At 58.2% G+C, this 126990-nt stretch overlaps 2 protein-coding genes across 2 annotated transcripts in view; one reads left to right on the top strand and one right to left on the bottom strand.

Annotated features, from left to right (window-relative positions):
• Window positions 1–4219, top strand: part of PGM3 (phosphoglucomutase 3) — a 20020-nt gene extending 15801 nt beyond the window's left edge. Inside the window, exons 11-13 of the mRNA XM_078880302.1 lie at window positions 529–651; window positions 1577–1750; window positions 2320–4219. Coding sequence (XP_078736428.1) covers window positions 529–651; window positions 1577–1750; window positions 2320–2412 — 390 coding nt within the window. The 3' untranslated portion in view covers window positions 2413–4219. The remainder of the gene's footprint in view (window positions 1–528; window positions 652–1576; window positions 1751–2319) is intronic.
• Window positions 4220–6139: 1920 nt separating this feature from the next.
• On the bottom strand, window positions 6140–92437 carry LOC144950245 (ubiquitin carboxyl-terminal hydrolase 16-like). Its single transcript, XM_078880301.1, has 18 exons — window positions 92368–92437; window positions 89636–89826; window positions 89386–89489; window positions 88841–88944; window positions 83331–83485; window positions 72919–73002; window positions 57461–57591; window positions 42203–42290; window positions 20252–20333; window positions 15818–15909; window positions 15621–15677; window positions 14879–15067; window positions 13854–14592; window positions 13346–13510; window positions 10375–10472; window positions 8526–8612; window positions 7427–7598; window positions 6140–6928 (listed from the first exon to the last, which is right to left on the bottom strand). Exons 1-18 carry the CDS (start codon window positions 92435–92437, stop codon window positions 6804–6806), a joined length of 2733 nt encoding a protein of 910 aa, XP_078736427.1. The 3' UTR covers window positions 6140–6803.
• Between the last annotated feature and the right edge of the window lie 34553 nt (window positions 92438–126990).

Genomic DNA, 126990 nt, shown 5'->3' with positions numbered 1-126990 from the left:
GGGGCAAAGGTGGTGCATCAGCCAGTCATCTCGGTCATCTCGGTCAGTCGACCCGTGGCACCTGCTGGGTCTGCCCTGTGACCTCCTGCCAGTGGGCATTCGACACTCCACGTGGCCTCAAGGTGCACTTGGCCTGGCACAAGCGTCGTGGTGACGTCACCGCCACTTAGTGGCGAATGGCGGTTGTTGTTGTTGTGTGTACATGTGTGTGTGTACGTGTGTGTGTGCCCGTGTGTGTGTGTGTGTGTCTTTGTGTGTGTGTACATGTGTGTGTGAGTCCGTGTGTACGTGTGTAGGTGTGTGTGTGCCCGTGTGTGTGTGTGTGTCTTTGTGTGTGTGTCCGTGTGTACGTGTGTAGGTGTGTGTGCCCGTGTGTGTGTGTGTGTCTTTGTGTGTGTGTCCGTGTGTCCGTGTGTACGTGTGTATGTACGTGCACCTTCTGACAGCATTTGCCCCAACAATATGTTGAAGGCTATATAGGGGGATCTTTTTCTTTGTGTGCACGTGTGTGTGTGCACATGCGTGCAGACGGTGGGAGATGCCATCTCGGACATGCTGCTCATTGAAGCCATCCTGGCGCTGCGGGGCCTCTCCATGCCGCAGTGGGACTCCATGTACACGGACCTGCCCAACCGCCAGCTCAAAGTCAAGGTGACGCGCCTCCTCCTGCACCCAGCCCCACGGCCCGCAGCTCGGGACCGCCGCGATTGGCGCAGCTGGCCACGTGCGTGCGGTGGCGTGCGTGCGTGCGGTGGCGTGCGTGCGTGCGGCTGGCCACGTGCGTGCGTGTGTGCGTGCGTGCGTGCGGCTGGCCACGTGCGTGCGGTGGCGTGCGTGCGTGCGGTTGCGTGCGTGTGTGCGTGCGTGCGTTGGCGTGCGTGCATGCGGAAGAAGTTCAACGTACGTACACACGGGGGGGGCGTAGCCGGAGGAGAGGGGCGGCGGTGGTGGTGGACGTTCCTCCACGTTACAGTCGTCGCCTTCATTCCCCCCCATCCACATCATCATCATCATCCCTTTGCGAGGCAGGACGTGTCCATCCCAAGCCCACTCAACTGAGAATCAGAATCTGTATTTGTACTGGAGGAATCTGATGGGCTTTAAAGCTCTTTTTCCACAGATGTCCAGAACGTTACGACAAATACAAAAACACGGAATAGGAAAGGTAAACAAATCGTCCTCGTGTTGCCGTGCCGGCCTTCGTAGGCGCTGCTACTCGCTAACACCGCTTGTCCCTACAGTCTGTCAAGGCTATACGGCGTCTTTGTCTTTGTGTGCGTGTGTGTGCGAGGGGAGCGGTGGTGCAACGGTTAGCACGCTGTGCTACCAACCTGGTGACCAAAGTACAATTCCCGCTCGGGTCAGCTCAAACGAGTACCCGGTGCGGTGTGTAGTAAACATCGCCAGCACTGGGGAGACAAAGGCGGCCGGGCTTGGCACTTGCCACTCTCCCCCTCGTGTGCCGTGCCGGCCTTCATAGGCGCTGCTACTCGTGAACGGCACTTGCCCCTACAGTCTGTTAAGGCTACGCGGGGGATCTTTGTCTTTTGTCGTCGTCGCTGTTGTTGCCGCGTAGGTGTCGGACCGCCGCGTGATCGAGACGGAGGACGCGGAGCGCCGGGCTGTGCTGCCGCCCGGCCTGCAGCAGGAGGTGGAGGCCCGCGTGCGACGCTACGCACGCGGCCGCTCGTTTGTGCGCGCGTCCGGCACCGAGGACCTGGTGCGTGTCTACGCCGAGGCCGACACGCAGGTGAGCTGTGTGTGTGTGGAGTGTGTGTGTGGTGTGTGTGTGGTGTGTGTGTGTGGTGTGTGTGTGTGGTGTGGTGTGTGTGTGTGGTGTGTGAGCGGTGTGTGTGGTGTGGTGTGTGAGCGGTGTGTGTGGTGTGGTGTGTGTGTGGTGTGTGTGTGGTGTGTGTGGTGTGTGTGATGTGTGTGTGGTGTGTGTGTGGTGTGTGTGTGTGTGTGTATGGTGGTGGTGTGTGTGGTTGGTGTGTGATGCACGGTGTGTGATGCACGGTGTGTACACAATTTCTTCAGTTATTACACACGGTGCCTGTCGCGCACGTTGCGCCTGTGTGTGTGCGCGTGTGTGTAGCGCGCGGTATTGACGTTGTGTGCGTGCGAGCGTAGCTGTGTGCGTGTAACGCGTGCATGTGTGTGCGTGCTTGGCTGTGTGTGTGCGTGTAACGCGTGCATGTGTGTGTGTGCCTGGCTGCGTGTGTGCGTGTAACGCGTGCATGTGTGTGCGTGCGTGGCTGCGTGTGTGCGTGTGTGTGTGCGTGCGTGTAACGCGTGCATGTGTGTGCGTGCGTGCGACAGGAGAACGCCGACCGACTGGGCCACGAGGTGGCGCTGCTCGTGCACCGCATGGCTGGCGGCACCGGGGAGGAACCGAAACCTCCTCTCCCCTGAGCTCGCCGCCGTGCCCAGCCCGCCGAGCGGCAATCCCCTCGGCGCCGTCGGGGGGTTTGGCTCAGAGGTCGCAAACGGGTTTTGATTCCTTACCCGTACCCGGCCGCACCGGGTCGCAAACGGGTACCTGTACCCGTACCCGGCCGGGTGCGGGTAGCCGGGTATCGGGTAGGGTACGGGTATTGGGTACCCGGTTGCGACCTCCTTCCGTCGGACGCTCCTTTGGTACGGGTGAACGTAGACGCAGGGCGGCAGCTACGGACGCACTTGTGGTTTATTAGCACAGGCCCGAGGCACGAGCAATGATCCGCTCACGGCCGTTCGTTGCACCTTTCTATTAAAAAAAACACGAATTCTGTAAATTCGCAATTGATGTTTGGGTGAGGTTACATAATGATCTGACTAAATTGGTGTCGTTAAGGACCCCTCCACCGGCTGACACGGCCAAGCGGATTTCTCACCGGTAAGGACCGAATAATTCTCACAGCCAATTTTAGCAGCAGTTGGATAATGCGATGTGTGGCTTGAAGCGGCGTCAAACACCGTCGGGACAAGATGCAGGGAGGTCGTAGTAACAATCAGATTTTTCCCCACCCAAAACAAACCTATTTTACGAATCATAAAACTGACTGCGGAAAACCCTACGCCTCAAGTTTTGTGCAAATTTCCATCGGTATGATTTTTGGTAGTAAGAATAAAAACGAATTAATGAATGGGGCATGACCCCCCCCCCACGCCACCCCTGGTTTATCCAAAATGTGCAATCTGTCTGACCCAGACGTAGCCACCAGACCGCCGGTGTTCTTCATTGCAAGGCCCCGCGCGCCATTGGCGGCCCCTGACGTGCGCCCCCCGACAAACCTCCTTGCAGGCGGCGTGTGGCGACCCTCACACTGATGTCGTCTTCTCGACGACGTCGCCCCCCTCTCGTGAAGAACGTTGCAATAGACAGCAGCGGTGTTAACGCCAGCGGTGTAGAGGCCATCGTCCCGAGTTGTGTGCGGCCCACAATACCCCACGCTCCTTGCCCACGTGAGCAATCCCCATCTCAAAAGGCCGGTTTTCATCATCATCATCAGCAGCCATGATCTGTCCACTGCTGGAAGGTCTCGCCGAGTGATTTAACCGGAGGCCCCGTGGCTGAGCTACCAGAAGCCCTGTGCATACCGGTTCTTAGGGCAGCTGGGCGGCTCTTAAACTGCGGTGAAAGTCTGTGGGTCTCCAACGTCGCTACCGCTCGGGTACGGGGCGGGGGGAGGATTCTCGCTTCTGGTGTCTCGTGCAATAGGCGGGATGGAGTCAGGTGACTCAAATCGTTATTTGTCCGATGTGATTTCCTGGGGGTCTCGGTGCTGAATTTCTAAACTCTTTTTTTTTATTATTTCCGAAGTCGTCCCTGCGAATTGGGAGGGGAGGGCGGGGGGGAGATGGCCGAGCCAATATCCGCGAAGATGTTTGGTTTGTGTTGTCCCCCCCCGCACCTCCGATTAGCACGGTTGGCTACGTTCGGGTGCCAAAGAAGTTCAACGTACATACGTTACGTCACGTGACGTCCAGATGGGTTGAAAGGTCTTTAAAGATAACACTTCCCTCGGGGTTGCAGCTATCATCGGGGCCATCCCTAAGGGGCATCCCTAAATTGGGGGCGACTGCCCCGGGCCCTGCGCTTTGGGGAACCCCTACGCAAATGTCATTGTTCCCCGGGCCTTGCACCCGTCCGCCCCCTCCATGGACGACCCTGGATATCGTTGGTGTTGGTTTCTCTGGCTGGCGATGGGCGCTTGTAATACATTCATTTTTGTACACAGAGCCGTTTGAATGTTGAATTCGTTTTTTTTGTTCTTTTTTGTGATGCGACTAGCAGCTCCACCGCCCGGCTAATGATTCAGATTATGATCACGATGACAATGACCATCATCATTGTCATCGTGATGATGTTGATCACGCTGATGATGATCATGTTGATCATCATCCACGATGATGATGATCATCGTTGAAGTGTGCAAGGCGTCAGCCAGATTTTAGGGCGCGGAAGCAGAGGCAAGCGATCTTGAAGGTACTTCTGGTCGAAATTGGCAGCCAATGAAGGGCACAAAGGATGGACAGGGAGTCCGGGTGAGGGTTTCACTTCTCGGTCATCGAGATTGCAAACCCATTTCTCTAGAACTGCTTTTTGTGTTTAGTTTGTACCCCGCGCCCACACCTCCGATTAGCGCGGTTGGCTACGTACGGTGCAAAAGAAGTTCAACGTGCAGACATCATAGACCCGTTGTTGTTTACAGAAGCTTCAGGACGCTGCCGAGTGGTGGCCACTCGCGACAGCCTGTACATACAGTACTGTACTACTGTACTCTGAAGGCCCCACTACTTCTCTACAGTGAACTTTAGAATACTCGACAACTCACTCCTGCGTACCTCTGTAAAGCAGTACGTCTTATATATATGATAGTTAAAATGTAGGCTCACGTTTCTTTCTTTGAACGTTTTATCTACTTGGAAAATTTGGCAAAACCGGAAGTGTAACTCTCAGATAACTGGCACATCTGATTAACCGGCACCCTCCCTTCCACATGGACGGCGGATAACAGAGCTCTGCCGTGTATGGTTAGTCGTCTAATAATAGCTTTTGCGTCCAAGAGAAGAAAAACCCTTCAATAATCGCACCTCCGATCAGCACGGTTGTCTACGTACGGTGCGAAAGGAGATCAACATTTGTACAAGTATGACTCAAACGAATGTTAATATCAAAGGTAGAAATTCCAATAACAAAACGTTGCTGGAACAAGGGTGCATTGTGGGAAAGGGGTGTTCTTGTGGAGGAGACTGCAATCAATCCCTGCTGCCAATCGCCACTCGGACTGAGAGAATGTTGACGGCCCGCCCGCGACTCAACTTCCATCTTCAAGTGAACCTGCTCTTGCCTCACAATGGCACTCTCTGGCCTGCTTTCAATCAACAACAACAATTACGTTTCTATATCAACGTCAACGATTTGACAATATTACAATAATAATATCAATAATGACATCGACCGTTAGATTACTGTTGATATGAGTATAAACAATAAGTGTGCATGAACGTCAACAACATAACGTCAACAATATTAATGCCATCAACACCACATGGATAAATATTGCCAACGGCTGCACAACTATTTTACAGCCGCAATTGAAGCGATAGAATAAACTACAACCACATTGGAACCGCAACGGATGCAGCATCGGCCATGACTAAAACACCCCCCCCCCCATATCGGTGATACACCCACTAACTACTGCATTACAATTATAACCACAATCACAACCACCGCATTTGTAACCAAAACGACAGAAACCCCCCCCAACAGCCACATTATATTCGCAGCCATTTGACTAACCGTAACCACGTCGCAGCGACAATCACAACGTTCTAAACCACCACCACCACGACGTGGGGCGTGCGGTGGGGAGCTCTGGCAGGCGTTTCTTTTGCGAACGCCGTCGTGAGAGTGCCACGCGGCTGGATTAATAGCAGCGGATTAAAGACGTGATATTAAATTGCTGCTACCCAACTCCGTTGAGAAGCAAGAGTGGATCTCCGCATCATTCCTCTTTCACAATGAGCGAAGACATCGGCGGCGGCGGCGGCGGAGTGTTCACGCTGCTTTGCGTGCACTAGCGATTGACTCGCCACCACCGCTACCGCCACCGCCACGTACACAATGGCAACAAGCGCACACACACACACGGTCATCAAACGTATCTTTATTTTATTTGAATCAATCCAGTGATTGCCAGAGATGCCCAGAATCATAATTACTCTTAAAACTCGGTTTAAAAAGAAATACAAATACATCATGCGCTCGCGATGCGGGCCTTCGTCCCTTTGTATGGCTATCGGTCATCGTCACCGTCATGATCGTCATTATTGCAGGACGGGTGCGAATGAGGGACTCTTGACCTGCCAGGAGACAGGGTTGTGACCCCCGTACACCGTCACGTACGTCTCACACGGGTCAATGGGTCAAGCGTCATTTGGTTTTCTGTCCGTGGGCGAGTTAAGCGAGTGGAGTTAGCCAGCAGACGAGAGGGTGAGAGTTGGTGAGCGCCGGTCAACGCCGGTCCGACAGACAGCCGTACATACAAGACGGGCAGATGGAGAGACTGGCAGATGGATCATCCAAGTGGCTGTGAGGCACAGACGGACGTGCGGATGGATGGACAGCGCTGACTTGAGGACAGACTGTCAGGTAAAGGGATGGACAGACTGATAGAGAGATGGACTGTTGGGAGAGATGGACTATTGGGACAGAAGCACAAAGTCCAGACCAACGGATGAACAGACCGCATTCGGCAAAAACGCACAGACGGACGGACGCATGGAGTCGGGCGTGCCGTGCGAGTCCCTGGAGCTCACTGGCCCGCCCGCTCGTAGAAGAGCAGGTAGGCCTGGCACGCGAGCACCTGCTCCAGGGAGGCGGCGCGCACGTGGGAGTCGCTCACGTAGAACCACGCCCCCTCCTGCTGCTGCTGCTGGCCTGGAACGGCACAACACCACGGGACGTCACACCACGTGTCACGTCACACCACAGGCCACGTCACACCACGTGTCATGTCACACCACGTGTCATGTCACACCACAGGTCACGTCACACCACACGTCAAGGCACACCTGTGGCGACGTGTGGCTTGACGTGCGGTGTAGCGTGACACGAGGTGTGACGTGCGGTGGTGTGATGCGTGGTGTGACGCGTGGTGTGGTGTGTGGTGTTACGTGTGGCACAAATTGCAATGTGTTGTGTGGTGTGTGACGTGTGTGGTGTGACACACGCGGGGCGTGACGTGATGCGTGCGGGGTGATGTGCGGTGTGAAGCGTGTGGCATGAAAGCGTGTGGCATGAAAGCGTGTGGCGTGTGACAGCGTGTGGTGTGATGGCGTGACGTGACAGCGTGACGTGGCGTGACGTGGCGTGACGGCATGTGGCATCACATCTGACACGCTTTCCGCGTCATCTCTCGAGCCGTCGTCCGCTCACCGGAGCCGCCGCTCTCCCCAGGCCCCGCCGCGGGCCGCTGCGGCCGCTCCGGCCGCGTCTTGACGTAGGCCGTGTAGTGGCCCCCGCGCATCGTGCCGCTGTGCTCCACCACCGCGTAGAGCGAGTACTTCTCGCCCCGCCCCGGCGGGCCTGCTCGCCCACCACACGCAGCCTCCACACGCACACAGACACCCGTCCGGCCTTCGTAGAAACGGACTGTCGGGGCAAGTGCTGTCAGCTAGCAGCACCTGTGTAGGCCGGGACGGCACATGACGGGGTGGGTGGCCAGCACCACGCCCGGCCGCCTTTGTCTCCCCAGTGGTGATGTTTACACACTGCACCAGGTACTCATTTGAGGCCGAGTTGACCTAGGGGAGGCCCAGGACCGCTTCAGATAATCGTCACTGGTGTTGGCCGTGAGCGAGAATCGAACCCCGGTGAAGAACCTGATTTAACCAGACTGGACACGTGGGTGAGCTCCTCTGGCAAGAGGGGGTCATGTGTGTGTGGGAGAGCGGTGGCGCAGTGGTTAGCTCGCTGCACTCCTAATCCAGCAACTCGCTCCTAACCAACAGCAGTGACGACTATCTGAATCTGTCCTGGGCCTCCCCTAGGTCGATTCAGCTTGAAATGAGTACCTGGTGCGGTGTGTAAACATCGCCACTGGGGATGTGGTTCTGGCCGCCCATCCCTCGTGTGCCGTGCCGGCCTTCATAGGTGCTCACTAACAGCACTTGACCCGACAGTCTGTTCAGGCTATACGGGGGATATTTGTCTTTGCGTGGCCTTAAAGTACACACAGCCTGGCACAAGCACTGTGGTGGTGTCACCGCCACTTAGTGGTGAATGGCGGTTGTTGTTGTTGTTGTTGTGTGTGTGAGCGTGTGTCGACTCAGCTTCAAATGAGTAGCTGGTGCGGTGTGTAAACATCGCCACTATGGGGAGACAAAGGCTGCCGGGCGTGGTGCTGGCCACCCACCCCCTCGTGTGCCACAGTGCCGGCCTTCATAGGTGCTGCTACTCGCCAACAGCACTTGCCCCGACAATCTGTTCAGGCTACACGGGGGATCTTTGTCTTTGTTTGCGAGCATGCGCTCACCTGGCAGGGTTTGATGCAGAAAGGCGCCATGTCCAGCGTGTCTTCGAACTCCACGCGTCTGTTCACCTTCTGTAGCCCGAATCCAGCCTGGCACAACCACAGCCGACATCACAACCACCAACAGCACGCGGCGGTGAAATCACCACGGCAACTGCGTCAGGCTAGGTGCACCCTGAGGTCGCTTAGAGTGTGGAAGGCTCGCTGACAAGAGGTCACGGTGGGGACAGAGCCAGGTACCATGGGCTGACCGAGATGACTGGCCGATGCACCACCGGTGCTCACCAATGTTGACAACTTTCTGCGTTTTGGTCGCCCAGCGCTTCGCTCGTTGTTGTGAGCATCCCTCCTCTGCCCTCCGACGTTGCCGGAGGGCGACTGCCTCCCACCAGCCCGTTTAGCCCCCTCTATTGGGCCAAACAGAAGCTGCTTGGGCACGCGGTGGCCGGGCATGCGGGCCACGTGACCCAGCCAACGCAGCCTCGCCTGCCGGAGGAGCTCACTGATTGGACTGTGCTCAGATGTTTCAAGGATCCGTGAGAATCCTCACGATGATCCAGTCAAGTTGACCCAGGATGGATCGTAGGCAGGCCCGGACCGAATGTTTCAAACCGGTGCAGATGTTCCTTCAAAGAGCTCCACGTTTCGCAAGCGTACAGAAGTGAGCGCATGACTGTGGCCCAGACGACCCGGAGCTTTTTATGGAGCGACAGGCCAGGCAGCTTCCACACTATGAAAAGAGGTCACTCTAATTATTCAAAGTGCCAAACCGGATCCGGTCATGAGCACACTGCTCAGATATGGCAGCTTCTCCACTCTCTCCACAACGGCCCCGTCACTCATGTGGAATGCCATTTAAATGCAAACATTAACCCCCACCCCCCTTATGATGGGCTCACAAGCGCGACGTCACATTCATCCCTCTATTTAAGATCGAAACAGAAGGATTTGCACACAACTCTGGCTGTCGCCTGATGATGCTGGTTGTTGTTGTTGTTGTAAATACCGGTTAAATGTCACGGTAATCAAATTGCAAATGTAGCAGTGGGTTTACTCTCCAACACACACCGGTGTGCTGTACCGGTAACGAAGTGTCATGATTTTGTTTACGTGACAACCCTTACTCGTCGGCTCTGCCAGGTGGTGGAGTATTTATCATGGAGGGGGTGGAGTGTTTGATGCGGCACTAGTAAAGTTATCTAAGTAGCACACTCCAGGATCAGCAGGAGCATCTCCAACTCCTCAGAGTGAGTAGCAATTACCAGATCATCAGCTTACATAACATGGTTTACCAATAGGGAGCCATCCCTTGACTGCATTCCGGCATCGATCAGCCTCCCATTGTATATGTATCAGACGGAAATTCCTCTGGTAAAGCCATGGGGAGCTTCTAGAACTACATCGTCACAGAAGATGTAAAATAGTGTACGGGCCAGAACGCATCACACCCTGAGGTGAACAGGGAATGGTTCTAGCTCCCGGTCACGCGGCTTTACCCAGGCCTGCCCACCATCATGACTGTGAGCAGAGTCAGGGACCCGCAAAGCACAAAGAACCTGGGCAGAGCCTTGGCCTATTGATGGTGTCATGGGCCTTGACCAGGTCACTAAAGCACGGACGTAGGTCCTGTTGGGTCTGTCCCGAGACCTCTTCTCAGGCAGAGAATATGTTTGTGCTGGACGGTCACAACCAACATCATCACCTCCACGATCACCACCACAACTACAGCCATTGTTAGTTCCACAACCACCATCACCACCAAAGCCATCACCAACACCACCACTGCCGCCTGCCGCCATCACACCAACAACCATCATCGCCACGACAACCCCCCGCCCCACCTCACCCTCACCTGCTGGAAGCGCTTGAGGTGCAGGGTGAGTACAGGAGGCAGTGACGAGACCAGGATCCGCTTGGTCCCCTCGGTGTAAACCCTCCCCTTCTTGCCTGCTGCTCACCACACACACACTCACTCACCACGCTGCTCACCACCACCACACACACACTCACCACGCTGCTCACCACCACACACACACTCACCACGCTGCTCACCACACACACACACACTCACCACGCTGCTCACCACCACACACACACACTCACCACGCTCACCACCACACACACACACTCACCACGCTCACCACCACACACACACTCACCACGCTGCTCACCACCACACACACACACTCACCACGCTCACCACCACACACACACACTCACCACGCTGCTCACCACCACACACACACACTCACCACGCTGCTCACCACCACCACACACACACTCACCACGCTCACCACCACACACACACTCACCACGCTGCTCACCACCACACACACACACTCACCACGCTCACCACCACACACACACACTCACCACGCTCACCACCACACACACACACTCACCACGCTGCTCACCACCACACACACACACTCACCACCACACACACACACTCACCACGCTCACCACCACACACACACACTCACCACGCTGCTCACCACCACACACACACACTCACCACGCTCACCACCACACACACACACTCACCACGCTCACCACCACACACACACACTCACCACGCTGCTCACCACCACACACACACACTCACCACGCTGCTCACCACCACACACACACACTCACCACGCTCACCACCACACACACACACACACACACTCACCACGCTCACCACCACACACACACACTCACCACGCTCACCACCACACACACACACTCACCACGCTCACCACCACACACACTCACCACGCTCACCACACACACACACACTCACCACGCTCACCACCACACACACACTCACCACGCTCACCACCACACACACACTCACCACGCTCACCACACACACACACACACACACACTCACCACGCTCACCACCACACACACACACACTCACCACGCTCACCACCACACACACACACACTCACCACGCTCACCACCACACACACACACACTCACCACGCTCACCACACACACACACACTCACCACGCTCACCACCACACACACACACACTCACCACGCTCACCACCACACACACACTCACCACGCTCACCACCACACACACACACTCACCACGCTCACCACCACACACACACACTCACCACGCTGCTCACCACCACACACACACACTCACCACGCTCACCACCACACACACACTCACCACGCTCACCACCACACACACACTCACCACGCTCACCACCACACACACACTCACCACGCTCACCACCACACACACACACTCACCACGCTCACCACCACACACACACTCACCACGCTCACCACCACACACACACTCACCACGCTCACCACCACACACACACTCACCACGCTCACCACCACACACACACCACACACACTCACCACGCTCACCATCACACACACACCACGCTCACCACCACACACACACTCACCACGCTCACCACCACACACACACTCACCACGCTCACCATCACACACTCACCATGCTCACCACCACACACACACTCACCACGCTCACCACCACACACACACTCACCACGCTCACAACCACACACACACTCACCACCACACACACACTCACCACGCTCACCACTCGGTGTAGACCCTTCACCTTCCTGCCTGCTGCTCACCACCACACACACTCACCACGCTCACCACTACACACACTCACCACGCTCACCACTACACACACACACACTCACCACGCTCACCACTCAGTGTACACCCTCACCACCACACACACTCACCACGCTCACCACCACACACACCCTCACCACCACACACACTCACCACGCTCACCACTACACACACCCTCACCACCACACACACACACACTCACCACGCTCACCACTCAGTGTACACCCTCACCACCACACACACTCACCACGCTCACCACTACACACACCCTCACCACCACACACACACACACTCACCACGCTCACCACTCAGTGTACACCCTCACCACCACACACACTCACCACGCTCACCACTCGGTGTACACACTCACCCTCTTGCCTGCTGCTCACCACCACCACCACACACTCACCACCACACACACACACACACTCACCACGCTCACCACCACACACACTCACCACGCTCACCACTCGGTGTACACCCTCACCACCACACACACTCACCACGCTCACCACTCGGTGAATGTGAGTAGTGAGTATAGTGAGGGTGAGTAGTGAGTGTGAGTAGTGTGTGTTAGGGATGATGTGTGTGTGTGTGTTAGCGTAGTGAGTGTGAGTAGTGTGTGTTGGTGGTGATGTGTGTGTGTGTAAGCGTAGTGAGTGTGAGTAGTGTGTGTTAGTGGTGATGTGTGTGTGTGTTAGCATAGTGAGTGTGAGTAGTGTGTGTTAGTAGTGATGGGTGTGTGTGTAAGCGTAGTGAGTGTGAGTAGTGTGTGTTAGTAGTGATGTGTGTGTGTGTGTGTTAGCGTAGTGAGTGTGAGTAGTGTGTGTTAGTAGTGATGGGTGTGTGTGTTAGCGTAGTGAGTGTGAGTAGTGTGTGTTAGTGGTGAGGTGTGTGTGTGTGTTAGCGTAGTGAGTAGTGTGTGTTAGTAGTGATGGGTGTGTGTAAGCGTAGTGAGTGTGAGTAGTGTGTGTTCGTAGTGATGGGTGTATGTGTGTGTTAGCGTAGTGAGTGTGAGTAGTGTGTGTTAGTGGTGATGTGTGTGTGTGTGTAAGCGTAGTGAGTGTGAGTAGTGTGTGTTAGTAGTGATGGGTGTGTGTGTGTGTAAGCGTAGTGAGTGTGAGTAGTGTGTGTTAGTGGTGATGTGTGTGTGTGTGTAAGCGTAGTAAGTGTATTTGAGCGAGGAGGAGTGATCACCTTTCTGTGAGCAGTGCTCACACAGGAGCATGTTGCTCCCGGCCAGCTGCTCCGGGGTTGTGAACCGCAGGAGGCAGCCGAGGAGCGAGGCGCGGTCTGGCGGAACATCGCAGGCCTCGGCCAGGGTCTCCACCGGGTCGTGCACCGCCACCGCCACGAGGCGCGCTGCGTGCGGGGACAAGAGGCAGACACGGGGACGCTTCCCTGGGTGGCCAGGGAGGCTGCGACGACTCCGGGGTGCGCTCGGCTAGAGAGTGGGGCTCGAGTAACAGAGACACACAGTAACGGTGGTGCTGGAGTAATACAGTCGGTAATGGGATTGTGCTCAAGTAACAGCGCGCCAACCGCTAAGCCACCGGGCCCCGTACTGCACACAACACACACCACACTCACACCCACCATACCCGCACCATACCCACCACACCACACACCACACCCCCCCCCCCCTCTCCGTGCGTGGCTGCGTTTGAACCGTGGGGCTGCGTTGCCAAGCGTTTGGTATTCTCACTTTCCTCGTCGCTGCCAAACGAGAGTGCCTCGTCCTTGCGTCTCCGCATCCTCGTGTCCCTCGACGAGCTCTTCATCGGCTCCTCCTCCTCATCATCCTCCTCCTCCTCCTCCACCTTGGTTACCTCGTCCACGCTGATCCTTACATCCTCTGGCGACACTGCCGGTCCACAACCACTCCCACCGCCGTCATCTCCCGCTTCCTGTAGCCTCTCCATCACCTCTCTCTCCCCCTTTTCTCCGTACCCATCGTCCTCCTCCCGCGCCTCGCCCCCCTCCCCCCCGTCCCCGTCGCGGAGCTGCAGGTTGCCGAGCTGCGCCATGACTGCGCACATGGAAGATCGGGTCACAACCCCAGGCGGCTCATGCCCGGGGCGCTCGGGACGCTGGGAGTCGACCGTGCGGCGAGTCCGTTGCGAGTCCGCGAGGTTCGGCGCTTCTATAACAGCAGCATCTTCATCAGCAGCAGCACCATCTTCATCAGCAGCAGCAGCATCTTCATCAGCAGCATCAGCAGCATCATCAGCATCGCCATCATCATCATCATCATCATCTTGATCGTCAGCAGTGGCAGCAGCATCAGCAGCACTCTCGTTGTCAACATGAATATCATTTTCGTCCTCTTGCTTGATGTTGTTGGTGACGGTTGTGTCGGTGGTCGAGGAGTCAGGATCCCCACTCAGAGTCTCGGCTCCCATGGGGAACAGCTTCCGCTGGTGCTTCTGCTGGCGCCGCATCGACTGACAGCGACAAACGCACGCACACACACACGCGCACGCACGCACACACACACGCACACACACACACAACGCTGAGTGAGGACACAGCACAAGGATGCGTTGTGACGTCCGTGCCACTCGCGCCGCCTCATCGTGTCCGTGTCGGGCCCACAATGCACTCTGCCACCCACAATGCTGCGCTACCCCCTCGACGCCCGTGGCGTGCTTGTCCTCTCTCGACGAGCACCCGTAACCACCCTCACTGTCTCTCAACCACTGCGCCTCCCCCCCGCGCTCCCCATGTCACCTTGGCTTGCTGCCGTGCCTGTTTCTTCGCCTTCTTCTCTTGGAACTTGCTCTGGGGGGCCGGGGGAAGAGTGGGGGAGGATCCCCTCCTCCGTGACCCCGTGACCTTGTCCTCCCCCCTTTCACGCCCCCCCCTCTCCTCCACCTCCTCCTCCACAGCCCGGGCCTTCTTGCTGGTCGGCCGGCTCGCCTGCGCGGACGCACGCGCGGTCAAAGTGAGCGATTGCAAGCGAGTGTGCCTGGTGTGCGCTATGCCAGTGCGCGTGGGGAGCGGTGGCACGGTGGTTAGTTACTGCGCCGCGCAGCGAACCCGGCGATCAGAGTTCGATTCGCACGCACAGCCAACATCACTGGAAATGATCTGAACCGATCCTGGGGACTTCCCCCTCGGCTGACTGGGCCTAGAATGAGCACGTGGTGTGGCGAGTAGAAATCATCACTGGGCAAACAAAGGCCTAACCATTTCGGACTTCATAGGCACTCGCCAACAGCACTTTCCCCAAGAGCCTGCGTAGACTACTTGGGGAATCTTTGTCTTTGTCTGTTTGTGAGCCAGTGTGTGCAGGGTGGGCAGGGAAACCCACCACCAGTACCACCACAACAACGACAACAACGACCACAACGTGTACCGCACAGAGTGTCTAAAATTGAGGTGTGGAGGTGGTGAGGGGGTGTAGAAGAGGTGGTGAGGGGGAGCTAAGGTGAGGGTGTGGTGAGGATGAGGTGATGAGGAGGCGAGGCACCGTGTTGTCGATGACGGGCAGGGAGAGGTCCAGGAAGGGCTCCGCGACCCGTACAATCTGCGGAGACACACGAACTCGTCACGCGTCGCGTCGATGCGATTGTGTCCGTCACGTGACGTCGTGTCACGCGCTGCGATGTGTTGTGGCGGCGATGTGACGATGTGCCGTGACGTGGCGATGTGACGGGGAGACCTCACCGTCCTGCACCTGTCGCACGTGATGATGTTGATGAGCTCCCCACCAAACACGCGGTCGACGGCGTTCAACCGCACGGCATGCAGCCCGTAGCCTGCACCACCACCACCGCCACCGCACACACACGAGAGACACACACACACACACAGCAGGTACCTTTCCCGGCACACCGAGTTGTTACAGTCTTGAAGAGGGGGACCACCAGGACATCCTTCCAATCCTGCGGAACCCGTCCAGTGGTCCAGACTGTTGTTATGATGTCATATAGGGCAGTCTGTGCACAAACGCCACCCTCCCTCAGCATTTCGCTTGGGAGATCATCTCTGCCCGGTGCCTTTCCTGGTCTCAGACTCCGGATCGCCTTCAGTACTTCCTCAACAGATGGCACCTCAGCCAGCCACTCACAGGGGGTGACTTCTTCCAATGTTTGAGGCACCGCAGCCTCAGCAGGGTCATCCCCACTTTGCCTCATGATGTTTTTTGGGTTGAGGGATTTCCCCTCCCCCAGGACCTCACAGAAATGCTCAGCAAATCTGTTCCTGGGGGTTGGAGGTCAGATCACCTTTCTTTTCCATAAGTATGATGATAGATGTGACACTGTAAGTAACTTTTGATGAAATTAAAGAATGATTTGTGATCGCAGGCTACTGAGGAAGATTCCATCTCCTCAGCAACCCGCGACCACCACTCATCCATGCAGTGCCGCATGGCTCTCCGAACCTCCGAGCGAAGGCTGCGGTAAGCCGCCTCAGTCTCTGACTTGGGATGCTGTAGACGATGAGAGTGGGCCTGTCGCTTTTTCTCAGCCAGCTTGAACACCTCCTTTGTCAGCCAGGGTCTCTGGGGAGGTTTGGACCGTGTACCCAAAGCAGCCATTGCAGCTGCATGAGCCACAGTCATACACCTCGCCCATTTCCCCTCGACATCAGGAGTGGGGGACGATGCCAACCCCAGCTGCAAGTGATGATGAAATTCTCGCTTGCAACATTCATCAGCTAGCTGAGACGAGGCCACTGTGGGTTTGAATGGGGTCCTAGATGGACACTCACCACAGGAGTGGAAGAATGGCAGGCGCATCTTACAGATGGGCAAGCCGATGGTCATTGGGCAGATCAGCTCCACAGTTGGTCCTGATGTTAAGGACATGGGCCCGTATCTGCTGTTCCGTCACTATGTAGTCCAGCAGATGCTCTTGCTTGTGCATGGTATGCATCCATGATGTTGTGTGGATGCACAGTTGCCAGAACAGCATGGGCTGCACAAAACTATAGCAAGCCTCCTACCGTTGTTACTGAGCTGATCTGGCCCATAACTTCCAATCACTCCAGGGCAGGTGCCAGCATCATGACCAACTCGGGCATTGAAGTCACCCAACAAGATGACTCTATCCCGAGTGGCCACTTTAGCCAGCACCTGTGACAGGAGGCCATAGAAGGCATCTGACTCATCGGCCTTGCCTGCATCCCTCCACTGATGTTCACCTTCGGTGAGGCAACTACCACCAACATCCCTCGCCTGCCGTTGATGGGGAGGCGAGCCCACAGTAACCCGGGGCCTACAGCTTCCTGCACCTCACCGCCACGTCCCCACGCACGTGGCCACTCGCGGTGGATTTTTTCCGTGTCTGGAGGAATCCCGAGGGTACGGGATCAGCCCCCTGGCTCCGCCAAAAGTTGAGTTTGGCCAGGAGACGTCATAGACACCTGTACCCCCTCCAGGGAGGGTTACCACCAGCCCCTCGCAGCCGTCCACAGCCCCCCCATTGGCTGCTGTTGGTGGCTACCATCACCGATTTCAATTGGCCGATCCCCAATGGCATTGCTCACATCCACCGCAGCGTTACCGTCCCATACCACCGACGAGGTAGGGGCTTGCTTTTACTGGAGATGACATACACACTACACACACAAAGACAAAGATCCCCCGTGTAGCCTTAACAGACTGTTGGGGCAAGCGCTGTTGGCGAGCACCTATGAAGGCTGGCACGGGACACAAGGGGGTGGGTGGCCAGCACCACGCCCGCGCTCGGCCGCCTTTGTCTCCCCAGTGACGATCTTTACACACTGCACCAGGTACTCATTTGAGGCCGAGTCGACCTAGGGGAGGCCCAAGGCCGGTTCAGATAAGCGCCACTGTGGTGTTGGCCATGAGCGGGAATCGAACCCGGGTCGCCGGGTTCGTAGCGCAGCGTAGCGCTAACCGCTGCACCACCGCTCCCCACACACACACACACAAAAGAATGGCTGTTGAAAGCTCGGTCCACATTCGCCACCATCCCGGTGGAGGAGACAGATGTAAATTGCCCCGCAGAAAGGGCCATTTGTCCAAAACGTGGCCTATTGTTTCACTTCGAGGCCACGCGGTGGTGCTATTGGCTCGGGACGCGTCGACTCGTGTTCCTCGCAGAGCGGCCGTGCGGCGCCGCCCCCGGCATCGCGAGAGGGCGCTAGCGCGGCACTCGAGAAGCTTGCGCCCACACCGGGGCTGCGCGAGAGTGAGGGATGCCGATCCGTGGGCCCTGCTGGGATCCTGGCTTGCATGCTCGGGGCTCATCAGCCACCCACCAACAGCGACTGCACTGGGTTCTAGAACCAGACCCACACCGACATCTGCAGACTCACCGAGAGCTGTACTCGCGTAGACCCGTAGACTCACACAGAGACCCATAGACTCAGACTCATAGACTCAGACCCATAGACTCACACAGAGACCCATAGACTCATATAGAGACCCATAGACTCATATAGAGACCCATAGACTCAGACCCATAGACTCACACAGACCCGTAGACTCACATAGAGACCCGTTTTCACACATAAGAGACCCGGAGACTCAAAGAGACATGTAGACTCACACAAAGACCCGTAGACTCACACAGAGACCCATAGACTCAGACCCATAGACTCAGACCCATAGACTCAGACCCAGACTCACACAGAGACCCATAGACTCATATAGAGACCCATAGACTCAGACCCATAGACTCACACAGACCCGTAGACTCACATAGAGACCCGTTTTCACACATAAGAGACCCGGAGACTCAAAGAGACATGTAGACTCACACAAAGACCCGTAGACTCACACAGAGACCCGTAGACTCACACAGAGACCCTAGACTCGCACAGAGATGTGTCGACTTGTGTGGACTGGGTTGTGATTGAACAGAGTTCTCAAGTGCAATAATAATGATGCAATTTATAACGCGGGCAAATTTGCGGACGTAACGGCCGCAACTCAGAGGCGCGGAGCCAAGCTCAGAGTCGCTTGAAAGCGCGTGGCTGTAGGTGAGTTTTTAAGTCTCTCTTGAGACGATTGAGGTGCAGAGGGACAGCGTTCCAGACTGTTTGGGGCTGCCACCGAGAAGCGGCGCAAAGACGTGACCATCCTGGATCTTGGTCTCAAGAGGAGGCCGTGAGTGGCGCTGCGCAAGCACCTGCCGTGTGCCGTCTCGATGGTCTCACCACGGCCACCATCGACTCTCCGTGACACAAACTCCGACCGCGTCCACCTCGGAGCGTCTCCGTCGCTTCGGTTTGGCTGCATCTCCGAAGCGTCGACGACGGGGGCTTCACGGCCGTGCGGTGAGCTACTCGGGCTGTCGCCCGATGGGGCCGCTGGTTGGAATTCCCGGGCGAAACGTCAGCGTGCTCCAGTTGTAAATGTGGTGGTTTAACTCTCCAACACTCGACCGGTGCGTGCTGAACCAGGAACGAATTGGCACGTTTTATTTTCGTCTGAGTCGGGTGGTGGTGGGTTTAACGACACATTTATATTTAAGCGATCTAAGCCAAAAAACAGCCTCTTGTGTGCAATGAGCGTGCGGATACGGAGCATCGCTCGCAGGCATCTCCCCCTGCAGGCCGCTCTCCACCGCACGGCGCGAGATGCGCCGCACCACGTTCACTCTTTACGAGCACAGACCCCCCCCCCCCCCCCCCATGGGCGTGGGGCCCATCCCAGCGCACGCACGCACACACACACGCACACACACACACACGCACACACACGCACACACACATGCACGCACCCTGGGTGTGGGGCTAGAAGAAAAGAAACGAGTGTCGTGTTGTCCGAAGAGACGTGCGGATTGGGAAACGATTGTGTTTGTGCGAGTGCGTGTGTTTGTGCGTGTGCGTGTTTGTGCGTGTGCGTGTGTTTGTGCGTGTGCGTGTGTTTGTGCGTGTGTTTGTGCGTGTGCGTGTTTGTGCGTGTGCTTGTGCGTGTGCGTGTGTTTGTGCGTGTGCGTGTGTTTGTGCGTGTGTTTGTGCGCGTGCATGTGTTTGTACGTGCAAGCGCAAGTGTGCGTGCGTGTGTGCATGTGCGCGCGTGCGTGCGTGTGTGCGCGTGTGTGCGTGCGTGCGTGTGCACACGTGTGCGTGTGTGCGTGTGTGCATGCACGCGTGTGTGCATGCACGCGTGTGTGCATGCGAGACCTTTGACGGATCTCCGTGTAGCCTCGTCTGCTGTTTTGGAGGTAGGCTTGTCCAGCGCCTCCAGGATCGCGGTCTTGATCCTCTGTGCAGAGACACAAAGACCCCACGGGGAGCCTTCAACACCCTGCCGCTGGTGACACGGCCACCACTTGTGGCAGATAGTTTCGCGGTTCGAGCTCTGTGGCCGCCCCGATTCAGGGTGCCACGGTGGTGAGATGTTAACTACCTCACTTGGTGTCCAGGAGGTTGTAGGTTCGATCCCGATCCCGACGCCTGTATATTTGGAGTCTGCGTGTCTATCTCCCCGTGGTCGCGTGGATTTTTCTGAGGACTCCACTTTGTCCCCTCCACATTTAGAATCAACGCGAGTTTCGAGTCTCTGGCTGCCATACATTTCCACACGAGCTCGACAGCTTTTTTCAGAAGTGACCTGGCCACAAATGATAGCTCAACGGAGTGGCTTGTCGCGTTGGTAGTTTTAGCAGCCAAATACCCTAAACGCACGTTGATTCTAAATGTGGGGTGGGAAACCAGAGGACCCGGAGAAAAATCCACGCCACCACGCGGAGAACACCCAAACTCCAAATACACAGCAGAGATCGAACCCACGGCCTCCTGCACATCAGGCCATCCGGACAACATCTCGCCACCGCAGCAGCAGCAGCAGCAGCAGCACCTTCCCCTGCGACATCCCGGGCAGTCGTCGCAACGCCGACGTCAAGTGCTGTTAGCGAACGAAAGCCCACTAAGGCCGGCGCCGTGTGGCCAGCATCGCGCCCGGCCGCCTCCATCTTCCCCCGGGCTGATGTTTTACGCGGTTGGACTTCATGTTCGTTCATGGCCAAGTCAACCTCGAGGATGCCCATGACCAGTGGTCACCGATGTTGGTTGATTACAACAATTGAACTCGGGTCGCTGGGTTCAAAGGTCAATCTCGGCCAATTAAGATAACGGCACAAACAGGGCAGAAACTTTGCAACACAAACACGTCAACACGCAAAGCATCTAAACAGCTCAACAACACTATGCATGCAGAGCCACCGGGCCCCCTGAATACCGCAGATATCCAGGCGGTAACGGTTCAACTCCCGACAGAGCAGCGGCAGCCTCTCCTCCGCAGTGAGCGTTCGAACATTCCACGTGGCCACACGTAGTGGATTTTTGTTGTTTCTGGAGGAGCCCCGAGGGTAAAGATTCAATCTCCTGGCTCCGCCAAATGGGGTTTGGCCAGGAACCTGTCCCCCCCGGGGCCTCCGGCACAAGCTTAGTTAATTATTCATAGTGTTTTTTTGTTAATTAAACTGAACGTCCAGAGCCCCCGTTGGCCGCTGTGGTGGCTCCAAGTGCCATGAAGCCGATTCAATCGGCTGATCCCTTCGTAGCATCGCACACATCCAGCACAGCGGCACCGTGCAGCCCTACCCAGGAGGTAGGGGCTTGTTTTTACCGGACACTGCACACACACACAGCCGTGTGTCCACACACCCCTACACCACACTGCACACACACAGACGTGTGTACACACACCCCTACACCACACTGCACACACACAGACGTGTGTACACATACCCCTACACCACACTGCACACACACACAGGCGTGTGTACACACACCTACACCACTGGACACACACAGCCATGTGTCCACACACCCCGACATCACACTGCACACTCACACAGCCGTGTGTCCACACACCCCGACATCACACTGCACACTCACACAGCCATGTGTCCACACACCCCGACATCACACTGCACACTCACACAGGCGTGTGTACACACACCCCTACACCACACTGCACACACACAGCCGTGTGTACACACACCCCTATACCGCACTACACACACACAGCCGTGTGTACACACACCCCTACACCACACTGCACACACACAGCCGTGTGTACACACACCCTATACCGCACTACACACACACACAGACGTGTGTACACACACCCCTACACCACACTGCACACACACAGCCGTGTGTACACACACCCCTATACCGCACTACACACACACACAGACGTGTGTACACACACCCCTACACCACACTGCACACACACAGCCGTGTGTACACACACCCCTATACCGCACTACACACACACAGCCGTGTGTACACACACCCCTACACCACACTGCACACACACAGGCGTGTGTACACACCCCTACACCACACTGCACACACACACAGGCGTGTGTACACACACCTACACCACACTGCACACACACACACAGACGTGTGTACACACACACACACCCCTACACCACACTGCACACACACACAACCGTGTGTACACACCCCTACACCACACTGCACACACACACAGGCGTGTGTACACACACCTACACCACACTGCACACACACACACAGACGTGTACACACACACACACCCCTACACCACACTGCACACACACACAGGCGTGTGTACACACACCTACACCACACTGCACACACACACACAGACGTGTACACACACACACACCCCTACACCACACTGCACACACACACAGGCGTGTGTACACACACCTACACCACACTGCACACACACACAGGCGTGTGTACACACACCTACACCACACTGCACACACACACACAGGCGTGTGTACACACACCTACACCACACTGCACACACACACAGACGTGTGTACACACACACACACCCCTACACCACACTGCACACACGTGTACACCACACACACGGACCACACACTCCACCTGCATCTTCACAAACACTCCCAAAACCTCCCCCCCCCCCCCCCCCGATATTAACCTCCGCCACCCCCCACTCGACCCCACCGTTTAGTGAGATGGGCCTTGCACGGGGGCTCCCTTTTGTACAAACGCATGCTGCCAGGGGGTGGGGGCGCATGTGTGTGTGGGATGTGAGTGTGTGTGTGAGTGTGTGTGTGCGTGTGTGTGTGTGGGTTGCGAGTGTGTGTGTGTGTGCGCGTGTGTGATGTGTGTGGGTTGTGAGTGTGTGTGTGTGGGTTGTGAGTGTGTGTGTGCGTGTGTGTGGGTTGTGTGTGTCGGTTGTGAGTGTGTGTGGGTTGTGAGTGTGTGTGGGTTGTGAGTGTGTGTGGGCTGTGAGTGTGTGTGGGTTGTGAGTGTGTGTGTGCGTGTGTGTGTGTGGGTTGTGAGTGTGTGTGGGTTGTGAGTGTGTGTGGGTTGTGAGTGTGTGTGTGCGTGTGTGTGCGTGTGTGTGTGGGTTGTGAGTGTGTGTGGGTTGTGAGTGTGTGTGGGTTGTGAGTGTGTGTGGGCTGTGAGTGTGTGTGGGTTGTGAGTGTGTGTGTGCGTGTGTGTGGGTTGTGAGTGTGTGTGGGTTATGAGTGTGTGTGGGTTGTGAGTGTGTGTGGGCTGTGAGTGTGTGTGGGTTGTGAGTGTGTGTGTGCGTGTGTGTGTGTGGGTTGTGAGTGTGTGTGGGTTGTGAGTGTGTGTGTGCGTGTGTGTGTGGGTTGTGAGTGTGGGCTGTGAGTGTGCGTGTGTGGTGTGTGCGTGCATGTGTGGTGTGTGTGTGTGGGTTGTAAGTGTGTGTGTGGTGTGTGTGTGTGGTGTGTGTGTGGGTTGTGAGTGCGTGTGTAGTGTGTGTGTGGGTGTGTGGTGTGTGTGGGTTGTGTGTGTGGGTTGTGTGTGTGGGTTGTGTGTGTGGGCTGTGAGTGTGTGTGTGGGTTGTGAGTGTGTGTGCGTGTGTGCGTGGTGTGTGTGGAATGTGTGTGTGTGTGTGGAATGTGTGTGTGTGTGTGGGTTGTGAGTGTGTGTGGGTTGTGAGTGTGTGCGTGGGTTGTGAGTGTGTGCGTGTGTAGTGTGTGTGTGTGGGTCGTGTGTGTGTGCGTGTGTGGTGTGTGGGTTGTGTGTGTGTGTAGTGTGTGCGCGTGTGTAGTGTGTGCGTGGGTTGTGTGTGTGGGCTGTGTGTGTGTGGGTCGTGTGTGTGCGCGTGTGTAGTGTGTGTGGGTTGTGAGTGTGTGTGGGTTGTGAGTGTGTGCGCGTGTGTAGTGTGTGTGGGTTGTGAGTGTGTGTGGGTTGAGTGTGTGTGTGGGTTGTGAGTGTGTGTGCGTGTGTAGTGTGTGTGGGTCGTGTGTGTGGGTCGTGTGTGTGGGTTGTGTGTGTGGGTTGTGTGTGTGTGTGTGAGTTGTGTGTGTGTGTAGTGTGTGTGTGCGCGTGTGTAGTGTGTGTGTGGGTTGTGAGTGTGGAGTGGTGGTGTAGTGGTTAGCGCTACGTTGCGCTACGAACCCGGCGACCCGAGTTCGATCTTCGCTCACGGCCAACACCGGTGACGATTATCCGAACTGGTCCTGGGCGTCTGCTAGGTCGACTCAGCCTCAAATGAGTACCTGGTGCGCTCTGTAAACATCGCAACTGGGGAGACAAAGACGGCCGGGCGTGGTGTTGGCCACCCACCCCCTCGTGTGCCGTGCCGGCCTTCATAGGTGCTCGCTAACAGCACTTTCCCCAACAGTCTGTTACAGAGACTACACGGGGGATCTTTGTCTTTGTTGCGAGTGTGTGTACGTGTGTGCGAGTTTGCGAGTGTGTGTATGTATGCGTCGTGTGCGTGCGTTCATGCGTGTGAATTGGTGTGTTTTCGTTGTGTGGCAGCGTGATTGTGTACATGCGCTGGGCTACGAACCCGGTGACTCGAGTTCAATTCCCGCTCACGGCCAACACCAGCGACGGATATATGAACCGTTCCTAGGCCTCCCCTAGGTCGACTCAGCCTAAAAATGTGTACCTGGAGCAGTGTGTAAACATCGCCACTAGGGAGACAAAGGCGGCCGGGCGTGGTGCTGGCCACCCACTCCCTCGTGTGCCGTGCCAGCCTTCATAGGTGCTTGCAAACAGCACTTGCCCCAACAGTCTGTTAAGACTACACGGGTGATCTTTGTATTTGTCTTTGGTTACGTGCGTGAGGTGCGAGTGTGCCGAGAGCGGTGCGTGTGATCTCCCAGTGTACGTCTTGCGCTTGGAGAAAGAGAGAGTGCGCGTGCGTGTGTGTGTGCGTGTGCGCGCATGTTGCATGCGGCAGACACAAACTCCACAGAAGAAGAGAGGCAATTACTGAGCCCCCCACTTCATCAGCGGCGCACACGCCAATCCGCCGGCAGGCACACCTGACGTGCGTGTGGAGTGCCGGGATGGGCATATGGCTGAGAGGGGCAGCAGTGCGGCCCACAGCTGGGCAGTTCCCACGCTCACAATGGCCTCAATGCGAAGCCCGCTGCTGCTGCCGCTGCTGCCGCCGCCGCCTGCGTGCGCGTTCCTCTCCACGCGGGATTCTCTCTCCCCCGCTCCCGCCTCCCCTCCAGCTCACGCTCCCATTCGCCGTGCGCGCGCGCGCACACACGCCACACGCACGTGCGCACAAAGACAAAGATCCCCGGCGTAGCCTCCGCAGCCCGCTAGCGAACACGCAGCGAGTGTTGTCGGCGAGCGCCTGTTCAGGCCGGTGCGGCACACGAGGAGGAGGCGACGAGGCGTGGGCAACAAGAACGCCGGTCGCCGTCGCCCACCACCGGTCGTTTCAAACCGCCCACGAGGTGCTCGTCCAAGGCCCAGTCCACCGAGCGGAGGCCAAGAATCGGGTTCGAGACATTTTCCACTGCTGGTGGCCGTGAGCAGGAATCGGCTCGGAACCCGGCGCGTCACCGCTCCACGCGCTTGCACGCACGCACACGCACGCACACGCACGCACACGCACGCACACGCACGCACGCACACGTACGCACGCACACACACGCACGCACGCGCACACGCACACACACACGCACGCACACGCACGCACGCACGCACACGCACGCACACGCACGCACGCACACGCACGCACACGCACGCACGCACACGGACGCACACGCACGCACACACACGCACGCACACGCACGCACGCACGCACACGCACGCACACGCACGCACACGCACGCACACGCACGCACGCACACACACGCGCACGCACACGCACGCACGCACACGCACGCACACGCACGCACACACACACGCACGCACACGCACGCACGCACGCACACGCACGCACACGCACGCACACGCACGCACGCACACGCACGCACACGCACGCACGCACACACACGCGCACGCACACGCACGCACGCACACGCGTCTCATCGTCAAGTTGCGGCTACCTCCTGCCATTGGCAAAACCTCCTCCTCTTGTCCACATCGCCGTCAATATTACAAACATTCTCATCATCATCATCCACATGCCCAGTTCCCACCCTCCCACACCACCAGTGCCACGGCCGGTGCCTGTGCTCGGGCCAGCGTGGGCGACGCGGGGAAACGTTCATCAAGGGGCATTGTCTAAGGGGACGTGGGTGGTGGGGGGGCACTAAAGTTGTACCGGTGAGGCCCCCCCCCTCCCCACCCCACATCTGCTGGCCATGAGAGCCGAGGGCTAATTAAGTGGCGCACGGCTCGACGGAGGCAAAAACAAATCACACGAGAAAACCAGGCGGAGGGTCACGTGGGGCGGCCAGGATTACGCAACGAGGGGCTCGCAAACACAGACACAATGAAGAGGTAGTGGCAGGGGCAGTGGCAGGGGCAGTGGCAGGGGTAGTGGCCGGGCTAACGATAGGGTAAAGTAACAGGGTTAGAGGCAAGGCCGGAGGCAGAGATAATGGTAGGGGGGGGGGCTAGCGACAGGGCTAAATGCAGCGCTAGCGGCAAGGGAAGCGGTAGGAGTAGCGCTAGCGGTTATCTGCAGGGCGAGCGGCAAGGCTGGAGGGAGGGGTGGTGGCATGGCTCGTGACAGAATCAGTTGCGGACCGAGTCAGGGCTCGTGTTGCGACTGGGAGTCTGCGCGGGGTCACGGCCGCACGCGCACATTTAATTAATAACCTCCGTCGCTCCGCTGCTCCGCTGATTGCCTGACGGCACTCGTTAGCCGATGGCGCTCGCTGCCAGTGGCAGCCGGCGCTCGCACGACAGAGCCTCACCGCACGGCGGCGAGCGTTCAATGCCCTCTGCAGTACAATGGTGTTCGTCTGAGCACGCCTCCGAGTTAAAGAGCTTCCTGCTCAAAGAGCATCGGGGCATTGGTGGCCTTCAGCTGCTTTAAAGTCACCGGTGGAAATTCCACGTGCCCATGGCGGGGGCGAGTTTGTCTTCCCCCACAAAGTGGTACTGGTTTGATTAACCCCAGAGGGATGATGGGCTGAGTCAACCCCCAAACATATTCACTCTCACAATCTCGTGCACACTCGATGTTTACTCACCGCACCAGGTACTCATTTGAGGCCGAGTCGACCCAGGGGAGGTCCAGAAATTGTTCAGATAGTCGTCACTGGCGTGAACCACAAGCAAGAATCCAACCCAGGATTGCTGGGTTCGCAGCATGCTAACGGCTGCATGATCACACTCACAACTCACGATCACACACACAACAAAGACCAAGATCCCCCGTATAGCATTAATAGGCTTTTCGGGCAAGTGCTGTTAGCGAGTAGCACCTATGAAGGAAACAGCACACGAGGGGGTGGGTGGCCAACACCACGCCCGGCCGCCTTTGTCTCCCCAGGGGAGGCCCAGGACTGGTTCTAATATCCACCACCATTATTGGTCATGAGCGGGATTCGAACTCGGGTAGCCGGGTTCGTAGCGCAAGGCGTGTGTGCGTGTGTGCGTTTGCGCACACAGGCACACACACGCACACGCACACACACTCTCCCACTCACTCAACCGCTCCGTTCTTTTGCTCGGGTGGGAACGAGCGCAACTGCTCATCGCTGTGCCTCGAGGGCATCGTCTGAGTGTGCACGCGTGGGTGCCTGGCAGGGTGGCTGTGGTCACGGTGGGTGGGGGGGTTACTGAATGGAACCCATGGGTGGAACGGAGGTGGTGGGAGATGGGGACGGAGGTGGTGGGAGATGGGGACGGAGGTGGTGGGAGATGGGGACGGAGGTGGTGGGAGATGGGAACGGAGGTGGTGGGAGATGGGGACGGAGGTGGTGGGAGATATGGAAGGTGGCAGTCGGGGATGTGATATTTTTCAGGTCACCTACGTATGTGTGCGAGTTCCTATTTGGCTTAGCAGTTAAATGTCGCATAGGGGATGAAGAGGAGCAAGTCAAGGTCTGCACTACGAATCCTGCGACCCGAGTTCGATCCCCGCTCACTGCCACTATCAGTGACGATTATCTGAACCGGTCCTGGGCCTCCCCTAGGTCTACTCAAACTCAAACGAGAAACCGGTGCGATGTGTAAACATCCTGGGTACTCTCCAGAGCGAAAAGTCTCCTGGGCACGAGTGCCGACCCCACGGGAACGGTGTTGGAGGGAAGCGGAAATCGCAGCGAGGCGAACACTCAGCGAAGGCGTCAAGTGGCCCTCGCCGGACTACCAACTTGGGGTGGGCTCGCGGTTGCCGCTAGGCCGCAGGGCGAGCGGCGTGTTGCCCAAGAAGGCCAGGTGCGCCCTCACAGCACGCTCGCTACCCTACCTGCATGGACACAGCACGCTCACTACCCTACCTGCATGGACACAGCACGCTCACTACCCTACCTGCATGGACACAGCACGCTCACTACCCTACCTGCATGGACACAGCACACTCGCTACCCTACCTGCATGGACACAGCACGCTCACTACCCTACCTGCATGGACACAGCACGCTCACTACCCTACCTGCATGGACACAGCAAGCTCACTACCCTACCTGCATGGACACAGCACACTCGCTACCCTACCTGCATGGACACAGCACACTCGCTACCCTACCTGCATGGACACAGCACACTCGCTACCCTACCTGCATGGACACAGCACACTCGCTACCCTACCTGCATGGACACAGCACACTCGCTACCCTACCTGCATGGACACAGCATGCTCACTACCCTACCTGCATGGACACAGCAAGCTCACTACCCTACCTGCATGGACACAGCACACTCGCTACCCTACCTGCATGGACACAGCATGCTCACTACCCTACCTGCATGGACACAGCATGCTCACTACCCTACCTGCATGGACACAGCACACTCACTACCCTACCTGCATGGACACAGCATGCTCGCTACCCTACCTGCATGGACACAGCATGCTCGCTACCCTACCTGCATGGACACAGCACGCTCACTACCCTACCTGCATGGACACAGCATGCTCACTACCCTACCTGCATGGACACAGCACGCTCACTACCCTACCTGCATGGACACAGCACGCTCACTACCCTACCTGCATGGACACAGCATGCTCGCTACCCTACCTGCATGGACACAGCAAGCTCACTACCCTACCTGCATGGACACAGCACGCTCACTACCCTACCTGCATGGACACAGCATGCTCGCTACCCTACCTGCATGGACACAGCACGCTCACTACCCTACCTGCATGGACACAGCACGCTCACTACCCTACCTGCATGGACACAGCACGCTCACTACCCTACCTGCATGGACACAGCACGCTCGCTACCCTACCTGCATGCACACAGCACGCTCACTACCCTACCTGCATGGACACAGCAAGCTCACTACCCTACCTGCATGGACACAGCACACTCACTACCCTACCTGCATGGACACAGCACACTCACTACCCAACCTGCATGGACACAGCATGCTCGCTACCCTACCTGCCTGGACACAGCACACTCACTACCCTACCTGCCTGGACACAGCAAGCTCACTACCCTACCTGCATGGACACAGCACGCTCACTACCCTACCTGCATGGACACAGCACGCTCACTACCCTACCTGCATGGACACAGCACGCTCACTACCCTACCTGCATGGACACAGCACGCTCGCTACCCTACCTGCATGGACACAGCATGCTCGCTACCCTACCTGCCTGGACACAGCAAGCTCACTACCCTACCTGCATGGACACAGCACGCTCACTACCCTACCTGCATGGACACAGCACGCTCACTACCCTACCTGCATGGACACAGCATGCTCGCTACCCTACCTGCATGGACACAGCACACTCGCTACCCTACCTGCCTGGACACAGCACACTCGCTACCCTACCTGCATGGACACAGCAAGCTCACTACCCTACCTGCATGGACACAGCATGCTCGCTACCCTACCTGCATGGACACAGCACACTCGCTACCCTACCTGCCTGGACACAGCACACTCGCTACCCTACCTGCATGGACACAGCACGCTCGCTACCCTACCTGCATGGACACAGCACGCTCGCTACCCTACCTGCATGGACACAGCAAGCTCGCTACCCTACCTGCATGGTCACAGCACACTCGCTACCCTACCTGCATGGACACAGCAAGCTCACTACCCTACCTGCATGGACACAGCAAGCTCACTACCCTACCTGCATGGACACAGCACGCTCGCTACCCTACCTGCATGGACACAGCACCCTCGCTACCCTACCTGCATGGACACAGCACGCTCGCTACCCTACCTGCATGGACACAGCAAGCTCACTACCCTACCTGCATGGACACAGCACGCTCGCTACCCTACCTGCATGGACACAGCATGCTCGCTACCCTACCTGCATGGACACAGCACCCTCACTACCCTACCTGCATGGACACAGCACGCTCGCTACCCTACCTGCATGGACACAGCACGCTCGCTACCCTACCTGCATGGACACAGCACGCTCGCTACCCTACCTGCATGGACACAGCACGCTCGCTACCCTACCTGCATGGACACAGCACACTCGTTACCCTACCTGCATGGAGACAGCACGCTCGCTACCCTACCTGCATGGGCACAGCACACTCGCTACCCTACCTGCTTGGACACAGCACACTCGCTACCCTACCTGCATGGACACAGCACACTCGCTACCCTACCTGCTTGGACACAGCACGCTCGCTACCCTACCTGCATGGACACAGCACACTCGCTACCCTACCTGCATGGGCACAGCAAACTCGCTACCCTACCTGCTTGGACACAGCATGCTCGCTACCCTACCTGCATGGACACAGCACGCTCGCTACCCTACCTGCATGGGCACAGCAAACTCGCTACCCTACCTGCTTGGACACAGCATGCTCGCTACCCTACCTGCATGGACACAGCACGCTCGCAACCCTACCTGCATGGGCACAGCAAACTCGCTACCCTACCTGCTTGGACACAGCACACTCGCTACCCTACCTGCATGGGCACAGCACACTCGCTACCCTACCTGCTTGGACACAGCATGCTCGCTACCCTACCTGCATGGACACAGCACGCTCGCTACCCTACCTGCATGGGCACAGCAAACTCGCTACCCTACCTGCTTGGACACAGCACGCTCGCTACCCTACCTGCATGGACACAGCACACTCGCTACCCTACCTGCATGGACACAGCACACTCGCTACCCTACCTGCTTGGACACAGCACACTCGCTACCCTACCTGCATGGACACAGCACGCTCGCAACCCTACCTGCATGGACACAGCACACTCGCTACCCTACCTGCATGGACACAGCACACTCGCTACCCTACCTGCATGGACACAGCACACTCGCTACCCTACCTGCTTGGACACAGCACACTCGCTACCCTACCTGCTTGGACACAGCACACTCGCTACCCTACATGCATGGACACAGCACGCTCGCTACCCTACCTGCATGGACACAGCACACTCGCTACCCTACCTGCATGGGCACAGCACACTCGCTACCCTACCTGCATGGACACAGCACACTCGCTACCCTACCTGCTTGGACACAGCACACTCGCTACCCTACCTGCATGGACAAAGCACCCTCACTACCCTACCTGCTTGGACACAGCACACTCGCTACCCTACCTGCATGGACACAGCACGCTCGCTACCCTACCTGCATGGACACAGCACACTCGCTACCCTACCTGCATGGGCACAGCACACTCGCTACCCTACCTGCATGGACACAGCACACTCGCTACCCTACCTGCTTGGACACAGCACACTCGCTACCCTACCTGCTTGGACACAGCACACTCGCTACCCTACCTGGACACAGCACACTCGCTACCCTACCTGCATGGACAAAGCACACTCGCTACCCTACCTGCATGGACAAAGCACACTCGCTACCCTACCTGCATGGACACAGCACGCTCGCTACCCTACCTGCATGGGCACAGCACGCTCGCTACCCTACCTGCATGGACACAGCACACTCGCTACCCTACCTGCATGGACACAGCACACTCGCTACCCTACCTGCATGGACACAGCACACTCGCTACCCTACCTGCATGGACACAGCACGCTCGCTACCCTACCTGCATGGACACAGCACACTCACTACCCTACCTGCATGGACACAGCACACTCGCTACCCTACCTGCTTGGACACAGCACGCTCGCTACCCTACCTGCATGGACACAGCACACTCGCTACCCTACCTGCATGGACACAGCACACTCGCTACCCTACCTGCATGGACACAGCACGCTCGCTACCCTACCTGCATGGACAAAGCACCCTCACTACCCTACCTGCATGGGCACAGCACACTCGCTACCCTACCTGCTTGGACACAGCACACTCGCTACCCTACCTGCATGGACACAGCACACTCGCTACCCTACCTGCATGGACACAGCACACTCGCTACCCTACCTGCATGGACACAGCACACTCGCTACCCTACCTGCATGGACACAGCACACTCGCTACCCTACCTGCTTGGACACAGCACACTCGCTACCCTACCTGCATGGACACAGCACACTCGCTACCCTACCTGCATGGGCACAGCACACTCGCTACCCTACCTGCATGGACACAGCACACTCGCTACCCTACCTGCTTGGACACAGCACGCTCGCTACCCTACCTGCTTGCACACAGCACGCTCGCTACCCTACCTGCATGGACACAGCACGCTCGCTACCCTACCTGCATGGACACAGCACGCTCGCTACCCTACCTGCTTGCACACAGCACGCTCGCTACCCTACCTGCTTGGACACAGCACGCTCGCTACCCTACCTGCATGGACACAGCACGCTCGCTACCCTACCTGCTTGCACACAGCACGCTCGCTACCCTACCTGCATGGACACAGCACACTCGCTACCCTACCTGCATGGGCACAGCACACTCGCTACCCTACCTGCATGGACACAGCACACTCGCTACCCTACCTGCTTGCACACAGCACACTCGCTACCCTACCTGCTTGGACACAGCACGCTCGCTACCCTACCTGCATGGACACAGCACGCTCGCTACCCTACCTGCTTGCACACAGCACGCTCGCTACCCTACCTGCTTGCACACAGCACGCTCGCTACCCTACCTGCTTGCACACAGCACGCTCGCTACCCTACCTGCTTGCACACAGCACGCTCGCTACCCTACCTGCTTGGACACAGCACGCTCGCTACCCTACCTGCTTGCACACAGCACGCTCGCTACCCTACCTGCTTGCACACAGCACGCTCGCTACCCTACCTGCTTGGACACAGCACGCTCGCTACCCTACCTGCTTGCACACAGCACGCTCGCTACCCTACCTGCTTGCACACAGCACACTCGCTACCCTACCTGCTTGGACACAGCACGCTCGCTACCCTACCTGCTTGGACACAGCACGCTCGCTACCCTACCTGCTTGCACACAGCACACTCGCTACCCTACCTGCTTGGACACAGCACGCTCGCTACCCTACCTGCATGGACACAGCACGCTCGCTACCCTACCTGCTTGCACACAGCACGCTCGCTACCCTACCTGCATGGACACAGCACGCTCGCTACCCTACCTGCATGGACACAGCACGCTCGCTACCCTACCTGCATGGACACAGCACGCTCGCTACCCTACCTGCTTGCACACAGCACGCTCGCTACCCTACCTGCTTGCACACAGCACGCTCGCTACCCTACCTGCTTGCACACAGCACGCTCGCTACCCTACCTGCATGGACACAGCACGCTCGCTACCCTACCTGCTTGCACACAGCACGCTCGCTACCCTACCTGCTTGCACACAGCACGCTCGCTACCCTACCTGCTTGCACACAGCACGCTCGCTACCCTACCTGCTTGGACACAGCACGCTCGCTACCCTACCTGCATGGACACAGCACACTCGCTACCCTACCTGCTTGCACACAGCACGCTCGCTACCCTACCTGCTTGGACACAGCACACTCGCTACCCTACCTGCTTGGACACAGCACACTCGCTACCCTACCTGCTTGCACACAGCACACTCGCTACCCTACCTGCTTGGACACAGCACGCTCGCTACCCTACCTGCTTGGACACAGCACACTCGCTACCCTACCTGCTTGGACACAGCACGCTCGCTACCCTACCTGCTTGGACACAGCACGCTCGCTACCCTACCTGCTTGCACACAGCACGCTCGCTACCCTACCTGCTTGGACACAGCACGCTCGCTACCCTACCTGCTTGCACACAGCACGCTCGCTACCCTACCTGCTTGGACACAGCACGCTCGCTACCCTACCTGCTTGCACACAGCACGCTCGCTACCCTACCTGCTTGGACACAGCACGCTCGCTACCCTACCTGCTTGCACACAGCACACTCGCTACCCTACCTGCATGGACACAGCACACTCGCTACCCTACCTGCTTGGACACAGCACACTCGCTACCCTACCTGCATGGACACAGCACACTCGCTACCCTACCTGCATGGACACAGCACACTCGCTACCCTACCTGCATGGACACAGCACGCTCGCTACCCTACCTGCATGGACACAGCACACTCGCTACCCTACCTGCATGGACACAGCACACTCGCTACCCTACCTGCATGGACACAGCACCCTCGCTACCCTACCTGCATGGACACAGCACGCTCGCTACCCTACCTGCATGGACACAGCACGCTCGCTACCCTACCTGCATGGACACAGCAAGCTTGCTACCCTACCTGCATGGACACAGCACGCTCGCTACCCTACCTGCATGGACACAGCACGCTTGCTACCCTACCTGCATGGACACAGCACGCTCGCTACCCTACCTGCATGGACACAGCACGCTTGCTACCCTACCTGCATGGACACAGCACGCTTGCTACCCTACCTGCATGGACACAGCACGCTTGCTACCCTACCTGCATGGACACAGCACGCTCACTACCCTACCTGCATGGACACAGCAGGCTCGCTACCCTACCTGCATGGACACAGCACGCTTGCTACCCTACCTGCATGGACACAGCACGCTCGCTACCCTACCTGCATGGACACAGCACGCTTGCTACCCTACCTGCATGGACACAGCAGGCTCGCTACCCTACCTGCATGGACACAGCACGCTTGCTACCCTACCTGCATGGACACAGCACGCTCGCTACCCTACCTGCATGGACACAGCACGCTTGCTACCCTACCTGCATGGACACAGCACGCTTGCTACCCTACCTGCATGGACACAGCACACTCGCTACCCTACCTGCCTGGACACAGCACACTCGCTACCCTACCTGCATGGACACAGCACGCTCGCTACCCTACCTGCATGGACACAGCACGCTCGCTACCCTACCTGCATGGACACAGCACGCTCACTACCCTACCTGCATGGACACAGCACGCTCGCTACCCTACCTGCATGGACACAGCACGCTCACTACCCTACATGCATGGACACAGCACGCTCACTACCCTACCTGCATGGACACAGCACGCTCGCTACCCTACCTGCATGGACACAGCACGCTCTCTACCCTACCTGCATGGACACAGCACGCTCACTACCCTACCTGCATGGACACAGCACGCTCGCTACCCTACCTGCTTGGACACAGCACACTCGCTACCCTACCTGCATGGACACAGCACACTCGCTACCCTACCTGCATGGACACAGCACACTCGCTACCCTACCTGCATGGACACAGCACACTCGCTACCCTACCTGCATGGACACAGCACACTCGCTACCCTACCTGCATGGACACAGCACACTCGCTACCCTACCTGCTTGGACACAGCACGCTCGCTACCCTACCTGCATGGACACAGCACACTCGCTACCCTACCTGCATGGACACAGCACGCTCACTACCCTACCTGCATGGACACAGCACGCTCACTACCCTACCTGCATGGACACAGCACGCTCACTACCCTACCTGCATGGACACAGCACGCTCGCTACCCTACCTGCTTGGACACAGCACGCTCGCTACCCTACCTGCATGGACACAGCACACTCGCTACCCTACCTGCATGGACACAGCACGCTCACTACCCTACCTGCATGGACACAGCACACTCGCTACCCTACCTGCATGGACACAGCACGCTCGCTACCCTACCTGCATGGACACAGCACGCTCGCTACCCTACCTGCATGGACACAGCACACTCGCTACCCTACCTGCATGGACACAGCACGCTCACTACCCTACCTGCATGGACACAGCGGGACCGATGGGGAAGGTCCTGGACTCCTCGCCCGGAACGCTTCATGCTGTTAGACTGCGGCCTAGGATGGAAAGGCTTACCCCAGTACCTATCTTACTATTTGTTCCGGGGGACTCGGTGCAGTGGCAGAGATGAGTTTGCTTCAAGGTGTCTCCCAGGTGAAGACAACTTCTGGCTTGTTTCACTTGGGAGGGGATTGCTCGTGTTGTTCTGGGAGCTCCACTTTCCACCAAAACCTTCTCCATTCGAGAGGAGAGAACATCCTTTGAAAGAGCTCCCCCTCTCACTCTCCTCTCACCCTCTCGTCATCACGAGTCTTGCTTGGAGCCCAGGGACTTTCCTGACAAAGGCAAGTTGTCTCGTCTCTTGAAAACCTTCCGCCCCCCCCCCCCCCCATCATGGCGTCCTCCCGTTCCGAGAGCTGCGGTCTCTGGCTCCTGTCCTGGACAGACGAGCCGTGCACCGTGGAGGTGTCCCGTGCACCGTGGAGGTGTCCCGTGCACCGTGGAGGTGTCCCGTGCACCGTGGAGGTGTCCCGGTTGTCTTCACACCCGTCACAAACGCCGACCTGGTCTCCCCAGGCCGTCACTTCAACAGCCGTGTGCCGGAGAGCGACTCCTGCCTCCGAGCAGCAACGGCACGGGGCACGAAGCCGGCACCGTCGAATCAGGGCCCCCCCACCCCCCCGTCTCCGCTACAAGGGGCGCTCGCTAGCCGGTTGAGGCCGAGGGTCGCCCCCCCCCCGTCTCCGTGTCGGTGACTCTCACACCCGGAGGGGTTTGGCCCAGGGGAGATCGGTCGCAGCGCCGCCGCCATCGTCTGTGCCCACGAGGTGAAGACGACGTTGGTCAAGCGACAAGAAACCTCTTCTCCCTCCTTCTCCCTCCCTCCTTCTCCCTCCCTCCTTCTCCCTCCCTCCTTCTCCCTCCCTCCTTCTCCCTGCCTCCTTCTCCCTGCCTCCTTCTCCCTGCCTCCTTCTCCCTGCCTCCTTCTCCCTCCCTCCTTCTCCCTGCCTCCTTCTCCCTCCCTCCTTCTCCCTCCCTCCTTCTCCCTCCCTCCTTCTCCCTGCCTCCTTCTCCCTGCCTCCTTCTCCCTGCCTCCTTCTCCCTCCCTCCTTCTCCCTCCCTCCTTCTCCCTGCCTCCTTCTCCCTCCCTCCTTCTCCCTGCCTCCTTCTCCCTCCCTCCTTCTCCCTGCCTCCTTCTCCCTCCCTCCTTCTCCCTGCCTCCTTCTCCCTCCTTCTCCCTGCCTCCTTCTCCCTCCCTCCTTCTCCCTGCCTCCTTCTCCCTGCCTCCTCCCTGCCTCCTTCTCCCTCCCTCCTTCTCCCTGCCTCCTTCTCCCTCCCTCCTTCTCCCTGCCTCCTCCCTCCCTCCTTCTCCCTCCCTCCTTCTCCCTGCCTCCTTCTCCCTGCCTCCTTCTCCCTGCCTCCTTCTCCCTCCTTCTCCCTCCTTCTCCCTCCCTCCTTCTCCCTCCCTCCTTCTCCCTGCCTCCTTCTCCCTGCCTCCTTCTCCCTCCCTCCTTCTCCCTGCCTCCTTCTCCCTGCCTCCTTCTCCCTCCTTCTCCCTCCCTCCTTCTCCCTGCCTCCTTCTCCCTGCCTCCTTCTCCCTGCCTCCTTCTCCCTCCCTCCTTCTCCCTGCCTCCTTCTCCCTCCCTCCTTCTCCCTGCCTCCTTCTCCCTCCTTCTCCCTGCCTCCTTCTCCCTCCCTCCTTCTCCCTGCCTCCTTCTCCCTGCCTCCTTCTCCCTGCCTCCTTCTCCCTGCCTCCTTCTCCCTGCCTCCTTCTCCCTGCCTCCTTCTCCCTGCCTCCTTCTCCCTCCTTCTCCCTGCCTCCTTCTCCCTGCCTCCTTCTCCCTGCCTCCTTCTCCCTGCCTCCTTCTCCCTCCCTCCTTCTCCCTCCTTCTCCCTCCCTCCTTCTCCCTGCCTCCTTCTCCCTGCCTCCTTCTCCCTCCCTCCTTCTCCCTGCCTCCTTCTCCCTGCCTCCTTCTCCCTGCCTCCTTCTCCCTGCCTCCTTCTCCCTCCTTCTCCCTCCCTCCTTCTCCCTGCCTCCTTCTCCCTCCCTCCTTCTCCCTCCCTCCTTCTCCCTGCCTCCTTCTCCCTGCCTCCTTCTCCCTCCCTCCTTCTCCCTGCCTCCTTCTCCCTGCCTCCTTCTCCCTGCCTCCTTCTCCCTCCCTCCTTCTCCCTGCCTCCTTCTCCCTCCCTCCTTCTCCCTGCCTCCTTCTCCCTGCCTCCTTCTCCCTGCCTCCTTCTCCCTGCCTCCTTCTCCCTGCCTCCTTCTCCCTGCCTCCTTCTCCCTCCCTCCTTCTCCCTGCCTCCTTCTCCCTGCCTCCTTCTCCCTCCCTCCTTCTCCCTGCCTCCTTCTCCCTGCCTCCTTCTCCCTGCCTCCTTCTCCCTCCCTCCTTCTCCCTGCCTCCTTCTCCCTCCCTCCTTCTCCCTCCCTCCTTCTCCCTGCCTCCTTCTCCCTCCCTCCTTCTCCCTGCCTCCTTCTCCCTCCCTCCTTCTCCCTGCCTCCTTCTCCCTCCCTCCTTCTCCCTGCCTCCTTCTCCCTCCCTCCTTCTCCCTGCCTCCTTCTCCCTCCTTCTCCCTGCCTCCTTCTCCCTCCCTCCTTCTCCCTGCCTCCTTCTCCCTCCCTCCTTCTCCCTGCCTCCTTCTCCCTCCTTCTCCCTCCCTCCTTCTCCCTGCCTCCTTCTCCCTGCCTCCTTCTCCCTGCCTCCTTCTCCCTGCCTCCTCCCTGCCTCCTTCTCCCTGCCTCCTTCTCCCTGCCTCCTTCTCCCTCCTTCTCCCTCCCTCCTTCTCACTGCCTCCTTCTCCCTGCCTCCTTCTCCCTGCCTCCTTCTCCCTGCCTCCTTCTCCCTGCCTCCTTCTCCCTGCCTCCTTCTCCCTGCCTCCTTCTCCCTGCCTCCTTCTCCCTCCCTCCTTCTCCTTCCCTCCCTCCTTCCCCCTCTTCCCCCTATTGCCACCAGAGAGAGCTGCAAACATTCCAAGTGTGTCGAGCCGCGTCTGCGAGTCAAGGACGACCACACTTCCACCGCATCGGCAACACCAGAGCCAACGCGGTGGAAGTGGGCGCTTCGGTAACATAAGAGAGGTTTTCTGGGTTCACGAAAGCCTACGTGTTAAACAAAAATCAGTCGGGCGGGGGGGGGGATCTTTGTCTTTGTATGCATCTGTACGTGCGTGCGTTTCGTGTGCGTTTGCGCGCGTGAAAACGCGTGAAAACGCGTGAAAACGCGTGCGTATCCGAGCGAAAGCGTGTGACAGCGCCGTGCTGTGTGCCGTGCGCGTGCGAGCTCACAGCCTGCGGGTGACCCGTATGGAGACTCCACGCGGAGCCATTCTGCTCGCGCGCTGGGGTCACGCTCCCCACCACCCCCCACCTCGCCCGCTCGCCGCCACAGCGGCCCTGGCGGCGGCCGCCCCCCGATGAGCGTTTGTTGCCCCTGACCTGCGTCTCTGCCTCCATCTCATCGCCGCCGCCGCCACGTCCACACACAGCCGCGGCACCGTGACAGACGCACGCACACTCGGCCTCGTCATCACCGCACGGGGGGGGGGGGGATGACCACGGCAGAAGCAGCACCTGCCTGGTCCACACGGGGTCTGGGGGGCCGGGAGCGGGGGGGGGCTGGTGGACCCATGGCGCATGAATGAGCACAAATGATTGAAAGTCAATGGACGGACGAGCGAACTGCAAGTGCACGCCAGATGAATGACCCGATGGACTCGTTGATTCCTCCACCCAACCAAACTGCGTTCTACCACCGCCACACCGCAGGTCACAGCGACACACTCGCTCACCCGAACACTGCAGGTCAACAACAACACACTCACCCACACTTGCTCACCCGAACACTGCAGGTCCACAACACTCGCTCACCCACACTCGCTCACCCTAACACCGCAGGTCACGGCGACACACTCGCTCACCCTAACACTGCAGGTCAACAACAACACTCACCCACACTCGCTCACCCTAACACTGCAGGTCACAGTAACACACTCACCCACACTCGCTCACCCTAACACTGCAGGTCACAGCGACACACTCGCTCACCCACACTCACTCACTCGCTCACCCGAACACTGCAGGTCACAGCAACACACTCGCTCACCCACACTCGCTCACTCGCTCACCTGAACACTTCATGTCAACAACACTCGCTCACCCACACTCACTCACCCTAACACTGCAGGTCACAGCGACACACTCACTCACCCTAACACTGCATGTCAACAACAACACACTCGCTCTCTCACACACAGTCTCGCTCGCCCAAACATTCACCGACTCACTCACACACTCCCTCCCTCAATCAACCGCCAATCACTCAACGACTCACTCACTCACCCACACAACAGCCACCACTCCCCACAAAGTCACAGTGACGTCACCACGGCACTCGTGCCAGGCTAGGTGCACTTTGAGGCCACGTGAAGTGTCCACAACAAGTCGGTCACGGGCTATACCCAGGTGCCATGAGCTGAATCGACTGGCAGATGCACCACCTGTGCCCCTCATTGTGCCAACTTGCTGCGTTCCAGCGCTCCGCTCGTTTCTGCGAGCGTCGCTCCTCTACCCTCCGCTGCCGTCGGAGGGCGACTGCCTCCAACTGCCTCCAACTGCCTCCAACTGCCCAGCAGCAGCAGCAGCAGCGTCCTTGACGAGCCTCCTGCTCCACATCGGCAAGTGCCCTCAGCCTCCACATCCTCCTGTACCGCATCAACTCCATCTCTTCTCCAGCCTGTGCCATGCCCGTTTACCCCCCCCCCTCGATTCGGCCAAACAGAAGCTGCTTTTGGCTTGACGGGGTGAGGTGGTGCGTGACGAGGTGGTGGTGAGGTGGTGACGAGGTGGTGGTGACGTTGGGGTTGGTGACGAGGTGGTGGTGACGAGGTGTTGGTGACGAGGTGGTGGTGACGAGGTGGTGACGAGGTGTTGGTGACGAGGTGGTGGTGACGAGGTGGTGGTGACGAGGTGGTGACGAGGTGTTGGTGACGAGGTGGTGACGAGGTGGTGGTGACGAGGTGGTGGTGACGTTGGGGTTGGTGATGAGGTGGTGACGAGGTGGTGGTGACGAGGTGGTGGTGACGAGGTGTTGGTGACGAGGTGGTGACGAGGTGGTGGTGACGAGGTGGTGACGAGGTGGTGACGAGGTGTTGGTGACGAGGTGTTGGTGACGAGGTGGTGACGAGGTGGTGACGAGGTGGTGACGAGGTGTTGGTGACGTTGGGGTTGGTGACGAGGTGGTGACGAGGTGGTGACGAGGTGGTGACGAGGTGGTGACGAGGTGGTGGCGAGGTGGTGGTGGTGGCGAGGTGGTGGTGGTGGCGAGGTGGTGGCGAGGTGGTGGTGGTGGCGAGGTGGTGGTGGTGATGAGGTGGTGGTGGTGACGAGGTGGTGGTGGTGGCGAGGTGGTGACGGCGAGGTGGTGGTGGTGGCGAGGTGGTGGTGGTAACGAGGTGGTGGTGGTGACGAGGTGGTGGTGGTGACGAGGTGGTGGTGGTGACGAGGTGGTGGTGGTGGCGAGGTGGTGGTGGTGACGAGGTGGTGGTGGTGGCGAGGTGGTGGTGGTGACGAGGTGGTGTGACGCTGACCGCGACATCCTCGGCCTTGACTCCGTCGAGGAGGCAGCGCAGCAGCTCCTGGCTGTCCTGCTGCTGGAAGCCCTTGAAGCGAGGACACCTGGGGGGGGGGGGGGGGGGCAAACACCCAGCACATTACAGGGACACCCGGCACGTGACAGAGACACCCAGCACGTGACAGAGATACTGAGCACGTGACAGAGATACTGAGCACGTGACAGAGACACCCAGCACGTGACAGAGATACTGAGCACGTGACAGAGATACTGAGCACGTGACAGAGTCACCCAGCACGTGACAGAGATACTGAGCACGTGACAGAGATACTGAGCACGTGACAGAGTCACCCAGCACGTGACAAAGATACTGAGCACGTGACAGAGATACTGAGCACGTGACAGAGTCACCCAGCACGTGACAGAGATACTGAGCACGTGACAGAGTCACCCAGCACGTGACAGAGATACTGAGCACGTGACAGAGCCACCCAGCACGTGACAGAGATACTGAGCACGTGACAGAGTCACCCAGCACGTGACAGAGATACTGAGCACGTGACAGAGATACTGAGCACGTGACAGAGACACCCAGCACGTGACAGAGCCACCCAGCACGTGACAGAGTCACCCAGCACGTGACAGAGATACTGAGCACGTGACAGAGATACTGAGCACGTGACAGAGACACCCAGCACGTGACAGAGTCACCCAGCACGTGACAGAGATACTGAGCACGTGACAGAGATACTGAGCACGTGACAGAGATACTGAGCACGTGACAGAGACACCCAGCACGTGACAGAGACACCCAGCACGTGACAGAGATACTGAGCACGTGACAGAGATACTGAGCACGTGACAGAGACACCCAGCACGTGACACAGACACCCAGCACGTGACAGAGATACTGAGCACGTGACAGAGACACCCGGCACGTGAAAGAGATACTGAGCACGTGACAGAGATACTGAGCACGTGACAGAGTCACCCAGCACGTGACAGAGACACCCAGCACGTGACAGAGATACTGAGCACGTGACAGAGACACCCAGCACGTGACACAGACACCCAGCACGTGACACAGACACCCAGCACGTGACAGAGACACCCAGCACGTGACAGAGCCACCCAGCACGTGACAGAGATACTGAGCACGTGACAGAGCCACCCAGCACGTGACAGAGATACTGAGCACGTGACAGAGATACTGAGCACGTGACAGAGACACCCAGCACGTGACAGAGATACTGAGCACGTGACAGAGATACTGAGCACGTGACAGAGACACCCAGCACGTGACAGAGATACTGAGCACGTGACAGAGATACTGAGCACGTGACAGAGATACTGAGCACGTGACAGAGACACCCAGCACGTGACACAGACACCCAGCACGTGACAGAGATACTGAGCACGTGACAGAGACACCCAGCACGTGACACAGACACCCAGCACGTGACAGAGATACTGAGCACGTGACAGAGCCACCCAGCACGTGACAGAGACACCCAGCACGTGACAGAGATACTGAGCACGTGACAGAGTCACCCAGCACGTGACAGAGATACTGAGCACGTGACAGAGATACTGAGCACGTGACAGAGTCACCCAGCACGTGACAGAGATACTGAGCACGTGACAGAGACACCCAGCACGTGACAGAGATACTGAGCACGTGACAGACACCCAGCACGTGACAGAGTCACCCAGCACGTGACAGAGATACTGAGCACGTGACAGAGACACCCAGCACGTGACAGAGATACTGAGCACGTGACAGAGACACCCAGCACGTGACAGAGATACTGAGCACGTGACAGAGACACCCAGCACGTGACAGAGTCACCCAGCACGTGACAGAGATACTGAGCACGTGACAGAGACACCCAGCACGTGACAGAGATACTGAGCACGTGACAGAGACACCCAGCACGTGACAGAGATACTGAGCACGTGACAGAGATACTGAGCACGTGACAGAGATACTGAGCACGTGACAGAGATACTGAGCACGTGACAGAGACACCCAGCACGTGACAGAGTCACCCAGCACGTGACAGAGATACTGAGCACGTGACAGAGACACCCAGCACGTGACAGAGATACTGAGCACGTGACAGAGACACCCAGCACGTGACAGAGTCACCCAGCACGTGACAGAGATACTGAGCACGTGACAGAGACACCCAGCACGTGACAGAGATACTGAGCACGTGACAGAGACACCCAGCACGTGACAGAGATACTGAGCACGTGACAGAGACACCCAGCACGTGACAGAGTCACCCAGCACGTGACAGAGACACCCAGCACGTGACAGAGATACTGAGCACCGTCACAGAAACGTCAACAGGACATCAGCACCGTAACGGTTGACGCCGTTTGGCATCATGGACTGCTGCCGATCTCGGTCAAAATCATCAGGCGCCGCATTCTACTACAGCTCAGCGACCGGCACTTTCAGGGCAGACGTCTCGCTGGCGAACGCAGCCACGAGAGAGAGAATCGTGAACAATGGCCTCCTTCCCCCCCCCCGCCAAGGCTGCTAAAAGCACCATCGACATTCAAACAAGAAATAGTAATAGTAGGTGTTTACCCTTTCAACTGGTACAAAACTGACACCTTTATACAAGGCATCATGTTTGCAATAACCACAACACAAGCAGTCAAAATGCAAACAAAAAGAAACAACTCTGATGATGATAATGATATGCACTGTCCTTGAAGTTGATTGGTCCACACCCGACAGCTTTTCTTAGAGCCTAGTCTCCATTGGTGTTGGACCAGTTGAAAGGGTAAAAACCTATTACTATATTTTGCCACTGGTAAAGGAGGCCTCATAATTCAAACAAGAAGTCGGCTTCCACGGCCAATGTTGGGTTAGATGGTGTCACTAAAAATGGGTCATTAAACCTGTCACAGCCAATTGGTAAGGGGTTTGTCACGTAAACAGAACGTGCCGATCCGCTACTCGTACAGCACACGCCGGCGTGTGCTGGGGAGTAAACCCACTGCAACATTTACAATCCAAGCAGCGTGACGTTCCGCCGGCAATTACAGCCAGCATCGTCAAGAGTTGTGGAGAAATCCTCCTCCGGTTTCGATCTCTTTAACTGTCAACATTGAACACTTCCTGTGGACAAGTCACCTCCCATGTCACAGAGACGCCCAGCACGGTGCAGAGATACACCCAGCACGTTACTCAGAGAGCCAGCATGGGTCGTTATGCAGATGACACACAGCCCTTGCTGCACCCGACAAAAGATAATTTTCGAGAAGGTTGGCAACACTCGGACAGCCGATCCTATTACTGCACGCTTTTATTTAACTCACTCTGTCTGTTGTCGTCGTCGTTGTTGTTGTTGTATCCTCAAATCTTGTAACTCAATTTTTACACACTTCCCAATGTGGTATCGACTGTAAACCTGGTATGCGTATGTCACACTGATGACAATACTATATTCTATCATTAAATATAAAAAAATCTATATTTTTAAACATTCTTTTTAACATGTTATGTTTCGGCTTGGGTCTAATTGTCCACGCTCAACTCACGTTGGCTGTAAATCACCACGGCCCCTCACGTTGTGGCAAGCCTCGGGGCCACTTCCTGGAGTCGTGGAGTTCTTCCATTACTCGTACGGTACATTTCATTAAAGCGTGTTTAAAAATAAAAAGTATTTTTAAATATTACTTTAATTGGAGGCATACACGTAACCGCAGTCGAGTAAAAGTTCGATACGGAGAGCCCTCGGTACCTCGAAGATTGGGCGCGAGTGGTGCATGGGTGGCTTTCTGCACGAGGTGAAATGCTGCTCGACGCGGAAAAATCGGAGGTTCTGCTGGTGGGCACTCAGGCGAAAACATTGCCCAGCTCCCTGTCCATGTCATCCCCTTCACCCAACGCAGGTGAAACTCATTAGAACTGCTTGTTGTTGTTGTTGTTGTTGCTGCGTTTAGTTTGTTGCCCTTCCCCCGCACCTCTGATGAGCGCCGTTGACTACGTACGGTGCGAAAGAAGTCCAACGTACAGTCCATACGTACGTACGCGCCCATCGGCTCTAAGTTGATTTCGGGTCGGCGGTGGAGAAAGTGGCACCGATCAAACACCGCAGCGCACGCGATCGCCCGACCCCCAGCCCCGCCGGGGCTCCGCTGTCGCCAACCGGGAGGCGATGGAAACGGACCGAAGACCGAGTGGGGCTCTCGCCAGCAGCCGTGCCCCCACCACGGAGCGGCCTGCCGCTAGACTCACAGATCGGAGGCCGCCTCAACAAGTCCTCGAGGCCTCAAAAAAGGCCTCCTCCGTCCCTGCCAGCGGCCTGGCCTCCACTCACGGCCACCCACAAGCGTCAGCGGAAGTCGTGACTTCCTTCAGCACCAACTTTCACCGTCGCCGAGACCACCGAGACATCCGTCACGCTCCCCCCACACTCCCTGCTGCCACCACCACCACCACCACCACCACAACCACCACCACCACCACCACCACCGCCACCGCCACCACTGCCCCCACCGCCGCCACCCGCCACAACCACCACTGCCCCCACCGCCGCCGCCGCCGCCGCCACCGCCACCGCCACCACCACCGCCACCACCACCGCCGCCACCACCACCGCCACCACCACCGCCCCCACCACCGCCACCACCACCGCCACCACCACCACCGCCACCACCACCACCGCCACCACCACCGCCACCACCACCACCACCACCACCGCCACCGCCACCACCGCCCCCACCGCCACAACCACCACCGCCCCCACCGCCGCCACCGCCACAACCACCACTGCCCCCACCGCCGCCACCGCCGCCGCCACCGCCACCACCACCATCACCGCCCCCACCACCGCCCCCACCACCGCCCCCACCACCGCCCCCACCACCGCCCCCACCACCGCCACCACCGCCACCACCGCCACCACCGCCACCACCGCCACCGCCACCACCGCCACAACCACCACTGCCCCCACCGCTGCCACCGCCGCCGCCACCGCCACCACCACCACAACCACCACCGCCCCCACCACCGCCCCCACCACCGCCCCCACCACCGCCACCACCACCACCGCCACCACCGCCACAACCACCACTGCCCCCACCGCCGCCACCGCCGCCGCCACCGCCACCACCACCACAACCACCACCGCCCCCCACCACCGCCCCCCACCACCGCCCCCACCACCGCCCCCACCACCGCCCCCACCACCGCCCCCACCACCGCCCCCACCACCGCCCCCACCACCGCCACCGCCGCCACCACCGCCGCCACCGCCGCCGCCACCGCCACCACCACCACAACCACCACCGCCCCCACCACCGCCCCCACCACCGCCCCCACCACCGCCCCCACCACCGCCGCCACCACCGCCGCCACCACCACCGCCACCGCCACCGCCACCACCGCCACAACCACCACTGCCCCACCGCCGCCACCGCCGCCGCCACCGCCACCACCACCACAACCACCACCGCCCCCACCACCGCCCCCACCACCGCCCCCACCACCGCCCCCACCACCGCCACCACCACCACCGCCGCCACCACCGCCACCGCCACAACCACCACCGCCCCCACCGCCGCCACCGCCGCCGCCACCGCCGCCGCCACCGCCACCGCCACCATCACCACCACAACCACCACCACAACCACCACCGCCCCCACCACCGCCCCCACCACCGCCCCCACCACCGCCCCCACCACCGCCCCCACCACCGCCCCCACCACCGCCACCACCACCGCCCCCACCACCGCCACCACAACCACCACAACCACCACAACCACCACAACCACCACAACCACCACCACAACCACCACAACCACCACCGCCCCCGCCGCCGCCGCCGCCGCCGCCACCGCCACCACCGCCGCCGCCGCCGCCACCACCACCGCCGCCGCCACCACCGCCACCACCACCACCACCACCACCACCACAACCACCACCGCCACCACCACCGCCACCACCACCGCCACCACCACCGCCCCCACCACCGCCCCCACCACCGCCCCCACCACCGCCGCCACCACCGCCGCCACCACCACCGCCACCACCACCGCCACCACCACCACCACCGCCACCGCCACCACCGCCCCCACCGCCACAACCACCACTGCCCCCACCGCCGCCACCGCCACAACCACCACCCGCCCCCACCGCCGCCACCGCCGCCGCCCACCGCCACCACCACCACAACCACCACCGCCCCCACCACCGCCCCCACCACCGCCCCCACCACCGCCCCCACCACCGCCCCCACCACCGCCCCCACCACCGCCACCACCGCCACCACCACCACCGCCACCACCGCCACAACCACCACTGCCCCCACCGCCGCCACCACCGCCGCCGCCACCGCCGCCACCACCGCCGCCGCCACCGCCGCCGCCGCCGCCACCGCCGCCGCCGCCGCCGCCGCCGCCGCCACCGCCGCCACCACCGCCGCCGCCACCGCCGCCGCCGCCGCCACCGCCGCCGCCGCCGCCACCGCCGCCGCCGCCGCCGCCGCCGCCGCCGCCACCGCCGCCGCTGCCGCCGCCGCCACCGCCGCCGCCACCACCACCGCCCAGCAGCAGAGGTTCTAGGCCCAGGATCTCTCTGCCTGAATGCTTCCGACTCCGAAGCCGTCCCCCGAGAGGCGGCAGGCAGCGCCTCGCCGCGCCCACGCTCCCCTCGGGCAGATTCGTCGCCGGCTCCGCTGCTCCGACCACGCCGAGTTCCCCGACGCCGCCGCGCTCCTCCGAGAGCCACGCCGAGTTCCCCTCCGAGAGCCACGCCGAGTTCCCCTCCGAGAGCCACGCCGACCGCGTCGTCGGATCCCGCGGCCGCTCCCCGAGGCCCCTCCCCCCCAGCTAGGGCCGCCCTCGCCCGACGGCCGCAGCGGCGTCCGTGTGGCCTCCTCGTCCAGCAACCTCGGGGGGAACTCCCACCGGTGGCAGAACCGACCCGCTCGCCCGCGTCGCCCTCGGCACCCGCGTCTCCCATCTCTCTCTCGTGTTGTTACAGGCACCCAGCATGATAGATAAACACCCTGCACTACGTACAGACACCCGGAACTCGAGACACCCATCATCGTACAGACGCCCTCACTAGAGGGGGTACGCGCACACCGCACGCTATGGGGAAACAGCACGCATGGCGTAGACGCCCTGCGTCACGTCGAGATGGCCGGCAAGTAACCTCGACCACCCCGTACACTCCTCACTCCCCTCCTAGCACACATCCAGGGGGGTAGAGCGCAGGGTGCAAGGTGGTGGCCACTGCACCACCACCACCCTGCACCACCACCACCCTGCACCACCACCACCCTGCACCACCACCACCACCCTGCACCACCACCACCACCCTGCACCACCACCACCACCCTGCACCACCACCACCACCCTGCACCACCACCACCACCCTGCACCACCACCACCACCCTGCACCACCTCCACCCTGCCCCACCACCACCACCCTGCACCACCACCCTGCTGCACCACCACCACCACCACCCTGCACCACCTGCATCTCCACCACCCTGCACCACCACCACCACCCTGCACCACCTCCACCCTGCCCCACCACCACCACCCTGCACCACCACCCTGCTGCACCACCACCACCACCACCCTGCACCACCTGCATCTCCACCACCCTGCACCACCACCACCACCCTGCACCACCACCACCACCAGCACCACCACCACCCTGCACCACCACCACCCTGCACCACCACCACCCTGCACCACCACCACCCTGCACCACCACCACTACCACCACCACCAGCCTGCTGCTGTGGCAGGGCACCCAACGCAAGCAGCACGTTACAGAGGATGAGGAGGACGATGAGGAGGACGATGAGGAGGATGATGAGGGGGATGATGAGGAGGATGATGAGGGGGATGAGGGGGATGAGGGGGATGAGGGGGATGAGGAGGACGATGAGGGGGATGAGGGGGATGAGGGGGATGAGGGGGATGAGGGGTAGAAGCAGCAGCAGCAGGAGGAGGATGAGGAGCGTGAGACGGGAGGAGCCCACCACCGCCCCCACCACCGCCCCCACCACCGCCCCCACCACCGCCCCCACCACCGCCCCCACCACCGCCACCACCGCCACCACCACCACCGCCACCGCCACCACCGCCACAACCACCACTGCCCCCACCGCCGCCACCACCGCCGCCGCCACCGCCGCCACCACCGCCGCCGCCACCGCCGCCGCCGCCGCCACCGCCGCCGCCGCCGCCGCCGCCGCCGCCACCGCCGCCACCACCGCCGCCGCCACCGCCGCCGCCGCCGCCACCGCCGCCGCCGCCGCCACCGCCGCCGCCGCCGCGCCGCCGCCGCCGCCACCCGCCGCCGCTGCCGCCGCCGCCACCGCCGCCGCCACCACCACCGCCCAGCAGCAGAGGTTCTAGGCCCAGGATCTCTCTGCCTGAATGCTTCCGACTCCGAAGCCGTCCCCCGAGAGGCGGCAGGCAGCGCCTCGCCGCGCCCACGCTCCCCTCGGGCAGATTCGTCGCCGGCTCCGCTGCTCCGACCACGCCGAGTTCCCCGACGCCGCCGCGCTCCTCCGAGAGCCACGCCGAGTTCCCCTCCGAGAGCCACGCCGAGTTCCCCTCCGAGAGCCACGCCGACCGCGTCGTCGGATCCCGGCCGCTCCCCGAGGCCCCTCCCCCCCAGCTAGGGCCGCCCTCGCCCGACGGCCGCAGCGGCGTCCGTGTGGCCTCCTCGTCCAGCAACCTCGGGGGGAACTCCCACCGGTGGCAGAACCGACCCGCTCGCCCGCGTCGCCCTCGGCACCCGCGTCTCCCATCTCTCTCTCGTGTTGTTACAGGCACCCAGCATGATAGATAAACACCCTGCACTACGTACAGACACCCGGAACTCGAGACACCCATCATCGTACAGACGCCCTCACTAGAGGGGGTACGCGCACACCGCACGCTATGGGGAAACAGCACGCATGGCGTAGACGCCCTGCGTCACGTCGAGATGGCCGGCAAGTTACCTCGACCACCCCGTACACTCCTCACTCCCCTCCTAGCACACATCCAGGGGGGTAGAGCGCAGGGTGCAAGGTGGTGGCCACTGCACCACCACCACCCTGCACCACCACCACCCTGCACCACCACCACCCTGCACCACCACCACCACCCTGCACCACCACCACCACCCTGCACCACCACCACCACCCTGCACCACCACCACCACCCTGCACCACCACCACCACCCTGCACCACCTCCACCCTGCCCCACCACCACCACCCTGCACCACCACCCTGCTGCACCACCACCACCACCACCCTGCACCACCTGCATCTCCACCACCCTGCACCACCACCACCACCCTGCACCACCTCCACCCTGCCCCACCACCACCACCCTGCACCACCACCCTGCTGCACCACCACCACCACCACCCTGCACCACCTGCATCTCCACCACCCTGCACCACCACCACCACCCTGCACCACCACCACCACCAGCACCACCACCACCCTGCACCACCACCACCCTGCACCACCACCACCCTGCACCACCACCACCCTGCACCACCACCACTACCACCACCACCAGCCTGCTGCTGTGGCAGGGCACCCAACGCAAGCAGCACGTTACAGAGGATGAGGAGGACGATGAGGAGGACGATGAGGAGGATGATGAGGGGGATGATGAGGAGGATGATGAGGGGGATGAGGGGGATGAGGGGGATGAGGGGGATGAGGAGGACGATGAGGGGGATGAGGGGGATGAGGGGGATGAGGGGTAGAAGCAGCAGCAGCAGGAGGAGGATGAGGAGCGTGAGACGGGAGGGGCCCAGTGAATGTCGATCGGTGTGGGGGGGGGGGCGCATCGCCGATCGCGGACCGGGAAGGAATTAAAATAAAAAATGAAATAAAACGACAAAAGGGGGAAAAAATAACAAAAACCCAGAGGGGGAAGCGGGAAAACCAACCCACCCACCAGCGCCGCCAATCTTCCCCGCACGAAGGTCACGCGGCTCGCGCCAAATTACCTCTCCCCCCGCCTGCCTGGCCGGCATTGCGGGCACGCCACACAATCCGCGACAACGCGGCGGGATAATCTGCGCGCAGGTAAACATTTAGAGGCGCAGCCCTTGACTCGCCGCCGCCGCCGCCGCCGCCGCGAGGACACGCGCCATAAAGAGGCAGGTAATTGGTTTGACGGGCGACACCTGATGCCACGCGGCGGGGGGGGGCGGGGGGGGGCGGGGGGCCCGGCTCCACGTCGACCCCTCCGGGGGGGGAGGCGGCGGGAGAGCCGCACGCGGGCGACACGCGACGCATCCGCGTGTGCGTGTGTGTGTCTGCATGCGTATGCGTGCGTGAGCGCGTGTGTGAGCGCGTGTGTCTGTGAGCGCGTGTGTGTGTGAGCGCGTGTGTGTGAGCGCGTGTGTGTGTGAGCGCGTGTGTGTGTGAGCGCGTGTGTGTGAGCGCGTGTGGTTGTGAGCGCGTGTGTGAGCGCGGGTGTGTGCGAGCGCGTGCGTGTGTGAGCGCGTGTGTGTGCGAGCGCGTGCGTGTGTGAGCGCGTGTGTGTGCGAGCGCGGGTGTGTGCGAGCGCGTGCGTGTGTGAGCGCGTGTGTCTGTGAGCGCGTGTGTGTGAGCGCGTGTGTGTGTGAGCGCGTGTGTGTGTGAGCGCGTGTGGTTGTGAGCGCGTGTGTGTGAGCGCGTGTGTGTGTGAGCGCGTGTGTGTGCGAGCGCGTGTGTGGTTGTGAGCGCGTGTGTGGTTGTGAGCGCGTGTGTGTGCGAGCGCGTGTGTGTGTGAGCGCGTGTGTGTGAGCGTGTGGTTGTGAGCGCGTGTGTGTGCGAGCGCGTGTGTGTGTGAGCGCGGGTGTGTGTGAGCGCGTGTGTGAGCGCGGGTGTGTGTGCGTGCGTGCGAGCGCGGGCGTGTGTCTGCGTGCGTGTGTGTGAGCGCGTGTGTGTGTGAGCGCGTGTGTGTGTGAGCGCGTGTGTGTGAGCGCGTGTGTGAGCGCGTGTGTGTGTGAGCGCGTGTGTGAGCGCGGGTGTGTGTGCGTGCGTGCGAGCGCGGGCGTGTGTCTGCGTGCGTGTGTGTGAGCGCGTGTGTGTGTGAGCGCGTGTGGTTGTGAGCGCGTGTGTGTGTGAGCGCGTGTGTGTGTGAGCGCGTGTGTGTGTGAGCGCGTGTGTGTGAGCGTGTGTGGTTGTGAGCGCGTGTGTGTGTGAGCGCGGGTGTGTGTGAGCGCGTGTGTGTGTGAGCGCGGGTGTGTGAGTGCGTGTGTGAGCGCGGGTGTGTGTGCGTGCGTGCGAGCGCGGGCGTGTGTCTGCGTGTGTGCGTGTGTGTGCGAGGGAGAGCGGTGATGTAGTGGTTAGCGAACTCCACTACGGACCTGGCCACCCGGGTTCAATTCCCGCTCACGGCCATCACCGGTGAAGATTATCTGAACCGTCATGGGCCTCTCCTAGGTCGATTCAGCCTCAAATGAGTAAACATCGCCGCTCGGGAATCAAAGGCGGCCGGGCGTGGTGCTGGCCACCCACCCCCTCGTGTGCTGTGCCGGCCTTCATAGGTGCTCGTTAACGGCACTTGCCCCAACAGTCTGTTGAGGCTACACGGGGGGGGGGGGAGCTTTGTGTTTGTGTGCCGCATCACGGCACACAAACACAAACACCGCGGGACACCGCGGGACACCGCGAGACCTGAAGGACTCTGCAGCCACGGAGAGCCGGGACGCTCGCCGCCAGTGACGCACAACGCAAGTTGTAACTCACGTCACCACCCCGTGCGTCGTTTGGTGTCGACGATTTACCTTCTAAAACAAAATCTGTCCGTGTCTCGCAGACCGCCGCCAGGCCAAGAGCCACCGGTGTAGCGCGTGGTGGTGGTGGTGGCGGTGGTGGTGGTGGCGGTGGCGGTGGTGGTGGTGGTGGCGGTGGCGGTGGCGGTGGCGGTGGTGGTGGTGGCGGCGGGGCATCCCCTCCAGACCGCCGCGGCGTGAGCCAGGGGTGGGGAGCCGCTGCGCCCACCGCTGTGAGCGACGCGACCGCCCCTACGAGGTTCTGCGGCGGTGGACGGCGGCGTGGAGCGGTGGCGCTGCGGTTAGCGCGCTGCGTGGAGCGGTGGCGCTGCGGTTAGCGCGCTGCGTGGAGCGGTGGCGCTGCGGTTAGCGCGCGGCGGCACGCGGCGACCAACATCGGCGGGGGGTGATTTCTCCACGGGTCCTGGACCAACTCCGCGCCCCCCCCCCCCCCCCCCCCCCCCGTACCGACCCACACTGACCGGCGTGGTGAAGTATGGTCAAACAAACCCCACGACCGACACAGTGTGGGGGAGACCTTCATCCAGCAGCGGATCGACAAAGAGCCGCAGATGTACGAAACTCAAACCGGAGGGCACGGAGAAAACCCTCCGGCGTGAGAGGCTGGAACCCTCAAGCGCCGCACAGATGGAATGAAGATTCCAACATTGCCGTTCAGTCATGACGGGGACCCCAGTGAGACTCTCTCTCTCTCCCACCTCCCACCCCTCCCTCCCTCCTCTCTCTCCCGTCTCTCTCTCTCCCACCTCCCATCTCACTCTCCTATAATTGTCTTCCATTCTCGCTCTCCCACGTCGCTCCCCAAATTTCCTCTGATTCAGGTGGTGTCGTGTTCAGGGTCTCAGTGGGGTGTTCAGCGTGTCAGTGGGGTGTTCAGCGTGTCAGTGGGGTGTTCAGCGTGTCAGTGGGGTGTTCAGGGTGTCAGTGTCGTGTTCAGGGTGTCAGTGGGGTGTTCAGCGTGTCAGTGTCGTGTTCAGGGTGTCAGTGTAGTGTTCAGGGTGTCAGTGTAGTGTTCAGGGTGTCAGTGTAGTGTTCAGGGTGTCAGTGTAGTGTTCAGGGTGTCAGTGTAGTGTTCAGGGTGTCAGTGTAGTGTTCAGGGTGTCAGTGTAGTGTTCAGGGTGTCAGTGTAGTGTTCAGGGTGTCAGTGTCGTGTTCAGGGTGTCAGTGTAGTGTTCAGGGTGTCAGTGTAGTGTTCAGGGTGTCAGTGTAGTGTTCAGGGTGTCAGTGTAGTGTTCAGGGTGTCAGTGTAGTGTTCAGGGTGTCAGTGTAGTGTTCAGGGTGTCAGTGTAGTGTTCAGGGTGTCAGTGTCGGGTTCAGGGTGTCAGTGTAGTGTTCAGGGTGTCAGTGTCGTGTTCAGGGTGTCAGTGTAGTCTTCAGGGTGTCAGTGTCGTGTTCAGGGTGTCAGTGTAGTGTTCAGGGTGTCAGTGTAGTGTTGAGGGTGTCAGTGTCGTGTTCAGGGTGTCAGTGTAGTGTTCAGGGTGTCAGTGGGGTGTTCAGGGTGTCAGTGTAGTGTTCAGGGTGTCAGTGTAGTGTTCAGGGTGTCAGTGTAGTGTTCAGGGTGTCAGTGTAGTGTTCAGGGTGTCAGTGTAGTGTTGAGGGTCTCAGTGAGGTGTTCAAGGTGTCAGTGTAGTGTTCAGGGTGTCAGTGTAGTGTTCAGGGTGTCAGTGTAGTGTTCAGGGTGTCAGTGTAGTGTTCAGGGTGTCAGTGTAGTGTTCAGGGTGTCAGTGTAGTGTTCAGGGTGTCAGTGTAGTGTTCAGGGTGTCAGTGTAGTGTTCAGGGTGTCAGTGTAGTGTTCAGGGTGTCCGTGTAGTGTTCAGGGTGTCAGTGTAGTGTTAAGGGTGTCAGTGGGGTGTTCAGGGTGTCAGTGTAGTGTTCAGGGTGTCAGTGTAGTGTTCAGGGTGTCAGTGGGGTGTTCAGGGTGTCAGTGGGGTGTTCAGGGTGACAGTGGGGTATTCAGGGTGTCAGTGGGGTGTTCAGGGTGTCAGTGGGGTGTTCAGGGTCTAAGTGGGGTGTTCAGGGTGTCAGTGGGGTGTTCAGGGTGTCAGTGGGGTGTTCAGGGTCTCAGTGGGGTGTTCAGGGTGACAGTGGGGTGTTCAGGGTGTCAGTGGGGTGCTCAGGGTGACAGTGGGGTGTTCAGGGTGTCAGTGGGGTGTTCAGGGTGTCAGTGGGGTGTTCAGGGTGTCAGTGGGGTGTTCAGGGTCTCAGTGGGGTGTTCAGGGTGTCAGTGGGGTGTTCAGGGTGTCAGTGGGGTGTTCAGGGTGTCAGTGGGGTGTTCAGGGTCTCAGTGGGGTGTTCAGGGTGTCAGTGGGGTGTTCAGGGTGACAGTGGGGTGTTCAGGATCTCAGTGGGGTGTTCAGGGTGTCAGTGGGGTGTTCAGGGTGTCAGTGGGGTGTTCAGGGTCTAAGTGGGGTGTTCAGGGTGTCAGTGGGGTGTTCAGGGTGTCAGTGGGGTGTTCAGGGTCTCAGTGGGGTGTTCAGGGTGTCAGTGGGGTGTTCAGGGTGTCAGTGGGGTGTACAGGGTGTCAGTGGGGTGTTCAGGGTGTCAGTGGGGTGTTCAGGGTGTCAGTGGGGTGTTAAGGGTCTCAGTGGGGTGTTCAGAGTCTCAGTGGGGTGTTCAGGGGAATGGGTGTGGGAGCGTGTGGCAAGGTGAATGTGTGGGTGTAGGTAAGTGGGACGGTGGGTGAGCGAGTGGGTGGGTGACTGTGTGGGTGGGTGAGTGAGTGGGTGGGTGGGTGAGCGTGTGGGTGTGCGAGTGGGTGAGCGTGTGGGTGGGTGACTGTGTGGGTGGGTGAGCGAGTGGGTGGGTGACTGTGTGGGTGGGTGACTGTGTGAGTGGGTGAGCGAGTGGGTAGGTGGGTGAGCGAGTGGGTGGGTGACTGTGTGGGTGGGTTAGTGTGTGGGTGGGTGGGTGAGCGAGTGGGTGAGCGAGTGGGTGAGTGGGTGAGCGAGTGGGTGGGTGAGCGAGTGGGTGAGTGGGTGAGCGAATGGGTGAGCGCGAGGATGAGTGCGCATGGGTGAGCGAGTGGGTGAGTGGGTGAGCGTATGGGTGAGCGAGTGAGTGAGTGGGTGGGTGACTGTGTGGGTGGGTGACTGTGTGGGTGGGTGAGCGAGTGGGTGGGTGAGCGAGTGGGTGGGTGGGTGAGCGAGTGGGTGAGCGAGTGGGAGAGTGAGGGGGTGGGTGAGCGAGTGGGTGAGCGTATGGGTGAGCACGAGGATGAGTGCGTATGGGTGAGCGAGTGGGTGGGTGGGTGAGCGAGTGGGTGAGCGAGTGGGTGAGTGAGGGGGTGGGTGAGTGAGTGGGTGAGCGTATGGGTGAGCACGAGGATGAGTGCGTATGGGTGGATGGGTGAGCGAGTGGATGAGTGGGTGAGCGAGTGGGTGAGCGAGTGTGTGGGTGGTTGAGCGAGTGAGTAGATGACTGTGTGGGTGGGTGAGCGAGTGGGTGAGCGAGTGGGTGAGTGGGTGAGCGAGTGGGTGAGCGGTGCTCGCGCTCACCTGCGACACAGCTCGCCGAAGAGGCCGCTGGGATTGAGGGCTCCGCTCCCCAGGCCTCGCATGGCGCTGAGGACCTGGAGCAGGCTGGAGGAGAGGGGCCCAGCAGGGCCCAGCGTGAGAGACAGAGCGCCCTGCAGAGAGACACACACAGCGCGAGTGGTGAGTGGCGAGTAGTGGTGAGTAGTGGTGAGTAGTGGTGAGTAGTGGTGAGTGGTGAGCGGTGGTGAGTAGTGGTGAGTAGAGGTGAGTAGTGGTAAGTAGTGGTGAGTGGTGAGTAGTGGTGAGTAGTGGTGAGTGGTGAGTAGTGGTGAGTAGTGGTGAGTGGTGAGTAGTGGTGAGTAGTGGTGAGTGGTGAGTAGTGGTGAGTGGTGAGTAGTGGTGAGTAGTGGCGAGTAGTGAGTGGTGAGTAGTGGTGAGTGGTGGTGAGTAGTGGTGAGTAGTGGTGAGTGGTGAGTAGCGAGTGGTGAGTAGTGAGTGGTGGTGTGTGGTGAGTAGTGAGTGGTAAGTAGTGGTGAGTGGTGAGTGGCGAGTAGTGAGTAGTGGCGAGTGGTGAGTAGCGAATGGCGAGTAGCGAGTGGTGAGTAGCGAGTGGTGAATGGTGAATGGCGAGTAGTGAGTGGTGGTGAGTAGCGAGTGGTGAGTAGCGAGTGGTGAATGGTGAATGGCGAGTAGTGAGTGGTGGTGAGTAGCGAGTAGTGGTGAGTGGTGAGTAGTGGTGAGTAGTGAGTGGCGAGTGGCGAGTAGTGGTGAGTGGTGAGTAGTGGCGAGTGGGAATGGTGGGTGGTGAGTGGTGAGTGGTGAGTAGCGAATGGCGAGTAGCGAGTGGTGAGTGGTGAGTGGTGAGTGGCGAGTGGTGAGTGGTGAGTGGTGAGTGGCGAGTGGCGAGTGGTAAGTGGTGAGTAGTGAGTGGTGAGTAGTGAGTGGTGAGTGGTGAGAAGCGAGTGGTGAGTGGTGAGTAGCGAGTGGTGAGTAGCGAGTGGTGAGTAGTGAGGAGTAGTGAGTGGCGAGTGGTGAGTAGTGGTGAGTGGTGGTGAGTAGTGGCGAGTGGTGGGTGGCGAGTGGTGAGTGGTGGTGAGTAGTGGCGAGTAGTGAGTGGTGAGTGGCGAGTAGTGGTGAGTGGTGAGTGGTGAGTGGTGAGTAGTGGTGAGTAGTGGTGAGTAGTGGTGAGTAGTGAGTGGCGAGTGGCGAGTAGTGGTGAGTGGTGAGTAGTGGTGAGTAGTGGTGAGTAGTGGTGAGTAGTGAGTGGCGAGTGGCGAGTAGTGGTGAGTGGTGAGTAGTGGCGAGTGGGAATGGTGGGTGGTGAGTGGCGAGTGGTGAGTGGCGAGTGGCGAGTGGCGAGTGGTGAGTGGCGAGTGGTGAGTGGCGAGTGGGAATGGTGGGTGGTGAGTGGCGAGTGGGAATGGTGGGTGGTGAGTGGTGAGTGGTGAGTAGCGAGTGGTGAGTAGCGAGTGGTGAGTGGTGAGTGGCGAGTGGCGAGTGGCGAGTGGCGAGTGGTGGTGAGTGGTGAGTGGTGAGTGGCGAGTGGCGAGTGGTAAGTAGTGAGTGGTGAGTAGTGAGTAGTGGTGAGCAGTGGTGAGTAGTGGTGAGTGGTGAGTAGCGAGTGGTGAGTGGTGGTGAGTGGTGAGCAGTGGTGAGTGGTGGTGAGTAGTGAGTAGTGAGTGGTGAGTGGCGAGTGGCGAGTGGCGAGTGGCGAGTGGCGAGTGGCGAGTGGCGAGTGGCGAGTGGTGAGTGGTGAGTGGCGAGTGGTGAGTGGCGAGTGGAAAGTAGTGAGTGGTGAGTGGCGAGTGGCGAGTGGTGAGTGGCGAGTGGCGAGTGGCGAGTGGCGAGTGGCGAGTGGCGAGTGGTGAGTGGTGAGTGGCGAGTGGTGAGTGGCGAGTGGTAAGTAGTGAGTGGTGAGTGGCGAGTGGCGAGTGGTGAGTGGCGAGTGGCGAGTGGCGAGTGGCGAGTGGCGAGTGGCGAGTGGTGAGTGGTGAGTGGCGAGTGGTGAGTGGCGAGTGGAAAGTAGTGAGTGGTGAGTGGCGAGTGGTGAGTGGCGAGTGGCGAGTGGCGAGTGGTGAGTGGCGAGTGGTAAGTAGTGAGTGGTGAGTGGCGAGTGGCGAGTGGCGAGTGGCGAGTGGTGAGTGGCGAGTGGTGAGTGGTGAGTGGTGAGTGGCGAGTGGCGAGTGGCGAGTGGTGAGTGGCGAGTGGTGAGTGGTGAGTGGTGAGTGGCGAGTGGCAAGTAGTGAGTGGTGAGTGGCGAGTGGCGAGTGGCGAGTGGTGAGTGGCGAGTGGTGAGTGGTGAGTGGTGAGTGGCGAGTGGCAAGTAGTGAGTGGTGAGTGGCGAGTGGCGAGTGGCGAGTGGTGAGTGGCAAGTAGTGAGTGGTGAGTGGCGAGTGGCGAGTGGCGAGTGGTGAGTGGCGAGTGGCGAGTGGTGAGTGGCGAGTGGTGAGTGGTGAGTGGCGAGTGGCGAGTGGTGAGTGGCGAGTGGCGAGTGGCGAGTGGTGAGTGGTAAGTAGTGAGTGGTGAGTGGCGAGTGGTGAGTGGCGAGTGGTGAGTGGCAAGTAGTGAGTGGTGAGTGGCGAGTGGTGAGTGGCGAGTGGTAAGTAGTGAGTGGTGAGTGGCGAGTGGTGAGTGGCGAGTGGCGAGTGGTGAGTGGCGAGTGGTGAGTGGTGAGTGGCGAGTGGCGAGTGGCGAGTGGCGAGTGGTGAGTGGCGAGTGGTGAGTGGCGAGTAGCGAGTGGTGAGTGGCGAGTGGCGAGTGGTGAGTGGCGAGTGGCGAGTGGCGAGTGGTGAGTGGTAAGTAGTGAGTGGCGAGTGGTGAGTGGCGAGTGGTGAGTGGTAAGTAGTGAGTGGTAAGTAGTGAGTGGTGAGTGGTGAGTGGCGAGTGGTGAGTGGTGAGTGGCGAGTGGCGAGTGGTAAGTAGTGAGTGGTGAGTGGCGAGTGGCGAGTGGCGAGTGGCGAGTGGTGAGTGATGAGTGGCGAGTGGCGAGTGGCGAGTGGCGAGTGGCGAGTGGCGAGTGGTGAGTGGTAAGTAGTGAGTGGCGAGTGGTGAGTGGCGAGTGGTGAGTGGCGAGTGGTGAGTGGTAAGTAGTGAGTGGTAAGTAGTGAGTGGTGAGTGGCGAGTGGTGAGTGGCGAGTGGCGAGTGGTGAGTGGTGAGTGGCGAGTGGCGAGTGGCGAGTGGCGAGTGGCGAGTGGCGAGTGGTGAGTGGTAAGTAGTGAGTGGCGAGTGGTGAGTGGCGAGTGGTGAGTGGCGAGTGGTGAGTGGTAAGTAGTGAGTGGTAAGTAGTGAGTGGTGAGTGGCGAGTGGCGAGTGGCGAGTGGCGAGTGGCGAGTGGCGAGTGGTAAGTAGTGAGTGGTGAGTGGTGAGTGGTGAGTGGCGAGTGGTGAGTGGTAAGTAGTGAGTGGCGAGTGGTGAGTGGCGAGTGGCGAGTGGTGAGTGGTGAGTGGTAAGTAGTGAGTGGCGAGTGGTGAGTGGCGAGTGGTGAGTGGCGAGTGGTGAGTGGTAAGTAGTGAGTGGCGAGTGGCGAGTGGCGAGTGGTGAGTGGTGAGTGGTAAGTAGTGAGTGGTGAGTGGTGAGTGGCGAGTGGTGAGTGGCGAGTGGTGAGTGGTAAGTAGTGAGTGGCGAGTGGTGAGTGGCGAGTGGCGAGTGGTGAGTGGTAAGTAGTGAGTGGTGAGTGGTGAGTGGCGAGTGGTGAGTGGTGAGTGGTAAGTAGTGAGTGGCGAGTGGTGAGTGGCGAGTGGCGAGTGGTGAGTGGTGAGTGGTAAGTAGTGAGTGGTGAGTGGTGAGTGGCGAGTGGTGAGTGGCGAGTGGTGAGTGGTAAGTAGTGAGTGGTGAGTGGTGAGTGGCGAGTGGTGAGTGGCGAGTGGTGAGTGGTAAGTAGTGAGTGGTGAGTGGTGAGTGGTGAGTGGCGAGTGGCGAGTGGTGAGTGGCGAGTGGCGAGTGGCGAGTGGCGAGTGGTGAGTGGTGAGTGGCGAGTGGTGAGTGGTGAGTGGCGAGTGGTGAGTGGCGAGTGGTGAGTGGTGAGTGGTGAGTGGTGAGTGGTGAGTGGCGAGTGGTGAGTGGCGAGTGGTGAGTGGTGAGTGGTGAGTGGCGAGTGGTGAGTGGCGAGTGGCGAGTGGTAAGTAGTGAGTGGTGAGTGGTGAGTGGCGAGTGGTGAGTGGTGAGTGGTGAGTGGTGAGTGGTGAGTAGTGAGTGGTGAGTGGTGAGTGGCGAGTGGTGAGTGGTAAGTAGTGAGTGGTGAGTGGTGAGTGGCGAGTGGTGAGTGGTGAGTGGTGAGTGGTGAGTGGCGAGTGGTGAGTGGTGAGTGGTGAGTGGTGAGTGGTGAGTGGTGAGTGGCGAGTGGTGAGTGGCGAGTGGCGAGTGGCGAGTGGTGAGTGGTAAGTAGTGAGTGGTGAGTGGTGAGTGGTGAGTGGTAAGTAGTGAGTAGTGAGTGGTGAGTGGTGAGTGGCGAGTGGTAAGTAGTGAGTGGCGAGTGGCGAGTGGCGAGTGGTGAGTGGTAAGTAGTGAGTGGTGAGTGGTGAGTGGCGAGTGGCGAGTGGTGAGTGGTGAGTGGTGAGTGGTGAGTGGCGAGTAGTGAGTGGCGAGTGGCGAGTGGTAAGTAGTGAGTGGTGAGTGGTGAGTAGTGAGTGGTGAGTGGTGAGTGGTGAGTGGTGAGTGGCGAGTAGTGAGTGGTGAGTGGCGAGTGGTAAGTAGTGAGTGGTGAGTGGTGAGTGGCGAGTGGTGAGTGGCGAGTGGTGAGTGGTAAGTAGTGAGTGGTGAGTGGTGAGTGGCGAGTGGTGAGTGGCGAGTGGTGAGTGGTAAGTAGTGAGTGGTGAGTGGTGAGTGGCGAGTGGTGAGTGGCGAGTGGTGAGTGGTAAGTAGTGAGTGGCGAGTGGTGAGTGGCGAGTGGCGAGTGGTGAGTGGTGAGTGGTAAGTAGTGAGTGGTGAGTGGTGAGTGGCGAGTGGTGAGTGGCGAGTGGCGAGTGGTGAGTGGTGAGTGGTAAGTAGTGAGTGGCGAGTGGTGAGTGGTGAGTGGTGAGTGGTGAGTGGCGAGTGGTGAGTGGCGAGTGGCGAGTGGTAAGTAGTGAGTGGTGAGTGGTGAGTGGCGAGTGGTGAGTGGCGAGTGGTGAGTGGTAAGTAGTGAGTGGCGAGTGGTGAGTGGCGAGTGGCGAGTGGTGAGTGGTGAGTGGTAAGTAGTGAGTGGTGAGTGGTGAGTGGCGAGTGGTGAGTGGCGAGTGGTGAGTGGTAAGTAGTGAGTGGCGAGTGGTGAGTGGCGAGTGGTGAGTGGTGAGTGGCGAGTGGTGAGTGGCGAGTGGTGAGTGGTAAGTAGTGAGTGGTGAGTGGTGAGTGGCGAGTGGTGAGTGGCGAGTGGCGAGTGGTGAGTGGCGAGTGGTAAGTAGTGAGTGGTGAGTGGTGAGTGGCGAGTGGTGAGTGGCGAGTGGCGAGTGGTGAGTGGTGAGTGGTAAGTAGTGAGTGGTGAGTGGTGAGTGGCGAGTGGTGAGTGGCGAGTGGTGAGTGGTGAGTGGCGAGTGGTGAGTGGTGAGTGGTGAGTGGTGAGTGGTGAGTGGCGAGTGGCGAGTGGTGAGTGGCGAGTGGTAAGTAGTGAGTGGTGAGTGGTGAGTGGCGAGTGGTGAGTGGCGAGTGGCGAGTGGTGAGTGGTGAGTGGCGAGTGGTGAGTGGCGAGTGGTGAGTGGTAAGTAGTGAGTGGTGAGTGGTGAGTGGCGAGTGGTGAGTGGCGAGTGGCGAGTGGTGAGTGGTGAGTGGTAAGTAGTGAGTGGCGAGTGGTGAGTGGCGAGTGGTGAGTGGCGAGTGGTGAGTGGTAAGTAGTGAGTGGCGAGTGGTGAGTGGCGAGTGGCGAGTGGTGAGTGGTGAGTGGTAAGTAGTGAGTGGTGAGTGGTGAGTGGCGAGTGGTGAGTGGCGAGTGGTGAGTGGTAAGTAGTGAGTGGCGAGTGGTGAGTGGCGAGTGGCGAGTGGTGAGTGGTGAGTGGTAAGTAGTGAGTGGTGAGTGGTGAGTGGCGAGTGGTGAGTGGTGAGTGGTAAGTAGTGAGTGGCGAGTGGTGAGTGGCGAGTGGCGAGTGGTGAGTGGTGAGTGGTAAGTAGTGAGTGGTGAGTGGTGAGTGGCGAGTGGTGAGTGGCGAGTGGTGAGTGGTAAGTAGTGAGTGGCGAGTGGTGAGTGGCGAGTGGCGAGTGGTGAGTGGTGAGTGGTAAGTAGTGAGTGGCGAGTGGTGAGTGGCGAGTGGTGAGTGGCGAGTGGTGAGTGGTAAGTAGTGAGTGGCGAGTGGTGAGTGGCGAGTGGCGAGTGGTGAGTGGTGAGTGGTAAGTAGTGAGTGGTGAGTGGTGAGTGGCGAGTGGTGAGTGGCGAGTGGTGAGTGGTAAGTAGTGAGTGGCGAGTGGTGAGTGGCGAGTGGCGAGTGGTGAGTGGTGAGTGGTAAGTAGTGAGTGGTGAGTGGCGAGTGGCGAGTGGCGAGTGGCGAGTGGTGAGTGGCGAGTGGTGAGTGGCGAGTAGCGAGTGGTGAGTGGCGAGTGGCGAGTGGTGAGTGGCGAGTGGCGAGTGGCGAGTGGTGAGTGGTAAGTAGTGAGTGGCGAGTGGTGAGTGGCGAGTGGTGAGTGGTAAGTAGTGAGTGGTAAGTAGTGAGTGGTGAGTGGTGAGTGGCGAGTGGTGAGTGGTGAGTGGCGAGTGGCGAGTGGTAAGTAGTGAGTGGTGAGTGGCGAGTGGCGAGTGGCGAGTGGCGAGTGGTGAGTGATGAGTGGCGAGTGGCGAGTGGCGAGTGGCGAGTGGCGAGTGGCGAGTGGTGAGTGGTAAGTAGTGAGTGGCGAGTGGTGAGTGGCGAGTGGTGAGTGGCGAGTGGTGAGTGGTAAGTAGTGAGTGGTAAGTAGTGAGTGGTGAGTGGCGAGTGGTGAGTGGCGAGTGGCGAGTGGTGAGTGGTGAGTGGCGAGTGGCGAGTGGCGAGTGGCGAGTGGCGAGTGGCGAGTGGTGAGTGGTAAGTAGTGAGTGGCGAGTGGTGAGTGGCGAGTGGTGAGTGGCGAGTGGTGAGTGGTAAGTAGTGAGTGGTAAGTAGTGAGTGGTGAGTGGCGAGTGGCGAGTGGCGAGTGGCGAGTGGCGAGTGGCGAGTGGTAAGTAGTGAGTGGTGAGTGGTGAGTGGTGAGTGGCGAGTGGTGAGTGGTAAGTAGTGAGTGGCGAGTGGTGAGTGGCGAGTGGCGAGTGGTGAGTGGTGAGTGGTAAGTAGTGAGTGGCGAGTGGTGAGTGGCGAGTGGTGAGTGGCGAGTGGTGAGTGGTAAGTAGTGAGTGGCGAGTGGCGAGTGGCGAGTGGTGAGTGGTGAGTGGTAAGTAGTGAGTGGTGAGTGGTGAGTGGCGAGTGGTGAGTGGCGAGTGGTGAGTGGTAAGTAGTGAGTGGCGAGTGGTGAGTGGCGAGTGGCGAGTGGTGAGTGGTAAGTAGTGAGTGGTGAGTGGTGAGTGGCGAGTGGTGAGTGGTGAGTGGTAAGTAGTGAGTGGCGAGTGGTGAGTGGCGAGTGGCGAGTGGTGAGTGGTGAGTGGTAAGTAGTGAGTGGTGAGTGGTGAGTGGCGAGTGGTGAGTGGCGAGTGGTGAGTGGTAAGTAGTGAGTGGTGAGTGGTGAGTGGCGAGTGGTGAGTGGCGAGTGGTGAGTGGTAAGTAGTGAGTGGTGAGTGGTGAGTGGTGAGTGGCGAGTGGCGAGTGGTGAGTGGCGAGTGGCGAGTGGCGAGTGGCGAGTGGTGAGTGGTGAGTGGCGAGTGGTGAGTGGTGAGTGGCGAGTGGTGAGTGGCGAGTGGCGAGTGGTGAGTGGTGAGTGGTGAGTGGTGAGTGGCGAGTGGTGAGTGGCGAGTGGTGAGTGGTGAGTGGTGAGTGGCGAGTGGTGAGTGGCGAGTGGCGAGTGGTAAGTAGTGAGTGGTGAGTGGTGAGTGGCGAGTGGTGAGTGGTGAGTGGTGAGTGGTGAGTGGTGAGTAGTGAGTGGTGAGTGGTGAGTGGCGAGTGGTGAGTGGTAAGTAGTGAGTGGTGAGTGGTGAGTGGCGAGTGGTGAGTGGTGAGTGGTGAGTGGTGAGTGGCGAGTGGTGAGTGGCGAGTGGTGAGTGGTGAGTGGTGAGTGGTGAGTGGTGAGTGGCGAGTGGTGAGTGGCGAGTGGCGAGTGGCGAGTGGTGAGTGGTAAGTAGTGAGTGGTGAGTGGTGAGTGGTGAGTGGTGAGTGGTAAGTAGTGAGTAGTGAGTGGTGAGTGGTGAGTGGCGAGTGGTAAGTAGTGAGTGGCGAGTGGCGAGTGGCGAGTGGTGAGTGGTAAGTAGTGAGTGGTGAGTGGTGAGTGGCGAGTGGCGAGTGGTGAGTGGTGAGTGGTGAGTGGTGAGTGGCGAGTAGTGAGTGGCGAGTGGCGAGTGGTAAGTAGTGAGTGGTGAGTGGTGAGTAGTGAGTGGTGAGTGGTGAGTGGTGAGTGGTGAGTGGCGAGTAGTGAGTGGTGAGTGGCGAGTGGTAAGTAGTGAGTGGTGAGTGGTGAGTGGCGAGTGGTGAGTGGCGAGTGGTGAGTGGTAAGTAGTGAGTGGTGAGTGGTGAGTGGCGAGTGGTGAGTGGCGAGTGGTGAGTGGTAAGTAGTGAGTGGTGAGTGGTGAGTGGCGAGTGGTGAGTGGCGAGTGGTGAGTGGTAAGTAGTGAGTGGCGAGTGGTGAGTGGCGAGTGGCGAGTGGTGAGTGGTGAGTGGTAAGTAGTGAGTGGTGAGTGGTGAGTGGCGAGTGGTGAGTGGCGAGTGGCGAGTGGTGAGTGGTGAGTGGTAAGTAGTGAGTGGCGAGTGGTGAGTGGCGAGTGGCGAGTGGTGAGTGGTGAGTGGTAAGTAGTGAGTGGTGAGTGGTGAGTGGCGAGTGGTGAGTGGCGAGTGGCGAGTGGTGAGTGGTGAGTGGTAAGTAGTGAGTGGTGAGTGGTGAGTGGCGAGTGGTGAGTGGCGAGTGGTGAGTGGCGAGTGGTGAGTGGTAAGTAGTGAGTGGTGAGTGGTGAGTGGCGAGTGGTGAGTGGCGAGTGGTGAGTGGTAAGTAGTGAGTGGCGAGTGGTGAGTGGCGAGTGGCGAGTGGTGAGTGGTGAGTGGTAAGTAGTGAGTGGTGAGTGGTGAGTGGCGAGTGGTGAGTGGCGAGTGGCGAGTGGTGAGTGGTGAGTGGTAAGTAGTGAGTGGCGAGTGGTGAGTGGTGAGTGGTGAGTGGTGAGTGGCGAGTGGTGAGTGGCGAGTGGCGAGTGGTAAGTAGTGAGTGGTGAGTGGTGAGTGGCGAGTGGTGAGTGGCGAGTGGTGAGTGGTAAGTAGTGAGTGGCGAGTGGTGAGTGGCGAGTGGCGAGTGGTGAGTGGTGAGTGGTAAGTAGTGAGTGGTGAGTGGTGAGTGGCGAGTGGTGAGTGGCGAGTGGTGAGTGGTAAGTAGTGAGTGGCGAGTGGTGAGTGGCGAGTGGTGAGTGGTGAGTGGCGAGTGGTGAGTGGCGAGTGGTGAGTGGTAAGTAGTGAGTGGTGAGTGGTGAGTGGCGAGTGGTGAGTGGCGAGTGGCGAGTGGTGAGTGGCGAGTGGTAAGTAGTGAGTGGTGAGTGGTGAGTGGCGAGTGGTGAGTGGCGAGTGGCGAGTGGTGAGTGGTGAGTGGTAAGTAGTGAGTGGTGAGTGGTGAGTGGCGAGTGGTGAGTGGCGAGTGGTGAGTGGTGAGTGGCGAGTGGTGAGTGGTGAGTGGTGAGTGGTGAGTGGTGAGTGGCGAGTGGCGAGTGGTGAGTGGCGAGTGGTAAGTAGTGAGTGGTGAGTGGTGAGTGGCGAGTGGTGAGTGGCGAGTGGCGAGTGGTGAGTGGCGAGTGGCGAGTGGTGAGTGGCGAGTGGTGAGTGGTAAGTAGTGAGTGGTGAGTGGTGAGTGGCGAGTGGTGAGTGGCGAGTGGCGAGTGGCGAGTGGTGAGTGGTAAGTAGTGAGTGGCGAGTGGTGAGTGGCGAGTGGTGAGTGGCGAGTGGTGAGTGGTAAGTAGTGAGTGGCGAGTGGTGAGTGGCGAGTGGCGAGTGGTGAGTGGTGAGTGGTAAGTAGTGAGTGGTGAGTGGTGAGTGGCGAGTGGTGAGTGGCGAGTGGTGAGTGGTAAGTAGTGAGTGGCGAGTGGTGAGTGGCGAGTGGCGAGTGGTGAGTGGTGAGTGGTAAGTAGTGAGTGGTGAGTGGTGAGTGGCGAGTGGTGAGTGGTGAGTGGTAAGTAGTGAGTGGCGAGTGGTGAGTGGCGAGTGGCGAGTGGTGAGTGGTGAGTGGTAAGTAGTGAGTGGTGAGTGGTGAGTGGCGAGTGGTGAGTGGCGAGTGGTGAGTGGTAAGTAGTGAGTGGCGAGTGGTGAGTGGCGAGTGGCGAGTGGTGAGTGGTGAGTGGTAAGTAGTGAGTGGCGAGTGGTGAGTGGCGAGTGGTGAGTGGCGAGTGGTGAGTGGTAAGTAGTGAGTGGCGAGTGGTGAGTGGCGAGTGGCGAGTGGTGAGTGGTGAGTGGTAAGTAGTGAGTGGTGAGTGGTGAGTGGCGAGTGGTGAGTGGCGAGTGGTGAGTGGTAAGTAGTGAGTGGCGAGTGGTGAGTGGCGAGTGGCGAGTGGTGAGTGGTGAGTGGTAAGTAGTGAGTGGTGAGTGGTGAGTGGCGAGTGGTGAGTGGTGAGTGGTAAGTAGTGAGTGGCGAGTGGTGAGTGGCGAGTGGCGAGTGGTGAGTGGTGAGTGGTAAGTAGTGAGTGGTGAGTGGTGAGTGGCGAGTGGTGAGTGGCGAGTGGTGAGTGGTAAGTAGTGAGTGGTGAGTGGTGAGTGGCGAGTGGTGAGTGGCGAGTGGTGAGTGGTAAGTAGTGAGTGGTGAGTGGTGAGTGGTGAGTGGCGAGTGGCGAGTGGCGAGTGGCGAGTGGCGAGTGGCGAGTGGCGAGTGGTGAGTGGCGAGTGGTGAGTGGTGAGTGGCGAGTGGTGAGTGGCGAGTGGTGAGTGGTGAGTGGTGAGTGGTGAGTGGTGAGTGGCGAGTGGTGAGTGGCGAGTGGTGAGTGGTGAGTGGTGAGTGGCGAGTGGTGAGTGGCGAGTGGCGAGTGGTAAGTAGTGAGTGGTGAGTGGTGAGTGGCGAGTGGTGAGTGGTGAGTGGTGAGTGGTGAGTGGCGAGTGGTGAGTGGTAAGTAGTGAGTGGTGAGTGGCGAGTGGTGAGTGGTGAGTGGTGAGTGGTGAGTGGCGAGTGGTGAGTGGCGAGTGGTGAGTGGTGAGTGGTGAGTGGTGAGTGGCGAGTGGTGAGTGGCGAGTGGCGAGTGGCGAGTGGTGAGTGGTAAGTAGTGAGTGGTGAGTGGTGAGTGGTGAGTGGTGAGTGGTAAGTAGTGAGTGGTGAGTGGTGAGTGGTGAGTGGCGAGTGGTAAGTAGTGAGTGGCGAGTGGCGAGTGGCGAGTGGTGAGTGGTAAGTAGTGAGTGGTGAGTGGTGAGTGGCGAGTGGTGAGTGGTGAGTGGTGAGTGGTGAGTGGCGAGTAGTGAGTGGCGAGTGGCGAGTGGTAAGTAGTGAGTGGTGAGTGGTGAGTGGCGAGTGGTGAGTGGTGAGTGGTGAGTGGCGAGTAGTGAGTGGTGAGTGGTGAGTGGCGAGTAGTGAGTGGTGAGTGGCGAGTGGTAAGTAGTGAGTGGTGAGTGGTGAGTGGCGAGTGGTGAGTGGCGAGTGGTGAGTGGCGAGTGGTAAGTAGTGAGTGGTGAGTGGTGAGTGGCGAGTGGTGAGTGGCGAGTGGTGAGTGGTAAGTAGTGAGTGGTGAGTGGTGAGTGGCGAGTGGTGAGTGGCGAGTGGTGAGTGGTAAGTAGTGAGTGGCGAGTGGTGAGTGGCGAGTGGCGAGTGGTGAGTGGTGAGTGGTAAGTAGTGAGTGGTGAGTGGTGAGTGGCGAGTGGTGAGTGGCGAGTGGCGAGTGGTGAGTGGTGAGTGGTAAGTAGTGAGTGGCGAGTGGTGAGTGGTGAGTGGTGAGTGGTGAGTGGCGAGTGGTGAGTGGCGAGTGGCGAGTGGTAAGTAGTGAGTGGTGAGTGGTGAGTGGCGAGTGGTGAGTGGCGAGTGGTGAGTGGTAAGTAGTGAGTGGCGAGTGGTGAGTGGCGAGTGGCGAGTGGTGAGTGGTGAGTGGTAAGTAGTGAGTGGTGAGTGGTGAGTGGCGAGTGGTGAGTGGCGAGTGGTGAGTGGTAAGTAGTGAGTGGCGAGTGGTGAGTGGCGAGTGGTGAGTGGTGAGTGGCGAGTGGTGAGTGGCGAGTGGTGAGTGGTAAGTAGTGAGTGGTGAGTGGTGAGTGGCGAGTGGTGAGTGGCGAGTGGCGAGTGGTGAGTGGCGAGTGGTAAGTAGTGAGTGGTGAGTGGTGAGTGGCGAGTGGTGAGTGGCGAGTGGCGAGTGGTGAGTGGTGAGTGGTAAGTAGTGAGTGGTGAGTGGTGAGTGGCGAGTGGTGAGTGGCGAGTGGTGAGTGGTGAGTGGCGAGTGGTGAGTGGTGAGTGGTGAGTGGCGAGTGGCGAGTGGTGAGTGGCGAGTGGTAAGTAGTGAGTGGTGAGTGGTGAGTGGCGAGTGGTGAGTGGCGAGTGGCGAGTGGTGAGTGGTGAGTGGCGAGTGGTGAGTGGCGAGTGGTGAGTGGTAAGTAGTGAGTGGTGAGTGGTGAGTGGCGAGTGGTGAGTGGCGAGTGGCGAGTGGTGAGTGGTGAGTGGTAAGTAGTGAGTGGTGAGTGGTGAGTGGCGAGTGGTGAGTGGCGAGTGGCGAGTGGTGAGTGGTGAGTGGTGAGTGGCGAGTGGCGAGTGGTGAGTGGTAAGTAGTGAGTGGCGAGTGGCGAGTGGTGAGTGGTGAGTGGCGAGTGGCGAGTGGTGAGTGGTAAGTAGTGAGTGGTGAGTGGTGAGTGGCGAGTGGTGAGTGGCGAGTGGCGAGTGGTGAGTGGTGAGTGGTAAGTAGTGAGTGGTGAGTGGCGAGTGGTGAGTGGCGAGTGGTGAGTGATAAGTAGTGAGTGGCGAGTGGTGAGTGGTGAGTGGTGAGTGGTAAGTAGTGAGTGGCGAGTGGTGAGTGGCGAGTGGCGAGTGGTGAGTGGTGAGTGGCGAGTGGTGAGTGGTAAGTAGTGAGTGGCGAGTGGCGAGTGGCGAGTGGCGAGTGGCGAGTGGCGAGTGGCGAGTGGCGAGTGGCGAGTGGCGAGTGGCGAGTGGCGAGTGGCGAGTGGTGAGTGGTGAGTAGCGAGTGGTGAGTGGCGAGTGGCGAGTGGCGAGTGGTGAGTGGCGAGTGGCGAGTGGCGAGTGGCGAGTGGCGAGTGGTGAGTGGTGAGTGGTGAGTGGCGAGTGGTAAGTAGTGAGTGGCGAGTGGTGAGTGGCGAGTGGCGAGTGGTGAGTGGTGAGTGGTGAGTGGTAAGTAGTGAGTGGCGAGTGGTGAGTGGCGAGTGGCGAGTGGTGAGTGGCGAGTGGCGAGTGGCGAGTAGCGAGTGGTGAGTGGTGAGTAGCGAGTGGTGAGTGGCGAGTGGCGAGTGGCGAGTGGCGAGTGGTGAGTGGTGAGTGGTGAGCAGTGGTGAGTAGTGGTGAGTGGTGAGTAGTGAGTGGTGAGTAGTGAGTGGTGAGTGGTGGTGAGTGGTGGTGAGTGGTGGTGAGTGGTGGTGAGTAGTGAGTGGTGGTGAGTGGTGGTGAGTGGTGGTGAGTGGTGGTGAGTGGTGGTGAGTGGTGAGTAGTGAGTAGTGAGTGGTGGTGAGTGGTGGTGAGTGGTGGTGAGTGGTGGTGAGTGGTGGTGAGTGGTGAGTAGTGAGTAGTGGTGAGTAGTGGTGAGTGGTGGTGAGTGGTGGTGAGTGGTGAGTAGTGGTGAGTGGTGGTGAGTGGTGGTGAGTGGTGAGTAGTGAGTGGTGGTGAGTGGTGAGTGGTGAGTAGTGGTGAGTAGTGGTGAGTAGTGAGTGGTGAGTAGTGGTGAGTAGTGGTGAGTAGTGAGTGGTGAGTAGTGGTGAGTGGTGGTGAGTGGTGAGTGGTGGTGAGTGGTGAGTAGCGAGTGGTGGTGAGTGGTGGTGAGTGGTGAGTAGCGAGTGGTGGTGAGTGGTGAGTAGTGAGTAGTGAGTGGTGGTGAGTGGTGGTGAGTGGTGAGTGGTGAGTGGTGAGTAGTGAGTGGTGAGTGGTGGTGAGTGGTGGTGAGTGGTGAGTGGTGAGTAGTGAGTGGTGAGTAGTGGTGAGTGGTGAGTGGTGGTGAGTGGTGGTGAGTGGTGAGTGGTGAGTAGTGAGTAGTGAGTGGTGGTGAGTGGTGGTGAGTGGTGAGTGGTGAGTAGTGGTGAGTAGTGAGTGGTGAGTAGTGGTGAGTGGTGAGTAGTGGTGAGTGGTGAGTAGTGGTGAGTGGTGGTGAGTAGTGGTGAGTGGTGAGTAGTGGTGAGTGGTGGTGAGTAGTGGTGAGTGGTGAGTAGTGAGTGGTGGTGAGTAGTGAGTAGTGGTGAGTAGTGGTGAGTGGTGGTGAGTGGTGAGTGGTGAGTGGTGAGTAGTGAGTGGTGGTGAGTAGTGGTGAGTAGTGAGTGGTGAGTAGTGGTGAGTGGTGGTGAGTGGTGAGTAGTGGTGAGTGGTGAGTAGTGGTGAGTAGTGGTGAGTGGTGAGTGGTGAGTAGTGGTGAGTGGTGGTGAGTGGTGAGTAGTGGTGAGTGGTGGTGAGTGGTGGTGAGTGGTGGTGAGTGGTGGTGAGTAGTGGTGAGTGGTGAGTAGTGGTGAGTGGTGGTGAGTGGTGGTGAGTAGTGGTGAGTGGTGGTGAGTGGTGAGTAGTGGTGAGTGGTGAGTAGTGGTGAGTGGTGGTGAGTGGTGGTGAGTGGTGAGTAGTGGTGAGTGGTGAGTAGTGGTGAGTAGTGGTGAGTGGTGAGTGGTGAGTAGTGGTGAGTGGTGGTGAGTGGTGAGTAGTGGTGAGTGGTGGTGAGTGGTGGTGAGTGGTGAGTAGTGGTGAGTGGTGGTGAGTGGTGAGTAGTGGTGAGTGGTGAGTAGTGGTGAGTGGTGGTGAGTGGTGAGTAGTGGTGAGTGGTGGTGAGTGGTGGTGAGTGGTGGTGAGTGGTGAGTGGTGAGTGGTGGTGAGTGGTGAGTAGTGGTGAGTGGTGGTGAGTGGTGGTGAGTGGTGAGTGGTGAGTGGTGGTGAGTGGTGGTGAGTGGTGAGTAGTGAGTGGTGGTGAGTGGTGGTGGTGAGTGGTGAGTAGTGAGTGGTGGTGAGTGGTGGTGGTGAGTAGTGAGTGGTGAGTAGTGGTGAGTAGTGGTGAGTAGTGAGTGGTGAGTAGTGGTGAGTGGTGGTGAGTGGTGAGTAGTGGTGAGTGGTGAGTAGTGGTGAGTAGTGGTGAGTAGTGGTGAGTAGTGAGTAGTGAGTGGTGGTGAGTGGTGAGTAGTGGCGAGTGGTGAGTAGTGGTGAGTGGTGAGTAGTGGTGAGTGGTGAGTAGTGGTGAGTGGTGAGAAGTGGTGAGTAGTGAGTAGTGAGTGGTGGTGAGTGGTGAGTAGTGGTGAGTGGTGAGTAGTGGTGAGTGGTGAGTAGTGGTGAGTGGTGAGTAGTGAGTAGTGAGTGGTGATGAGTAGTAGTGGTGAGTAGTGGTGAGTGGTGAGGCTCTCACGAGTGAGGGGGGCTGCACGGTGAGGAGCGCTCCGCCCGACGTGTCTCTCAGCGCCGTCGCCAGAAGCGGAGTCTGAGCCAGGCTCTAGACGGGATGCAGTGACCAGGGTAGCTGAGTAACTGTGTACAGGGTAGCTGAGTAACTGTGTACAGGGGTAGCTGAGTAACTGTGTACAGGGGTAGCTGAGTAACTGTGTACAGGGTAGCTGAGTAACTGTGTAGAGGGGTAGCTGAGTAACTGTGTACAGGGGTAGCTGAGTAACTGTGTACAGGGGTAGCTGAGTAACTGTGTACAGGGTAGCTGAGTGATCATGTACAGGGTAGCTGAGTAACTGTGTACAGGGGTAGCTGAGTAACTGTGTACAGGGGTAGCTGAGTAACTGTGTACAGGGGTAGCTGAGTAACTGTGTACAGGGTAGCTGAGTGATCATGTACAGGGTAGCTGAGTAACTGTGTAGAGGGGTAGCTGAGTAACTGTGTACAGGGGTAGCTGAGTAACTGTGTACAGGGGTAGCTGAGTAACTGTGTACAGGGTAGCTGAGTGATCATGTACAGGGTAGCTGAGTAACTGTGTAGAGGGGTAGCTGAGTAACTGTGTACAGGGGTAGCTGAGTAACTGTGTAGAGGGGTAGCTGGGTAACTGTGTACAGGGGTAGCTGAGTAACTGTGTAGAGGGGTAGCTGGGTAACTGTGTACAGGGGTAGCTGAGTAACTGTGTACAGGGGTAGCTGGGTAACTGTGTAGAGGGGTAGCTGGGTAACTGTGTAGAGGGGTAGCTGGGTAACTGTGTAGAGGGGTAGCTGAGTAACTGTGTACAGGGGTAGCTGTGTAACTGTGTAGAAGGGTAGCTGGGTAACTGTGTAGAGGGGTAGCTGTGTAACTGTGTACAGGGGTAGCTGAGTAACTGTGTACAGGGGTAGCTGAGTAACTGTGTAGAGGGGTAGCTGGGTAACTGTGTACAGGGGTAGCTGAGTAACTGTGTAGAGGGGTAGCTGTGTAACTGTGTAGAGGGGTAGCTGTGTAACTGTGTAGAAGGGTAGCTGTGTAACTGTGTAGAGGGGTAGCTGTGTAACTGTGTAGAGGGGTAGCTGTGTAACTGTGTAGAGGGGTAGCTGTGTAACTGTGTACAGGGGTAGCTGTGTAACTGTGTAGAGGGGTAGCTGGGTAACTGTGTACAGGGGTAGCTGAGTAACTGTGTAGAGGGGTAGCTGTGTAACTGTGTAGAGGGGTAGCTGTGTAACTGTGTAGAGGGGTAGCTGTGTAACTGTGTACAGGGGTAGCTGAGTAACTGTGTAGAGGGGTAGCTGGGTAACTGTGTAGAGGGGTAGCTGGGTAACTGTGTAGAGGGGTAGCTGGGTAACTGTGTACAGGGGTAGCTGAGTAACTGTGTAGAGGGGTAGCTGTGTAACTGTGTAGAAGGGTAGCTGGGTAACTGTGTAGAGGGGTAGCTGTGTAACTGTGTACAGGGGTAGCTGTGTAACTGTGTAGAGGGGTAGCTGGGTAACTGTGTAGAGGGGTAGCTGAGTAACTGTGTAGAGGGGTAGCTGAGTAACTGTGTAGAGGGGTAGCTGAGTAACTGTGTACAGGGGTAGCTGAGTAACTGTGTAGAGGGGTAGCTGGGTAACTGTGTACAGGGGTAGCTGAGTAACTGTGTAGAGGGGTAGCTGGGTAACTGTGTACAGGGGTAGCTGAGTAACTGTGTACAGGGGTAGCTGGGTAACTGTGTAGAGGGGTAGCTGGGTAACTGTGTAGAGGGGTATCTGGGTAACTGTGTAGAGGGGTAGCTGAGTAACTGTGTACAGGGGTAGCTGAGTAACTGTGTAGAGGGGTAGCTGTGTAACTGTGTAGAGGGGTAGCTGGGTAACTGTGTAGAGGGGTAGCTGTGTAACTGTGTACAGGGGTAGCTGTGTAACTGTGTAGAGGGGTAGCTGGGTAACTGTGTACAGGGGTAGCTGAGTAACTGTGTAGAGGGGTAGCTGTGTAACTGTGTAGAGGGGTAGCTGAGTAACTGTGTAGAGGGGTAGCTGAGTAACTGTGTAGAGGGGTAGCTGAGTAACTGTGTAGAGGGGTAGCTGAGTAACTGTGTAGAGGGGTAGCTGAGTAACTGTGTAGAGGGGTAGCTGAGTAACTGTGTACAGGGGTAGCTGAGTAACTGTGTAGAGGGGTAGCTGAGTAACTGTGTACAGGGTAGCTGAGTGATCATGTACAGGGTAGCTGAGTAACTGTGTAGAGGGGTAGCTGAGTAACTGTGTACAGGGGTAGCTGAGTAACTGTGTAGAGGGGTAGCTGGGTAACTGTGTACAGGGGTAGCTGAGTAACTGTGTAGAGGGGTAGCTGGGTAACTGTGTACAGGGGTAGCTGAGTAACTGTGTACAGGGGTAGCTGGGTAACTGTGTAGAGGGGTAGCTGGGTAACTGTGTAGAGGGGTAGCTGGGTAACTGTGTAGAGGGGTAGCTGAGTAACTGTGTACAGGGGTAGCTGAGTAACTGTGTAGAGGGGTAGCTGTGTAACTGTGTAGAAGGGTAGCTGGGTAACTGTGTAGAGGGGTAGCTGTGTAACTGTGTACAGGGTTAGCTGTGTAACTGTGTAGAGGGGTAGCTGGGTAACTGTGTAGAGGGGTAGCTGAGTAACTGTGTAGAGGGGTAGCTGAGTAACTGTGTAGAGGGGTAGCTGAGTAACTGTGTACAGGGGTAGCTGAGTAACTGTGTAGAGGGGTAGCTGGGTAACTGTGTACAGGGGTAGCTGAGTAACTGTGTAGAGGGGTAGCTGGGTAACTGTGTACAGGGGTAGCTGAGTAACTGTGTACAGGGGTAGCTGGGTAACTGTGTAGAGGGGTAGCTGGGTAACTGTGTAGAGGGGTAGCTGGGTAACTGTGTAGAGGGGTAGCTGAGTAACTGTGTACAGGGGTAGCTGAGTAACTGTGTAGAGGGGTAGCTGTGTAACTGTGTAGAGGGGTAGCTGGGTAACTGTGTAGAGGGGTAGCTGTGTAACTGTGTACAGGGGTAGCTGTGTAACTGTGTAGAGGGGTAGCTGGGTAACTGTGTACAGGGGTAGCTGAGTAACTGTGTAGAGGGGTAGCTGTGTAACTGTGTAGAGGGGTAGCTGAGTAACTGTGTAGAGGGGTAGCTGAGTAACTGTGTAGAGGGGTAGCTGAGTAACTGTGTAGAGGGGTAGCTGAGTAACTGTGTAGAGGGGTAGCTGAGTAACTGTGTACAGGGGTAGCTGAGTAACTGTGTAGAGGGGTAGCTGAGTAACTGTGTAGAGGGGTAGCTGGGTAACTGTGTAGAGGGGTAGCTGAGTAACTGTGTAGAGGGGTAGCTGAGTAACTGTGTAGAGGGGTAGCTGAGTAACTGTGTAGAGGGGTAGCTGAGTAACTGTGTAGAGGGGTAGCTGAGTAACTGTGTAGAGGGGTAGCTGAGTAACTGTGTACAGGGTAGCTGAGTAACTGTGTAGAGGGGTAGCTGGGTAACTGTGTACAGGGGTAGCTGAGTAACTGTGTAGAGGGGTAGCTGGGTAACTGTGTACAGGGGTAGCTGAGTAACTGTGTACAGGGGTAGCTGGGTAACTGTGTAGAGGGGTAGCTGGGTAACTGTGTAGAGGGGTAGCTGGGTAACTGTGTAGAGGGGTAGCTGAGTAACTGTGTACAGGGGTAGCTGAGTAACTGTGTAGAGGGGTAGCTGTGTAACTGTGTAGAAGGGTAGCTGGGTAACTGTGTAGAGGGGTAGCTGTGTAACTGTGTACAGGGGTAGCTGTGTAACTGTGTAGAGGGGTAGCTGGGTAACTGTGTAGAGGGGTAGCTGAGTAACTGTGTAGAGGGGTAGCTGAGTAACTGTGTAGAGGGGTAGCTGAGTAACTGTGTAGAGGGGTAGCTGGGTAACTGTGTACAGGGGTAGCTGAGTAACTGTGTAGAGGGGTAGCTGGGTAACTGTGTACAGGGGTAGCTGAGTAACTGTGTACAGGGGTAGCTGGGTAACTGTGTAGAGGGGTAGCTGGGTAACTGTGTAGAGGGGTAGCTGGGTAACTGTGTAGAGGGGTAGCTGAGTAACTGTGTACAGGGGTAGCTGAGTAACTGTGTAGAGGGGTAGCTGGGTAACTGTGTAGAGGGGTAGCTGAGTAACTGTGTAGAGGGGTAGCTGAGTAACTGTGTAGAGGGGTAGCTGAGTAACTGTGTAGAGGGGTAGCTGAGTAACTGTGTAGAGGGGTAGCTGAGTAACTGTGTACAGGGGTAGCTGAGTAACTGTGTACAGGGGTAGCTGTGTAACTGTGTAGAGGGGTAGCTGGGTAACTGTGTACAGGGGTAGCTGGGTAACTGTGTAGAGGGGTAGCTGGGTAACTGTGTACAGGGGTAGCTGGGTAACTGTGTAGAGGGGTAGCTGAGTAACTGTGTACAGGGGTAGCTGTGTAACTGTGTAGAGGGGTAGCTGGGTAACTGTGTACAGGGGTAGCTGGGTAACTGTGTAGAGGGGTAGCTGGGTAACTGTGTACAGGGGTAGCTGGGTAACTGTGTAGAGGGGTAGCTGAGTAACTGTGTAGAGGGGTAGCTGAGTAACTGTGTAGAGGGGTAGCTGGGTAACTGTGTAGAGGGGTAGCTGAGTAACTGTGTAGAGGGGTAGCTGAGTAACTGTGTAGAGGGGTAGCTGAGTAACTGTGTAGAGGGGTAGCTGAGTAACTGTGTAGAGGGGTAGCTGAGTAACTGTGTACAGGGGTAGCTGAGTAACTGTGTAGAGGGGTAGCTGAGTAACTGTGTAGAGGGGTAGCTGTGTAACTGTGTACAGGGGTAGCTGAGTAACTGTGTACAGGGGTAGCTGAGTAACTGTGTAGAGGGGTAGCTGTGTAACTGTGTACAGGGGTAGCTGTGTAACTGTGTACAGGGGTAGCTGAGTAACTGTGTACAGGGGTAGCTGTGTAACTGTGTACAGGGGTAGTTGAGTAACTGTGTACAGGGGTAGCTGTGTAACTGTGTAGAGGGGTAGCTGTGTAACTGTGTACAGGGGTAGCTGAGTAACTGTGTACAGGGTAGCTGAGTAACTGTGTAGAGGGGTAGCTGAGTAACTGTGTAGAGGGGTAGCTGTGTAACTGTGTAGAGGGGTAGCTGTGTAACTGTGTAGAGGGTTAGCTGTGTAACTGTGTAAGGGGTAGCTGAGTAACTGTGTACAGGGTAGCTGAGTAACTGTGTAGAGGGGTAGCTGAGTAACTGTGTAGAGGGGTAGCTGAGTAACTGTGTATAGGGGTAGCTGAGTGACCGTGTAGAGGGGTAGCTGTGTATCTGTGTAGAGGGGTAGCTGAGTAACTGTGTAGAGGGGTAGCTGAGTAACTGTGTATAGGGGTAGCTGAGTGACCGTGTAGAGGGGTAGCTGGGTAACTGTGTAGAGGGGTAGCTGAGTAACTGTGTAGAGGGGTAGCTGAGTAACTGTGTAGAGGGGTAGCTGGGTAACTGTGTAGAGGGGTAGCTGAGTAACTGTGTAGAGGGGTAGCTGGGTAACTGTGTAGAGGGGTAGCTGGGTAACTGTGTAGAGGGGTAGCTGAGTAACCGTGTACAGGGGTAGCTGTGTAACTGTGTACAGGGGTAGCTGAGTAACTGTGTAGAAGGGTAGCTGTGTAACTGTGTAGAGGGGTAGCTGAGTAACCGTGTAGAGGGGTAGCTGAGTAACTGTGTAGAGGGGTAGCTGGGTAACTGTGTAGAGGGGTAGCTGAGTAACTGTGTAGAGGGGTAGCTGAGTAACTGTGTAGAGGGGTAGCTGGGTAACTGTGTAGAGGGGTAGCTGAGTAACTGTGTAGAGGGGTAGCTGGGTAACTGTGTAGAGGGGTAGCTGGGTAACTGTGTAGAGGGGTAGCTGAGTAACCGTGTACAGGGGTAGCTGTGTAACTGTGTACAGGGGTAGCTGAGTAACTGTGTAGAGGGGTAGCTGAGTAACTGTGTACAGGGGTAGCTGAGTAACCGTGTACAGGGGTAGCTGAGTAACTGTGTACAGGGGTAGCTGTGTAACTGTGTAGAGGGGTAGCTGAGTAACTGTGTACAGGGGTAGCTGAGTAACTGTGTACAGGGGTAGCTGTGTAACTGTGTACAGGGGTAGCTGTGTAACTGTGTACAGGGGTAGCTGAGTAACTGTGTACAGGGGTAGCTGAGTAACCGTGTACAGGGGTAGCTGTGTAACTGTGTACAGGGGTAGCTGAGTAACCGTGTACAGGGGTAGCTGTGTAACTGTGTACAGGGGTAGCTGAGTAACTGTGTACAGGGGTATCTGAGTAACCGTGTACAGGGGTAGCTGTGTAACTGTGTACAGGGGTAGCTGAGTAACTGTGTACAGGGGTAGCTGGGTGACCGTGTAGAGGGGTAGCTTTCTAACTGTGTACAGGGGTAGCTGAGTAACTGTGTAGAGGGGTAGCTGAGTAACTGTGTAGAGGGGTAGCTGTCTAACTGTGTACAGGGGTAGCTGAGTAACTGTGTAGAGGGGTAGCTGAGTAACTGTGTAGAGGGGTAGCTGAGTAACTGTGTAGAGGGGTAGCTGAGTAACTGTGTAGAGGGGTAGCTGTCTTAACTGTGTAGAGGGGTAGCTGAGTAACTGTGTAGAGGGGTAGCTGAGTAACTGTGTACAGGGGTAGCTGAGTAACTGTGTAGAGGGGTAGCTGAGTAACTGTGTAGAGGGGTAGCTGAGTAACTGTGTAGAGGGGTAGCTGTCTAACTGTGTACATGGGTAGCTGAGTAAGTGTGTAGAGGGGTAGCTGAGTAACTGTGAAGAGGGGTAGCTGAGTAACTGTGTACAGGGGTAGCTGTGCAACTGTGTACAGGGGTAGCTGGGTAACTGTGTAGAGGGGTAGCTGAGTAACTGTGTAGAGGGGTAGCTGAGTAACTGTGTAGAAGGGTAGCTGAGTAACTGTGTAGAGGGGTAGCTGAGTAACTGTGTAGAGGGGTAGCTGAGTAACTGTGTAGAAGGGTAGCTGAGTAACTGTGTAGAGGGGTAGCTGAGTAACTGTGTAGAGGGGTAGCTGAGTAACTGTGTACAGGGGTAGCTGAGTAACTGTGTAGAGGGGTAGCTGAGTAACTGTGTAGAGGGGTAGCTGTGTAACTGTGTACAGGGGTAGCTGAGTAACTGTGTACAGGGGTAGCTGAGTAACTGTGTAGAGGGGTAGCTGTGTAACTGTGTACAGGGGTAGCTGTGTAACTGTGTACAGGGGTAGCTGAGTAACTGTGTACAGGGGTAGCTGTGTAACTGTGTACAGGGGTAGTTGAGTAACTGTGTACAGGGGTAGCTGTGTAACTGTGTAGAGGGGTAGCTGTGTAACTGTGTACAGGGGTAGCTGAGTAACTGTGTACAGGGTAGCTGAGTAACTGTGTAGAGGGGTAGCTGAGTAACTGTGTAGAGGGGTAGCTGTGTAACTGTGTAGAGGGGTAGCTGTGTAACTGTGTAGAGGGTTAGCTGTGTAACTGTGTACAGGGGTAGCTGAGTAACTGTGTACAGGGTAGCTGAGTAACTGTGTAGAGGGGTAGCTGAGTAACTGTGTAGAGGGGTAGCTGAGTAACTGTGTATAGGGGTAGCTGAGTGACCGTGTAGAGGGGTAGCTGTGTATCTGTGTAGAGGGGTAGCTGAGTAACTGTGTAGAGGGGTAGCTGAGTAACTGTGTATAGGGGTAGCTGAGTGACCGTGTAGAGGGGTAGCTGGGTAACTGTGTAGAGGGGTAGCTGAGTAACTGTGTAGAGGGGTAGCTGAGTAACTGTGTAGAGGGGTAGCTGGGTAACTGTGTAGAGGGGTAGCTGAGTAACTGTGTAGAGGGGTAGCTGGGTAACTGTGTAGAGGGGTAGCTGGGTAACTGTGTAGAGGGGTAGCTGAGTAACCGTGTACAGGGGTAGCTGTGTAACTGTGTACAGGGGTAGCTGAGTAACTGTGTAGAGGGGTAGCTGTGTAACTGTGTAGAGGGGTAGCTGAGTAACCGTGTAGAGGGGTAGCTGAGTAACTGTGTAGAGGGGTAGCTGGGTAACTGTGTAGAGGGGTAGCTGAGTAACTGTGTAGAGGGGTAGCTGAGTAACTGTGTAGAGGGGTAGCGGGGTAACTGTGTAGAGGGGTAGCTGAGTAACTGTGTAGAGGGGTAGCTGGGTAACTGTGTAGAGGGGTAGCTGAGTAACTGTGTAGAGGGGTAGCTGAGTAACCGTGTACAGGGGTAGCTGTGTAACTGTGTACAGGGGTAGCTGAGTAACTGTGTAGAGGGGTAGCTGAGTAACTGTGTACAGGGGTAGCTGAGTAACCGTGTACAGGGGTAGCTGAGTAACTGTGTACAGGGGTAGCTGTGTAACTGCGTAGAGGGGTAGCTGAGTAACTGTGTACAGGGGTAGGTGAGTAACTGTGTACAGGGGTAGCTGAGTAACTGTGTACAGGGGTAGCTGTGTAACTGTGTACAGGGGTAGCTGTGTAACTGTGTACAGGGGTAGCTGAGTAACTGTGTACAGGGGTAGCTGAGTAACCGTGTACAGGGGTAGCTGTGTAACTGTGTACAGGGGTAGCTGAGTAACCGTGTACAGGGGTAGCTGTGTAACTGTGTACAGGGGTAGCTGAGTAACTGTGTACAGGGTAGCTGAGTAACTGTGTAGAGGGGTAGCTGAGTAACTGTGTAGAGGGGTAGCTGTGTAACTGTGTAGAGGGGTAGCTGTGTAACTGTGTAGAGGGTTAGCTGTGTAACTGTGTACAGGGGTAGCTGAGTAACTGTGTACAGGGTAGCTGAGTAACTGTGTAGAGGGGTAGCTGAGTAACTGTGTAGAGGGGTAGCTGAGTAACTGTGTATAGGGGTAGCTGAGTGACCGTGTAGAGGGGTAGCTGTGTATCTGTGTAGAGGGGTAGCTGAGTAACTGTGTAGAGGGGTAGCTGAGTAACTGTGTATAGGGGTAGCTGAGTGACCGTGTAGAGGGGTAGCTGGGTAACTGTGTAGAGGGGTAGCTGAGTAACTGTGTAGAGGGGTAGCTGAGTAACTGTGTAGAGGGGTAGCTGGGTAACTGTGTAGAGGGGTAGCTGAGTAACTGTGTAGAGGGGTAGCTGGGTAACTGTGTAGAGGGGTAGCTGGGTAACTGTGTAGAGGGGTAGCTGAGTAACCGTGTACAGGGGTAGCTGTGTAACTGTGTACAGAAGTAGCTGAGTAACTGTGTAGAGGGGTAGCTGTGTAACTGTGTAGAGGGGTAGCTGAGTAACCGTGTAGAGGGGTAGCTGAGTAACTGTGTAGAGGGGTAGCTGGGTAACTGTGTAGAGGGGTAGCTGAGTAACTGTGTAGAGGGGTAGCTGAGTAACTGTGTAGAGGGGTAGCTGGGTAACTGTGTAGAGGGGTAGCTGAGTAACTGTGTAGAGGGGTAGCTGGGTAACTGTGTAGAGGGGTAGCTGGGTAACTGTGTAGAGGGGTAGCTGAGTAACCGTGTACAGGGGTAGCTGTGTAACTGTGTACAGGGGTAGCTGAGTAACTGTGTAGAGGGGTAGCTGAGTAACTGTGTACAGGGGTAGCTGAGTAACCGTGTACAGGGGTAGCTGAGTAACTGTGTACAGGGGTAGCTGTGTAACTGTGTAGAGGGGTAGCTGAGTAACTGTGTACAGGGGTAGCTGAGTAACTGTGTACAGGGGTAGCTGAGTAACTGTGTACAGGGGTAGCTGAGTAACCGTGTACAGGGGTAGCTGTGTAACTGTGTACAGGGGTAGCTGAGTAACCGTGTACAGGGGTAGCTGTGTAACTGTGTACAGGGGTAGCTGAGTAACTGTGTACAGGGGTATCTGAGTAACCGTGTACAGGGGTAGCTGTGTAACTGTGTACAGGGGTAGCTGAGTAACTGTGTACAGGGGTAGCTGGGTGACCGTGTAGAGGGGTAGCTTTCTAACTGTGTACAGGGGTAGCTGAGTAACTGTGTAGAGGGGTAGCTGAGTAACTGTGTAGAGGGGTAGCTGAGTAACTGTGTAGAGGGGTAGCTGTCTAACTGTGTACAGGGGTAGCTGAGTAACTGTGTAGAGGGGTAGCTGAGTAACTGTGTAGAGGGGTAGCTGAGTAACTGTGTAGAGGGGTAGCTGAGTAACTGTGTAGAGGGGTAGCTGTCTTAACTGTGTAGAGGGGTAGCTGAGTAACTGTGTAGAGGGGTAGCTGAGTAACTGTGTACAGGGGTAGCTGAGTAACTGTGTAGAGGGGTAGCTGAGTAACTGTGTAGAGGGGTAGCTGAGTAACTGTGTAGAGGGGTAGCTGTCTAACTGTGTACAGGGGTAGCTGAGTAACTGTGTAGAGGGGTAGCTGAGTAACTGTGAAGAGGGGTAGCTGAGTAACTGTGTATAGGGGTAGCTGAGTAACCGTGTAGAGGGGTAGCTGAGTAACTGTGTAGAGGGGTAGCTGAGTAACTGTGTAGAGGGGTAGCTGCGTGACCGTGTAGAGGGGTAGCTGGGTGACGGGTGGCCTCACCTGTGTGACGGCGTTGAAGAAGCACGTGTTGCCCAGGTTGCTGAGGCCTCGCACGGCGGCACGCGGCAGGGGCCCAGCCCCAGGGCCCCGCGGGGGAGGGGAGGGGCTGCCCGCCCCCTCCTGCCCCCCCACCTCGGTCACCGCTGCCGCCGAACCTGCCGGAGAGCGTCCACCGGGTGAAGCGACCCCCACGGTGAACGTCGAGAGCGCGGGGGGGGGGGGGGGTGAACAACTTCGCGGGCACACGCAGACACCCCGTTATTATTATGACGCGCTTTTATTTAACTCACTCTGTCTGTTGTTTCGATTTAAAGCTTTCGTGACTGCAGGGATTCATCTTCTTGGTTCTTTCGGTAAAGTCACGTAGAAGGGAAATAATAAAATAATAAAAATAAAACATAATAAAATCATTCTCACGACGTTTCGGCCACAATGTGGAGAACAGGTCTACTTGACAGACCTGTTCTCCACCTGAAGACGGCTGCTTGCGTTGTGGCCGAAACGTCGTGAGAATTATTTTATTTTTATTATTTTATTATTTTCCTTCTATGTGACTTTACCGAAAGAACCAAGAAGATCTGTCTGTTGTTGTTGTTGTCGTATCCTCAAATCTTCTAACTCAATTTTAACCCACTTCCCAATGTGGTATCGACTGCAAACTTGGTATACTTATGTCATACTGATGACAATACTATATTCTATCATTAAAAAGAAAAAAAACATATTTTTAAACCATCTTTTTTATATGTTATGTTTCAGCTTGGGTCTAATTGTCCACGCTCAACTCACGTTGGCTGTAAATCACCACGGTCCCTCACGTTATGGCAAGCTTCGGGGCCACTTCCTGGAGTCGTGGAGTTCTGTAATTACTCGTACGGTACATTTCATTAAAGCGTGTTTCTAAAAAAGTATTTTAAAATATTACTTATTATGGCTCATTACGATCGTCACACTTTTTTTTTTTTGCCCAGGAAAGCCTCGGGAGGGTTTGTGCCGAGGTTTGTCGCAGGATGCTGCTGCTACTGCTGATGTGAGAGCCAATCGAGTGACCCCGAGGGGCGATTGACCAGCGGAGTGTTTAAAACAATAAAAACACGTGGAGCGCGACGCAGACTGCTCCTGCGGATGACAGTCACGGGACCTTCGCTGTCCACCCCGAGCGGAGCGCACGGCGGCGCGAGGACGCGCGACACCGCCGCCGCCGCCGCCGCCGCAAGGGTAACACCACCGGGGCGGTCAGACGGATTCGAACCTTGAAGCTCTGCGACACACGGCGAACGCGCGACCACGAGGCCAGAGCGTCACGTGCGGTGCCACACGCGGACACACACATGGACACGCGGACACGCCGATGTAGGGAGATGCACACCGTGACACGGACACGATGACACATCGAGATGCACACTGATACGCGGACACTCTGAAACACTGACACACGGAGATTCACATACTGACACGCATACGCACACACCAACATACTTACACACGGCGACACGAACACTGACACACTTAACACACAAACGAACGCACTGACACGCGGACACAGGGGATACAGACGTACACACACACAGGCAAGCTGACGCACGCACAGAGCGGCACAGGGGGGCACGCCGCGCGTGTTGGCCCTCCGCTCACCGTAGGGGGCGGTGCTGGCCGCCCGGGGTCACCCGGGGTCGCCGGGGGTCGCCCCGCATGGGCCATTAGGCACGAGTGGCCACGCCCACCCCAACTCCCCCCCTCCACCCCCCCCTTCACCCCCCCCCCGCTCACTGCTGCCGTGCAGCACGCGGGCAACATCACCGACTCGCTCGCTCGCCTGGCCGTCCACTCGGCGGGCGTCCCACTCACCTACCCTCCCACTCAACCACCCAACCACCCACCCAGCCAACCACCCAACCACCCACCCAGCCAACCACCCAACCACCCAGCCAGCCAGCCTCCCACCCACCCAGTCGTCTATCCACGCAAGCGCTCACTCAAACATCCAGCCAACCACGTAACTACCCACCCACCCATCCACCCTGCGCCACCACCACCGTCATGAAACTTCCCACTAGTACGGCCCTGTCACCCGCGCACCCACTCAACCGTCCACCCACGCACCCAACCTTCAACTCAACCACTCACCCACCCATCCCGCCCAACCCTCCCACCCGTCCGCCCGCCTGCCACCACCACCACCGCCGCCACCATTAAGCACGCCACCGTCACACCAGCCACACACAATCCTTCGCTTTCAATGGGCGCGCTTCTGCCTGGCTGCTCCCGCACTGAGGGGCGCAGTGGGGATGACCATTAATACTCGGGGGGGTGGGGGGAGGGGCGGGAGGCACGGGGAGTGAGACAGAAGAGAAGAAAGGGAGAGTTAATGAAATAGGGGAAATGAAGACGCAAAGTCGGAGGAGGCGTCGTAGTCGGTTGAAGAGCTGACAGCACGGCTGCACAGCGAGCCAGATCACCACCATCATGGGGGGGGGGGGGGGGGCTACGACACCACCCACCGCTGGCACGGCGACACCAGCACCAGTGGCATGTGCCCACACACACGGGGGGGGGGGGACGAGGAGAGAGATGGAGGTCCCCGAAACAGCCTCAGCAGACTGTGCTGGGCCAGCAAATGCTCAAAGTGAGCACCTATGAAGGCCGGCACGGCTCACTCAGGGGTGGGGGGGGGTGGCCAACACCACGCCCGGCCGCCTTTGTCTCCCCAGTGGCGATGTTTACACACCGCACCAGGTACTTATTTGAGGCCGAGTCGACCTAATGGAGGCCCAGGACCGGTTCAGATAATCGTCACCGGTGTTGGCCGTTAGCAGGAATCAAACTCGGGTCGCCGGGTTGGTGGCGCAGCGCTAAACCGCCACGCTACCGCTGCTCCCCACAAGGACACACACACACACCGACGGACACACACACACACACCGACGGACACACACACACACCGACGCACACACACACACCGACGGACACACACACACCGACGGACACACACACACCGACGGACACACACACACACACCGACGGACACACACACACACCGACGCACACACACACACCGATGGACACACACACACCGACGGACACACACACACACACCGACGGACACACACACACACCGACGCACACACACACACCGACGGACACACACACACCGACGGACACACACACACCGACGGACACACACACACACACCGACGGACACACACACACACCGACGCACACACACACACCGATGGACACACACACACCGACGGACACACACACACCGACGGACACACACACACACCGACGCACACACACACACACCGACGGACACACACACACCGACGGACACACACACACCGACGGACACACACACACACACCGACGGACACACACACACACACCGACGGACACACACACACACCGACACACACACACCGACGGACACACACACACCGACGGACACACACACACACACCGACGGACACACACACACACACCGACGGACACACACACACACACCGACGCACACACACACCGACGGACACACACACACCGACGGACACACACACACCGACGGACACACACACACACACCGACGGACACACACACACCGACGGACACACACACACACAAACCCCACACCCACCCCACGCGTGAGAGCTCACCCCGTCCCTTGATGATCACAGCCTTCAACCCCTAACGACCAAAACGGCAGCCAAAGCAGCTTCATCAATTCATGGGGGCGGGGGAGGGTGGGACCCGCGCACACACACGCGCACTGGCACGCACACAAACGCACACACACTCTGGCACGCACTGTGAAAGCGATTTTTTCTGAACGTTGCTGAAAGGATGAACTTGGATGTCAGAGTGTGAATTAACAACGGAGCGCTGGTGCCTGTCCATGTGGAGGGGAACGAAGAGCATTGGGCTGCGTGTTAGTGTGTGTGTAGAGTGGGGAGCGGAGGTGCAGTGGTTAGCGTGCTGAGCGACGAACCCGGCGACCAGGGTTCGATTCCCGCTCATAGCCCCCACCACCACCAGGGGTGATTATCTGAAACGGTCTTGGGCCTCCCCTAGGTCGACTCAGCCTCAAATGAGAACTTGGTGCGGTGTGTAAACATCACCACCTAGAGACAAAATCCTTAAAATATCTGGACACGTGGGTGAGCTCCTCTGGCAAGAGGGGGTCATGTGTGTGTGGGAGAGCGGTGGCGCAGTGGTTAGCTCGCTGCACTCCTAATCCAGCAACTCGCTCCTAACCAACAGCAGTGACGACTATCTGAATCTGTCCTGGGCCTCCCCTAGGTCGATTCAGCTTGAAATGAGTACCTGGTGCGGTGTGTAAACATCGCCACTGGGGAGACAAAGGTGGCCGGGTGTGGTGCTGGCCACCCACTCCTCGTGTGCCAAACCGGCCTTCATGGGTGTTCGCTAACAGCACTTGCCCCTAAAGTCTGTTAAGGTTATACGGGGGACCTTTGTCTTTGCATATGGGGAGCGGTAACGCAGTGGTTAATCACACTGCGCTTAGAAGCCGACAATTAGAGTCCAAACATCAGTGACGAATATCTGAACAGGTCCCGGGCCTCCCCTAGGTAAACTCAGCCTTAAATGAATTAGCTGGGTATATTGTCTCATCCAATGCTCTACCCGCTCAACTCCCCATGGGTGATGGGGCAGTTGTGGAGAGAGTGCAAAAGTTTCCATGCCTAGGCAGTGTGCTTTTGACCAACTCCGAATTAGCCGAGCGGGATTATCGTTTCAGCAGGTGCGGAACTCTGTGTGGAAGCTACCTGAGGTCTGTCGCTCCACACAAGGCGTCGGGTCTTCTCGACCACAGTCATGCACTCAGTTCTCTATTTTTGCGAAGCGTGGACCCCCCCCTCTAATGGAGGAACATCTGCACTGGTTTGAAACATTCAGGCTGCCCTGCCTACGATCCGTCCTGGGTTTAACCAGGCTAGATTGTGCGAGCTCACAAATCCTTGAAAGATCTGGACACATTCCCACGAGTGAGATTCTCCGACAAGCAAGGCTGCGTTGGCTGGGTCATGTAGCCCGCATGCCCAGAAACCGCATAAACGGGCATGGGACGGGCTGGAAAAGCGATGGACTGATCAGGTACAGGAAGATGTGGAGCTGAGTGGAGTTGCCGATGACTGGTACCAGCGTTGTCAAGATCGGCCTCTGTGGAGGAGGCTCGTGAAGGACGCTACTGGGCAGTTGGAGGCAGCCGCCCTCCAACAACAACGGAGGGCGGAGGAGCGACGCTCACAACAACGAGCGGAGCGCCGGGCGGCGAAAACAGTGAGTTGGCACAGTGGGGGGCACAGGCGGTGGATCTGCCGATCATCTCAGTCAGTCGACCCACGGCACCTCGGAATGGACCTGGCCTGGCACAGGCGCCATGGTGACGTCGCCGCCACTCAGCGGCGGCCGTTGTTGTTGTTGGTGTACACTTCTTGGTGCACTTCTTTGGCACCGTACGTAGCCAACGGCACTCATCCGAGGTGTGCGAGTACCTCTGGCCTGGGAGACCGGGGCGGCGAGCTTGCGGATCATCGCCACCGTCTGCGCGAGCACTCGGCGCTTGGCAATCTCCACCTCGTCGTCGCAAGCATAGCACCTGCGTGGTGGCACCACCACCACCACGAGGAGGAGAGGGAGGGTTAGCGGGCAGGGTTACTGACGAAGTGCGAGTTCGGGTTAGGAATTAGGGTTACGGGTTAGGGGTTCGTTTTAAGAATATGGGGTGGGGGTTAGGGTTTAGGCATTAGCCCGAAGGAAAGGTTGCATGCTACTCCAACTACTGATTACAAATGCGTCCCTGCAGATAGTCATTGCGTGCGTCCATCCACGGAGGCCTCACTGAGTCTCAAGACTCTTTTTCAAAGGTAACGCTCGGGGCTAGGGGTGGCGCTAGGGGCTGGGGGTAGCAAGAGGGGCTAGGGGTGGGGCTAGGGGCTGGGGGTAACGCTACGGGCTAGGGGTGGCGCTAGGGGTTAGGGGCTAGGGGTAGCGCGAGGGAATAGCTTGGGGCTCGATCCCGGTGTGGTGTGCGAGTTACCAAACGCTCCACGTGTGCAAGTTGAGTGCCAGGCAGTGCTGGTCCGAGTGGGGAGTGCCGTAGTGGGCCAGGGCGTGCTGCCCCTCCGAGTAGCGGCCACAGCCCTGCGTGTATCCACAGCACACGCAACACAACAACAACAACAACAACCGCCGTTCGCCAATAAGTGGCGGTGCTGTCAACGAGGTGCTTGCGCCAGGCTAGGTGCACTGCGAGGCCACGTGAAAGTGTGGCCGTGAGCGGGCATCACCTGATGTCCGCACTTGAGGCACAGCCACACGGGCGTCAGGGGAGACTCCTCGTCGCCATCCTGGGGGTCCTCGCTGCTGCCGGCGGGCGCCGGGGGGCACACGGCACAAACCCCCAGCGCCCCCCCCTTGTCCAGACACCTCCTCACGGCCGTCTGCTCCAGCGCCTTGTTCACGTGCGAGCACGCAGCTCCTGTGTCAACAACGCCAGCAAACCGCACCAACAACAACAACATTAATTGTTGTTGACAGAAAGAACAGATGGAGTTGCAAATGGCTGTGGTCAATGGGGGGGGGGGGGTGATACGGTGCATTTCCCTTGCTCAAGAGTAGAAAATAAGGTCCTGGGTTTGATGGATTTTGGTAGTGCACTTCGAGGCTGGATTTTCGCCCCTTCGGAGGTGGGATTCTCTTAATCTATCCTCTCAGTTGAGCAGAGTAGCAGGGCCGCCGAGGGCAGTGCACCCGGTGGTCGCGCACGTTCGTAGCGGGGCCGATTGGTTGTGTCGTGCGGCGTTGAATTGCGCTAAACTTCGCAGACCCTTTGGCGGGGAGGTCCAGCCGCTGAGCAAAGGGGAAGAGAGCTGGACAAGACATCGTCGAGAGCATGGCAGGCGGAAGTAGACCTGAGATTATGGAATCAGTAGCTGCGCTTTAGAGGATGATCAGGTCAGGGTAGGGCCAGATGCAAGCGGATTGAGGTGGCGGTGACTGTAAATGCCCACGTGGGTGACGGAAAAATCGGTGGTTGAGAAAGCCATGAGAACAGACCAGGCCCAGAGTGTGAGAGTAAAAGAAAAACATCGAATTGGTTCTCTGAAATTAATTTGTTGACCAGCAAAGCCTTCGGGCACCGGACGTTCAATCGGCCCTCTGCGAGTTGCGCGGTGTTAGGGAGGTGGTGTTTAAACGGGCTCCAGTTGGGCTGGACGTTTGCATGACTGTGCTACGCCAAGGACTGTAAGGAGACCCAATTGGTGTAGTACACTCCGATCGCGCACGGGAGATGTGCAACTAATTTGTGTCCCAATCCGAGATGAAGAGAGAGGTGGGCCACCCTGAAAATACCAAAATATTGTCGATGATGAGTTCGTAATGAATCCCAGGAGCAACGGGTGGAAGCCAGAGATTGAAATAAAAATGCATATTTGTTTATGTGTATATAGAAATGTAGCTCCGTTCATTCAAAACCACACCGCACAACGCTGCGCCGGACGACGGCAAATAAAATATGCGCGGAGAAAAATGATGCAACCTCGCGAAGCGGAAAGTAGGGAACCGAAAACCAAGGTCAACCAAATGCAAGTCCGAAGTGAACGATTAGGTTTTGTTGTTTAACGGGACTTTGAATTGTGGGACTTCATTCGGCAAGTACGGAGCGGGAGCACTGAGCGACAGGGAGAGGTGCATGCTGGGAGTTACACTGAGTGACAGGGAGAGGTGCATGCTGGGAGTTAACACTGAGTGAGGGAGAGGTGCATGCTGGGAGTTACACCGAGTGACAGGGAGAGGTGCATGCTGGGAGTTAACACTGAGTGACAGGGAGAGGTGCATGCTGGGAGTTAAAATCGGCTCGTGTGCATATTGCGCAACTGTGAGAGATGGAGATGGCTTGGGGCCTTCATCCAGCAGTGGATAGGCCTTGGATGATGATAGTGATGAGGATGATGACAGTGATGATGATGATGGTAGTGGCGATGATGCTGGTAGTGATGATGGTGGTAGTGATGATGATGTTAGTGGTGATGATGGTGGTAGTGCTGATGATGTTAGTGGTGATGATGGTGGTAGTGCTGATGATGGTGGTAGTGATGATGGTAGTGCTGATGATGATGGTGGTAGTGCTGATGATGATGGTGGTAGTGCTGATGATGATGGTGGTAGTGGCGATGATGGTGGTAGTGATGATGATGGTAGTGCTGATGATGCTGGTAGTGCTGCTGATGATGGTGGTAGTGCTGATGATGGTGGTAGTGCTGATGATGATGGTGGTAGTGGCGATGATGGTGATGATGGTGGCCTGGCACAAGCGAATGGCAGTTGTTGTTGATGATGTTGATGGTTGTGGTGATGGTTGTGGTGATGGTGGTGATGGTGGTGATGGTTGTGGTGATGGTAGTGGTGGTGGTGATGGTTGTGGTGATGGTGATGGTTGTGGTGATGGTTGTGGTGATGGTGGTGGTGATGGTGATGGTGGTGGTGATGGTGGTGGTGATGGTTGTGGTGATGGTGGTGGTGATGGTGGTGATGGTTGTGGTGATGGTAGTGGTGGTGGTGATGATTGTGGTGATGATGGTGGTGGTGATGGTTGTGGTGGTGGTGATGGTTGTGGTGATGGTAGTGGTGATGGTTGTGGTGATGGTTATGGTGATGGTGATGATGGTTGTGGTGGTGGTTGTGGTGGTGGTTATGGTTGTGGTTGTGGTGATGGTTGTGGTGATGGTGGTGGTAGTGGTGGTGGTGATGGTTGTGGTGATGGTTGTGGTGATGGTTGTGGTGATGGTTGTGGTGATGGTTGTGGTGGTGGTGATGGTAGTGGTGGTGGTGATGGTGGTGGTGATGGTTGTGGTGATGGTTGTGGTGATGGTGGTGGTGATGGTAGTGGTGGTGGTGATGGTTGTGGTGATGGTTGTGGTGATGGTGGTGGTGATGGTAGTGGTGGTGGTGATGGTAGTGGTGGTGGTGATGGTTGTGGTGATGGTGGTGGTTGTGGTGATGGTGCATTGCCACCGACCGGCTTTGCCATCCTCCGTGGCCTTGGCCGGGTCCACGCCGCCCTTGGTCTTCCTCGTCTTCTTCGTCATGAAGCCGCCACTGGCTACGACACCTGCACCAGCGCCCACACAAAGACCCCCCCCGCCACGACTCATTAGGGGGGTGCAGGGGGGTCCTAGGGGTTGAAGGGGGCACTGATGGGGGTGAGAAGGGGATCACAGGATGTGATAAATATGAAGTTACACTTTGAAAGCGCCATTTGGCGCGCTGTACACAACACATGCAGGCCAACACCAGCCACACAACTCACGATTCAACAGAAGAAAGCTCCTTAGAAGGAGCGCTTCTTAAGAAGGAGCGCTTCTTAAGAAGGAGCGCTTCTTAAGAAGGAGCGCTTCTTAAGGCGCGATTTCAATGAAGGGGAAGGGGGTGGGTATCAGCGGAGCGAGTGTCCAGTGGAAGTTAAGTCCACAGTGTTTGGGGGGGCAACCCACCATGATCGTCGTACAGAGCGAGGCAGGTGACCTCGGCAAATAGACAAAGATCCCCCCCCCACCGTGTAGCCTTCACAGACTGTCGGGGCAAGTGCTGTTTAGCACCTATGAAGGCCGGAACGGTACACGAGGGGGTGGGTGGCCAGCACCACCACGCCCGACCGCCTTTGTCTCCCCAAGGAGAGGCCCAGGACTGGTTCAGATAATCGTCACTGGGTGTTGAGCTTGAGCGGAAATGGAACCCTGGGATTAAGGGGGCCCTGTGGGGTGAGGGTTCTGTGGGGTGAGGGTGTGAGGGTGCTGTGGGGTGAGGGTGTGAGGGTGCTGTGGGGTAAGGGTGTGAGGGTGCTGTGGGGTGAGGGTGTGAGGGTGCTGTGGGGTGAGGGTGTGAGGGTGCTGTGGGGTGAGGGAGGTTCTGTGGGGTGAGGGGTCCCGTGGGGTGAGGGAGGTTCTGTGGGGTGAGGGTGTGAGGGTGCTGTGGGGTGAGGGAGGTTCTGTGGGGTGAGGGGTCCCGTGGGGTGAGGGAGGTTCTGTGGGGTGAGGGTGTGAGGGTGCTGTGGGGTGAGGGAGGTTCTGTGGGGTGAGGGGTCCCGTGGGGTGAGGGAGGTTCTGTGGGGTGAGGGTGTGAGGGTGCTGTGGGGTGAGGGTGTGAGGGTGCTGTGGGGTGAGGGTGTGAGGGTGCTGTGGGGTGAGGGTGTGAGGGTGCTGTGGGGTGAGGGTGTGAGGGTGCTGTGGGGTGAGGGTGTGAGGGTGCTGTGGGGTGAGGGTGTGAGGGTGCTGTGGGGTGAGGGTGTGAGGGTGCTGTGGGGTGAGGGAGGTTCTGTGGGGTGAGGGGTCCCGTGGGGTGAGGGAGGTTCTGTGGGGTGAGGGTGTGAGGGTGCTGTGGGGTGAGGGAGGTTCTGTGGGGTGAGGGGTCCCGTGGGGTGAGGGAGGTTCTGTGGGGTGAGGGTGTGAGGGTGCTGTGGGGTGAGGGAGGTTCTGTGGGGTGAGGGGTCCCGTGGGGTGAGGGAGGTTCTGTGGGGTGAGGGTGTGAGGGTGCTGTGGGGTGAGGGTGTGAGGGTGCTGTGGGGTGAGGGTGTGAGGGTGCTGTGGGGTGAGGGTGTGAGGGTGCTGTGGGGTGAGGGTGTGAGGGTGCTGTGGGGTGAGGGAGGTTCTGTGGGGTGAGGGGTCCCGTGGGGTGAGGGAGGTTCTGTGGGGTGAGGGTGTGAGGGTGCTGTGGGGTGAGGGAGGTTCTGTGGGGTGAGGGGTCCCGTGGGGTGAGGGAGGTTCTGTGGGGTGAGGGTGTGAGGGTGCTGTGGGGTGAGGGAGGTTCTGTGGGGTGAGGGGTCCCGTGGGGTGAGGGAGGTTCTGTGGGGTGAGGGTGTGAGGGTGCTGTGGGGTGAGGGTGCTGTGGGGTGAGGGTGTGAGGGTGCTGTGGGGTGAGGGTGTGAGGGTGCTGTGGGGTGAGGGTGTGAGGGTGCTGTGGGGTGAGGGTATGAGGGTGCTGTGGGGTGAGGGTGTGAGGGTGCTGTGGGGTGAGGGTGTGAGGGTGCTGTGGGGTGAGGGAGGTTCTGTGGGGTGAGGGGTCCCGTGGGGTGAGGGAGGTTCTGTGGGGTGAGGGTGTGAGGGTGCTGTGGGGTGAGGGAGGTTCTGTGGGGTGAGGGGTCCCGTGGGGTGAGGGAGGTTCTGTGGGGTGAGGGTGTGAGGGTGCTGTGGGGTGAGGGAGGTTCTGTGGGGTGAGGGGTCCCGTGGGGTGAGGGAGGTTCTGTGGGGTGAGGGTGTGAGGGTGCTGTGGGGTGAGGGTGTGAGGGTGCTGTGGGGTGAGGGAGGTTCTGTGGGGTGAGGGGTCCCGTGGGGTGAGGGAGGTTCTGTGGGGTGAGGGGTCCCGTGGGGTGAGGGAGGTTCTGTGGGGTGAGGGTGTGAGGGTGCTGTGGGGTGAGGGTGTGAGGGTGCTGTGGGGTGAGGGTGTGAGGGTGCTGTGGGGTGAGGGTGTGAGGGTGCTGTGGGGTGAGGGTGTGAGGGTGCTGTGGGGTGAGGGTGTGAGGGTGCTGTGGGGTGAGGGTGTGAGGGTGCTGTGGGGTGAGGGTGTGAGGATGCTGTGGGGTGAGGGTGTGAGGGTGCTGTGGGGTGAGGGTGTGAGGGTGCTGTGGGGTGAGGGTGTGAGGGTGCTGTGGGGTGAGGGTGTGAGGGTGCTGTGGGGTGAGGGTGTGAGGGTGCTGTGGGGTGAGGGTGTGAGGGTGCTGTGGGGTGAGGGTGTGAGGGTGCTGTGGGGTGAGGGTGTGAGGATGCTGTGGGGTGAGGGTGTGAGGGTGCTGTGGGGTGAGGGTGTGAGGGTGCTGTGGGGTGAGGGTGTGAGGGTGCTGCGGCATCAGATTAGAGGGACAGGTTTCCCCAAGTCGGTTCGGAAACTATTCGTGTCATCATCACGCGCCGCGTCTCCCTGGTGCGTGGGGGGTGGTGGTGGTGGCGGGGATGTTGATGTTGGCGGTGATGATGTTAGTGATGTTGGTGGTGATGTTGGTGGTGATGTTGGTGATAGTGTTGGTGATGATGTTGGTGGTGATGTTGGTGATGATGTTGATGGTGTTGGTGGTGATGATGTTGATGGTGTTGGTGGTGATGTAGAAGGTGATGTTGATGGTGATGTTGATGGTGTTGGTGATGATGTTGGTGATGATGTTGGTGGTGATGATGTTGGTGGTGGTGATGTTGGTGGTAATGTTGGTGATGATGGTGTTGGTGTTGATGTAGGTGATGATGGTGTTGGTGATGATGGTGTTGGTGATGGTGGTGTTGGTGATGGTGGTGATGATGGTGTTGATGGTGATGTTGGTGATGATGTTGGTGGAGATGATGTTGATGATGGTGTTGATAGTGATGTTGGTGATGATGTTGGTGATGATGTTGGTGGTGATGTTGGTGATGATGGTGTTGGTGATGATGGTGGTGGTGATCTTGGTGATTATGGTGTTGGTGATGATGATGGTGTTGGTGGTGATGATGTTAGTGATGTTGGTGATGATGTTGGTGGTGATGGTGTTGGTGGTGATGTAGGTGATGATGGTGTTGGTGATGATGGTGGCGTTGATGTTGGTGGTGATGATGTTAGTGATGTTGGTGGTGGTGATGTCGGTGGTGATGATGTTAGTGATGTTGGTGGTGGTGATGTTGGTGTTGGTGGTGATGATGTTGGTGGTGATGATGTTGGTATTGATGTTGGTGGTGATGATGTTGGTGGTGATGATGTTGGTGATGATGTTGGTATTGGTGATGTTGGTGGTGATGTTGGTGGTGATGTTGGTGATGTTAATGATGATGTTAGTGGTGATGTCGGTGGTGATGTCAGTGATGTTGGTGATGATGTTGGTGGTGATGTTGGTGGTGATGTTGGTGATGTTAGTGGTGATGTTGTTGTTGGTGGTGATGATGTTGTTGATGTTGGTGTTGTTCGACTCCGCGTATCGCTACCTCCTCGCCGTTTCGCGTCTCCCTCGTGCAGGCGAGGCGAGCAGCCCGACCGGGGACGCGGAGAGGACAGGGAGAGGAGGGAGTCGGGAGAGGAGGGAGAGGAGGGAGAGGACAGAGAGAGGAGGGAGTAGGGAGAGGAGGGAGTAGGGAGAGGAGGGAGTCGGGAGAGGACAGAGAGAGGAGGGAGTCGGGAGAGGAGGGAGTAGGGAGATAGAAGGAAGAGGAGGGAGTGGAGGCGGCGGGGGCGAGCCAAGAGTGCACGTCGAAGGGAGGAGAGTGGAGAGAGCGAGGGGGGAGACTGAGGAGAGTGAGCGAAGGGAGAGTTTGAGATGAGGGAGCGAGGGGAGAGTTTGAGATGAGGGAGCGAGGGGAGAGTTTGAGATGAGGGAGCGAGGGGAGAGTTTGAGATGAGGGAGCGAGGGGAGAGTTTGAGATGAGGGAGCGAGGGGAGAGTTTGAGATGAGGGAGCGAAGGGAGAGTTTGAGATGAGGGAGCGAGGGGAGAGTTTGAGATGAGGGAGCGAGGGGAGAGTTTGAGATGAGGGAGCGAGGGGAGAGTTTGAGATGAGGGAGCGAGGGGAGAGTTTGAGATGAGGGAGCGAGGGGAGAGTTTGAGATGAGGGAGCGAGGGGAGAGTTTGAGATGAGGGAGCGAGGGGAGAGTTTGAGATGAGGGAGCGAGGGGAGAGTTTGAGATGAGGGAGCGAGGGGAGAGTTTGAGATGAGGGAGCGAGGGGAGAGTTTGAGATGAGGGAGCGAGGGGAGAGTTTGAGATGAGGGAGCGAGGGGGGAGTTTGAGATGAGGGAGCGAGGGGAGAGTTTGAGATGAGGGAGCGAGGGGAGAGTTTGAGATGAGGGAGCGAGGGGAGAGTTTGAGATGAGGGAGCGAGGGGAGAGTTTGAGATGAGGGAGCGAGGGGGGAGTTTGAGATGAGGGAGCGAGGGGAGAGTTTGAGATGAGGGAGCGAGGGGAGAGTTTGAGATGAGGGAGCGAGGGGAGAGTTTGAGATGAGGGAGCGAAGGGAGAGTTTGAGATGAGGAAGCGAGGGGAGAGTTTGAGATGAGGGAGCGAGGGGAGAGTTTGAGATGAGGGAGCGAGGGGAGAGTTTGAGATGAGGGAGCGAAGGGAGAGTTTGAGATGAGGAAGCGAGGGGAGAGTTTGAGATGAGGGAGCGAGGGGAGAGTTTGAGATGAGGGAGCGAGGGGGGGCGAGGGGGAGGGGAGTTTCAGGAGCTGGGTCCACGCGGCGCACGGTCGCCCTGACGTCTTCCGCTTCCGCCTTCCGCGCACGTGACTCCACCCCCACGTGACCCCACCCACGTGACCCCACGCACGTGGCCCCGCGAACAGCGTCTGTGAAGTTTTGTTTGTGGATTGTGCGAGAAATCCGATGAGCTGGGAAGCTCTTGTTGTTGTTGTTGTTGTTGTTCCCCTTACAGATGTCGAGTAACAACCACGTGGGTTCTCAGCACAGTACGGCACTGTACTCCCTGAAGTCTATCGCAACCAACCCATCGTGAAATTAAACTCGCTTCTTACCACGGCCGTAGCCATGGAGTCAACATGGGGGGGGGGGGGCAAAGCTTTCAGGGGGTCTGCGGGTCCCCGCCAGAAAAAAAATCTAAAATTTAAAACTCATTTCCTGCCTAAAATTTAAAAAAAAACATCACTAACACATGGGATGGACTTTTAATTTATTTTTTAACAATAATGTCTAATAGTGTATTGTATTACATTGCTCTGTTTTAACTTTTTTTCTACCATTTCTTGTTTCATTGTAATGGCAGAGATTAGGGATTAATAAAGTACAACCATAACCACAATCATATAAACAAAAATCTCCGCATTGATTTAAAGGAAGACCAAGGCCAAGGTTTAGCAAATTGTTGTTGTTATTTACATAGCATAGCAACTGTTTTTTATAGCAATATATTGGGGGGGGGGACATGTTGAGCAGATTTGAATATAAGTCAGATCTGAAACACGGCAGCACTAATTCCTCAGCCGTTGCTGATCACTGCTATAACGCTGTGGGCTCCCATGATATTGTTTTCTCCGAGACCAAGGTGCTCTGCAAGCCGTCTGGCTACCATCAAAGATTTGTTCATGAAGCCATCCAGATATATAAACATAGACGTAACTTCAACCGAGAGGATGGATACAAATTGAGAAATCATTGGAAAGATGTTATTAACCGAGTAAAATTTAACTGTTCATAGTTCCATCTTAATTACCGGGTACTAGTCTATTTACCGAGTTAATTGCATCCTCAGCATTTAGCAGTGCGGCTATTTTGCTTTGGATTCCATCATCGATCTTGGCAGTCATCATGTTGCCTCTTTGCTCTCAGCGCCCATGCAGCGCTCGCACTCCTCGACTTATTTAACTGCCCTAACCCTGGTTTCTCTCCCACTTCAGTAAACATTTCCTTGCTGTGGTTGTCACACCTGATGATGATTGCTTCTGTTGCAATCGAAACGTCGTGATTTATTCATTTTTATTTTTTCACCTACGTGACTTTACCGAAAGAACCAAAGCGTATACTCCCCTACCTCTCTCGACTCCCCTCCCTCTCCCCTCCCCTCCACGCACTCCCCTCCCTCTCTCTCCTCCCCTACCTCTGTTTTTTAAGTTCAGAGGAAACAAGAAGATGTGTAGTCGGCACTTTGCTTCGTTCATCATTTCGTTTTTTTTTCAATGCTTTGCTTTATGTGCCCCCCCCCTACTCCCCTCCACGCACTCCCCGACCTCTGCCCTCTCTCTACTCCCCTCCCTCACCTGGCTAACAAGCGCCATGACCTCGCCATCTTCGCCTGAGCACAGGCGAAGTTGGCGGTGTACAGAACGAGGAAAAAGATGCTGCAAGGTGACACTGACGGCTGCTCTGTGCTTCCAGTGTTCAGGGGCCTGCTCAAGGCGCGGCTCCGGCTGGAGCACGCCATGCACCAGACACATGCCGGTGATGTGAGGAGTGTCTTCTTCGAACGCTGGGGAGCCCAAAAAGCCCCTCTCTGTACCAGCGTGGACGGCACCCTCGTGTTCACCTTTTGAAGCGCTCGCTTGTCACCGTGGCGTGCGCGATGACCACCACCACCACGTGACTTGTTTTTCGTGTTGTCGGTGCATTTAGCACCACAGCGCGTTGATTTATAGCGTTTGTTTTCATGTGTTTGCTGGTGACTTTGTGTATTTCATATCGGAATCGCCTCCAGTGCTCTTACTGCTGGCGGCAATAAAAGTTGTTTATAAGTCAAGTTTACTCCCCTCCACATTCTCCCCTACCACATTCTCCCCTACCTCTCTACTCCGCTACCTCTCCCCTCTCTCTACTCCCCTCCACACACTCACCTACCTCTTTCTCAGAAGCGACCTGGCCACAAATGATAGCTCAATTTATTGGCTTATGTGGGAAAATGTATAGCAGCCATATACATAGCCGTCAACCCATACGGTGTACCCGTGTTCTTGTCGAGAGATTGAGTTCTCAGGTCCATACGGCGCACTACTGTGTCAATACGGGCAAACAGAACGTGTTTACTTGTGTGTGTGTCTCCCTTGTGATGGGACTTTGTAGGATGAACGTTGAGATGAATAAGGGGCACGGGGTGACCGATAAGGTCTGCATTGGTCTGTAATGAAGTAGGCACTGGTAAGGGGGTGACAGGCGTGCAAATACTCTAAACACAAGTTCCTAAATGTGGAGGAGAAAAAGCGGAGGACCCGGAGAAAAATCCACGCGACCATGGGGGGAGAGAGACACGCAGACTCCAAATATACAGCAGCAGCAGGCGTCAGGGTCGGGATCGAACCCACGATCTCCTGTACATCAGGCGAGGTAGTTAACATCTCCTAGCCACCGTGATGATGATGAGAGATAGACAAGCAGACTTCAAATATACAGCAGCAGGCGTCAGGGTCGGGATGGAACCCACGACCTCCTGTGTACCAGGCGAGGTAGTTAACATCTCGCCACCTCTGCGGCCTCCCTCTCCCCTCTGAGCTCACCCCCCCTCTAACCCACGTTACCAGTCCCCTACCCCCCCCCTCTAACCCACGTGACCAGTCCCCTACCCCCCCTCTAACCCACTTGACCAGTCCCCTACCCCCCCCCTCTAACCCACGTGACAGGTCCCCTGCGTACCCCCCCCCCCTCTAACCCACTTGACAGGTCCCCTGACTACCCCCCCCCTCTAACCCACTTGACCAGTCCCCTGCCTACCCCCCCCCAACCCACTTGACCAGTCCCCTGCCTACCCCCCCCTCTAACCCACGTGACCAGTCCCCTGCCTACCCCCCCCCTCTAACCCACGTGACCAGTCCCCTGCCTACCCCCCCCCCCTCTAACCCACGTGACCAGTCCCCTGCCTACCCCCCCCCTCTAACCCACGTGACCAGTCCCCTGCCTACCCCCCCCCTCTAACTCACGTGACCAGTCCCCTGCCTACCCCCCCCCTCTAACCCACGTGACCAGTCCCCTGCCTACCCCCCCCCCCTCTAACCCACTTGACCAGTCCCCTGCCTACCCCCCCCCTCTAACCCACGTGACCAGTCCCCTGCCTACCCCCCCCCCTCTAACCCACGTGATCAGTCCCCTGCCTACCCCCCCCCTCTAGCTCACTTGACCAGTCCCCTGCCTACCCCCCCCCTCTAGCTCACTTGACCAGTCCCCTGCCTACCCCCCCCCTCTAACCCACGTGACCAGTCTCCTGCCTACCCCCCCCCCCCCTCTAACCCACGTGATCAGTCCCCTGCCTACCCCCCCCCTCTAACTCACGTGACCAGTCCCCTGCCTACCACCCCCCTCTAACTCACTTGACCAGTCCCCTGCCTACCCCCCCCTCTAACCCACGTGACCAGTCTCCTGCCTACCCCCCCCCCTCTAACTCACTTGACCAGTCCCCTGCCTACCCCCCCCCTCTAACTCACGTGACCAGTCTCCTGCCTACCCCCCCCTCTAACTCACTTGACCAGTCCCCTGCCTACCCCCCCCCTCTAACTCACTTGACCAGTCCCCTGCCTACCCCCCCCCTCTAACTCACGTGACCAGTCTCCTGCCTACCCCCCCCTCTAACTCACTTGACCAGTCCCCTGCCTACCCCCCCCCCTCTAACTCACTTGACCAGTCCCCTGCCTACCCCCCCCCCCCTCTAACCCACGTGACCAGTCCCCTGCCTACCCCCCCCCCTCTAACCCACGTGACCAGTCCCCTGCCTACCCCCCCCCCTTTAACTCACGTGACCAGTCCCCTGCCTACCCCCCCCCCTCTAACTCACTTGACCAGTCCCCTGCCTACCCCCCCCCCCTCTAACTCACGTGACCAGTCCCCTGCCTACGCCCCCCCCCCTCTAACTCACTTGACCAGTCCCCTGCCTACCCCCCCCCCCTAACCCACGTGACCAGTCCCCTGCCTACCCCCCCCCCTCTAACCCACGTGACCAGTCCCCTGCCTACCCCCCCCCCCTTTAACTCACGTGACCAGTCTCCTGCCTACCCCCCCTCTAACTCACGTGACCAGTCCCCTGCCTACCCCCCCCCCTCTAACTCACTTGACCAGTCCCCTGCCTACCCCCCCCCTCTAACTCACGTGACCAGTCCCCTGCCTACCCCCCCCCCTCTAACCCACTTGACCAGTCCCCTGTCTACCCCCCCCCCTCTAACTCACGTGACCAGTCTCCTGCCTACCCCCCCCTCTAACTCACCCGTGACCAGTCCCCTGCCTACCCCCCCCCCACTCTAACTCACGTGACCAGTCCCCTGCCTACCCCCCCCCCTCTAACTCACGTGACCAGTCTCCTGCCTACCCCCCCCTCTAACCTCACGTGACCAGTCCCCTGCCTACCCCCCCCCCCCCTCTAACCCACGTGACCAGTCCCCTGCCTACCCCCCCCCTCTAACCCACGTGGACCAGTCCCCCTGCCTACCCCCCCCCCCCTCTAACTCACGTGACCAGTCCCCTGCCTACCCCCCCCCTCTAACTCACGTGACCAGTCCCCTGCCTACCCCCCCCCCCCCCTGTAACCCACTTGACCAGTCCCCTGCCTACCCCCCCCCCCCTCTAACTCACGTGACCAGTCCCTGCCTACCCCCCCCCTCTAACTCACGTGACCAGTCCCCTGCCTACCCCCCCCTTCTAACTCACTTGACCAGTCCCCTGCCTACCTCCCCCCTCTAACCACGTGACCAGTCCGCTGCCTACCCCCCCCCCTCTAACCCACTTGACCAGTCCCCTGCCTACCCCCCCCCCCTAACCCACGTGACCCAGTCCCCCTGCCTACCCCCCCCCCTCTTACCCACGTGACCAGTCCCCTGCCTACCCCCCCCCCCTCTAAACCACGTGACCAGTCCGCTGCCTACCCCCCCCCCCCCAACCCACGTGACCAGTCCCCTGCCTACCCCCCCCCTCTAACTCACTTGACCAGTCCCCTGCCTACCCCCCCCCCCCTCTAACCCACGTGACCAGTCCCCTGCCTACCCCCCCCCTCTAACCCACGTGGACCAGTCCCCTGCCTACCCCCCCACTTCTAACCCACGTGACCAGTCCCCTGCCTACCCCCCCCCCCTCTAACCCACTTGACCAGTCCCCTGCCTACCCCCCCCCCCCTCTAACCCACGTGACCAGTCCCCTGCCTACCCCCCCCCCCTCTAACCCACTTGACCAGTCCCCTGCCTACCCCCCCCCCCCCCTCTAACCCACGTGACCAGTCCGCTGCCTACCCCCCCCCCCTCTAACCCACTTGACCAGTCCCCTGCCTACCCCCCCCCCCCAACCCACGTGACCAGTCCCCTGCCTACCCCCCCCCCCCCAACCCACGTGACCAGTCCTCTGCCTACCCCCCCACTTCTAACCCACGTGACCAGTCCCCTGCCTACCCCCCCCCTCTAACCCACTTGACCAGTCCCCCTGCCTACCCCCCCCCCTCTAACCCACGTGACCAGTCCCCCTGCCCTACCCCCCCCCCCCTCTAACCCACGTGACCAGTCCCCTGCCTACCCCCCCCCTCTAACCACTTGACCAGTCCCCTGCCTACCCCCCCCCCTCTAACCCCACGTGACCAGTCCCCCTGCCTACCCCCCCTCTAACTCACGTGACCAGTCCCCTGCCTACCCCCCCCCCTCTAACCCACGTGACCAGTCCCCCTGCCTACCCCCCCCCTCTAACTCACTTGACCAGTCCCCTGCCTACCCCCCCCCCTCTAACCCACGTGACCAGTCCCCTGCCTACCCCCCCCTCTCTACTCACTTGACCAGTCCCCTGCCTACCCCCTCCCCCTCTAACCCACGTGACCAGTCCCCTGCCTACCCCCCCCTCTAACCCATCCGTGACAAGTCCTCTGCCTACCCCCCCCCCTCTAACCCACGTGACCAGTCCCCTGCCTACCCCCCCCCCTCTAACTCACTTGACCAGCCCCTGCCTACCCCCCCCCCTCTAACCCACGTGACAAGTCCCTGCCTACCCCCCCCCCTCTAACCCACGTGACCAGTCCCCTGCCTACCCCCCCCCCCCCTCTAACTCACTTGACCAGTCCCCTGCCTACCCCCCCCCCCTCTAACTCACTTGACCAGTCCCCTGCCTACCCCCCCCCCCCTCTAACCCACGTGACCAGTCCCCTGCCTACCACCCCCCCCCCCCCTCTAACTCACTTGACCAGTCCCCTGCCTACCCCCCCCCCCTCTAACCCACGTGACCAGTCCCCTGCCTACCCCCCCCCCCCCCTCTAACTCACTTGACCAGTCCCCTGCCTACCCCCCCCCCCCTCTAACCCACGTGACCAGTCCCCTGCCTACCCCCCCCCCCCTCTAACTCACTTGACCAGTCCCCTGCCTACCCCCCCCCCCTCTAACCCCGTGACAAGTCCCCTGCCTACCCCCCCCCCCCCCTCTAACTCACTTGACCAGTCCCCTGCCTACCCCCCCCCCTCTAACCCACGTGACAAGTCCCCCTGCCTACCCCCCCCCCCCTCTAACTCACTTGACCAGTCCCCTGCCTACCCCCCCCCCCTCTAACTCACTTGACAAGTCCCCCTGCCTACCCCCCCCCCTCTAACCCATGTGACCAGTCCCCTGCCTACCCCCCCCCCCTCTAACCCACGTGACCAGTCCCCTGCCTAGCCCCCCCCTCTAACCCACATGACCAGTCCCCCTGCCTACCCCCCCCTCTAACTCACTTGACCAGTCCCCTGCCTACCCCCCCCCCTCTAACCCACGTGACCAGTCCCCCTGCCTACCCCCCCCCCCTCTAACCCACGTGACCAGTCCCCCTGCCTACCCCCCCCCCCCTCTAACCCACGTGACCAGTCCCCTGCCTGCCCCCCCCTCTAACCCACGTGACCAGTCCCCTGCCTACCCCCCCCCTCTAACCCACGTGACCAGTCCGCTGCCTACCCCCCCCCCTCTAACCCACTTGACCAGTCCCCTGCCTACCCCCCCGCCCTCTAACCCACGTGACCAGTCCCCTGCCTACCCCCCCCCCCCTCTAACCCACTTGACCAGTCCCCTGCCTACCCCCCCCCCTCTAACCCACGTGACCAGTCCCCTGCCTACCCCCCCCCCCCTCTAACCCACTTGACCAGTCCCCTGCCTACCCCCCCGCCCTCTAACCCACGTGACCAGTCCCCTGCCTACCCCCCCCCCCTCTAACCCACTTGACCAGTCCCTGCCTACCCCCCCCCCCTCTAACCCACTTGACCAGTCCGCTGCCTACCCCCCCCCCCCTCTAACCCACTTGACCAGTCCCCCTGCCTACCCCCCCCCCCTCTAACCCACTTGACCAGTCCCCTGCCTACCCCCCCCCCTCTAACCCACTTCGACCAGTCCCCTGCCTACCCCCCCCCTCTACCCACGTGACCAGTCCCCCTGCCTACCCCCCCGCCCTCTAACCCACGTGACCAGTCCCCTGCCTACCCCCCCCCCCCCCTAACTCACTTGACCAGTCCCCTGCCTACCCCCCCCCCCCTCTAACCCACTTGACCAGTCCCCTGCCTACCCCCCCCCCTAACCCACTTGACCAGTCCCCTGCCTACCCCCCCCCTCTAACCCACGTGACCAGTCCGCTGCCTACCCCCCCCCCCTCTAACCCACTTGACCAGTCCCCTGCCTACCCCCCCCCTCTAACCCACGTGACCAGTCCGCTGCCTACCCCCCCCCCCTCTAACCCACGTGACCAGTCCGCTGCCTACCCCCCCCCTCTAACCCACGTGACCAGTCCGCTGCCTACCCCCCCCCTCTAACCCACGTGACCAGTCCGCTGCCTACCCCCCCCCCCCCCTAACCCACTTGACCAGTCCCTGCCTACCCCCCCCCTCTAACCCACGTGACCAGTCCCGCTGCCTACCCCCCCCCCCCTCAACCCACGTGACCAGTCCGCTGCCTACCCCCCCCCTCTAACCCACGTGACCAGTCCCCTGCCTACCCCCCCCCTCTAACTCACGTGACCAGTCCCCTGCCTACCCCCCCCCCTCTAACCCACGTGACCAGTCCCCTGCCCTACCCCCCCCCTTTAACTCACGTGACCAGTCCCCCTGCCTACCCCCCCTCCTCTAACCCACGTGACCAGTCCCCTGCCTACCCCCCTCCTCTAACCCACGTGACCAGTCCCCTGCCTACCCCCCCCCCCTCTAACCCACGTGACCAGTCCCCTGCCTACCCCCCCCCCCTCTAACCCACGTGACCAGTCCGCTGCCTACCCCCCCCCCTCTAACCCACGTGACCAGTCCCCTGCCTACCCCCCCCCCTAACTCACGTGACCCAGTCCCCTGCCTACCCCCCCCCCCTCTAACTCACTTGACCAGTCCCCTGCCTACCCCCCCCCTCTAACTCACGTGACCAGTCCCCTGCCTACCCCCCCCCCAACGCTCACCCCACCCCCTACCCACCGTGGGCCCCCCCTCTCCTCCTCCTCGCACCGTGGCGAATGGACCTCTCCTCCGCCCCGTCCATTGTCTCTGCCTCCCGGCTCATGGACCCGTGGTGGTGGTGGTGGTGGCGAGCAGGAGGCAGAGGGGAGGTGGAGGGGGGAGGGGTGGAGGGGGGAGATTTAAATGAAATCAAATGAGAGGGAAAGCGAATGTCGTCTCAATCACGGGCGCGTTAATAGGGGAGCAGTGTCTCGCGTGTGTGTGTGTGTGTACTCCTGTGTGTGTGTACTCTGTGTGTGTGTACTCTGTGTGTGTACTCCTGAGTGTGTGTGTACTCTGTGTGTGTGTACTCCCGTGTGTGTGTGTGTACTCATGTGTGTGTGTGTACTCTGTGTGTGTGTACTCCCGTGTGTGTGTGTGTACTCTGTGTGTGTGTGTACTCTGTGTGTGTGTACTCCCGTGTGTGTGTGTGTACTCTGTGTGTGTGTGTACTCTGTGTGTGTGTGTACTCTGGGTGTGTGTACTCTGTGTGTGTGTGTACTCTGTGTGTGTGTGTGTACTCTGTGTGTGTGTACTCTGTGTGTGTGTGTACTCTGTGTGTGTGTGTACTCTGTGTGTGTGTGTGTACTCTGTGTGTGTGTACTCTGTGTGTGTGTGTACTCTGGGTGTGTGTACTCCCGTGTGTGTGTGTGTGTACTCTGTGTGTGTGTACTCTGTGTGTGTGTGTGTGTACTCTGAGTGTGTGTGCACTCTGTGTGTGTGTGTACTCTGTGTGTGTGTGCACTCTGTGTGTGTGTGTGTGTACTCTGTGTGTGTGTGTACTCTGTGTGTGTGTGTACTCTGTGTGTGAGTGTGTACTCTGTGTGTGTGTACTCCTGTGTGTGTGTACTCTGTGTGTGTGTGTGTGTACTCTGAGTGTGTGTACTCTGTGTGTGTGTGTACTCTGTGTGTGTGTACTCTGTGTGTGTGTGTACTCTGTGTGTGTGTGTACTCTGTGTGTGTGTACACCCGTGTGTGTGTGTGTACTCTGTGTGTGTGTGTACTCTGTGTGTGTGTGTACTCTGTGTGTGTGGTGTACTCTGTGTGTGTGTGTACTCTGGGTGTGTGTACTCTGTGTGTGTGTGTACTCTGTGTGTGTGTACTCTGGGTGTGTGTACTCTGTGTGTGTGTGTACTCTGGGTGTGTGTACTCTGTGTGTGTGTGTACTCTGTGTGTGTGTGTGTGTACTCTGTGTGTGTGTGTACTCTGTGTGTGTGTACTCTGGGTGTGTGTACTCCCGTGTGTGTGTGTGTACTCTGTGTGTGTGTGTACTCTGTGTGTATGTGTGTGTGTACTCTGAGTGTGTGTGCACTCTGTGTGTATGTGTGTGTGTACTCTGTGTGTGTGTGTACTCTGTGTGTGTGTACTCTGGGTGTGTGTACTCCCGTGTGTGTGTGTGTACTCTGTGTGTGTGTGTGTACTCTGTGTGTATGTGTGTGTGTACTCTGTGTGTGTGTGTACTCTGTGTGTATGTGTGTGTGTACTCTGTGTGTGTGTGCACTCTGTGTGTGTGTGTGTGTACTCTGTGTGTGTGTACTCTGTGTGTGTGTACTCTGTGTGTGAGTGTGTACTCTGTGTGTGTGTACTCCTGTGTGTGTGTGTGTACTCTGTGTGTGTGTGTGTGTACTCTGAGTGTGTGTACTCTGTGTGTGTGTGTACTCTGTGTGTGTGTACTCTGTGTGTGTGTGTGTACTCTGTGTGTGTGTGTTACTCTGTGTGTGTGTGTGTACTCTGTGTGTGTGTGTGTTACTCTGTGTGTGTGTGTGTACTCTGTGTGTGTGTGTGTACTCTGTGTGTGTGTGTGTTACTCTGTGTGTGTGTGTGTACTCTGTGTGTGTGTACTCTGAGTGTGTGTGTGTACTCTGTGTGTGTGTGTGTACTCTGTGTGTGTGTACTCTGAGTGTGTGTGTGTACTCTGTGTGTGTGTGTACTCTGTGTGTGTGTGTACTCTGTGTGTGTGTGTACTCTGTGTGTGTGTACTCTGAGTGTGTGTGTGTACTCTGTGTGTGTGTACTCTGTGTGTGTGTGTGTACTCTGTGTGTGTGTACTCTGTGTGTGTGTGTACTCTGGGTGTGTGTGTACTCTGTGTGTGTGTGTGTGTACTCTGTGTGTGTGTACTCTGTGTGTGTGTGTACTCTGTGTGTGTGTGTGTACTCTGTGTGTGTGTGTGTGTACTCTGTGTGTGTGTGTGTACTCTGTGTGTGTGTGTACTCTGTGCGTGTGTGTGTGTACTCTCTGTGTGTGTACTCTGTGTGTGTGTACTCTGTGTGTGTGTGTACTCTGGGTGTGTGTGTACTCTGTGTGTGTGTGTACTCTGTGTGTGTGTGTACTCTGTGTGTGTGTGTGTACTCTGTGTGTGTACTCTGTGTGTGTGTGTGTACTCTGTGTGTGTGTGTACTCTGTGTGTGTGTGTACTCTGGGTGTGTGTGTACTCTGTGTGTGTGTGTACTCTGTGTGTGTGTGTGTACTCTGGGTGTGTGTGTACTCTGTGTGTGTGTGTGTGTACTCTGTGTGTGTGTGTGTGTGTACTCTCTGTGTGTGTGTACTCTGGGTGTGTGTGTGTACTCTGTGTGTGTGTACTCTGTGTGTGTGTGTGTACTCTGGGTGTGTGTGTACTCTGTGTGTGTGTACTCTGGGTGTGTGTGCACTTGGAGGAGGCTCGTGAACGACGCTGCTACTGGGCAGTTGGAGGCAGTCGCCCTCCAGCAACAACGGAGGGCAGAGGAGAGACGCTCACAACAACGAGCGGAGCGCCGGGCGGTTAAAGTGCAGTAGGTTGGCACAATAGGGGGTACAGCTAATGTGCATCTGTAGTGGTGGTGTTGACGCGCGCCGACAGTGAGAGATCACGGGGCGGCGCGGGGTGCATGGTTGTGCGCGCTGACACAAGGTGGGAAAGAGGATCGTGGGCAGCGCGCAGTGATTGGTCAACTGGGGTGGGTGCTCTCAGCGACGTCCGCATGAAGGACTATAAAGGGGGACGCGCGGGAGCACTCGGGGAGTTGATAACCAGTGGAAGATCGAAGACGGAGTTGAAGAGGTAGGGCCCTGAGACCCCTAGTCCCGCTGTCCTTGTAAGGGCCGGGACCCTGTGTGGCTCGGAGGCGAGACTGTGGGACCCGTGGTCTGACGTCCATGTGGGACGAGGCTGTGGGACCCAGAGTCGAGACGGACACCCCAGCCGGGTGGGTTCCGAGAAGCTACGGGGCGTGAGAGCCCGTGTGGGTGTAGCCAGGGGAACCCCGTGGGTTAGGCTGCAGTTAGCCACCCGTGTGATATAAGTTGGTGTTAATAAAGAGTGTGCTACCCATAAGGTCGTCTCCCGTCAAGTTACTACATTACACATCTACCAGTCATCACAATCAGCCAACACATGGCACCTGCTGGGTCTGTCCCGAGACCTCCTGTCAGCGGGTATTGGTCTTGGTGTATGTAGACTTGTGTGTGTACTCCTGTGTTTGTGAGTACCGATATAGCCACTGGGGAGACAAAGGCGGCCGGGCGTAGTGCTGACCACCCACCCCCTCGTGTGCCAAAGTGCCGGCCTTCATAGGTGCTCACTAACAGCACTTGCCCCAGCTGTCTGTTAAGGCTACACGGGGGGTCTTTGCATTTTTCCTGTGTGTGTGTGTGTACACACGTGTCCACATTGAGAAGGAGTTGGAGGTGCTACTGCTCAACATGGAGCTTGCCACTGAGAGGTGAGGCCTTACCATCAGCTCCACCAAAACTAAGCACCTGCCTGGGTATTTTGTACCATCGGACACTCCACCCCCACAACTCCCAATTGGTGATGGGGCAGTTGTGGAGAGAGTGGAGAGTTTCCCATACCTGGGCAGTGTGCTTATCACCAGCTCCGGTTTAACAGCAGAGGTCTCACTCAGAATCATTGGTTGCGTAACGCTGTGTGGAAGCTACCTGGTCTGTTGTTCTACACGAATCTTCAGGTCTTCTCGGCCACAGCCATGCCCTCCCTCCTCTACGCTTGCAGGAAACGTGGACCCCTCTATAGGAACATCTACACCAGTTTGAAACATTTAGGCTGGCCTGCCTACAATCGATCCTGGGTTTACAGGGTGAGTTAGTGGTGAGGGTGCAGGGTGAGTGAGTGAGTGGTGAGGGTGCAGGGTGAGTGAGTGTGTGGTGAGTGTACAGGGTGAGTGAGTGAGTGGTGAGGGTGCAGAGTGAGTGAGTGAGTGATGAGTGTGCAGGGTGAGTGAGTGGGTGAGTGGTGAGTGTGCAGGTTGAGTGAGTGAGTGAGTGGTGAGGGTGCAGGGTGAGTGAGTGAGTGGTGAGTGTGTAGGGTGAGTGAGTGAGTGGTGAGGGTGCAGGGTGAGTGAGTGAGTGAGTGGTGAGGGTGCAGGGTGAGTGAGTGGTGAGGGTGCAGGGTGAGTGGATGAGTGGTGAGTGTGTAGGGTGAGTGAGTGAGTGGTGAGGGTGCAGGGTGAGTGAGTGAGTGGTGAGGGTGCAGGGTGAGTGAGTGAGTGAGTGGTGAGGGTGCAGGGTGAGTGAGTGAGTGAGTGGTGAGGGTGCAGGGTGAGTGAGTGAGTGAGTGGTGAGGGTGCAGGGTGAGTGAGTGAGTGAGTGATGAGTGTGCAGGGTGAGTGAGTGAGTGGTGAGTGTGTAGGGTGAGTGAGTGAGTGGTGAGGGTGCAGGGTGAGTGGTGAGGCTGCAGGGTGAGTGAGTGAGTGAGTGGTGAGGGTGCAGGGTGAGTGAGTGAGTGGTGAGGGTGCAGGGTGAGTGAGTGAGTGAGTGGTGAGGGTGCAGGGTGAGTGAGTGAGTGAGTGATGAGTGTGCAGGGTGAGTGAGTGGGTGAGTGGTGAGTGTGCAGGTTGAGTGAGTGAGTGAGTGGTGAGGGTGCAGGGTGAGTGAGTGGGTGAGTCGTGAGTGTGCAGGGTGAGTGGGTGAGTGGTAAGTGTGCAGGGTGAGTAAGTGAGTGAGTGAGTGGTGAGTGTGCAGGGTGAGTGAGTGGGTGAGTGGTGAGTGTGCAGGGTGAGTGAGTTAGTGAGTGAGTGGTGAGGGTGCAGGGTGAGTGAGTGGGTGAGTGGTGAGTGTGTAGGGTGAGTGAGTGAGTGAGTGGTGAGGGTGCAGGGTGAGTGAGTGAGTGAGTGGTGAAGGTGCAGGGTGAGTGGATGAGTGGTGAGTGTGTAGGGTGAGTGAGTGAGTGGTGAGCGTACAGGGTGAGTGAGTGGTGAGTGTGTAGGGTGAGTGAGTGGTGAGGGTGCAGGGTGAGTGAGTGAGTGGTGAGGCTGCAGGGTGAGTGAGTGGTGAGGGTGCAGGGTGAGTGAGTGAGTGGTGAGTGTGCAGGGTGAGTGAGTGAGTGAGTGGTGAGGGCGCAGGGTGAGTGAGTGAGTGGTGAGTGTGCAGGGTGAGTGAGTGAGTGGTGAGGGCGCAGGGTTAGTGAGTGAGTGGTGAGCGTGCAGGGTGAGTGAGTGGTGACGGTGCAGGGTGAGTGAGTGAGTGAGTGGTGAGTGTGCAGGGTGAGTGAGTGGTGAGGGTGCAGGGTGAGTGAGTGGTGAGTGTGCAGGGTGAGTGAGTGAGTGGTGAAGGTGCATGGTGAGTGAGTGAGTGGTGAGGATGCAGAGTGAGTGAGTGAGTGGTGAGGGTGCATGGTGAGTGAGTGAGTGAGTGGTGAGTGTGCAGGGTGAGTGAGTGGTGATTGTGCATGGTGAGTGAGTGAGTGGTGAGGGTGCAGGGTGAGTGAGTGAGTGGTGAGGCTGCAGGGTGAGTGAGTGAGTGGTGAGGGTGCGGGGTGAGTGAGTGAGTGGTGAGGGTGCAGGGTGAGTGAGTGAGTGGTGAGGCTACAGGGTGAGTGAGTGAGTGAGTGGTGAGGGTGCATGGTGAGTGAGTGGTGAGGGTGCAGGGTGAGTGGTGAGTGAGTGGTGAGGGTGCAGGGTGAGTGAGTGAGTGAGTGGTGAGGGTGCAGGGTGAGTGAGTGAGTGAGTGGTGAGTGTGCAGGGTGAGTGAGTGAGTGGTGAGTGTGCAGGGTGAGTGAGTGAGTGAGTGGTGAGGCTGCAGGGTGAGTGAGTGAGTGAGTGGTGAGGGTGCAGGGTGAGTAAGTGAGTGGTGAAGGTACAGGGTGAGTGAGTGAGTGAGTGGTGAGTGTGCAGGGTGAGTGAGTGAGTGGTGAGTGTGCAGGGTGAGTGAGTGAGTGAGTGGTGAGGGTGCAGGGTGAGTGAGTGAGTGAGTGGTGAGGGTGCAGGGTGACTGAGTGAATGGTGAGGGTGCAGTGTGAGTGAGTGAGTGGTGAGGGTGCAGGGTGAGTGAGTGAGTGGTGAGGGTGCAGGGTGAGTGAGTGAGTGAGTGAGTGGTGAGGGTGCAGAGTGAGTGAGTGAGTGGTGAGTGTGCAGGGTGAGTGAGTGAGTGAGTAGTGAGGGTGCAGGGTGAGTGAGTGAGTGGTAAGGCTACAGGGTGAGTGAGTGAGTGGTGAGGGTGCATGGTGAGTGAGTGGTGAGGGTGCAGGGTGAGTGGTGAGTGAGTGGTGAGGGTGCAGGGTGAGTGAGTGGTGAGTGTGCAGGGTGAGTGAGTGAGTGGTGAGTGTGCAGGGTGAGTGAGTTAGTGAGTGGTGAAGCTGCAGGGTGAGTGAGTGAGTGAGTGGTGAGGGTGCAGGGTGAGTGAGTGAATGGTGAGGGTGCAGTGTGAGTGAGTGAGTGAGTGGTGAGGGTGCAGGGTGAGTGAGTGAGTGGTGAGGGTGCAGGGTGAGTGAGTGAGTGGTGAGGGTGCAGAGTGAGTGAGTGAGTGGTGAGGGTGCAGGGTGAGTGAGTGAGTCGTGAGGTTGCAGGGTGAGTGAGTGGTGAATGTGAAGGATGAGTGAGTGAGTGAGTGGTGAGGGTGTAGGGTGAGTTAGTGGTGAGGGTGCAGAGTGAGTGAGTGAGTGGTGAGGGTGCAGGGTGAGTGAGTGAGTGAGTGGTGAGGGTGCAGGGTGAGTGAGTGGTGAATGTGAAAGATGAGTGAGTGAGTGAGTGGTGAGGGTGTAGGGTGAGTTAGTGGTGAGGGTGCAGAGTGAGTGAGTGAGTGAGTGGTGAGGGTGCAGGGTGAGTGAGTGAGTGAGTGGTGAGGGTGCAGGGTGAGTGAGTGAGTGGTGAGGGTGCCGGGTGAGTGAGTGAGTGAGTGGTGAGGGTGCAGGGTGAGTGAGTGAGTGGTGAGGGTGCAGGGTGAGGGAGTGAGTGAGTGGTGAATGTGAAGGGTGAGTGAGTGAGTGAGTGGTGAGGCTGCAGGGTGAGTGAGTGAGTGAGTGGTGAGGGTACAGGGTGAGTGAGTGGTGAGGGTGCAGGGTGAGTGAGTGAGTGGTGAGGGTGCAGGGTGAGTGAGTGAGTGAGTGGTGAGGGTGCAGGGTGAGTGAGTGAGTGAGTGGTGAGGGTGCAGGGTGAGTGAGTGAGTGGTGAGGGTGCAGGGTGAGTGAGTGAGTTGTGAGGGTGCAGAGTAAGTGAGTGGTGAGGGTGCAGGGTGAGTTAGTGAGTGGTGAGGGTGCAGGGTGATTGAGTGAGTGAGTGGTGAGGGTGCTGGGTGAGTGAGTGTGTGAGTGGTGAGGGTGCAGTGTGAGTGAGTGAGTGGTGAATGTGAAGGGTGAGTGAGTGAGTGAGTGGTGAGGCTGCAGGGTGAGTGAGTGAGTGGTGAGGGTGCAGGGTGAGTGAGTGGTGAGGGTGCAGGGTGAGTGAGTGAGTGGTGAGGGTGCAGGGTGAGTGAGTGAGTGAGTGGTGAGGGTGCAGGGTGAGTGAGTGAGTGGTGAGGGTGCAGAGTGAGTGAGTGAGTGGTGAGGGTGCAGGGTGAGTGAGTGAGTGGTGAGGGTGCAGGGTGAGTGTGTGAGTGAGTGGTGAGGGTGCAGGGTGAGTCAGTGTGTGAGTGGTGAGGGTGCAGGGTGAGTAAGTGAGTGAGTGGTGAGGGTGCAGGGTGAGTGAGTGAGTGAGTGGTGAGGGTGCAGGGTGAGTCAGTGTGTGAGTGGTGAGGGTGCAGGGTGAGTAAGTGAGTGAGTGGTGAGGGTGCAGGGTGAGTGTGTGAGTGAGTGGTGAGGGTGCAGGGTGAGTCAGTGTGTGAGTGGTGAGGGTGCAGGGTGAGTAAGTGAGTGAGTGGTGAGGGTGCAGGGTGAGTGAGTGAGTGGTGAGGGTGCAGGGTGAGTGAGTGAGTGGTGAGTGTGCAGGGTGAGTGAATGAGTGAGTGGAGAGGGTGCAGGGTGAGTGAGTGAGTGAGTGGTGAGGGTGTAGGGTGAGTTAGTGGTGAGGGTGCAGGGTGAGTGAGTGGTGAGTGAGTGGTGAGGGTGCATGGTGAGTGAGTGAGTGGTGAGGGTGCAGTGTGAGTGAGTGAGTGAGTTGTGAGGGTGCAGGGTGAGTGAGTTAGTGAGTAGTGAGGGTGCAGGGTGAGTGAATGAGTGAGTGGTGAGGGTGCAGGGTGAGTGAGTGAGTGAGTGGTGAGGGTGCAGGGTGAGTAAGTGAGTTAGTGGTGAGTGTGCAGGGTGAGTGACAGAGTGGTGAGAGTGCAGGGTGAGTGAGTGAGTGGTGAGGGTGAGTGCGTGAGTGAGTTGTGAGGGTGCAGGGTGAGTGAGTGGTGAGAGTGCAGGGTGAGTGAGTGAGTGGTGAGGGTGCAGGGTGAGTGAGTGAGTGAGTGGTGAGGGTGCAGAGTGAGTGAGTGAGTGGTGAGGGTGCAGGGTGAGTGAGTGAGTGAGTGGTGAGGGTGCAGGGTGAGTGAGTGAGTGGTGAATGTGAAGGGTGAGTGAGTGAGTGAGTGGTGAGGCTGCAGGGTGAGTGAGTGAGTGAGTGAGTGGTGAGGGTGCAGGGTGAGTGAGTGAGTGGTGAGTGTGCAGGGTGAGTGAGTGAGTGGTGAGGGTGCAGGGTGAGTGAGTGAGTGAATGGTGAGGGTGCAGGGTGAGTGAGTGAGTGAGTGGTGAGGGTGCAGGGTGAGTGAGTGAGTGAGTGAGTGGTGAGGGTGCAGGGTGAGTGAGTGAGTGAGTGGTGAGGGTGCATGGTGAGTAAGTGAGTGAGTGGTGAGTGTGCAGGGTGAGTGAGTGAGTGGTGAGGGTGCAGGGTGAGTGAGTGAGTGGTGAGTGTGCAGGGTGAGTGAGTGAGTGGTGAATGTGAAGGATGAGTGAGTGAGTGAGTGGTGAGGGTGTAGGGTGAGTTAGTGGTGAGGGTGCAGAGTGAGTGAGTGAGTGGTGAGGGTGCAGGGTGAGTGAGTGAGTGAGTGGTGAGGGTGCAGGGTGAGTGAGTGGTGAATGTGAAGGATGAGTGAGTGAGTGAGTGGTGAGGGTGTAGGGTGAGTTAGTGGTGAGGGTGCAGAGTGAGTGAGTGAGTGGTGAGGGTGCAGGGTGAGTGAGTGAGTGAGTGGTGAGGGTGCAGGGTGAGTGAGTGAGTGGTGAGGGTGCCGGGTGAGTGAGTGAGTGAGTGGTGAGGGTGCAGGGTGAGTGAGTGAGTGGTGATGGTGCAGGGTGAGGGAGTGAGTGAGTGGTGAATGTGAAGGGTGAGTGAGTGAGTGAGTGGTGAGGGTACAGGGTGAGTGAGTGGTGAGGGTGCAGGGTGAGTGAGTGAGTGGTGAGGGTGCAGGGTGAGTGAGTGAGTGAGTGGTGAGGGTGCAGGGTGAGTGAGTGAGTGAGTGGTGAGGGTGCAGGGTGAGTGAGTGAGTGAGTGGTGAGGGTGCAGGGTGAGTGAGTGAGTTGTGAGGGTGCAGAGTAAGTGAGTGGTGAGGGTGCAGGGTGAGTTAGTGAGTGGTGAGGGTGCAGGGTGAGTGAGTGAGTGAGTGGTGAGGGTGCTGGGTGAGTGAGTGTGTGAGTGGTGAGGGTGCAGTGTGAGTGAGTGAGTGGTGAATGTGAAGGGTGAGTGAGTGAGTGGTGAGGCTGCAGGGTGAGTGAGTGAGTGAGTGGTGAGGGTGCAGGGTGAGTGAGTGGTGAGGGTGCAGGGTGAGTGAGTGAGTGGTGAGGGTGCAGGGTGAGTGAGTGAGTGAGTGGTGAGGGTGCAGGGTGAGTGAGTGAGTGGTGAGGGTGCAGAGTGAGTGAGTGAGTGGTGAGGGTGCAGGGTGAGTGAGTGAGTGGTGAGGGTGCAGGGTGAGTGTGTGAGTGAGTGGTGAGGGTGCAGGGTGAGTGAGTGTGTGAGTGGTGAGGGTGCAGGGTGAGTAAGTGAGTGAGTGGTGAGGGTGCAGGGTGAGTGAGTGAGTGGTGAGGGTGCAGGGTGAGTGAGTGAGTGGTGAGTGTGCAGGGTGAGTGAATGATTGAGTGGAGAGGGTGCAGGGTGAGTGAGTGAGTGAGTGGTGAGGGTGTAGGGTGAGTGAGTGGTGAGGGTGCAGGGTGAGTGAGTGGTGAGTGAGTGGTGAGGGTGCATGGTGAGTGAGTGAGTGGTGAGGGTGCAGTGTGAGTGAGTGAGTGAGTTGTGAGGGTGCAGGGTGAGTGAGTTAGTGAGTAATGAGGGTGCAGGGTGAGTGAGTGAGTGAGTGGTGAGGGTGCAGGGTGAGTGAGTGAGTGGTGAGGGTGCAGGGTGAGTGAGTGGTGAGTGTGCAGGGTGAGTGAGTGAGTGGTGAGTGTGCAGGTTGAGTGAGTTAGTGAGTGGTGAGGCTGCAGGGTGAGTGAGTGAGTGGTGAGGGTGCAGGGTGAGTGAGTGAATGGTGAGGGTGCAGTGTGAGTGAGTGAGTGAGTGGTGAGGGTGCAGGGTGAGTGAGTGAGTGAGTGGTGAGGGTGCAGGGTGAGTGAGTGAGTGGTGAGGGTGCAGAGTGAGTGAGTGAGTGGTGAGGGTGCAGGGTGAGTGAGTGAGTGAGTGGTGAGGGTGCAGGGTGAGTGAGTGAGTGGTGAATGTGAAGGGTGAGTGAGTGAGTGGTGAGGGTGCAGGGTGAGGGAGTGAGTGAGTGGTGAATTTGAAGGGTGAGTGAGTGAGTGAGTGGTGAGGGTACAGGGTGAGTGAGTGGTGAGGGTGCAGGGTGAGTGAGTGAGTGGTGAGGGTGCAGGGTGAGTGAGTGAGTGAGTGGTGAGGGTGCAGGGTGAGTGAGTGAGTGGTGAGGGTGCAGGGTGAGTGAGTGAGTGGTGAGGGTGCAGGGTGAGTGAGTGAGTGAGTGGTGAGGGTGCAGGGTGAGTGAGTGAGTGGTGAATGTGAAGGGTGAGTGAGTGAGTGGTGAGGGTGCAGGGTGAGGGAGTGAGTGAGTGGTGAATGTGAAGGGTGAGTGAGTGAGTGAGTGGTGAGGGTACAGGGTGAGTGAGTGGTGAGGGTGCAGGGTGAGTGAGTGAGTGGTGAGGGTGCAGGGTGAGTGAGTGAGTGAGTGGTGAGGGTGCAGGGTGAGTGAGTGAGTGGTGAGGGTGCAGGGTGAGTGAGTGAGTGAGTGGTGAGGGTGCAGGGTGAGTGAGTGAGTTGTGAGGGTGCAGAGTAAGTGAGTGGTGAGGGTGCAGGGTAAGTTAGTGAGTGGTGAGGGTGCAGGGTGAGTGAGTGAGTGAGTGGTGAGGGTGCTGGGTGAGTGAGTGTGTGAGTGGTGAGGGTGCAGTGTGAGTGAGTGAGTGGTGAATGTGAAGGGTGAGTGAGTGAGTGAGTGGTGAGGCTGCAGGGTGAGTGAGTGAGTGAGTGGTGAGGGTGCATGGTGAGTAAGTGAGTGAGTGGTGAGTGTGCAGGGTGAGTGAGTGAGTGGTGAGGGTGCAGGGTGAGTGAGTGAGTGGTGAGTGTGCAGGGTGAGTGAGTGAGTGGTGAGGGTGCAGGGAGAGTGAGTGAGTGAGTGGTGAGGGTGCAGAGTGAGTGAGTGAGTGGTGAGGGTGCAGGGTGAGTGAGTGGGTGAGTGGTGAGGGTGCAGGGTGAGTGAGTGAGTGAGTGGTGAGGGTGCAGGGTGAGTGAGTGAGTGAGTGAGTGGTGAGGGTGCAGGGTGAGTGAGTGAGTGAGTGGTGAGGGTGCAGAGTGAGTGAGTGAGTGGTGAGGGTGCAGGGTGAGTGAGTGAGTGGTGAGGCTGCAGGGTGAGTGAGTGAGTGAGTGGTGAGGGTGCAGGGTGAGTGAGTGAGTGGTGAGGGTGCAGGGTGAGTGAGTGGTGAGTGTGCAGGGTGAGTGAGTGAGTGGTGAGTGTGCAGGGTGAGTGAGTTAGTGAGTGGTGAGGCTGCAGGGTGAGTGAGTGAGTGGTGAGGGTGCAGGGTGAGTGAGTGAATGGTGAGGGTGCAGTGTGAGTGAGTGAGTGAGTGGTGAGGGTGCAGGGTGAGTGAGTGGTGAATGTGAAGGATGAGTGAGTGAGTGAGTGGTGAGGGTGTAGGGTGAGTTAGTGGTGAGGGTGCAGAGTGAGTGAGTGAGTGGTGAGGGTGCAGGGTGAGTGAGTGAGTGAGTGGTGAGGGTGCAGGGTGAGTGAGTGAGTGGTGAGGGTGCCGGGTGAGTGAGTGAGTGAGTGGTGAGGGTGCAGGGTGAGTGAGTGAGTGGTGAGGGTTCAGGGTGAGGGAGTGAGTGAGTGGTGAATGTGAAGGGTGAGTGAGTGAGTGAGTGGTGAGGGTACAGGGTGAGTGAGTGGTGAGGGTGCAGGGTGAGTGAGTGAGTGAGTGGTGAGGGTGCAGGGTGAGTGAGTGAGTGAGTGGTGAGGGTGCAGGGTGAGTGAGTGAGTGGTGAGGGTGCAGGGTGAGTGAGTGAGTGGTGAGGGTGCAGGGTGAGTGAGTGAGTTGTGAGGGTGCAGAGTAAGTGAGTGGTGAGGGTGCAGGGTGAGTTAGTGAGTGGTGAGGGTGCAGGGTGAGTGAGTGAGTGAGTGGTGAGGGTGCTGGGTGAGTGAGTGTGTGAGTGGTGAGGGTGCAGTGTGAGTGAGTGAGTGGTGAATGTGAAGGGTGAGTGAGTGAGTGAGTGGTGAGGCTGCAGGGTGAGTGAGTGAGTGAGTGGTGAGGGTGCAGGGTGAGTGAGTGGTGAGGGTGCAGGGTGAGTGAGTGAGTGGTGAGGGTGCAGGGTGAGTGAGTGAGTGAGTGGTGAGGGTGCAGGGTGAGTGAGTGAGTGGTGAGGGTGCAGAGTGAGTGAGTGAGTGGTGAGGGTGCAGGGTGAGTGAGTGAGTGGTGAGGGTGCAGGGTGAGTGAGTGTGTGAGTGGTGAGGGTGCAGGGTGAGTAAGTGAGTGAGTGGTGAGGGTGCAGGGTGAGTGAGTGAGTGGTGAGGGTGCAGGGTGAGTGAGTGAGTGGTGAGTGTGCAGGGTGAGTGAATGAGTGAGTGGAGAGGGTGCAGGGTGAGTGAGTGAGTGAGTGGTGAGGGTGTAGGGTGAGTGAGTGGTGAGGGTGCAGGGTGAGTGAGTGGTGAGTGAGTGGTGAGGGTGCATGGTGAGTGAGTGAGTGGTGAGGGTGCAGTGTGAGTGAGTGAGTGAGTTGTGAGGGTGCAGGGTGAGTGAGTTAGTGAGTAGTGAGGGTGCAGGGTGAGTGAGTGAGTGAGTGGTGAGGGTGCAGGGTGAGTGAGTGAGTGGTGAGGGTGCAGGGTGAGTGAGTGGTGAGTGTGCAGGGTGAGTGAGTGAGTGGTGAGTGTGCAGGGTGAGTGAGTTAGTGAGTGGTGAGGCTGCAGGGTGAGTGAGTGAGTGGTGAGGGTGCAGGGTGAGTGAGTGAATGGTGAGGGTGCAGTGTGAGTGAGTGAGTGAGTGGTGAGGGTGCAGGGTGAGTGAGTGAGTGAGTGGTGAGGGTGCAGGGTGAGTGAGTGAGTGGTGAGGGTGCAGAGTGAGTGAGTGAGTGGTGAGGGTGCAGGGTGAGTGAGTGAGTCGTGAGGGTGCAGGGTGAGTGAGTGGTGAATGTGAAGGATGAGTGAGTGAGTGAGTGGTGAGGGTTTAGGGTGAGTTAGTGGTGAGGGTGCAGAGTGAGTGAGTGAGTGGTGAGGGTGCAGGGTGAGTGAGTGAGTGAGTGGTGAGGGTGCAGGGTGAGTGAGTGGTGAATGTGAAGGATGAGTGAGTGAGTGAGTGGTGAGGGTGTAGGGTGAGTTAGTGGTGAGGGTGCAGAGTGAGTGAGTGAGTGGTGAGGGTGCAGGGTGAGTGAGTGAGTGAGTGGTGAGGGTGCAGGGTGAGTGAGTGAGTGGTGAGGGTGCCGGGTGAGTGAGTGAGTGAGTGGTGAGGGTGCAGGGTGAGTGAGTGAGTGGTGAGGGTGCAGGGTGAGGGAGTGAGTGAGTGGTGAATGTGAAGGGTGAGTGAGTGAGTGAGTGGTGAGGGTACAGGGTGAGTGAGTGGTGAGGGTGCAGGGTGAGTGAGTGAGTGGTGAGGGTGCAGGGTGAGTGAGTGAGTGAGTGAGTGGTGAGGGTGCAGGGTGAGTGAGTGAGTGAGTGGTGAGGGTGCAGGGTGAGTGAGTGAGTGAGTGGTGAGGGTGCAGGGTGAGTGAGTGAGTTGTGAGGGTGCAGAGTAAGTGAGTGGTGAGGGTGCAGGGTGAGTTAGTGAGTGGTGAGGGTGCAGGGTGAGTGAGTGAGTGAGTGGTGAGGGTGCTGGGTGAGTGAGTGTGTGAGTGGTGAGGGTGCAGTGTGAGTGAGTGAGTGGTGAATGTGAAGGGTGAGTGAGTGAGTGAGTGGTGAGGCTGCAGGGTGAGTGAGTGAGTGAGTGGTGAGGGTGCAGGGTGAGTGAGTGGTGAGGGTGCAGGGTGAGTGAGTGAGTGGTGAGGGTGCAGGGTGAGTGAGTGAGTGAGTGGTGAGGGTGCAGGGTGAGTGAGTGAGTGGTGAGGGTGCAGAGTGAGTGAGTGAGTGGTGAGGGTGCAGGGTGAGTGAGTGAGTGGTGAGGGTGCAGGGTGAGTGTGTGAGTGAGTGGTGAGGGTGCAGGGTGAGTGAGTGTGTGAGTGGTGAGGGTGCAGGGTGAGTAAGTGAGTGAGTGGTGAGGGTGCAGGGTGAGTGAGTGAGTGGTGAGGGTGCAGGGTGAGTGAGTGAGTGGTGAGTGTGCAGGGTGAGTGAATGAGTGAGTGGAGAGGGTGCAGGGTGAGTGAGTGAGTGAGTGGTGAGGGTGTAGGGTGAGTGAGTGGTGAGGGTGCAGGGTGAGTGAGTGGTGAGTGAGTGGTGAGGGTGCATGGTGAGTGAGTGAGTGGTGAGGGTGCAGTGTGAGTGAGTGAGTGAGTTGTGAGGGTGCAGGGTGAGTGAGTTAGTGAGTAGTGAGGGTGCAGGGTGAGTGAATGAGTGAGTGGTGAGGGTGCAGGGTGAGTGAGTGAGTGAGTGGTGAGGGTGCAGGGTGAGTAAGTGAGTTAGTGGTGAGTGTGCAGGGTGAGTGACAGAGTGGTGAGAGTGCAGGGTGAGTGAGTGAGTGGTGAGGGTGCAGGGTGAGTGCGTGAGTGAGTTGTGAGGGTGCAGGGTGAGTGAGTGGTGAGAGTGCAGGGTGAGTGAGTGAGTGAGTGGTGAGGGTGCAGAGTGAGTGAGTCAGTGGTGAGGGTGCAGGGTGAGTGAGTGAGTGAGTGGTGAGGGTGCAGGGTGAGTGAGTGAGTGGTGAATGTGAAGGGTGAGTGAGTGAGTGAGTGGTGAGGCTGCAGGATGAGTGAGTGAGTGAGTGGTGAGGGTGCAGGGTGAGTGAGTGAGTGGTGAGTGTGCAGGGTGAGTGAGTGAGTGGTGAGGGTGCAGGGTGAGTGAGTGAGTGAATGGTGAGGGTGCAGGGTGAGTGAGTGAGTGAGTGGTGAGGGTGCAGGGTGAGTGAGTGAGTGAGTGGTGAGGGTGCAGGGTGAGTGAGTGAGTGAGTGGTGAGGGTGCATGGTGAGTAAGTGAGTGAGTGGTGAGTGTGCAGGGTGAGTGAGTGAGTGGTGAGGGTGCAGGGTGAGTGAGTGAGTGGTGAGTGTGCAGGGTGAGTGAGTGAGTGAGTGGTGAGGGTGCAGGGTGAGTGAGTGAGTGGTGAGGGTGCAGGGTGAGTGAGTGGGTGAGTGGTGAGTGTGCAGGGTGAGTGAGTGAGTGAGTGGTGAGGGTGCAGGGTGAGTGAGTGGTGAGGGTGCAGGGTGAGTGAGTGAGTGAGTGGTGAGGGTGCAGGGAGAGTGAGTGAGTGAGTGGTGAGGGTGCAGAGTGAGTGAGTGAGTGGTGAGGGTGCAGGGTGAGTGAGTGAGTGAGTGGTGAGGGTGCAGGGTGAGTGAGTGAGTGGTGAGGGTGCAGGGTGAGTGAGTGAGTGAGTGGTGAGGGTGCAGAGTGAGTGAGTGAGTGGTGAGGGTGCAGGGTGAGTGAGTGAGTGGTGAATGTGAAGGGTGAGTGAGTGAGTGAGTGGTGAGGGTACAGGGTGAGTGAGTGGTGAGGGTGCAGGGTGAGTGAGTGAGTGGTGAGGGTGCAGAGTGAGTGAGTGAGTGAGTGGTGAGGGTGCAGGGTGAGTGAGTGAGTGAGTGGTGAGGGTGCAGGGTGAGTGAGTGAGTGAGTGGTGAGGGTGCAGGGTGAGTGAGTGAGTTGTGAGGGTGCAGAGTAAGTGAGTGGTGAGGGTGCAGGGTGAGTTAGTGAGTGGTGAGGGTGCAGGGTGAGTGAGTGAGTGAGTGGTGAGGGTGCTGGGTGAGTGAGTGTGTGAGTGGTGAGGGTGCAGTGTGAGTGAGTGAGTGGTGAATGTGAAGGGTGAGTGAGTGAGTGAGTGGTGAGGCTGCAGGGTGAGTGAGTGAGTGAGTGGTGAGGGTGCAGGGTGAGTGAGTGGTGAGGGTGCAGGGTGAGTGAGTGAGTGGTGAGGGTGCAGAGTGAGTGAGTGAGTTGTGAGGGTGCAGGGTGAGTGAGTGAGTGGTGAGGGTGCAGGGTGAGTAAGTGAGTGAGTGGTGAGGGTGCAGGGTGAGTGAGTGAGTGGTGAGGGTGCAGGGTGAGTGAGTGAGTGGTGAGTGTGCAGGGTGAGTGAATGAGTGAGTGGAGAGGGTGCAGGGTGAGTGAGTGAGTGAGTGGTGAGGGTGTAGGGTGAGTGAGTGGTGAGGGTGCAGGGTGAGTGAGTGGTGAGTGAGTGGTGAGGGTGCATGGTGAGTGAGTGAGTGGTGAGGGTGCAGTGTGAGTGAGTGAGTGAGTTGTGAGGGTGCAGGGTGAGTGAGTTAGTGAGTAGTGAGGGTGCAGGGTGAGTGAATGAGTGAGTGGTGAGGGTGCAGGGTGAGTGAGTGAGTGAGTGGTGAGGGTGCAGGGTGAGTAAGTGAGTTAGTGGTGAGTGTGCAGGGTGAGTGACAGAGTGGTGAGAGTGCAGGGTGAGTGAGTGAGTGGTGAGGGTGCAGGGTGAGTGCGTGAGTGAGTTGTGAGGGTGCAGGGTGAGTGAGTGGTGAGAGTGCAGGGTGAGTGAGTGAGTGAGTGGTGAGGGTGCAGAGTGAGTGAGTGAGTGGTGAGGGTGCAGGGTGAGTGAGTGAGTGAGTGGTGAGGGTGCAGGGTGAGTGAGTGAGTGAGTGGTGAATGTGAAGGGTGAGTGAGTGAGTGGTGAGGCTGCAGGGTGAGTGAGTGAGTGAGTGGTGAGGGTGCAGGGTGAGTGAGTGGTGAGTGTGCAGGGTGAGTGAGTGAGTGGTGAGGGTGCAGGGTGAGTGAGTGAGTGAGTGAGTGAATGGTGAGGGTGCAGGGTGAGTGAGTGAGTGAGTGGTGAGGGTGCAGGGTGAGTGAGTGAGTGAGTGGTGAGGGTGCAGGGTGAGTGAGTGAGTGAGTGGTGAGGGTGCATGGTGAGTAAGTGAGTGAGTGGTGAGTGTGCAGGGTGAGTGAGTGAGTGGTGAGGGTGCAGGGTGAGTGAGTGAGTGGTGAGTGTGCAGGGTGAGTGAGTGAGTGAGTGGTGAGGGTGCAGGGTGAGTGAGTGAGTGGTGAGGGTGCAGGGTGAGTGAGTGGGTGAGTGGTGAGTGTGCAGGGTGAGTGAGTGAGTGGTGAGGGTGCAGGGTGAGTGAGTGGTGAGGGTGCAGGGTGAGTGAGTGAGTGGTGAGGGTGCAGGGAGAGTGAGTGAGTGAGTGGTGAGGGTGCAGAGTGAGTGAGTGAGTGGTGAGGGTGCAGGGTGAGTGAGTGAGTGGTGAGGGTGCAGGGTGAGTGAGTGAGTGGTGAGGGTGCAGGGTGAGTGAGTGAGTGAGTGGTGAGGGTGCAGAGTGAGTGAGTGAGTGGTGAGGGTGCAGGGTGAGTGAGTGAGTGGTGAGGCTGCAGGGTGAGTGAGTGAGTGAGTGGTGAGGGTGCAGGGTGAGTGAGTGAGTGGTGAGGGTGCAGGGTGAGTGAGTGAGCGAGTGAGTCGTGAGGGTGCAGGGTGAGTAAGTGAGTGGTGAAGGTACAGGGTGAGTGAGTGAGTGAGTGGTGAGGGTGCAGGGTGAGTGAGTGAGTGGTGAGTGTGCAGGCTGAGTGAGTGAGTGGTGAGGGTGCAGGGTGAGTGAGTGAGTGGTGAGGGTGCAGGGTGAGTGAGTGGGTGAGTGGTGAGTGTGCAGGGTGAGTGAGTGAGTGGTGAGGGTGCAGGGTGAGTGAGTGAGTGGTGAGGGTGCAGGGTGAGGGAGTGAGTGGTGAGGGTGCAGAGTGAGTGAGTGGTGAGGGTGCAGGGTGAGTGAGTGAGTGGTGAGGGTGCAGAGTGAGTGAGTGAGTGGTGAGGGTGCAGGGTGAGTGAGTGGGTGAGTGGTGAGGGTGCAGGGTGAGTGAGTGAGTGAGTGGTGAGGGTGCAGGGTGAGTGAGTGAGTGGTGAGGGTGCAGGGTGAGTGAGTGAGTGGTGAGGGTGCAGGGTGAGTGAGTGAGTGGTGAGGGTGCAGGGTGAGTGAGTGAGTGGTGAATGTGAAGGGTGAGTGAGTGAGTGAGTTGTGAGGCTGCAGGGTGAGTGAGTGAGTGGTGAGGGTGCAGGGTGAGTAAGTGCGTGAGTGGTGAGGGTGCAGGGTGAGTGAGTGAGTGAGTGGTGAGGGTGCAGGGTGAGTGAGTGAGTGGTGAGGGTGCAGGGTGAGTGAGTGAGTGAGTAGTGAGGGTGCAGGGTGAGTGAGTGAGTGTGTAGGGTGAGTAAGTGAGTGGTGAGGGTGCAGGGTGAGTGAGTGAGTGGTGAATGTGAAGGGTGAGTGAGTGCGTGAGTGGTGAGGCTGCAGGGTGATTGGGTGAGTGGTGAGGGTGCAGGGTGAGTGAGTGGTGAGGGTGCAGGGTGAGTGAGTGAGTAAGTGGTGAGGGTGCAGGGTGAGTGAGTGAGTGAGTGGTGAGGGTGCAGGGTGAGTGAGTGAGTGGTGAGGGTACAGGGTGAGTGAGTGAGTGAGTGGTGAGGGTGCAGGGTGAGTGAGTGAGTGAGTGGTGAGGGTGCAGGGTGAGTGAGTGAGTGGTGAGGCTGCAGGGTGAGTGAGTGAGTGAGTGGTGAGGATGCAGGGTGAGTGAGTGAGTGGTGAGGGTGCAGGGTGAGTGAGTGAGTGAGTCGTGAGGGTGCAGGGTGAGTGAGTGAGTGAGTGGTGAGGGTGCAGGGTGAGTGAGTGAGTGGTGAGGGTGCAGGGTGAGTAAGTGAGTGAGTGGTGAGGGTGCAGGGTGAGTGAGTGAGTGGTGAGGGTGCAGGGTGAGTGAGTGAGTGGTGAGTGTGCAGGGTGAGTGAATGAGTGAGTGGTGAGGGTGCAGGGTGAGTGAGTGAGTGAGTGGTGAGGGTGCAGGGTGAGTGAGTGAGTGAGTGGTGAGTGTGCAGGGTGAGTGAGTGAGTGGTGAGGGTGCAGGGTGAGTGAGTAAGTGAATGGTGAGGGTGCAGGGTGAGTGAGTGAGTGGTGAGGGTGCAGGGTGAGTGAGTGAGTGAGTGGTGAGGGTGCAGGGTGAGTGAGTGAGTGAGTGAGTGGTGAGGGTGCAGGGTGAGTGAGTGGGTGAGTGGTGAGTGTGCAGGGTGAGTGAGTGGAGAGGGTGCAGGGTGAGTGAGTGAGTGGTGAGGGTGCAGGGTGAGTGAGTGAGTGAGTGGTGAGGGTGCAGAGTGAGTGAGTTAGTGGTGAGGGTGCAGGGTGAGTGAGTGGGTGAGTGGTGAGGGTGCAGGGTGAGTGAGTGAGTGAGTGGTGAGGGTGCAGGGTGAGTGAGTGAGTGAGTGAGTGGTGAGGGTGCAGGGTGAGTGAGTGAGTGGTGAGGGTGCAGGGTGAGTGAGTGAGTGAGTGGTGAGGGTGCAGGGTGAGTGAGTGAGTGAGTGGTGAGGGTGCAGGGTGAATGAGTGAGTGGTGAGGCTGCAGGGTGAGTGAGTGAGTGGTGAGGGTGCAGGGTGAGTGAGTGGGTGAGTGGTGAGGGTGCAGGGTGAGTGAGTGAGTGAGTGGTGAGGGTGCAGGGTGAGTGAGTGAGTAGTGAATGTGAAGGGTGAGTGAGTGAGTGAGTTGTGAGGCTGCAGGGTGAGTGAGTGAGTGAGTGGTGAGGGTGCAGGGTGAGTGAGTGAGTGAGTGGTGAGGGTGCAGGGTGAGTGAGTGAGTGAGTGAGTGGTGAGGGTGCAGGGTGAGTGAGTGAGTGAGTCGTGAGGGTGCAGGGTAAGTAAGTGAGTGGTGAAGGTGCAGGGTGAGTGAGTGGTGAGTGAGTGGTGAGGGTGCAGGGTGAATGAGTGAGTGGTGAGGGTGCAGGGTGAGTGAGTGGGTGAGTGGTGAGGGTGCAGGGTGAGTGAGTGAGTGAGTGGTGAGGGTGCAGGGTGAGTGAGTGAGTGAGTGGTGAGGGTGCAGGGTGAATGAGTGAGTGGTGAGGGTGCATGGTGAGTGAGTGAGTGGTGAGGGTGCAGGGGGAGTGAGTGAGTGGTGAGGGTGCAGGGTTAGTGAGTGAGTGAGTGGTGAGGGTGCAGGGTGAGTGAGTGAGTGAGTGGTGAGGGTGCAGGGTGAGTGAGTGAGTGGTGAGGGTGCAGGGTGAGTGAATGAGTGAGTGGTGAGGGTGCAGGGTGAGTGAGTGAGTGAGTGGTGAGTGTGCTGGGTGAGTGAGTGAGTGGTGAGGGTGCAGGGTGAGTGAGTGATTGAGTGAATGGTGAGGGTGCAGGGTGAGTGAGTGAGTGGTGAGGGTGCAGGGTGAGTGAGTGAGTGGTGAGGGTGCAGGGTGAGTGAGTGAGTGAGTGGTGAGGGTGCAGGGTGAGTGAGTGAG

This window comes from Lampetra fluviatilis, chromosome 57 (genome assembly GCF_964198595.1).
Source record: "Lampetra fluviatilis chromosome 57, kcLamFluv1.1, whole genome shotgun sequence".
NCBI lineage: Eukaryota > Metazoa > Chordata > Hyperoartia > Petromyzontiformes > Petromyzontidae > Lampetra > Lampetra fluviatilis.
Note: the sequence above shows the minus strand (reverse complement) of the source record. Positions and strands in the feature narration are given on the sequence as shown.

Bases quoted from the DNA above. Each gene is read 5' to 3' on its own strand.
- LOC144950245 (XM_078880301.1), bottom strand. From the start codon at position 92,437: ATGACGAAGAAGACGAGGAAGACCAAGGGCGGCGTGGACCCGGCCAAG. The intron at 13,511-13,853 runs GTGAGAATACCA...CCCCGCACGCAG, and splicing joins GTTTGGCAGCGACGAGGAAA to CGCGCCTCGTGGCGGTGGCG. The intron at 6,929-7,426 runs GTGAGCGGACGA...GTGCCGTTCCAG, and splicing joins TGGGGAGAGCGGCGGCTCCG to GCCAGCAGCAGCAGCAGGAG.